This window comes from Pelecanus crispus, chromosome 5 (assembly GCF_030463565.1).
Source record: "Pelecanus crispus isolate bPelCri1 chromosome 5, bPelCri1.pri, whole genome shotgun sequence".
In the NCBI taxonomy this organism is placed as follows: domain Eukaryota; kingdom Metazoa; phylum Chordata; class Aves; order Pelecaniformes; family Pelecanidae; genus Pelecanus; species Pelecanus crispus.
Window position 1 is genome coordinate 50,521,241 of NC_134647.1, and position 144,179 is coordinate 50,665,419.

Genomic DNA, 144,179 nt, shown 5'->3' on the forward strand with positions numbered 1-144,179 from the left:
TGGATGAAGATGAATTGAGTCTGTAGGTTGAAAGGGTAAAGGAAAATCATGTAACAGCTACAACTGAAAGCAAAGCTGTCACAAAGCATCAAATAATATCTTCTTCATTCTTTTTTGTTGTTGTTTGGTTGTTTGTTTTTTTTTTTTTTATTCTGAAATTCAAAAGTCCTGCAAAGCTTGAGAGTGTTTCCTTCTCTTTATTTCCTCCACCAGACTTTTCGCTATGATCATGTTGTTACCCGTTCTTTCACCAAATATACAGTTTCCCAGTCCCAATGTTTCATTTTTCAGAGAGGTAGCTAAAAAGTATAGGAAGATACTACAGCAGTACCTGCAGCTAGCCAGTTATATTGGCCATCAGCCTTCACTGCTGACTTAAAAAATTGCAAGTTTTTAATCTTATCCAAACAATAATCCACCTTTCTGGATGTTTCCTCCTTAAGATCATGCTGGGTTATTCATATTCATAGGGTGGTCCTCTTCTAAATGGTTATATAGAAGAGAAAAAGAAGCATACATGCATGAGTCACTTATTATTCTTTGCATCACAACAGAACAATAGCTGAAAGTGTTGATATAGGTCTTGGGTGATCCAAATTTAACTCACAATTTTGCTACACTCTTCTTTTGTAACTTGAACCAATGACTTAGCCTTTTTGAGCCTCAGTTTCTTAAACTGTGAAATGAGGTCTATAAATTTGAGTTGTTGTGAGACTACAATCATTAATCTCCGTGATGGGATCAGATATTGCATGGGCAACATTTCAAGAAAAGTAACTATAGTGGAATTCCAAATAACAACAGGGCATAATCCTGATTCGCTCATAAAAAGGGAATGACTACAAAACCAAAACAGATCCACCTTTCACTTATAGATTTGAAACGTGTTTACCTTCTCAGCATTGTGGCTGCGACTTTATAAATGGTTATGCCACTTCCCCTTTCCCATCAAACACGTTTCAGATCTCATTTATAAGTGAAAGGAAAAGATAAGGCATCCCATAAAAGTACCACAAGAGTAAAGCCACTGGTGATTGTTTTTTCTAATGAAGAGTCTGTAATTTATCACCTTGGGTTTTGCCAAGTGACACAAAAGCAGACAATGAAAATTACTGAAGAAAGGACATTCAGCAGACGGACCATAAATGAACAAGGGAAAACAAGAGAAGTGAACAAGAGGCAAAAATTAAGAGATGAAGACAGATTATCAGTTAATTTCTTTTGGGGAAATGCAAGACAACATTCTCAGTTTCTTTTCAGAACTTCAGGCCTCAGCAATACAAAGTGAAGATGTTTCTTTGGACTGATATAAAATGAGCATCTGCTTTGTTTGTTCTAGCAACTACTAGAATTCACAAGAGCTGAATACATGTTATATCTTTTGGAGTGGCTGTATTTGTTTTGTTCAGTCTGTGTGTATTATCTGAACACTGCTTGTAGAAAACCACTAATACCTTTCTCTCTTTTTCCTAAATACATATCTTTCCCTTCCTAATGTTAGAAACTTGCACAATAATTAAAAATGTAAAACCTTAAGTAATTATGCTGCAAATACCCAAGTAATTTGGTTCAAATTAACTCACAGAGCTGAAAGGATGAGAGAAGTAAATGTTTCTAAAGTCTATTATTTCACACAACTACCCATGGGGCCAGTTCTTGTTCCCACAGAGTTCAAAGGTAAACATGATTTTAATTATAATGGGAGTAGGAACTTGATGTTGACTGGTAGGGATAGCTGAAGAGCTTTGAAGCAAAATACACATGTGAACAAAATACACATGGCTATCACACATCAGTAATTAACTTGGCACCATAAACATTTATATATCAGCATGTTACAAACTCTTCATCTTAGGTATGATAATAAAATAATTAAGTCCTTAAGGTGAGGGCCAAAATATGGTATTTCATCTTAATAAAAAATTAGTTTATTGTTTAACTTCCTCTCCTGAGTATCCTGGTATGTTAATATACAACGCATAAGAATGGCACTATGTAATGCACATACATATATAGATAAGATAGATACTTAAAGAAATAAGCTGGTCATTTCACCACAGTGTTTGGCCAGATAATGACACTATTAATACTCTAGTGTAACACGAGGCAGCCTGTAGCAGTTATCATTCTCTGTGCTAAAAGGATGGAGCCAAAAACTGGGATGTATGACCTTATAATGGAATTTGCGGTCCTCGGGAGAGCAGATATACGTGACACTGAGTGTACATTACATACTTGTTGCATTTAGTGCATTCCCACCAGCAGCCATCATGCTGGAATTTTAAATCTCTGCAGCCTCTTTGTCTCCTCTCAAGGTTGTGCAGTAATCCACACTCTTGAAGGGACACTGGTGCTGCAGGAAAAGTAATTTCTTGCTCCAAACATGCTCCTTTGCTGCTCTACCTTCCATAAACTTTTCGGTGCTTGTCCTATTTACACTTGTGTGCATGTCTTTAAAGTGCATGGTATTTTGATTATGCAGATGTTCTGTGACTGCATTACAAGGTGTTGGCAACCTAAGGCTGCTTCCATGCATGAACTGACTCCCAATTAAATCAATATGTGGGCTGACTAGCTCTAAAATAAGACTGCTTTGTTCCTGTTTACTTGTATTTAAATTGAATATTCTTGTTAAGGAGAAACTTGCAGTTACTGGTGTTTAATGGGACAATTTCCTTAAGTATAAACAGGTCACACTACAGACATTAAATATGAATATCCCCCATTTAATTGTGAGAGATTTGTTCATATTAGCATTGCAATCAGAAGCTACCAGCCAAATAAAAAAAAAAAAAAAAAAAAAAGCTGGAAGCAGTGACCTGCTCAGTTTTCAAAGGAAGCATGCAAGCAGAGGGGCCTCAGCTGCCTCAGTTATCCTTTTAGCCCAACCGTTAAAGCGAATCCCACTACAATAAGGAGTATAATAAAGTCCTTATAGCCCCTAACTATTGTAGCATTCCTTACACAGCTCCCTGTCCCTCCTATCCCTTCTGGTGAGCCCTAGCCTCTTCAAGGCTCCAAGGAGAGGAGAGAGCTGCTCAAGGCGCAGGTAATTGCCACCCCTGCAGAACAGAGGAGTTCCAGGCAGCAAAGATCGAGCCCCCGCACAGATCTCAGGAGGGAGCACTTATGCTGCAATTACCAATGCTACAGTCAGGGCTGCACTGGAAGCAGTTCAGTATGGCTCAGCACAACCAGCTGCTAAAATCACAGGCCTTTCTCCAACTTGCTTTTAAATACCATTCTCATCGTTTGCTTTCTGCTGCAGCTCCCTCTCTTTATTCCCTCCAAGGTATTTCGGGTCACCCCTAGAATAGCATGCCACGCATTGGACATGCACCATATGCTGCACTTGCAGAAGTCCCACAAAAATTCTAATGAGTGCAGGCTGCCCCGATTTTCATTTTGTTGTATTCTCTCTAGACTCAAGAGTTGGGAAACTTAGTTTCTGTCAGTGTTGCCAGTTCTTGCACTTTTGTGATTTTAGGCAAATCAGACAGTCCTCTTCATGCAGTCCACTCATCTGTGAAAACAAACAAACAACAAAAACAAAAAGCAAAGCATAAATATAAAAGTTATCTCCTCCTATGCATTTCTACACTGCTAAATTAATTTACATACAGTTCAGAGGTCTTCAAATGGAAAGCGTTACAGAATTGCAAAGTACCATGAATTGTGAAAGAAATCATTTCAACACAAACTCTGATGGCTAAACTCTACCTTTGGTTCAAAGAGATCTCATTTCCATGGAGGCGTTCCTCAACCCTATCAAAACCTACAATCTACAGCAGGCCAGTTGTAGCACTTATTAATGTTTTTGGAAACAAATCATACCAATAAAAGAGACCTGTCCCAAATGTTAAACAAAAAACCCCATGTTGAATGAACTCATGACTTTGATGAAATCAAAGAGGATCTAGGTATAACATCGTCATTTTTTCAGTCACTGTCAAGCTGCAGCAAAATACATAGTGAAGGCACAGTTATAATAAATTACTGTGTTTTTTGGAATAAATTATGAGTTTTTAAGATTAATTCATTGCTCTTGATCAAGAAACAATATAGCTCATCTTTGGCTTGTTCCTGTGCGCATCTGAAAAACAACCCTAAAGGAGGCTTTCTCATTAAGCTTCTGCCTTCCTGCTAGCATGGGTATACAATGGGAATGGCTTTCCTTTCACAGGACATAAAGGTTTTTCTACATTTTTCTTCTTCTTTTTTTAAATTAAGTTAGTCACAGCATTATCGTGGCTAAAACACATAAGCAGAGTTAAAGTGACTTTAGAAATAATGCTACTCTTCTGCTTGTGCAGAGGTTACAAATGCATAGTCCAACTCTTAAATCAGTTTTGTTCTCATTAGCTTTAGATGTTAGCATTAATTAAAAAAAATAAAATTGAAAGGCACCGGGTTCTTATGCAAAAGCTGAAAAAGAGCTTTGCTTGAAGAAAAAAGTACTAAAACAGGAGCTTTGGACCTACTAGTAGAAATCTTTGGTCATTGCCTAGAACATTTTCTGAGCTCACAGTATAACAGGATGTTTAATTCTCTTTTATTTTTCCCAGAAAAGCAGATAAATCACTACCTGATCACTCCTCCACTCACAGCCTTTATGTTATTTTAAAAGCTAACCTGTCTCAGAGGTGGAGATGACAGATAGTGTATTCCTCACAGCCACAGGAATGAAAACGGTCTGTCTTGGAGTGCAGACGTGATCTCCCAATCTGCTAGGATGGCGCGGTGCCTGCTACCAACGTTGTATTCTAGTGTTTCTAATTACAGTCATCACTTAACAACCAGATTAGGGATATAAAAGTCTGCAGAGCCACAAGTGACACACCACTGGCAAGAAGCAGCCTTTTCCAGTTGCAGTGTCATAACAGGAGTCAATGATTCTTTGGCCCAAGAGGCAGCCACTGGGACTTACACATCTCCCTTTCTTTTGCTTGCGTGACCCAACACTAACATAGCTTTTCTTTGGGGTGCAGGCAATTAGGTGTTTGTTTGTTTTCCAGAGATTCCGAGTGCTACCATTCTTAATATTTGAAGAAACTTTCTCATAATTGAAATTTCTAAATTATTTTCTTTACATTTTAATTTTTCATTAGGACCATGAGTGAAAGTAGTGACATAGTTTCAAGAAGGAAAAAAAAAGAAGGAAAAGCAAATTGGGAGCTACCAGACTGCAGTAGAGCCAACAAACATATTTTGTGAATGCAACACCAAGGACAAATAGTACAAAGCTCTTACTTGCACACACAGTCAGAAGCTGACAGAAAGCTTAAGGGTTATGAAGACAAACAACTTAAGAGCAAACCGGATTACAGCCTTTTATTGTAACACTCTGAACAGGATGTTTCAGTGAAAGAAACTGTTGTCCTTATGGAAACAAGACAGACATACAGGTGTATTGAACAAGTCAGCGTTTTTATAATGAACAAGTAGAATATATTTGCAAATATCACCATGCAGCTACCATAAATTAATAAAACTGGAAAGCATGGGAGAGTTCATTTAATTTTAACCTGGCTTCCAGTCCTAAAGAACCGATAACAAAATTCCAGGTTCTATAGGAAAGCCATAAACTGGAGATTTTTTAAAAGGCTGATCCCTGATCCAGCCCTTGAGAAGCTCTTGAACATGCACAGTCCAAAGGATCAGACTGTAAACAAGTCTCCTTAATACATCCCACCACATTTGCTGGGGAATCAGACTTGAATATCAAACTTCGATTTCTTTGGTCAGAGAATGATGACAGGACAGATACTGCTTTGTGAACACTATTTTGCAGTTTACCTAAGCACATCCATACTTTCAAATTGGTGCTGCATCTGAGTTAAATACTGTGACGACTGTCCCAGGCCAAGCAAAAATAACTTGTAACATAGATAAAGGTAGTATCTCTATGCACAGAATGGATTTGCTGACAGTTGCCTGGTGAGAATTGTCTTGAAAGAGCTATAAAACCCATAATTTTTCAAAAATTGTAGCTATTTTCTCTATGCAAGATATATTTGTAGCTGGGAGCTCCCATGATGCTTCATCCTAAAAGCTGTGTTTTTGAGATCACAGGATTGATCCTTCAAGGACAGACAGTCAGAAGAAGAGGGGTTTTTTTAAGACATTAACTAGTGGCTCTGTCAGAATTCTCTGTATGTCTCCTATGGACTTAATCCAATGGAATTCATTAAAAAGACTTCTGTTTGCTTAATGGAAATGAGACAAGACATAATTTATAACCTTGGTGTGGAAGAGAGTCTCTGGTTTTCCATCCAACACAAAACTATTTGAAATCAAGGAAGGTCACTGTGTTGGAAGAATGGTGTCTCCTGAAATGAAGGAAAGTTGTTTACACTGTTTAAGAAAGATCAACAGAGACTTGACAGAGAACCTGCCTTTAAAATTTAAGGCCACAGCTATTAAAACTGGGCTTTTCAATACTTTTTCATACTGCATCTAAATTTCCTACAGTCTTTGCTCCTAAGTAAAGAATTAATCCAAGATGATCGTTGCTTTGCCTAAGAATAGGGAAAGGAAAGGAGACAAACTGCCCTCCTCAGAGTAGCTGTTATCAGACAGCCAGATGGCAAATGACATGCCAAAATTTACAGGAAACAGTCCAACACAGATCATTAATTCCAACACAGCCTCTATACCCCAAACACCATTAAAATGTCACTGCTTAGACTCTGAGCACCAAGACATCAACAAAACATGTTCTACACAAGGATTTATGCAACTGTAATGAATTATCGAAAACCCTTCCAAAATGCAGCAAGGGAAAGTTATGGCACGAGTAGATTTGTATATGTGATAATTATGGAGAACACAAGTGACCTTCAATTGCAATATATAACTATATATATTTTAAATATATACATAATAAATGAGGTTTCACTAAATTGTATTTGGTCTCACAAAACATTTTGTTTGTTCATAAAAACAATTTTCTTTTTAAAAGAAAACCATGGACCAGATCCTTGACTGGTAGCATACCTTGCTCAGGTGGTGTACTTCACTGAGCTATGCTAATCTGTGTCCAAAGAGAAATGCTACATGATGCTAGATTTAAAGATACATTGTAGAGTGGCTTACATGAAAACGGGTCTTGTTCTTACTTCTAGGACTAACATATCTTTTTCTACAATTTCTCCATTTTTAATGCAGCAATCCACAGCACGTATTGTGCTCTCACCAAATGGAGTATTTTCTCCTCTCAGGTGGTCTTCATCATTAAGCTTTGGCAGAAGCAGAGTTTAATGTTATGATATTAAGCCCTTGCAATATCCAGAGTTAACAAATTCAGCCTTTCCTTTAGACATTAAATCTTTAGCTGAGATGTGGAGTCCCTTATAACGAGACAGGGACCAGCAGAAGAGCCATGTCAGGGTCAGGGACATCTACAAACTGCCTGACTTAGGAGTAACACACCATCTGGAAGAAAAGGAAGAGGCTTTCCAGGAGAGGGCCTTCCATTCATTAATTAGGAAGACTGTATCTTCTGTGGTGGGAGACAACATGTATGCAGAACATGCAGAGGCTCCACAGGCATAACCTTCTCCATTTTTTTTTAAATATGGTGCTGTTAGAGAAGTGGTTTTGTTAAAGAGGTGTTCTCCACATCGTATAAACACTGTGTCGTGGTTTAGCCCCAGACAGCAGCTAAGCACCACGCAGCCGCTTGCTCACTCTCCCTGCCCCGGTGGGGTTGGGGAGAGAATCGGAGGAGTAAGAGTGAGAAACACTCCTGGGTTGAGATAAGAACAGCTTAATAGTTGAAATAAAGTAAAATAGTAATGATAATAATAACAATATTATAGTAATAATAATATACAAGGCAAGTGATGCACAATGCAATTGCTCACCACCCGCCGATGATACCCAGACAGTTCCCGAGCAGCGATCGCTGCTCCCCGGCCAACTCCCCCCAGTTTATATACTGAGCATAACGTCATATGGTATGGAATAGCCCTTTGGTCAGTTTGGATCAGCTGTCCTGGATGCTCCCCCTCCCAGTTTCTTGTGCACCTGGCAGAGCATGGGAAGCTGAAAAGTCCTTGACTAGCATAAGCAGTACTTAGCAACAACTAAAACATCAGTGTGTTATCAACATCCTTCTCATCCTAAATCCAAAACACAGCACTATGCCTGCTACTAGGAAGAAATTTAACTCTATCCCAGCTGAAACCAGGACACACTGTTACAGGGAATGACAGTTGTCAGATCAGGATATCTAAGGCCGTAATGAACATCACTTCTCTGGTGGTTGCACATGTGCTAACTAGTTCTTCTGGCTCAGCTCCCAGTAACTCAATCGTTTGGTATCAACTCGATCCCACTGGTCCCCTTCAATAAAGCGTCCTTTAGGTATCAAGCAACCTTACTAAAAAAATTGCCATTACAACTTTCTGTCCTCTACCTCTTGACACACTTCAACAACCAAGCAATCCTGCCTATTTGCCTATTCTGGGAGACCAAGCAGGTTTTCTCACCCAGGCACCTCGTCTAGTCAGAGTGATCTCCTGCAGTCCATTCTTGCCAATTGGTTGAGTTTTTGCTACAAAACTCAGTTTTGGCTGAGTTTTAGCTACTTTTTATGATATTTTTGTAAAGCTGTTGTAGATTTCAAGATGGACTTTTGGCTAAGACATCAGGGACCCTAGCTGAAGCTCAAGTAGAAATCGTATTCATATGTGCAACATTAATTCTACCATTGGATAGTTTTATATGTAAGAACAAACAATTTATCAAAGCAAGAGAATACCCTGTCTTTCTGAGAGATCTTGTTTTCTTGAACAAAAGTGTCAGCTGGGAGGAACATGCTTGTTTCTCACTATCACTGATCTCTTTTGAAGGAAGAGTGATAACTGTGTTTAAGATTTAGCATAAGTTTAATTGGGAAGGATCACAAAGTGTCTAGCAAATTGAAAGTTATTTTGCACATTATGGAAGTCTTTTCCATCATCACAGGAAATATAGTTGGAACAATGGTGTTTTAATGATGTAAAATAATTTCATGTTGATGACAAAGCAAGAAGCAGAGAAAAAACCCTTTTTTTTTTAGTGGGAGGTGGTTTTGGGTGATCAGAATGCAACTGGCCCAAAGGAGACGTTGCCTGAGCTCCCAGCCTAGCCACGGTTAGATCGCAAAATCCCAATCGTGTTCCCCTGCCATGGGGATCTATGTGAAAAGAACTGGAAGCACCCATGTGTTAACTGTGCTGTCAGGAAGATGGTACACTTGCTCTTTGACATCACTAGCAGTGGCTGATAATGAAAATTAATGGTGATTCATAAAGATATCTCCTCTCCTAAGAATACTGGAACAGCAGCTTGTGTAATCCTGAGATTCACTTAATTAAGGAACTTCCCCAGTACTGTTTTATTTGATCATAGTTCCTGTCTCTTGTCTTCACCTCCCTCTCCCTCCCAGCTTTACCACAAATGCCTTTGATTAGCACAGCCCTAATAAGAAGCTTCATTCAAAAAGAAAGCAGAGAGTGGGAAGGTAGGCACTGAGGTGTGGCTGGTGATTTAAATAATGAAAGGAGGAGGGAGTGGAAATATATCACAGAGAGGTGAGAAGCTGGGATGGTCCTGTTTGCTGCTGGCAAAATGAGAAGCTGAACAGAGGGCCCAGCTGCACCATGCGCGCTGCGCTATCATATATGTCTCCAGAGACAGAGGCATTCACGTTGGCGAGGAATATACCTATGGCTTAATGTCTCTGCTCACTTCTGATAAGAATATTAATTTCCATATTTTGAAGCACTTTCTGCTTGAAACCTCAGAATCATCCAACTTCAGTGTTTTGAAAGATGCTTCTCCACTGAGATTCTGGAAGAATGTTAGAGAAATGGGTAAATATTATCATGTATGTCATACACATTTGAGACGCTGAAGGTGTATCTAACATAATCTCCTATGAGTTTCCTAGTTTCTGACCAAGGTGGCCTCTCAATCAGGAGAAACCATGCAGGGAAATAGCACGGGGAAGTGCATCGCTGCCTTCCAGGTGACCTTGGTGTTTTAAATCAGGAAGCTAGCAAGGAACTTCAGACTTCATCCAGCTCCATGGTTTATTTATTATGGCGTTGCAGTAGTGCTCAGGGCCCCAGCCACGAATCAGAAGCCCATTAAGCTATCTAGCACGCAAACACATAACAAACAGACAAGACTTCAAACACCCCTCATTTATCAGCAGTGATGTTTTAAAACTACTTTGCCTAGCAAGATAGGATTTATCGTGAAAAATGTGGGGGGGATATTTTTCGTCCAGATGGGAAAAGACCTTTCCCAGAATGATTCAGGGATGCTGGAGCCAGAGGTGGGACGGAGCGCAGCCTGGCCCCCCACGCGCACACACACACACACACACACGACAGGCCGCCCGGGAGCGTTTCCAGCATTAAATATGGTATTTGGTGGTAAAGTGGGCGCCTGTCTTTGTATGCAGACATGACGCCTTGAGATACAGATCCGAACGATGAGAGGAAGTCATCGCTGAGGAGAACGGCCAACACCAGCTTTGAAAAACAAAGTAACTGAAGCAAGCGGGCCTGTGGCTGAGAGCTACGAGCAACGAACGCGGTGGCAGCTACTCGCAGAAACGTGGCCCGGGCGGGGCAGCCCCGGCGCCTCCCGTGCCGGCGGGTGCCTCCCCCGCCCGCCCCGGGCCCTTCCGGGCCCTTCCGGACCCGGCCGCTCCGCCCGCCCCGCGCCCGCCACTGGCGGCGGCGCCGCCAACCGCCGCTCCCCGGCGGAAGGGCCCCAGCCGCAGCGCTCCCTCCGGCCGCAGCGCACCCCCGGCCGCCGCCGCCGCCCTCCCCCGACCCACTTCGCCGGCGGAGGGAGGGGCGCGGCCGGACTTGTTTCTCGGCGGAGCATTGCCGGCCGCTTCCGCGCCGCCTCCCGCCCGCCCCCTCAGAGGCGGAGGGTTACGGGGCGCAGTGCCGCGCCCGCGCAGGCGGTGTGGGGATCCTCCAGCTGCCGCGGCGATCGGTCGGTGCCGTGCCCGCGCTCCGCTCCCGCCGCCCCCCTCCTGCCGCCCCCCTCCTGCCGCCCCCCTCCTCCCTCGGCAGCGCCTCGCCTCGCTCTCCCTGCGCCCTCCGCTCCCTCTTCCCGGCGGGCTGGGGCTGCGTCTCCGCGTCGGCTTCCCCCTCAGCCTGGAGGCTCCCAATATGAACAGCATCGTCTGCGCTGAGAGGCACCAGGTACGGCGGGGCGGCGGCGGGCCCCGGCGGGAGGTCCCGGGCGGTCGGGCCAGGCGCGGCCCTGCGCCGGCGGTGAGGGGAAGGGCGGCGGCGTTGGCGGGGCGGGCAGCGACCATGAGGCCGGGGGCGGCCGGGCGCTGCGCCTCCCCGGCCCCGCCGCTCTTTGTTCCCCGCTCGGCGCTGGTGCAGGGGGCGGCGGCGGCCCCGGGCGGGCCCCGCGGTGGCGGCCCCGCGGTGGCGGCTCGCCCGTCGCACCGTGGCCTCCCCGCGCCCTCGGCTGGAGGACCGGGAGCCTCTCTGGCCTCGCGGCTTTTCGTTGCTTGCTTGGGGGTGGTTTCTCAAGCGCTGGCCAAATCTCGAAGTTGCCACGCTCGTCGAGACGAAGTTGTGTAAATGGCCTGAGAGGGATTCCCTGACGGCTGCCGGCCCTCGTCCCGCGGGGGGGTTGCCGCGGCCGTGGCCCCTGCATGGGCACCGGCGTCTGGTGGGAGTGTCGCGTAGCCCCCAGCCCAGAAAATCAGACGTTCCCCACACGGGTGGGTGTTGTTCCAAGGTCAGGCGTTGCCTGCGCGCCTTTCCAAGCGCCACGCTGCCATCGCGTAGTGGCACCTTTCTTAAACCCTTTATAGTAAGTGGGGGGAGAGGGGGAAGAGAATCGCAGAAGTCCTGGGCTTTGAGTGAAGAAAATAGCCGTTTCGGGCCGAAGAACACATGCTGACAGCTGGTTGCCAATGTCATGACCCTCCCTGTCATCTATACCAGTTCTAGGAAATAGGAGATAATACAGTGAAAACAGTGGCTGTCAGTCCACATTAGTGCTTCTGGAGAAAGGTGACAAGTATGAATGACCAGAAGGTTGTTGGGGTTTTTTTGGGGGGAGGGGTTAGAAGTACAGTATTTTCTGCCTGCGTGCACAAATTTCCAGCGGCTTTTTAGAAGCAGCTTTTTCGAAGCAGCTTTTTAGAATTTGTCGGAGGTGCTTCAAGGTAGAAAATATCTTTGCATTGGCAGCTTCACTGTTCCTTCACCCACGATTCCCAGAGACACAAAAACTGAATTGGTTACAATTTCATGCAGGGTGGAAAAATGTTGACGAAGTGAGAGGCGAGGTTTCCAAGTTATTTACTAAGGAGAAGGATAGCAAGACTGAGCGGTGATAGACTAGTGGAAATTCAGTGTCATGTTGCGCTCCTTATTTGTCATGGCTTGTGAAGGACAGGATTTTTTTGTTTCCAGTGATGGATGTGTAGACACCACATTTATTCTCTTCTGTCAGGGATCTACAAAATAACAAACCAAGCAGGATGTGGTGCTTTGATGGTGAGATTGGTTTAATTATAGAAAGCGGATTTGGTAGCCACAAGCCTAACTCCTGGAGCACAGGATGCAACAGTCAGGGAATACTTTCCAGTTAGGAAATGGTACTTTAGCTACTGTAAATAGGTCTAATTTGTTTTCCTTAGCTTGAGTTCTTAAAGAGCAGGAGATGGTAAGAAGGGCAAAAACTGCCCAGAATGGGGGGTGGGAGACAACAACAACAACACACAAAAACCTCACCAATTTGCTGTTTGTGTGACAAATGTTTGAAGAACTGTGGGAAGTGTGTAGGAGAAAGAAACCCATACGGAGGGGAAAAAAAAAAAGAGGAAAGAGCGCAGATTTTAAGAGAGTGCATGTGAGGCAGAAGGTAGAAAAAGAGGTGTAGATAAAGACTATGACAACAACAAAAAAAGCATAATGTGGAAAAGGAGAAGAGGAAATGCAGAACCAGTATGGGAAGGGGATGTAGTGACCAGTGCTAAGACTCAGCGACATGGTGTATTAGAAGTATGGGGGGATAGCATTGGAAGCCAGTGCTAAATGGGCAGCTGGTGTGTTACAGCTGAGAGTTGTAGTTGAAAGAGCAGTAATATTCAAGCATAAAACCTGCTTCTCATAATTTTTTTAAGTCTACGTACATAGGTGTGTGTTTGAAAGAGCTCTGTAGACTTGCTCTCTATAGAGGACAGTCCCAGTATTACATCTTCTTGGACTGCATGTAAAAGATTTTGGAAAATGTCTATAGTACTTTTTTTTTCCCCTTCAATTCTTAGCCAGTGATAGCAAATATTCTCTCTCTCTCTCTCTCCCCCCCCGCACTGTTGGGGTGGGAGCACAACTAAGATTGATTTGCAGTGTTTACAAGTCATAGTTATCAACAAGACTAAATCTTCAGTGGAAAACAACTGAAAAGTGAATATAGAAAACAAAATTGATAGAAATTCTATGAGTCTTATTTTAAGTCACTGGTGTAAAGAAGTTGAGCCTGTTCAGTGGTGTAAAGTATGTTGATACATGTCTTGGTCTGTGATGTTTTGCCTAACTGCAAACTCAGGCATGAAAAGATCATGTGTTTTTGCCATAAGTAAATGCTAATGTATGAAAGAAAATTTTTGAGCATGTCTGGTTTTATCTTCTGATACCGGTAATGGACTACGAGTAGTCGTAGGTGTGATGTACATTTCTTCTGAACTGGGCTGTGAAAAGCCAGAAAGCCTGCAGCAACTAAAAAGCACCAACTGTGGTATTAAATTCCATTTTTGTTTCACTGGATCAACAAGTGTCCATCATTATATCAACAAGTATCAACTTTCAGTCAAAAGATTAAAAAGTATCTCCACCAAGTTAGTGTTTTACTTGTGAGTTGAAGAGGTAGTACCTCAGTCTAACAAAAAAGTTTGTGCAAAATGGGCACAAAACAAGGGTTTTGTTTACTTCTTAAAATGAGATACTGCACATGGAAGGTACCAATGAGCTTTGCTAAAGGTGAGAGCTCTCAGGTAGGATGAAAAGTAAACACTATCTGTGTTATTAGGTCATGGGCAAGGTGACTTTTGCCACAGTATGCAGCTCTGGGACCTGTCATCTTGGTACCTCAGCTGAGACCACAGCTTGTACCTCTGCTGAAAGTGGCTCTGCAGTGGAGAGTCCTAGGGCACGATAATGGTTTTTAGATCTCGGACAAATTCAACAGTAATCATCATGCAGCAGGGTTTTTAAATGTTGAAACGTTTTCTGCAGTGAACAACTGTTTAAAAAAATTGGGATTAACAGATCCTAAATTCTAAACACAGTTAACAGTTTAAAGTGTATTAATAATGACATTTATTTGCTCTTGTAACTGAGCTAATCATATTTCAGTAGTATTTGCAAGATACATGTAAGAGCAGAGCATGGTGAAGGATGAGAAGACTTTAGTATCCTTGTTATTTAGGTGAGTCTTCTTGAATGCACCTTTAAACATATATACAGTGAAATGGAAAGATGACTTTAAAAGGGGGAAATTTCTCTTCTGGAAGTCACTTATATGCAGCGAATTTATCTTAGAGTATATTATGAGCCATGAATCTTTCGTGGTCCAGTGGTACATATATGTAGCAAATGAAGTTCTCAGTCTGTGCATAACAGTAAGTGTTCAGGAAACACAATTATTAGAACACAATTATGTTTAAATTGAGCAACTGGGCAGATGTTTGAGTATGGGTGTTTCTCTACTTCAGTACAGCTGTGTCATTGAGACACACCACGTGAATGCTTCGTGGCATCTGACCTGTCTCAGTCCTCTGCAGTATTGCACCTAGTGTATTTGACTCTTAATTGAAGGAGTTTGTTTGTTTGTTTGTTTGGGTTTTTTGCTTTGTCTTAAAAATAAGTGCAGGAAATAGGCCTGCTCTCAAGTAAGAATTTTCTCAAATAAAATGTGTTGTTCCCATTCTGTAATGCTAATTCTGTAGCTTTAACATGTTTAAGGAATTGCATGTTGATGGTGCTTGAGAATTAATCATTTCAGAGGCATCAGACTTCATACTTTACCTAGTTGACAGTGATCCATGAACATCATACTTGGCTTAAAAAAATTCAAGGTCCTGGAAAATTATAAAAAAAGCTGCTGACAGTTCTTGATGTGGTGAGCTAGGAGGGAGGGAGTATAAGCAAGGGGGGGGGGGGTAATGACAAAGTTATTTAGATGCTTAAAATAATTTAAGAAAGGAATTTGTTTGCAGTACCTGTTTATAACCTTTAATGCAGAAAATGCGGCATTCTTGGCTTTTCATTGAATTTTGGCTGATTGGCTTTTGTTCTAGCAGTAGTGTACCAAACCAAAAAGAATGCAGAAAGTAATGCATATGCTTGTGCTATTTAATGCCATTTTGAGTAGTAATATTAGCCATGGTTCACACACAACAGTATTGACACTTTGTGGCAATAATTGAGACCTTCACATTCCTAGATATTCAGATTGGACAATACTATTAGATGGATAAATGCAAAATGTGTGGTTTTGACCTCATGCACAAAGGAGGACTTTAAAAGACAAATCTTGTATTTCAATCCAGAATTATTTTGGACGTCCTTTATAGGTCTTGAAGGTCATAAGCAAGTACATCAGGCAAAGTTAAAACACTGCACTTGAAATAAAGTTCTTCTGTTGCAGCAAAACACCACAAAACGTGCCCAGAGATGTAAACCGAACGAGGATGATTCTGGAATTTAGTTGAAATTGTTTGAATAGTTGTTGTGTAACTTGAAATCTCCCCAAAGCCTCAGTACTGGTAATTAACAGCAATCCCAATGAATATTGAATGGGGGAATGCATAATGTGATGTGGGGGCAGAGTAGTAGCCTGTTTGTCTGAACTGTGGTAGCAATATACATTTAATTTGCTTTGGTAATTATGGACCTCTACTCAGTGAACAAGAGAACTTCTTTGAGAGATCCAACAGTTGAGAAAAAGCTGGTTTAAAACCAGTGTGATCAAGGCAGATAATCTGATGTGCGATGTGTCGCTTTCTGCTCAGAATCAAGCAAGTGATGACTGTGTTGGTCCAAGCCTTTTCACCAAAATGGTCTGATGCTGTACTGACCACCCATTGCAACTCCTGCCTGGAACTCGGAGCTTGTCGCCCTTGACTTTCCTTTTTAGATGCCTGCTGTAGTTTGCATTTGGCTAGGCCATGTCTGGATGATTCCTATAAAGGAAATGGGAGGTTTAAAACCTGAAGTGATAAAGTCAGAGATCTCTTGCTGGTAATTCTCGTGTACATTCGTGGACGGTTTTGATGAAGTTTGACTTCCAGTAGATTCTTATAACTTCTTTCTAATCTAATCCATTGTAACGCTTGTGTTGAAATAATACCTCTGCATCTTCAAACAAAAGAATGTTTCAGTTGAGGTGAATCTTTGGGGAAAGTGTGGACATCAGACTGTTTGCTTCAGTTTTTGACAAGTGAAATGTTTTGATTGCTTTAGAAACTGAAAAGGTTATACCAGTTGTACCAGCAAGAGAAGAAGTGTTGACAAGTGTTGACTTCCAGATGCTTACTTAAATAACACTTGGTAGATAGAGCTTGGTTTCGGTTTCGTAACTTGCTTGTAGGATTATAAAAAGAACATACATGTAATCTATGGAGATTTTTTTCCTAGAAAAGTATGCTGGCATTGAAGTATGTTGTAGAAAGTTGTAGTCCCTGGGATACTGTATTACAGACAAACACCACTGCTTCTCTGAAGCAGTTGTTTCCTTCTTTATATGTATGTGTTTGTGTCTGTTCTAGTAGCCAAACTTAATTAATGTTCATTCTTTCTACCCGGTTACTGGCTAGCTGAAATAGTCTGTCTTCAGGGTTGCAAGAAGCTGCTAAGGATGGAAGCAGTTTTCCTGTGGAGCTGGTATGCTGTGGGATAATGCCCCCTGCCGCTCTTGAGAATCTGCCTTGCCTTGAGCAGGTGATCTACTTAGAGACCAAGGAGATACAATTCCTGCCAAAATGAACCCGTGTGTAAGCACTGGCCAGGCAGTAGGGTCATGAGGCTCTCTTGCCTACAACATAGGTGACTTTTAATTTTTGATGTGGAGAAACGAGCTGCACCTATTTTTAGGAAACCTGATTCTCAATGTGGCATTTAATCTGTAGATACAAATATAGTTTTGGAACTGCAGTGGGGAACTCAAGTGGATGAAGTGATCAATGTTGTCCCGAGGTGGCGTCAGGGTCATGGAAAGTTCCAGAGTGGGTGTTTGTTGCCTGTTCCCTCCCCGCTGGTGCTGCTCCTCCTCCCCTTCCCAGAAAAGCCTGGCATAAACAGCCCACTTGCATGCAGAATCCCAACAAAGCTAGCCCAGTCTGCACTGCCAGTGCAGAACTTGAACAGAACTTAACAGATCCTGTTTGCAGGGTGTTAAAGAGACTTTTTATCAAAGAAAGTTATCATCAAAATAGCGATTTCTGACTTTATAAATTCTTTTTGGAAGTACCAGAGACTGGAGACATGCCCAGTCATTTCAGACATGTCCTTAATCCATCTTCGGTCCATTTTAGGCATTCAGTAGAAGAAGGATATAAGTAGATGAGTACAGGAAAAGCAAAAGGTAGGAGGCGTGTGGATTGGTTTCTTTTTTAAAATATAGTCATTTTTGTTGTGTTACTTAAGAGTTACCTACTTGTGTAAGCAAGCAATAATGATCTAGATGCAAGAAGTGCTGAAGGTTAGAGTTGGTGAGGAATTGTCTAAAAATGGGACTCAGCTGTTGTAAGTTCTTCTCTAAGCACTAATTTAGCCACTTGTCTCTGTGGGTATAAAAATTGATGTGGTTGACCTCTTGTTAGGCACAAGAATGTATTGGTGTCAATATGGAAGTTTTTAGGTTGCTTTTGTGAAGAAAAACTTGTTTGTTCAGGTCAGGAACTTCTACTTTAAGAGACTATTGAAGTTTCATCTGAAACATGTGGTAGTACTATCTGTTGTCCTTATTTGATAACTTCTCCTTTATTGCAGATTATGATGCATGATTATCACAGAAGAAATTCATGTCTATAGCTCTTAAGGACTTGATTACATCATCTTCAAGCCTGATAGTTTTGGAATCCATATTGCAGCTGCAAGGACACATCTGCTTTTGCATTTCAACAAACATCTTCCCTGTCAGAAGATACTGAAACTGAAGTGCTCTAGTTTAACACAGTGATACCATTGGATTATTTTAAGATCTCCCGGTTAAAAATTTACAGTAATATATTTGCTAGGTAAGTTGATGCTGTTAGCTGCATATATAATAGTTAATAGTTTTGCTGAAATTCTGTGGCTTTAAAACCTTGCTGTCCTTTTTTAATAAAACACAAAAAATAAAAGTGTATACAAATGGATAATAATCTTTGTAAGTAAGATTACTGTTGCCAGTTTAGGGTCAAATGCTTTCAGTAGTAAGTAAATTTAAAATAAATGGATTACCACTAGAAATGGGGGGGGGGCTTGCTATTTTTATTGCTGATTTTTGCTATCCACTTTTTCTGTTTTGGGGGTTTTCTTGTTTAGTCTGATCTTCAGAATTTTGTTAAACTTCAGATGGAAATAGAAATTGTTGCTGGTAACATTAGTAGCATCCCACATACACTTTCTTCTAAAATTGTTGAGGAAAGTATACTTTTATACAGCTAACATACTCATGTTAGCAGCTCAAACTTACAGAATCTTTTTTTTTTTTAATCATTATTTCAAATTTATTAGGTCACCTCAGGGTTGTATTTTACTATTGTTAATTAGCTTCCTTTTGTAAAGTGGACTTTTCCTAAGAGTGCTTAGCTAAAAAAAAGAATCAATTAAATGACCTGTAAAATAGCCTCCAAATTCAAAGTTAGTTTCCTCAAGTTATTTTTCCAGTCTTGGTCCACTTTACCTGAGGTGGTATGTTTGTGTATGGGCAAGATCTTCAGGGGAAGTTGCTTTAGCTTTGTGATGACTTAAAATACATGGTGGTTGTTCAGAATGTAGTTAATTCTGTCTGTTTTGTTGGGTGCTAATGTTCTTTCATGACTTCCAGCTACTCTAAAACATTTAATTAAGTTATTACTCAGAAAATTAAACAAAAAATTATTTCTATAGTTATTTCTCTACTTCACTAGTTACTTTAAATTCTTAGTTCTTATTTTTCAATGTAGCTGATTTTTGGGTCTGTGCAAAAAATGAAGCTGACCAGTATGACAGATTTCATGCAGTGAGCAGAAAATAGTGATGAATATACCAAATCTGATCTTCATTGAGGGGAATAAAGCTTCTTGTGTAATCCAGTGGTTTCCAACTTACTCCCACAGAGCTAGCACAGGTTCAGCATGTAGTTTTGGAGTTGGTACCTACTGAAGTGATGTGGATAAGTTAAAAGCTGTGGCCTCACTCTCTATCCAAAGGATTGTTGGCAACATGTACTCATCAGCAGTAGTACTCTTCTACGCTTTTTTTTGAGATGGATTTTTTTTTTTAAATTCCCCATGAATGTTTGTTTTGCAAACAATGTGCTAATAGTACTTCTATACTGAAGCAAAATGTTGTATCTCTAAACTTTACGCATTCCATTTTCAGCCAGACCAACACCAAAATGATTCCTAATGGATATTTGATGTTTGAAGATGAAAACTTCATAGAGTCATCTGTTGCCAAACTAAATGCCTTACGTAAAAGTGGTCAGTTCTGCGATGTCCGTCTCCAGGTAACTTTTTTCTGTCCGAGTATGATGGTTGAACGTGGTAGATTTTTTGTTACACTGTGTAAATGCTATGTACCTCACTGATTGTGAGGCATAAGATTTTAGAATCTGATTTTTCTGAAAAATGCATACTTAAAAATAAAAATCAGATATACTTTGAGAGAAGTGACACACTTTCTTCAGCTGATGTAAACTGGAGACTGTATTGATTTGAAAAATTTATTTGAGCTGTGACGTTCACTTGGGTAGCCCTTTATACTATTATAATACAAACATACTTTTAAAAAATTCTTACCAGCATATGGGTTTCTTATTTGTGTTTTAAATAAAGGTATGTGGACATGAGATGTTGGCGCACCGAGCCGTGCTAGCTTGCTGCAGTCCCTACCTGTTTGAAATCTTCAATAGTGATAGTGATTCGCATGGAATTTCCCATGTTAAATTCGATGATCTCAATCCAGAAGCTGTTGAAGTTCTGTTGAATTATGCCTATACTGCTCAGTAAGTAGTTTTGACAGAAACTAGGGAGAGTAGATTTTAATTTTAAAAAATCAAAAGAGTGAAGATAAATTTCTTTCTTTAATAGGTTAAAAGCTGATAAAGAATTGGTGAAAGATGTATACTCTGCAGCAAAGAAGTTGAAGATGGAGAGAGTTAAGCAGGTACAGTTCTCAGCACTTCGGAAGTCCGTTCTGCTTTCTCAGGCTGACAGCATTATGCTTTTTGGTGTTGAGACAAAAAATGATGATTCTGTGGAAAAAGTGCTCAGTGGATAATCTTCTTTAGGTGTTCATTAGCACTGTGTTGATTTGAGTGACATCAGTATGTATTGCTTCTACTTGTGTTATCTTCATGCTGAAGGGTTCTCTGAAGTTAAGTTTTGTATTTGTGCACCTGTATAAGCAAAACAGCTTCTGAATCGTAGCTGGTTACTTACCTTCAGGTTCGTGGAAGCAGTGGTGTGCTTGGTTGCGTTGGAGGGCATAATTAAACCTGTAAATCTGCGGCAGTGATATGTGAAAAAAGAAGAATCCACACACTCCTGAACATAAGTTCGGTAGAGCTTGACTTAGAACTTACTCTTGCCACAAATGGGGACACCTTTGACAAGGGAATTGGGATTCTTATCTTCACTTGACTGCAGATAAGCAGTTTTGAATAGGCTTTCAATAGAAAAGCATGGGGTCAATGTATATGTGAGTAGTTTTTGAATGTGTATGTGTTTTGGTTTTTTTTTTCTCCTTTTAATACACACATATTCCTACGGAAGGCGACATTTCGTTTACAGCTCTAGCACAGGGTGGGGGGGATGACAACAGACAGTCACTATTCTGCAGTTAGAAAACAGCTGTTGCTGTATGTTGAGGTGGATAATTTAAACGTATAAAAATCTTGTCTACTTGTAAACTAAGATGCAGCCTTTTTTTCCTAAAAGGTTTGTGGTGACTACTTGCTCTCCAAGATGGATGTTCAGAGCTGCATCTCTTACCGAAACTTTGCAAGTTGTATGGGAGACTCACGTTTGTTGAACAAGATTGATGGCTACATTCAGGAACATCTTTTACAGATTTCAGAACAGGAAGAATTTCTCAAACTTCCACGGTTAAAGGTTAGCTTAAGTTTGTAGACTTCCTTCTCGTACATGATTTCCAAAAAGCAACCCGAGGAGCAACTATTATGCCTTCCTTTTTGAGAGTTGGAAAACTTGTGTACTGACTTCTACCAACAATGTGAAAATTCTGGATCTGTATAATATTCGTACTACTCTGAACCTTAACTGTAGAGAACATATACTATCATCCTTTGTAAGCATAAAAAATAACTGCAATAGTACTTACATGTGCTTTCTAGCTTCAGTGGCATAGGCTGAAAGCTCCTCGTAGATGGTGTTTTCTAGCTCTGTGGTAAAGTGAGAGTAATGCTTACTATGTACAGTACGCTACAAATACAAGGGTAATACATATAAAGTAAATAATCCTTTCCTCTTCTGATTCAAGCTTGAAGTAATGCTAGAAGACAATGTTGGCCTACCCAGCAATGGCAAATTGTACACAAAGGTAATCAACTGGGTACAGCGCAGCATCTGGGAGAATGGAGACAGCCTGGAAGATCTAATGGAAGAGGTTAGTCTTTAAGAAAATGGGGTTAAACATCTTTTTTTTTAAAAGTCAATATGAAGGATGATCCCTTTTTTTTTTTTTTTTTTAATTTTTTCACTTTTTTAACTATGACCCTAAAGAATTTAAATTTTACTGTAGGTACCCCTAAGCTGAGAAACTGGGGGGGTGTTCAGGTGAGCTGAATGAACTGTTCAGTCTGGTCTTCTGCTTTCCTTTTTGCTCACTATGTGCTGTATAGTAACCTCAAAGTGGCATGTATCTTGCTTTAGAATTGGGGAGGTGGTACTGAAACTTGCCGTAGATTCTTGATGTTTTCCTTTGCAGGTTTTGCTTGTAAATGCAAAGTAGGTAAAGCTTCTAATGGTTGTTCCTCCCCATTGATTTATCTCCCCATAGGTTTATTAACAAAACTAGGATACCAAGGCTGAAGAACCAAGAAGAAACCTCAAGTGTATTGACACGTACAGAAGCAGCAGTCCTGCCCCAGTTCTCCTAAGAAAATCCGCTGTGGGCAGAGAACGATGATGATGATTTAATGGTGTTTACTTACTCCTTTACAGGATACTTTCTTTTAAGTTGTGTGTTATTAAATGGCTTTACTCATGAATACTAATACTAGATGTAGCCTGGGCAGTTTTTAATGGAATAATGAGTGGGGAGTCTAAATTTTTAATTGGCTAGAGAAAATGGACTTTACAAAAACCCATGAAACATCAAAATTTTCCCAGTTTGTTATTGCAAGCACGATAGACCTTCGGCAACGCTTGTATAGGCAAAAGTATATGTTGATATTGTCGTATATTCTCAAGTGTATATTTCCTGTTGGAAAAACTAATTTTAAAAGTTTTGATCATGTTGAAATTCAGATGCATTTCACTGAAACAGTTGCATCTGATGTTTAGTTGCCGACAACAGTTTCCTCCAGAACTTAAATTTGTGTTGTCTTCCCTCATCCCCATACCTTTCTCTTAGAGTCCACTGTTGGCTTCTCTTGAACTTTTTTTTGATCAAGATAAATATATGTGTTTTTCAAAGCAGAAAATTTGTTTGCGGGGATGCGAAAATGCTTGCATGAGATTGTGAATTTGTGTAATTCTGCAAGTTAATGTGCATCTTGCTTGTCTAATGTTTCTGTGCTGGAAAAACAGTCGAAGTCCTTGGAAAACGAAGATTTCTCTCAAGCTGAGAAAGTAAGGAGCCTTCATCCAGTGTTTGAAGATTGCCACCATGACATCTGCTTCCTTTTAGTTTTGTCATTCTGCTAGATTGAGATGAGATGACGAGAAGTATGCTGGCGACTGCCTTTTGTAATCTGCCTGTAGCTAAGTAGCAATGGAGACAGTAGCCACATGGGTATTCTGTTGTTGTTTTTGCAGGTTCAAACGCTGTACTACTCAGCTGATCACAAGCTGCTTGATGGAAATCTGCTAGATGGACAGGCTGAGGTGTATGGCAGTGATGATGACCACATTCAGTTTGTGCAGGTACAAATTGCAGACAGTCTGAGGTAACCCCAGATAGACTGGAGCAGTTTACAGCACACCTGAAGTCTTGGGTACTCTCTTGTAGCAGAGAAAGCAGCAGTAGCTTTAATGGAGAAATACGTGTCGAGAAAGTATCTTTCTCAAAACTGCTGGAGGCGATGATTAGTCTCTGCTTCTGGTTTTTCGGCAGACTCGCTCTAAGCCTTTGCAAAATGGAGTGCTTTAGGTTTGACTTCAAAATAAATCTTAGGCTGTTAGAAGAAAGAAGAGGTAGAAGAGCAGTCAGCTGTAGCAAGTCAGCTGTGGCCTTGTAGAGAGAGATACTCCAGATACTGTAAAGAATCACGGACTCCTTGGCTTGCAGTGGAGAATGGCGTATATGTCTGTTAAATTTTGGCACAGAAAGAGATTCCAGACATAAGTTCTAATCCTTCAGCTGCCAGTGTCTATTTCTTTTGTTCAGCTGCACTGGTAGTGTGCAAGAGAGATTTAAAAAAGCAGCAGTAAATAACTTCTGATCTAGAGATAGCTGATGCTTTGACAGTATACAAATTAGTCTTGAGCTTTTTGAGATGACAATTTTTTTTTTTTTTTTTGGTTCTAGCCAGATATAGTAATTCTCAACTTCTGAAAAATTCGGAGCTTAGCACAATGGAGGCTTTTAAGAAACAAAGAATAAACAAAGGCTAATAGATGTAAATTATCAGTTGCTTTATAGAAATTAAGGTTGTTTAAATTCACTGAGTTAGAAGCAAATATATTGTCATGTTTTAACTCTTAACAGTGCAATGTGCTGATACAAAAGTATACTTCTTGAAATTTTTAGCTAATGTTTATGTTAAACATTCTCCATCCCGGAACATGAATTTTAGAAGAAAAAAAGAGAGGAAAATGAAAAGCCAGCTAATTTTCCAGTTTCTTAATTGTTTTTAGTAAGCCCTCACAGACTTCACCACCTTTGGATACTACTCCTTGTAATACTTAGAAGCTGAGAGGTGAACATTCAAAAAGTTCATTTTTAGAAATAAGGCCAAGAGGTTGCAACTTTTTAAACATCTTTTCTGATAGTAAGTATCGCCAACTTTAGAAATTCTAAACAATTGAGAGAATTAACACCAGAAGCCTATAGATGACAGTCTTGGAAGAACTCTAACTTTTGTAATTCAAAAATTTAAAAGTTTGTAATTTCTGACTGTCAAGGCAATTTAAGGATAAGGGAATAAGCTGTTAATTGGATGAATGTTCAGAAATAACAAAAATGCTATCCACAAATGAATTGATTTTCATGCTGAGTGGAGTATAGCTGTCAAACTCCTGTGTTTAAGTTTATCTACGAGTTAGATGATGTATTTCAGAAGTCTTGTGACAGTTTCCATAGAGATTGGACTCCAGGGAACTGTGTAAGCATTGCACTTGGTACTGTGGTCATAAACTTTGCTGCTAAACAGATTAGAGAGAATGTTAACTTTTTGTGTTTGGTTCTTATGATTCAGAAAAAGCCTGAACAAGTGACATTTTGCGGGTTTTCTTAATCGAGCAAAATAATGTAAGCTACAGTATAAATTTAATTGAAGAAGAAAAGAAAGCAGAATCTCCTGTTAGCAGGAAGTATCAAGGGAGTAAAATCCAAGAAACAGCTAATCTGAGCACAGAGAGGAACTGAGGCGAAATTAATTTGTCTTCAGGGAATGAAGAGAGTAGTTAATTCATTTCCAAATAGTGTTATATAATTGCCTCTAGTTCCAGAAGCAGAGCTTGTGACTGAGGCTTCCACTTTGTAGATCAGATATCTCAAAATGGATGTAGGTTTTTCCTTAGACTTGAAAATCCTGTTAGTAACGCATACTCTCTTCTAAGAATTTGAACTGATTTCTAGTCAGACACCAGCAGTGTAAAGGTGCAGTCACAGGATGAAATGAGCACCAAGATAAGATGTAGGGTGTTTTTTGGCCACTGTGGCTGAGTAGGCAAGATGTTCTGTTGAAAATTTAGGTGTGCTATAAATGATGCTCTGCAGAGGTGGTAGACGAGGTGTTCTCTTGAATAGTTACGTATTGGCGCAGAGAAGCAAAGGTAGAAGGAGGTGTAGTTTCTGGCTAGGTTTCTGTAGCTGCCTTTTGATTTTGCAGAAGAAGCCACCACGTGAGAATGATCACAAGCAGATTAGTAGCAGCACCTCTGGAAGTCTTTCTCCACATGCTACTGTTCAGAGTCCTAAACATGAGTGGAAAATCATTGCTTCAGAGAAAACTTCAAGTGAGTAACTGGGGCAGGGTTTGTCTAAAAGATGCGTCTGGTGTTATGTACCTACCACCTCTCACTCCCTGGGGATTTCCTTCAACATCTGTAAGAAATGCAGAAGTGCTTTTTCTTACGGATGATGTAAGTCAAGTAATTTGCCTAGTAATTTCTGGGATATTTCTAACATAACTGGGGCCAAACTGGGATCACTTACATCTTGATTCCTTATCGACCAGGCCATCCCAAATCCTGTGGTGTGTATAATTTACCCAGAAAGTTCTAAGGAGATAGGCAGTTTCTGATTAATTAACAGAGCTATTTGCTGTGTGGATGTGAGGAGACTGTCTCCTAGCACATCTTTAGATTGCTGTCATGTGTCCTTTGAGCACTACATTAATTATCTAAAACTCATGTTTTTCAGTAACTAGGCTAACACTTGGAACCAGTAACCAGAAGAGATAAAGTTTTTGTACTTATAAGGGGAGAAGCATAATCGGAAAACCCTGGCTGGCATTCACTTAAATTCACCTAAATTTTTATTACATTGGTGGTCTCTCCTTTTCTCCTGACAACAGGTAACACCTACCTGTGTCTTGCTGTTCTGGATGGCGTGCTGTGCGTGATATTCCTGCACGGCCGTAACAGCCCTCAGAGCTCTCCCACGAGCACGCCGCGACTGCTGAAGAGTCTGAGTTTTGAGCTTCAACCAAATGATATCATAGAGAAGCCCATGTCTCCAATGCAGTATGCTCGGTCTGGACTGGGCACAGCTGAACTTAGTGGCAAGCTAATCGCTGCAGGTAAAGGAAATAGTAAAGATTCTTTAAAAAACTTGCTCAGTCTAGGGAGAGGGGAGGACAGTGGCTTCTTAACTCTGTACACTGTATTAGAGTCAGTGTTCGTCAACATCAAAGCAGTTGGTCTTTGGAAATGTGGTATCATCTGACCTTTTGCTTTTAGGTGGATATAACAGAGAGGAGTGTTTGCGCACGGTGGAATGCTACGATCCGCAAAAGGACACTTGGACTTTCATTGCACCGATGAGAACACCAAGAGCTCGATTCCAGATGGCAGTTTTAATGGTGTGTGGTGGGTGGAGATCAGATGAAATGTGACATTATGTAAATGTAGGTGGGATAAACACAGCAAACTTTACAAAATGGTAACAGCAGTTGCTTAACGGTAGTTACACCGTTACTAAAGTGCTAAAGATCTGAATTGTTGCATACTTAGATGTGAAGAAGGTATTTATTTTTTCCATTTAGGGGCAGCTATATGTTGTGGGTGGGTCAAACGGTCACTCAGATGACTTGAGCTGTGGAGAAATGTATGAGCCAGAAATAGATGACTGGACTCCTGTTCCAGAACTGAGAACGAATCGCTGCAATGCAGGTAACACATAGGCAGTTGATCGACTGTTGGTTTGTTGTTTGTGGTTTTTTTTTTTTTTCTTCTTAAATTTATTCATTTATTAGCTTGCTTACTACTCTTTCCTGTATGAATAGGAGTATGTGCCCTGAATGGAAAACTGTACATTGTTGGTGGTTCAGATCCTTATGGCCAGAAGGGACTTAAGAACTGCGATGTGTTTGATCCTGTAACAAAATCTTGGACAAGTTGTGCTCCACTTAATATCCGTAAGTTTGCTGTGTAGTTTGGGAGGGAGGGGGAAAAGGGCGATGGTAAAACTGCAGGTTTAAAACCAAACAAACTGTTTAAATTTCACCTGCTGTAGCGTATTGTTAGTGTATGGCTTCTGTGCTGGGCTGTAACTTCTGGTGTTTGATTATAGGGAGACATCAGTCTGCAGTGTGTGAGCTGGGTGGATATTTATACATAATTGGAGGAGCAGAATCATGGAACTGCCTGAATAGCGTGGAGCGTTACAATCCAGAGAACAACACTTGGACCCTGATTGCGCCCATGAATGTGGCTCGACGAGGAGCTGGAGTGGCTGTTCGTGACGGTAGGCTTCTGCAGGCATAAGCAACCTCTTGTGCTTGATGAATGTTTCACATTACGCTATGATGCAAGTAGAATACAAAGCAGTGTTCCCTCTCGGGGAGGAAACAATGCAGAAAAGCCTGGCTGTGCCTCCAATTTTGATTAAAAACTGCAACCAGAAAACCAAAAAAATCTAGTTCTTGTTTTGAGGCATTCATCCCCACCCCTTTCTTTTCAAAACGTCACCATGCAGCTTCTGGAACTGCATTTGTTTGAATTTGGACTTTGCACTTACTCTGAAATAATTTCCAGTCAGCTCTAATGATCAAGAAACGCGAAGTGGGTCAATACTGTAACTTCAGACCCTGAATAAGGCAAAGGTTTCTGGCAGAAAACCTGAAGTTCCTTCATTTTGGCTTGGTTTGTCTCCCCAGAAAGGAGGCTGTGTTTGGTGACACAGCTGGTGCTTAGCAGCGAAACACTCACTTTGTTTCCTTTTGATAGGAAAACTCTTTGTTGGTGGAGGCTTCGATGGCTCTCATGCGGTGAGCTGCGTGGAGATGTACGACCCTGCTAAGAATGAGTGGAAGATGATGGGAAGTATGACTACTCCGAGGAGCAACGCTGGCATTACGACGGTGGCAAACACTATTTATGCAGTTGGGGGATTTGATGGCAATGAATTCTTGAACACTGTTGAAGTCTACAATCCAGAGTCAAACGAATGGAGCCCCTACACAAAAATTTACAAGTTTTAAGTGAATTAAATTCCCTTTTCAAACTAACAGGCTTAGTGATGTAATTGTGTTTTAGTAGAGGTACACATGTGAATAGGGTTGGGGAGGGCATAGATGTTGCCAACAGCAACACAGAGCTTTTGCATATTGCATATTAATGTGCTGTACATATTTGTTTTGGAAAGAATATCAAGATGAAGGGTTTTTGTGTATTTTAGAACTTGTTTTAGGGTTGTTTTTTTTTTTTTAAAGATTTTGAAGATTATGTAAGAGAAACTAGACTGGGCATATCATTTCAGGAGCTTCCCCCAGTGTTTGTTTTGTCACTTTGCACATTAAATGACCTTTCCTCTAGGATGTGTTCTTGGGGCAGGAAGTGTGAGGTTTATGGGGGATTGGTTTTCTCATCAGGCCTTGTTTTCCTTCAGTAACTGGAACAATCTGTAACAAGAAGCCTTATTTAAATAGATATAATGGCTATTTTTTTTATTAAAAAAAGCTGACATGCCTGCCAATACCTTATCTTTTATGATTGCCTTTTTATAACAGTTTTTATATACTCAGCAGAGTACTTTATCTGTTGACATGAAAATGGCAGATACATGGTTATTGAAGCAAAGAGACAACCTTGGAGTTCATAGAGACTGAGTGGGAGAAGCGATTTACCACTGGATGTGAGCTTCTGAGCTTTTGCCTCTGCTACAGTATTGTAACTTAGTATGCAACACGGTCGTTAGAGCTGAATGGAGTTTCTGAACATAACATAGCTGTGACTTTCTAGGATGGGAGAATTATTTTGGCTCCAAATATTTTGACAAAAATGCAGAGGGTGCTTTCTGTACAGCAGTTTTGTTACTATGGGTGAGCTAACATTTGTAAAACAAAAACTTCAGTGTGGGGTTTTTCTCATGGTTTTTAAACTCTTGCCAGTTGGCAATGAAAATGTATTCATCTGATTAGTAACTGTCTTATTTTTCTAATGCTACAAGCTGAAAGTGTGATAGAACACAAATAACTTGATTTCATATGTGCTCATAGTACTATGTTTTAGTTCACTTTCTCTATTCATATGGATAAAATGTTGGGTAGGATGACTTGGTGTCTAATGTGTAGTGCTGCACATCTTAACTCCTGGTGCCAAAACTAGCACTGACTGCTTGCTGCTGCTGCAAACACATTAAAGGTACCTTTTGGGAAATCCTTGCACCACAGGATTGCTGTGATGTGTCTTTGTGTCCTTTCCTTTAACAGGACAGTTTATATGACATTAAAATAGATGTTTCAAATGTACCTACTTACAGGCTACTCTTGGGATCAGTTTGCTAAAGGCTCTGTGCAAATTAAAGTGCGGTGCTCCAGAGGTGAGATGAGAAAGGGGCCAAGTGAACTTGAAGGTGTGTAAACACTGTGGTGAAAAGAAACACCCGATACTGTAAGAAACTTGATCTGTTTGTTCAGCTGTGTTCCTCGGCACTACTCGGGTAGCTTTAGGAAATTAAGCCACCAGTGGCGGCACTAATTTCAGTCACCATCACGGTCTTAGTTTACTGCTTTGATTCAGCTCTTGCCAAGCTACAGCTCTCTGATTCCCAACACTCACATGTCTGCTACAGCTCCTTTTCACACTACCTAACACAAAGTAGGCATGAGAGTGGGGCATGAGCAGACTACTCCACCTGTATTCTGGAGTTGGAAGACATCAGACCAACGACATGTACTGACTATTCTGAGCTGTAGAGCTGGGTGTGTTTGAGCAGGGGGAGTCAGTATGAGAAAATATGAAGTAGTCTTAATCTGTGTCAGCTATCTTCCCCTAAAGCGCATCAAAAGTAGACATAAAGTAGACATGAGCTAGACACGAGTAGACAGACAAACATCATATGCTTAAGTTGATCTAGGTTCCTAGATTTACAATATGAATTGCCAGCATAAGCTTATTTGAGCATAACGTACGTATCCCAATTTGTGGGGTAACAACTTGAATGGAAATGCTCCGACAGTAATTCTACCAACCCCCTTCTCTCTGACTTTCAAGTGTCTGGGGGCAAGAACTGCATTAAACTTGCATCCACAGTAGTTAGGCAAAGTGAAAAGAGAGCTAATCAAAGAAACTGCCACGTAGAATTAACTGCCATTTACTGTAACAATAAATTAGATTTTTACAATAAAGATTTTACAAATACATCCAAAAGTTGATATCAAAATAAACACTTCTAGAACTTTGCCAGTCATCTCATTGCTGTACAAATACATACATGGAAGAGGTAGGCTTTCAAGGCCACAGCAGCATTGAGAATGGCTTTTAGAAAGTTTTGTGGACTTACTTAAAGCGGTTTTGGAAAGCAACAAACAGTACATTCAAATAGAAATGGCACCTGGAGAGCAGAGACGAGACAACTCATGGAGCATAACCCACAGAGGGGAAACTGCTGTGCCTTTGCAAGAGGGGGTGGCAGAAGAGAAGAATGCAGAGTCTTCCAAAAGATTTCTGGCAGGTTTCTGCTGTATGAAGATTAAGTAGGTATTGTAACAAAGGAAAAACATCCCTTTCCTCTGAAAAGAGGTCTAGGGCAAACACACCTGCATGAGCAGGGGGGGGGGGGGGTTTGTTTTGTTTTTAAAAATATGAGCATCGATCGGTTTCCTTCCCCATTCCCTCACAGGATACATACGTTGCATCTGTGGTTTAGTCCCTCATGTCTGTAGGGGTAGCAAGCATCACGGGTATCTGGCTTTGTATTCAGCTGCTTTCCTTTCAGACCCCCAGGTGTCACAATCCATCCTCTTTTCTCATTTGTTGCTTCTCAAGTATCAGCAAAACACATACCTTACATGGGTTTTTTTTCTATACAACCATCAACAGCCCTAGCTCCCAACATGAACGTTTGGAATTCACAACAGCAGCCCAGCACGTCTGCTGCACACCAAACTGGTTGCATCAATCCCGAGCCCCTCACTTGAGACAGAAAATTCTATTAGCTTGTGATTCTTAGCAGAAATTCTGACAATTAACGTACATATGTAACTAGCTGTTTTTTTCCTTGAACTCAAAATACAAAACAGCACCATCGAGAAAAAAAGAAGGCAGATTTTTCGTTCCTCGAGTGTTTCCCTCACACACAGCAGAGGAGTTGGTAGACTTCATTTGTCAAGGAAAATGCAGGGGCTGAGCACCGCAGCGCCAAACCCCGACCCAAGTGTCACAGCCAGCCCCTGTTCTTGGCTTCCGTGTGAACCGATGCATGACACTGCTTAATAGTCTGTTCCAGCTGGGCCAGCTGGCAACAGCCAACTTCTAACCTTTCCCTAGGGAAGAGAAGATACAAAGGTTATCAGGACGCCATGGACCCATTTTATAGACAGGAATCTTCCATATATCCCTTTAAAACAAAATTGAAAGGGATTCTAATATCACGCCTTAACCCTGTCAAAAACAGGGAATACTCAGGATCTCTGGAAATCCAGACATATTTTTATCTTTATAGCAAATGATCAAGTTTATTACAGAGCTGGTTAACCACTGCTGTACCCTGCAATGACATCTTTAAAAAGGAACAATCTACGAGCCACACAGCAACCATCAGTTCAGTCTTCTCAGCCCAAAACTGAGCCTTCAACTAATATAAAATGTTACTAGTTTTTACTGAATGTGTGTAAGCTGCAAGTCAACTATACATTTCCTATAGCTTTATGTGTTGCAGATAGAACCAAGTTTATCCACATTTACAACACAGAGGCTGATTTTAGGCTTCTGGGATAATCTGACTTCAACCTGCAGCTAGTCCTGTTCCTCTCACACTTGCCTGACACCTAATTTTTCTGATAATTTTGCAGAGTGTCACCAATCAGGGACAACATTTTACAAGCTTACACTCCTACAAGTTAAGTATTGTTTAAATTAGCTACTCATAAAGGGACTTATGGTCACATACTCAATATGGGACACCCGCACTGAGAAAAAAGTACTATAAGAAACATTTTACCACAGCAATTCCTGTTTTGGAGCATGTGGCAGGCCAGCAAATGGTGTTGAATGTTTAAATAGCAGCCACCCTAGTTCAACACATGAAAAACCATTCCAATTTCAACGTTCTCCTGAAAGGTGGCAAAACAAAGCTTCCATCCCTCAGAACGCTTCAATAAATGTTGGCAAAACGACCAGATGCAGGATGTCATTTCGCCATGTCTAGTTTCATAAAAATCACATGCAGACACTGAACCACTGCAGGTCTGCTGCATTTTTATTTGCTCACACAGTCTGACCAGTCTTCCCTGTGCAGTTTGCCTTTTTTCCAGCAGTAAAATTGCCAAAATACCTGCTCCTGTTTGTTTATTTGAACTTGGAATTAGATGGTAAAATTGGTTAAATGGTAAACAGCAAGGAAAAAAAAAAATCCTTATTTCTGGACTTAAGCTAGAGTATTTTGCAAACATATTTACTATTGCACTTAGGGAGGAAAAAAAAAAATCAACCACAGATAAGGCAGCTAATTCTAAAAGTTTAAAAAAATGACCTCATGTGTACGTAAAAATTGTTATTTTAAACAATTAGCACAGATTTTTATGTTCTTGCTTGTACGAGCATGATGTGCAAGAGACGCAAAAATTCCCCTTCACCCCCCTGGGAAAAAGGAGCAGATGCCCCTAGCATTGTGTATCCCTCCTGTCTGCTCACACCCTCACCGTAGCCCCTCGGCACACGAGGTACTGATGAAATAGCAACTGCTCTACACATGATCTGCTGGGTAATTTCTGCAGGCTCCTCTCTGGTATTTGCAACCAAACAACCTCTGAGGAGGAGCAGCTAATAGGAATCATTTGTTGCTTTCTTACTAGGGAATTGGCTACAAAGCTTGAAACCAGTTGTCCTGACTCAAAATATGATTTAATACATTTATGAATTTAATGCTTTTTTTTAACTAAAAAGGCATATAGCAGAAGACAAACTATGCAGTTGTGATGTGTATAATCAAAAAGACCATTTCTATACAACCCAAGTAGCAATGACTTTTGCTCTAAAGCTGCTAAAATCAAGGATTTTATGCAAACACCTTAAAACAGCCAAACCACGACTCAGTGAAAAGGCAGAGCTCCTTTTTTCTTTTTGCTTTTCACTGTATTATTTGAAGGTAGTTTTAAAAAATAATCAGCACTGAAAGGTCGGTTATTACAGCTTTCTTAACAGAATGGGGATTTTGGAAGGTTCAATTCAAACCATCTTTCATATATTCACATATAATGTATTTAAACAGAAAATAAATCTCCTGACTACACTAATTTATTATTTATACTTTTGTTTCAAAAGAGGAATCTAAACCTGATTACACAGAAAACATTCTGTAACTTTGGTTTTCCAAAAGATACTTTCTCAGGAGACCATTTAAAAGGTACTCCTCAAAAAAAGAGGAAAAATAGGCAAGGTCAAGTTATGCAAGTGCAGCCTGAGGGCTACCAGACCGGCCTCTGAAATAATTTTTTTTTTACTATGCTGCTGAGCACAAATTTACACACATTCTTTTCTTCATGCCTGTATTGATGCAGATCTATATCCATTAGCTAGATTTATCAGTTTGTTTTTTTCAGTTGATCAACTTCTTTTTTTAAATATATATATACTTTTTTTTTAATACAATTGAAACACAGGGATGCTTTTAAAAAGATATGCACCATACCCTCCCAGTATTTTTTGCTCTCACAAGTAACATAAGCTTGGCAGATCAGCCCGACAGGGCAGGAGATGAATTCTATCACAAAGAGCAGTCTAAATGTATAGCATTTCTCTGGCAATAACCTATAGCACTGGCACAGCTACTCTGATGAAAGAACTCCATCCTCCTGATGAATGAGCTCCATTCATCAGCTACAAACTCCGCCTCTACTCAGTTTTGACACTGGCGAGCAAGGCACAGCTGGGCAGCCAGTAGTAAGCACACAGTGTACTTACTCAGGCTACCAGTCAAGTCTGCGTACAGAGCAAGAGCGAACATCAGGATGCCTCAGCAGTACAAGTTATAAACTCTCCGCAGCAGTGAGTGTCTTGACAGTTTTCAAGAAGAGCTCTTAAATACTAGTGCAGAAAAGTATCTCGGCTGAGACATGAATATTTCATTACCCTTATCTCAATTAAAATTTTCCCTACATCACTCTAGTCACCACTGAGTAACGGTTAAAATGGTAAACAGTACTACACGCAGACTTTTAGACCCAAGAACAGTGCAATAGGTTAATTCAAATGTAGTTACTACAGTAACTAGAAATCATGTTAAACAGGTCAAGATAGATCATTTCTCTGCCCTGAAAAACAGTGATGGATACTGGATTGCAAGTAACTTCCACTGAAACATGTGACACCGGTACGGGACACCCAGCTGTGCCAGGCTGGCAGAAAGGAACATACAGGGCACTGAAAAGGACCGTCAAGAAACAGGAAAAGGGGTAAAGTCTGCAAATGGTGCAAATGGTACTCCTCGAGGGTATCTGCTGGGCAGTCCTGTGCTTCATCACCACAGACTGTGCATCAGGACAATAAACCTTTGCTCTGACCACACCACACACAAAATCTGACCCCACGGTCGGTAGGGTGATGGGAGGCACAGGGTGCTCTCCCTGGCTAGCAGGTGAATGCCTGGCCGGAGGGATCGAGCACACTGGTATCGCTGTGTCGGTGCCCATTCCAGACCCGAGGCATTGGCATCTTCCCAACCCCTGCCTAACGCAGTCACCTCCACTCCTTTGGCAGTTTACTGCAAAGTAGATACAACCAGGTGGAAGAGCAAGAAAAGCAGTGTGAAAGTCATGCGTAGCTTTCAAGCATGCTACTTAGATGCCCAGGCCTCCAAACAATGTATTTTCTTAGGTCAGACAAGATCGTAGGCTTGCAAAACAAAGCCTGAATAATTCTTTCTACCACATACCCTTTACATCAAATTGTCATTTATTAAATGATATAAACTGTTCACTGCTCAACAGTGAAAATTCAAAAGCCTTAGAAAGTACTAAACAGCTAACTTTTAAGTCTTCACATTAGCTGTTTGCCACAAAAACTACAGTGACCTCTCTGAAACTCTTCTTGCAACCCAGCAACCCCGCTGTCCACAGCGCACACTTGAATGGGAAGGCAGGAAGAAACTAGGGCTTTAATTAAATCTCCCTTAATCTACCTAATTCTGCAGCTCAGGACTGTGGCATGTTCCCACTATTCAGAAGGGAAAAACTTCATTCCAATTAAGAAAGATTCACCAGGCTAGGATTCTCGTAAACCCACTTTATCAGGTCTGAAGAATCTCTACTGAGGAAGAAATTAGCAGCCAGGCCTGCCCTTTGCACCTTTGTATAACCCCATCTCTGCCCTCGCAGGCTACTGCCTTGCCCCCTAACAGTGATGTTAACTGTGACAGATCTGACTCAGTACAGCGGACAGGTTTTTGTCTTGTTACAGGGCTTTGCTCTCACCACATCTCAGTCTCTACCAGTGTAAGGACAGGGGACATGTGGAAGCAATGTGGTGGGCGGGGGGGGAACCCCAGCACAAAAGGAGAGGTCTTAGGTCAACACTACTCAGATCTATGAGAGGAAGACTGGAATCTGCCAGGCAACTAGCAGGCAAGTTTTAGGGGGGGAAAGTCATGTGAGGGTTTCTGATGGAAAAACTTATTTTGTGAATTTGCTGAATATGCACAAAATTATTACAACAGATCTCTGGGGCAGGGGCAGTCTTTTTGTTCCATTTATATCCTAAAGATCTGGACCCTAGTCCTTGGATGACATCTTCTAAATACTACTGTGATACCAAAGCCTATAGTACCACTTAGAGATATGAAAGCAGTGAGATTTGTGCACGTAGCTTTGGCTATTTAGCTTCAAGTAGTCCTTTTCCTTCTCCAGATAAGGAGAAACCCTTTGGATAAAAATCTGAAGATGACAGCATCTTTGGTGTATCCTGAAAAAGGAACGGTCAGAGTACAAATACTCCAGACAGAAATTTATCTCCCGAAGAATTCAGAGGCTAGGTTGAAATAAAAAAGTTTCACTGGTAATCGAAGCAAGGGGAAACGCTTTGTTCAGCATGTTTCTGCCAAAGCACAAGTAATTTCAGCCTGCCTTAGAACAGTCTCCGTTCCTGTGCCTTTGCTCTTGGAACATCTCTTTTTAATTGAGTGCTTTTAAAACCTCATTTAGCTTCTCTGCTTTATTGGGTGGAGTCATATTTTATTTCACTTCTGCAATACCAAATAGTTTCATTGCTGTAATAACTGAGAACAACAATTAGACATAAGTAGTACTTTGAAAATCTGTGGACTGAACTTATAGCAACAGACCTTAATCTTTGCGTCATTTGCCTTTTCAAAGGACATAACTTGTATGTAACAAAAATGTCACCCTCACCCTGTACTGCTCATCCAGAAAATGAAAGCTCTGGTGAGAATGGTTTTTTGGCCATGAAATCTACTGTGGCACACAGAATGCACAACAGTGGTCCAAGTTTTTGGGCCTTGTGATAAGGTATGGACCTAGGGACACCTTTCAAACATCAAGAAACTGCAGTTCCCTTGCTACCCCTAGCACACCACCAAAGGCTGTACGTATGTTTTAGATTTTATACAGATAGCGATGGACATGTCCACAAACGTTTGAAAATGTGAGAACTACAGAAGTGCTGGTCACCAACTCAAGCCAGTTAACCTTCTAACCTATTTTTCTCTACTGATACATAGATTGAATCTCTCCCTCCCTGCATAACTTTTCTCCCCTGACCTAGCGATTTGCACAAATTCATAGAAGATTTAGGAAATCAGTATCAATTCAGGCAAAAGAAAAGATTTTTAGAATAATTTGCCTACTCATAAAATAATCTGCAAGCCTTTTACACAGCTGATGGAACAATGCTTCATATCCTGGCAAGTTACAGCTAATTCAAATCCATATAACAGTAACATCAAAGAAAATATTTACCTGTCTTCTATTATCCACTTAAAATTTATTAAAAAAAGTATTGCATTTAAAAACCTCATAGAACCTGGATTTACAAGCCCTCAATTCAGAAAGAAACCTTTTAATGAGCCAGAAACTTTACAGTAAAGAACTGTAAGGCTTGCATGACATGCATTTTTAGATCAATGTTTTCAAGGTCTTTAACTCAGCTGTACAACAGAACATTTATTTTCCTGTGACTGAACTGTAAAAAAGCCTCCTAAAATGGAAACAGTACTTGGAATCTCACGTTTCTTTCTCCTTTTTTTCTAACTGTACTTACAAATGGCTTAGTAACATACAATGGCTTAATTTATGACTTTAATAACATTAATAACAACGGCCACAATGTAGCACAGCAACTGCAGATATGCCCAGTTTTCATGGTACAGTTCAATCACTTGAATCACTTTGAGAATCGCAGGATTTTTTCCTCTGCTGATTTAAGCAAAGTTCTCATAATAACGAGTTCTGTTACAAGAAGTACCTCACGAAAACAGAATTTCAGTTATAATAAAATTCATTTAAAAGCAGTTTCATGCTCTAACATACCTTACAATGAATGCTGACCTATACTGGCTCTGTCTGCCACTAAGCCATGAATTCAAAACTGGTAGAGGAAAGAGGGACCAATGTCTCACCTCAAACAGCTGAAAATCACTGTGTAGATGATAATGGCTCATCTCTAATTTAATTTCTGTCCTCTCCTACTCTGTTGTTAATAGCAGGTAATTTAAAAAAAAAAAAAAGGGAAAAAAGAGAAAACATCCCCACTCATCTTCCCTATGCCCCTCCTACAATGGTGATTTTTTATTTATCCAAATGATTTCTCTTATGGTACTTTGGTTAATACAGTACATGCTAAAATGCTGTCTCAAAGCCCATCTGATGTGGTCAGTAATTGGCTTACCGATACATCTCTTGTGAAACACACTCATAAAGCTCCTCAGCAGTAAATTTTATACTGTTATTTATCTAAAACAAAGAACAAAGAATTAACATAGTAATTTACCAAGTACCACATATCGATTAAAATTATACAGCTGGTATAACAGATAGGGTTAATGTATTACCTAACAGGCTCTCAAGTTGAGACAGTACATAAAAATGTCATGCTATATATTATAAAATCAAATATTACAAATTAACAATCATGATTGTATGTAATGGGAGTGACAGATATCACTCCAGCTCCATTTTCTAACAATTTCTGCACAGATCTGAAAGATGTTAAATAATTCTTCCTCCCCTCTTAACCTACCCTATAGTTCTATAGCAAATGAAGTAAGTTCTGACTCTTATTAAATATAGTCACCCTATTGTAGAGGCCCAAAACCCATATATATTTTCCTGTATAGAAGAGGACTGCAAATCTGAAATACATAATATACTAAACGGAAAAATACCTCTATTCTACTGCAAACATTCAGTTCAATTTCTCTTCTTAAAATCTTACAGCACAAAAGAGTTAAAACTTCATGAACAGCTGGTAATGTAAATTTATCTTTTTTTCTCTGAACTGCAGCCAATATTCTCCATAGAACTACCTAATGCAATGCACTTGCTTGTTCTCTTCTTAAAATGACTAGGTCAGGGATATTTTGGTGACTTCAGCTTTAAGGCTTTTTACTCTTGACAGCGAGTCATTCACAACAAATGAGTGCTCAGAAAGGCATGCAAGCAACTCAAATACCGGTAGAGATTCGAGTAACTTTTGGTAGGTACCAACTAAAAATATATTTTTATGTCCAACACCTAATAAATAAGAGCAAATCTTCAAAATTCTAGCTTAGTGGAAACACAATGATGAGATAACTAACCTTACAACTACTTTAAATAAAAACTGTAACACAAGTGTATCTGACAAAATATTAAAGAAAACTTCATACCTCATTGCTTATGAGGAAGTTATAGAGGGTCCAAATATCTTGGAAACTACTGGTTGGGGTCAAAATTCTGAAAAAGAAAAAGTTTTGCCATTTTTTTTAGCAAGTATAAAAGGATTCTAGGGAAGAGTTAAAAAAACAGTCAGAACTGCTTCATGAGAAAAAGAAATCTGATTACTTTCTTTAAACAAAAAGAAAATTCTGATCATTGAAGAATTTTCCCTTCCACCCATCCCATTCTACTCCCCTAAAAGAACTAAATGAGCTTATTATTTCTGTAAGGACTTTCTATGAAGGTTTTTCCTAATTAAAAAGTCAACTGATGTTTTTATGGGCAATTTCTCTATATAGATGGGAAGAAAACCAGCAGTAATTAAAATCCTTTTGTTTCACATAAGCAAAGCCTGCTGTATTAATGTGGAGCAACAGAAAAGTGACATACAATGCAAAACTTTCCCACACTAGCTAAAGCTTTAACTCATTCCCTCCAGTATTCTCATGTACAGCTCAAATGCTACAATTTACATACCAGTTTTGCTACTTCTAATAATAACTAATTCCCACCCAATATTGAGAAGTGAAAATAGGGTTTGACAGCTGGAGAGAGGTGTCTTTATAAAGAACCTAGTATCATGTGAAATACTGGTATTTTATTTAGCCACGAATGCACAGAGCAGCCAGCAACTTTCAGTCTTTCCCAAAATCTAGTCCTTGGTTCACCACGTTACAGGTGGAGATACCACCCGCAGAAGAAAGCATCAGCTTTGGTCTCTCTGTAACGTGGTGTGAAGTTCTGAGAGATGTACACCCTCTTCCACAAGGCTCCAAAAATCATCCAATAAGGAAATGATTCTCTGAAAAATTAATTCTCCTAATCTATTTAAGCAGATACAATTCAGTCATACCTCAGTGTAACTTTATTTGCATTCACTAGGAAAAAATGGAACCCTCTTAAACATTACAAAACGCACATTAAAATCTACATTAAAGACCATGTAACACTTTACATATATTAAGAACTACTGATAAAGTTCTGCCTTATATTAAGTTTTAACTATGTAAATCATGATTAAGAAAATGACTGGATTTGGAAAAAAAAAAATTTAAAAGAAAAAATCTTTTTGGGAAGCTCTATTTACTTTCCCATGGGAAAGTGCCCAAATTCTCCCCTCGCTCCCCTTGCAAGCTGTAAGCCTTTATAAATGAATTAATTAGGAACTGAAAAAAACCAGAAAACTAACAGAGTAAGTTAAAAATCCCAGTTTAAAAAGACATTGTATTTTAAACAGGCTGGAAGACTGTGACACACCACAGGATTTATCGTAACTTGTAAGTCCGCTGCTTATTTTCATCATGATTTTACATAGGAATTATCACTGTTACAAAAATTAGTCACACATTCTTTCCCCCTTTGTAAGAAGATGCACCCAGAATTTTTTTCTTAAACTAAAACACTTAACCTGCCAACTAAAAGTCAGCAAGAGAACCAATTGGCCAGTTTTCCTAAAAATACCTCGAAGCCTTCAGCTGCTACCTCAGTGAGAAAGCTATCAGCTTTGACAGTGTAAAACCCCGGCGGAGACAATTTGGCAAACATCCTTGGAAACGCCGGGAATCTTGGCAGCTTGGACTGCATCGCAGCTAAGATTCCCACCGACCAGCTTCATGGAGCCATTAGCCAGCAACCCTGTCTGCATGGGACAAAGCATCAGCTTCAGCTATTGCATCAGTCATCTGTAATATAAATAAATTAGTATACCCGAGCCTGGGAAAGTGTCATTTCTATTGCTGATGACTTTTGTGCCATTCTGCCTTCTATTTAATGCAAAAAGGAGGAAAGCTTGCTTGCATGCTTGCTTTCATAAAACGGAATGCAAAACCGTACAAAACACAAAAGGTAAGATAGTACTAATAACTTCACGTGAAGGCCATTACATATTGCCATACAGTATGTTGGGGCAAAATATGTTCATCACTGTGTTTTTCCTGCTGTGGCAAGGACACATATGGAAGGGTGTAAGGTAAAAGACTGTTGCCACAGCTGAGTTGCCAGTGGGAAACCCAGCCAGGCAAGCTTTCTATAGGAAGGATGGAGGGGGGTGGGAGGAAAGGACAGCTGGTGAGAGAAGGACCTGTATTAATTATGGGCTTCTGGATTTTGTGGAAGAAAGATGTATGTATGAGCTAAGAAAAGATAAAGGAAGAGACTGAGAGCAGAGTGGAAGGCAGGATTAAACGGTGCTGCCTTTCCCTTTGACTATACGGCATCTCTGCATGGTTATTTCTGTTCATCTGACTTCCCAGGGCAGAGAAGCAGAAACTCAAGTTTCACTCCATCACTGTTAGCAAGGCTACATTTAAAGAAAACCAGTTTGAAAGTAATTTTCAAAGCACTATTAGACTGTAATTCCAAGTTCATTTTTAGACACCTGGTGTTGCACTGATCTTGAACTGTACTGTGAGTATGTAAGCAGCCAACACGCCACCCACATTTCCTTTCCCTTCACAAACGTAACACCATGAAAGCACCAGCATCATATACACTGTATTTGATCTTTTCTCACTGAAGGGAGCACTTTTCAATGATTACTAGAGAATCTGAATCTTGACACCAGTTAGGATGCTGCAGACTTAAAAATTATTCCATTGATGTTTCCCAGACTATGCACTTTAGGCACTCAATAAGGTAACCCTCACCACTCTTCGTATTCATTTCTTGTCAGGACATCAAATTGGAAAACATACTTATTTTTGTACTGGTGACCAAAGCGTACTAGCAAACAGCTAACATTATTGGTTTAGCTCACTATAAGTTGCCAGATCCCAGCTGGATGCTCAAACCAGCTGTGCTTCCAGTTCTTTGGAAAAAAAAACAAAGTAAAATGTGTCAATAAGCATACAAGTAAGTTAATGTTAAATCCTATAACTTATTTTATGGTGTTTGCTTGGATTATGACAACAATTGCTTCTGGGTTTATAACATGAAATGAGAAGTCTGACATTTGGCTCAAAGCTTTACAATATCTTCAAATAAAAGTCATTTGTTGTTTTCAAGGAAGAACCATTGCTACACACAGAGGTACTGAAAAGAAGTTGGTGAGAGAAGAGCTTGCACAGTAACTTCCCCCACAAATTCTTAACAGGTCAACATTCATAAAGCATGCTTATTGCTGTTTTCAACTAAACAGGAACTGGAATACAAGCTCCAGTCTTGGATTATATTTTTCTGTAGAAAACTGTAACACATTCCTGTCTGCAGGGCAATGATTTCACACCACCACTGCTGTCTACTGGTTTTAATCATTTTATGTTCCTTTCATCTCCTGTAGCCACCATTCTGTGTTACAGAAAACAGAAATTTTAAGAGAAGATGCACATTGGGAAATCTGGACGTTTGTATGCACATCGACTCTGCATCTGTTACTTCACTAAATCAAACTGATCTAATTTTCATCAAGTTTCTCAGTGAAAAAAAGTCTGTCTCGGCTATAGAACTATGTCTAGAGAACACCCTCTAAATTAATAATACATGAAGCAAATGAGCTCTTACGTAAAATTCTTCTAATGAGCAATCTGAATCTCATTATTGTGACTACTGCAATATCTAACCAGTGCTTTTTCTTCTCTCTCAACATGACCTCAAACGTATTTCAAAAGCAGAGGGTGGAAAGCCACTGAATTGTTGCCTTTCCTATCAGCACAGCCATGCAAAACCAAAATACAAACGACCCCATGTTATGTACTTCAACATTTAATTAATCCAAACATCACACTCTGAGCAGGTGTTGGCAAGGATGCTGGGTGACATGAAAGTTGGATAGCCACTAAAATACAATTTGTTGATCCAGCCCAGAAACGATAGTATGGTTCCATGCAGTTTTCTGAAAATATTTAGTACATGAGGTAGAGAAGAGCCTGTCATAGAAAGCCACAAAAAGTGACTATGGGTAACAGCTACAAAATGGAGGTTAGATATTGTTCTTGGGGCAGAAGGGAGAAAGGAGAATCAGATTTAATGATTTCTATCACATAAGCAATAGGTCTTCACAAACCACTCAGAATGTTTCTTTACCTATTGTGCTGTCACTCATCTGATGCCACACACATGCACAGAGTGTAAGATACGATAATAAAAAATGGAAATGGATAGGAAATAGCTCATGATGTGGCTCCTCACTTGTGCGCAGAGAAGACCTGGGAAACAAGCAAAGCCCATCTGGAAAGGATCAGAAAACTAACTTATCAAATAGAAGGGAAAAAAACCCACAAAACAAGCTGGCAGTGAAAGCAGGTCAGCCCGCCAGCTGCTCACAAACACTAAAAACCTGGGCTGTGACAAGTAAAGCATATGGATAAAAGTCGTATGAGACTACACGGTAATCACTCTCAAATCTGGCCAAACCTCTACCTCAGTATTTGCCACACTGAGCCATTCCTCTTTAACAGTTCTATGTAATCGCCTGTGGCATAAGACTGATAAGACTGTCATAAAGCATTAACCAATTCGATAAATCCGTGCGGTTAATCAAAAAAGGAATATGCCTTAATTGTATAAAAGTCAGCTTAGCCCATTAAAAGCCCCGTTTAACTTCACTGTCAGAAGACTGGGGAACAAAAAGATGAGAAATGGAAAACCAAAACTTCTTTGTGGCTTATTAACAATTCCTCATTATGCTGCACTGCAATAAGGGACTCAAACTGGTGTTACAATGACCAACACATGCCAGCGTTTGGTTCAACATCAACCTCTTGGAAAATTAAGTGTATTTTTCCCAAAATAAAGTCAAGCTCGTGCTTTCTTCTATTGTGGAAGTACTTCAGATGTCAGATCCTAGGGCCACTTTGTCTAGATGCCTATTCCCTAGCTTTATAAGGTCAGTCCAATTCCCTAGCTTCACAAGCTTTACATGGCTTTTACAAAACTAACTCATTTATTCCAACTTTTCTGCTTTTTAGACTAGCTTAAAGGCAACAAGGCTTAAGCAGCTGCCACAGCATCACCTCTGCCCTGCACCTTGTTAAGCGCTGGCCAATTTGAGCTGTATATGGCAGAGGTCTTGAAACTTTTTAATTTCTTACAGCTCTCATTAAAATAGGCAGAAGGGTAAAGGACAAATTTGGACCCTGGCAGCAGAGAAGGCTGTAGGTTAAGTTCAAATGTAATAGGACATGTCAAAGAATCCATGTAGGAGAGGAAACACTACAATTAGGAGGAAACCTTTTGTCAGATACTGCACATTTTCAGCTGTATCAGACAAGATAATTGAACTGAAGGATACAACACTACAGAAAGATGAGCTTCAGAAATGCTATTACTGATATAAAGTGGTTTTTTCTTAGTAAGAAAGGGGATGTTTCCACATTAGTGCTGGCCCCTGAGGAGGGACATTTCTACATACAACATTCTCCTTATGGCTCATCCAACCATAATCCTGCTCTCAGCCGTGCCAGTCTGACTATGCTGGTCAAAATGCTCCATGGAGTTAATCCCAAAACATTCAATTTAGTGATTAGTTCTGATACACACTTTGCTCCACTACTGAGAAGATCTTAAAAAATTGTATTTTTAATTTGCAAATGTTTATGGGGTCCTCGTCTAAATCAGTGTTTTCCAAACAAATAAAATCATTAGGAATCTGAGAGAAATTCCATTTAGATAACATATTAGAAAAGCAGAATTCAGGTTTCTTACTGCAGTAACAGATAAATATTTTTACATCTGACACTATATTAGTATAAATATTTGAGCATTGTATCTAAGAGTATATGCTGTAAATTGTGAGTGATTTTAAAGTTGGCATGTGAACAAACCAATTACTTCTTAGTGAACAGATGAAAAAAATCAAACTAGAAATAACTATATCAATTCACCAAAGACTAAACTTTCTTTTTTCTTTTCCGTTAACAAGGATTTCTTATTTAAAAGTAACTTGGGCAGGAAACATGAAGACATGTACAGTTCCCTAGGGGTGCATATAAACCTTTGAATCAGAAGTTATATTCAACCAAGGGAAAATGTCGGCTAATGCAAACCCCTACAGATACATTTAAATGCTGCTGCTGAAGCCTTTGAAAGGGTAAAGAAAGCTATCTGTACTGAATATTCCAATCAGTATGTTAATGGCAAAATTCAACAGAAACAAGACACAAAATATGTTTCAGATGACTGATCACGAAAGCCTACAAGTACTTCCAATCTTCTGCTGGTATTGGTCGACACATTAATTTCAACAGGTTAAAAGAGAAACACATCCTGCACGCAGAAAGTGGAGAAAAGTTATGATGTAATTTAAGTATAGAGTCAAATATATCTCAAATATATATACCCCCCAGCAGCAATACCTTGCAAGGCATTCTGCACTACTTAGAACAAGATCTGTAACAGTTAATTATCTGTGATAAGTACTTAAACCTCTCTTCTCTCCAAAGATGAAGGGCCCAAACATCTTCCAGGCGAATCAGTGGAAGAATTTCTGTAAGTCATGAAAGATTTGTCACAAACTTGAAAACCCCAAGTTCTGGAAATACTTCCGTTGCCTCAAAGAGCTACTTGAAAACCAAGAAATTATTTTAAAGATTTTTGAAGATAATTATTTTCATTTATTTTAAAGATTTAATTTAAGAGACCTTAAATTAGGTCCCCTAGTTAACTGGTTCCAAATAATACCCAACTGAAATAATACACAACACAAATGTAAACCATCACTGAAAACAGTCAGAAATATTATTCAATCCAAAATTATTTCAAAACATGTCATGGTTTTACAATTTGACTTGAAGTATAAATTTCAGGGGTTTAATAATCTTTGTTCATTGCTAGTCAAAGTAATATACATCAACACATATAATACCCTCTGCTGTCAAAAGTGGAAAATAGGTATTTCACGTGCACTTTTTAAGTGAGTAAATCTCAAGAACACACTGATACAACAATGGCTGGGAGCATTAGCTATGTTTGATGAGACAACTAACTCATACTTGTTTAAATACATTCCTGCTGCCAAAAGAAGCAGCTGGGTTATCAACAGTTGCTAACAATACTAGTTATTGTCTTCATTTTAAAGCTGAAGCACTGTAAAACATTTATGGCATGCAGTATTTTGCAGTATAAATACCATTCTGCTACCAATGTTGTCAGAAGAAGAAGCAAAGATAAAATTAAAAATCTGTATGGTATGACAAAAGTTACAAAAATAGGGTAAGATGCAAAAAGCTGTTAATAAGACCTCTTCCATGAAACAGCTCTTCCCCTCCACTTTTTAAATATCTATATTTTTCATAAACATGTTCTGGTCATCAAGTCTACATAGTTGTAATAGTGCCACTAGTAGTGCCACTAGTGTAGTATTTTCTTTATGAGGAAGGGTATCATTACACACATTTATCTCAAGAAGTGTGACTGCGCTTTCCTAATTGTTTTTAACAGTCTAAAAATCTGAACTTGTAATGCAGTTGGACTTTCAATATAACTTATTTGTAAAACTTCCAAACTTTTACAAGACAGTTTCTCTCTTCTTTGTTCTGGACAGCAAGGAATAGAAGGTAACACCGAAAACACTTGTATTTTATCACTAAAAGCTGTATTACCTCCAAATATTCAAGCTAGAACTTTTTCACTACTTTTTCTCCAGCTACCTCCTTTTCTGCAATCACACCATTAGATTAACTATAAGTCACTGAAAGGATTTTTTTCAAAAATCAAGAAAAATAAATATACTCTAAGTTCAGTTTTAGAAAGGTTGAGCGACCTAGGCAAAATGAGCCTGCCTCTCGCTTTTGAAAACTTCAGACTTTTTGTTTTAATACTCTGTAATATATATAAACCTACAATGAGTCATAAATATGGCTTCTGACTCTTTGGAAAACCTACTCAGAACTCTCAAACTAACTTAAATACCTACACTCAAGACTAAACCAGATTACATGTTACAGTCTCTCTGAATTTCTTGCTCCACCGATGCCCCCTACTGCAAATCTGCAGAACAAACTCAGAGCAGGCATTTCTAAATGCAACCTTGCAAGAAAACTACTTCACTCTGAGAATCATCCTGGATGCATAAATACTGTATTTCAGTTTAGTGGTAGAAAAGAAAATTTTAGGAAGTATGAAAGGAATTTTTAAAGCCATTTCATAAATGTTATTGAGTGTCATGGTAATCATGTGGAACAGAAAATAGCCTCTCCATTTCAAATAAAGTCAAATGACAGAATCCTGTTTATCTTTGCTCCATATATTCTAATGGCTCTAATCAAGAAAGTACATCTTTTGTAAAGTAGACTTCTCCGATATAATGTTAGACTTTTTTATTTTTACAGAGCTCTTCCATAACAGGAAATGCAGGAGATAAGTAGCTTTCACTAAAAGAAATAAAAAATGTCTTTTGTTGTAGCCACACGAAGTTTTAATGAAACACCTCTGTAACACAGAAATAATGACCTTGAAGCACCATATTCCCATTAAATCTCATCTACCACATATATAATGATACCACAGGATTTCTTGCAGGAACTTTAGGACTGGAATGAAAAGAACCAAGTTTAGCAGTAACCTGCTTTATTAAAACAATTTCTTTAGAGAAAAAAATGACATTGCCACTACTAAAATCTAATCTCAGCTGGGAGTACTAAACCAAACAATCAGCAATGAAAATGAATCAATTACCACCAAGTTATTCTAGCTCACATTTCTACTCATATTTTTCTGTTTCTACTTTCATAATACTTAGACCATTTATGTTTGAAAGAAAGACAACAATTCTTTAAATAGATTTGTCCCACTATTAGTGTGCTCTACAGAAAAAAATCAAACGTATAACTTAGGCTGTAACACTACTGATGCAGGGATGGTCTTTTATGCTCATGTGAACACACTACTTCACATGAGTGTACCTTTAAGCTTGTACGGGACTTACAGAATATATATTTTACTGGAACATTTTAATTAAAGAAATACTCTTTTGACCATAATGAAAAAAAAGCAATGAAAACTTTTTTGGGAGTGGTGACAAGTGAAGCAAATGTTTGCATGATTCTATCACAATTTTTATGGGAAAAAAAAAAATTCTAGCAGTTACAGATGAAAACTAGCTCAAGTTCCAAGTGACAGAGCTCCAGATCCCTGCTTCAGACTTCTGAAGTGCCTTGACAGGTCAGACCTCACACTTCACACCTGGAATAACCATAACTATAGCATAAAGACTGTGATACTTCAGCAAAGATTGTAATGAACACTGCTAAGTACTGACAATGCAAGTTTAAAAGCTCGCTACTACGGCAGAATGATAGAAAGAACACTTCTTGAAAAAAATTATATGCTTGTTAGATAATCTCTAACAAAGTTGTTACAGTCTACAATAGAAATGTAATATACCTCAGCATTTACTTAAAAGACAGATTGTTAACGTACAGGGCAAGCCCAATCATTTGGATGCATCTATTTCACAGTTTGCTAACCTATCTGCATCATTACTATGCAAAAAAAGTGTGTGAAGTGGTGTTGTTTTCCCAAATCAATTAGCTCCAGCCACTCGGATTCACGGCCTGTAACACTTCAGGATGCTTATGGCAGTTACTGGAACTTCAACCACAATTACAAACCAGTCCTACAAACACTCTTTAAAGTCAATGGGAAACTGGGGAACTCCACAATTGTAAGAGCATGTAAATGCTCTAAATGTAAATGTAAAGCATTCCTCTGTAGCTGGTCCTGCCGGTGAATAAACCTCATTGCTATAAAAAAAAAGGACTAAGCTAAGACTACGCAGTAGATACCTTATTCTTTCCGAAGCTTCATTTTTATTATTCTGCGCTCTTTAGAAAAGAAGGAAGGCAGAGGAAATGGTATCCCTCCTAAAGTGAGGGTCCAGCTGACTGATTGTCATTGTTACTGCTGCAATATAGGTTTTGACTCATGAAGAATACTCTAGAATCGCTAACCGTGAGGTCCCAAAACTTTATGTCCTTCACTATTTTGGAAATTTGCCCCAATTCCTGTGGGCCTTGCATTTGAAAACCAAATGTTTTGAATTATTCAAAGTTCTTGCCATCAGAGCTAATCTATTCGTTAATCATGTCACAGCTCCGGTTACACTCTGAGCAGAGGCGAGTGGCTCGTCATCAAATACTGGAAAACAAGTCCCTAGTCATAGAAGAGAAAATTCACTACAAGAGGTCTGAATGTCTGCAACAGTTTCTTATTCTTTTGCTACCAAGAAATGGTTCTAGGTAGACTTGATATCAAGATTTTACTGAAAATCATGTAACTAAGCACACATAATAAATTGTAGTTTGGCATCAAAAGACTTCAGTGACTTTTATGACTTTAAGTGACTGTTACTAGCTTTTATGACTAGCTTGAATACTTACCTTCTAATTCCTTCACGGATATCATTCACAGCTGCCAACAGTTTCTGCAGACCTAAAAAAGCTTCTTCAAATGAAGACTTTGCAGTCGAAGTTACTGTGTTGGGGTCCAACTTTTGGAAAATTTCAATACTAATATTAAAAAGAAAGAAAGAAGAGACATTGAAAAGCAGTTAATGAAAATCCTCAAAATTCAGACAAACCCAGTATCTATTGTATGCACTATATTTTGACTGAAAAAAACCCCACAGTCAAATGTAAATCTATACTAAAACCATGTTATCTACAATAGTCTTAGAATAAATAGTAGAAAGACCATACCCTACAATTGTACTTCTGTTTAAAATTTTCCTTGGCAACTGTATTCTGTAACACTATTTTACCTTTGACTTAAATAGACTTATCAATAAACTTCACTTAGGAATGAAACAGTCTCTTCATGCACCACCTGAGCACACCTGAGTAAGTCTCTCTTAGAAGAGAATTGTTAGGTTAAAGGAGCAAAGTGCTTTCCATCAATTTTACAAACAGCTTCATGCTCCAGATTTATTGGAATTGGCTTGACACCTTCCCCACAATAGTTGCGTTGGGACGATGAGGTGCAGTGCACTCATAAAGAATTATCCCCACAGATGAGAGACAAATAGGATTTTCTTGATGTGAGCAAGAAGAGTGTGAAGTGACAGTTGATTCTAAAATTTTATTCCCTTTTCACAGCATGGTGCTTAACAGGTGGAAAGAGCCAACAGTTCAGTTGCATTTTCATTGTAAAGTGGTACACTTGAAAGAGTTTTTCTTTTACGCCTATATGAAACCTTCAAATTCACCATTACTATCCCAGTAAGAGAACTGTTAAGTAAGAGACTGTTCTCTGGCACAGATCCTCAGCTGACCTCAACACGACACCAAGCCATCTCCTAACCAGCTTCAATTCAGATTAATTTGCCCTGGTGTAAGCCCAGAGGACTTACACTGGTGCAGCTCTATAGCACATTCAAATGCTAGTGTGGAAATGGCATTGGTAGAGTCATTATCACTGTTTATTAGGTGAGTCCTTAACAGACCACCAAAAATGGAGCTTCTTTGTGCTTGATGTAACTTCAGTGTCCCTCCTTTGAAAAGATTTCAGACTAAGATTACAAAAAGAAAACACAGTATCTATTCAGATTTTGTGATAGCATCCAAAAGCATGGCATCTTAGTGATTTTCAAGCAGATTTTTCAAAAATAACCAAAATACTAACAATGGTAAAACATCTAGATGAGGGGGGTTTAATTTCATGCAATTTTTAGTTCAGATGAGTGTCGTGGTTTAGCCCCAGCCAGCAACTAAGTACCACGCAGCTGCTCGCTCACTCCCCCTGCCCCGGTGGGGTGGGGGAGAGAATTGGAGGAGTAAGAGTGAGAAACACTCCTGGGTTGAGATAAGAACAGTTTAATAATTGAAATAAAGTAAAATAGTAATGATAACAATAACAATATAATAACAATATAATAACATAACAACAACAACAACAACAACAACAATAATAATAATAATAATAAAAATAAAGCAAGTGATGCATAATGCAATTGCTCACTACCCGCCCACCGATACCCAGACAGTTGCTGAGCAGCGATCGCTGCTCCCCGGCCAACCCCCCCAGTTTATATGCTAAGCATGACATCATATGGTATGGAATAGCCCTTTGACCAGTTTGGATCAACTCTTCTGGCTGTGCCCCTTTCCCAGCTTCTTGTGCACCTGGCAGAGCATGGGAAGCTGAAAAGTTGTTGACTAGCATAGGCAGTACTTAGCAACAACTAAAACATCAGCGTGTTATCAACATTCTTCTCATTCTAAATCCAAAACACAGCACTATGCCTGCTACTAGGAAGAAAATTAACTCTATCCCAGCTGAAACCAGGACAATGAGAAAGGAAATTCATCACTAGATTCTGCATTTGGATTTTATAGAGTGAAGGATTTTGCTTAACAAGAAAACTTATTTTATTTCAAATTTATTAAAGTTTAAAAAAAAAGGTAAACAATTTTGCATAGGCTAGTATACCTCCACAGGATTTGGAAAGAAAATAACCATGAGAAAATTTAGAGCTCGAATGCCTCTTTTTTATGGATAAAGATGAGATTTCCATGGATGTCTCACATTCGTGGCTCTTACACCATTCTCTAATGCAACTTATTTCAGCCACTGTCCAGAAAAAGAGCAACAGACTAGACAGATCACTGACTGCATCCACATAACAATTTGTATGCTCCTAACTTCTTTGTGTGATAAATTGTGTGATTTTTTTTTGTCAAATTTCACTAACTACTAATAGCTTCTTCCCTAAAATAGGAAAAAAAAAATGCAATTTTCTAAAGCGTGTCTGTTTGAAAATTATGTAAGCTTATGTAGAAGTTCTGAATTTCTTTAGCATACCGTACCTGTACAAGTTTATTGTATTCCATACAGCTTCAAGGACTGACCAGATTTCCTGGTGCCTGTTTTCCTGAGCTACATGAAAGCTTGGATGTGACTTTTTTTCTTCACAGCTTTGAAGATTTGGTGTCATTGCTTCCATTTTTTCACATACAGCATTTTCTGAAAGAACCATGGTGTCTTCTGATAAATCCTGCTCACTGTCTGACTTCACCTTATAAAACAGTTTAGCAAACAAATAATGAGTACATATCATTCCTAACTTAAGAAACCTTGAACACATCTACTTTTTTTTTTAAAAGCAATGCTCAAAAAAGCAAGGCAGATATCTTCTAGTCATAACCATCTTTATGATAGTCTCTGCATCTAAAGCATCTCTCAGTTTTTCACCAAGTCTTTCTTCTATATGTATATAGTGGTATTTCTACAGATAGGCAATGGAAGCAAAAGGAAACCCTATGCCAAAGCTTCTCAGGCATGGAAATGCTGGTGATAAATGAGAACTGCTTCTTACTTTACTCCCTGTCCCACGACCGATGGCACATTTTCCTCTGCAACAGCACAAAGTATTCATCTACTCATTTGGTAAACTGGTTCAGAAAAATTTGTCCAGGTTAAACTGAAACTGATCTGACACAACCTAGTCTGTATAAGGGCAGTTCTTTGTGAAGTCAAACATTTGTCAGGACAAGGACAGCAGGAAACAAGTTTTCAGACAGAAAATCTGCTTCTTATGGCAGCACCATTCACAGAACTGCAGACTAAATTGGCTGACTGCAATGCGCACAGAAGACAATCAAGACTCCCCAGATCATCTTTCCTTGACAACCTTCTTCCTTTCCCCTTCAGCTTTCTCCAAAACTGAAAAGAACTTTTTACAGATATTCTGACCTGTATTCTTTCCCATATGTAGAAATATTTCAAGTCATCCATGCTCATTATTCCATTTTTTTTATGCCATTACATATGGAACTAATAGTAACCACAAACCAAGACACTGAAATTTCTTCCACAGCAACTCAGAGATGAGCTGGAAAACATACTTCTCAGAACATAAAAGGTACCAGGACACCCCCCCATTAACTGTCACAAAGCACATGATACAAGCAAGTCCTTTCTTCAGCACCAGAGCTATCAAGACAATGAAAGCTGAAATAACACACCTAGGAATAGTAGTATTGGATCAATGTCAGACGTAGAAACAACAATTTTAGTTTTAGTCTTAATCTTTAAGCCACTCTTCCATCAGCTACAAATAAAATAGCAAACTAAGACATTTTTCCTGAAAGCAGCTAAATAATGTTTTTCAGTCACCCTCCTGATACTAACAGATCTATATTAGGGAAAAAAAAAGTCTACCAAGCATATACATATATTTGCTACTTGAAAATAAAAGTTAAATTTGGGGTCTATTAATTTTGAAAACACTCTAGCAACAACATTTCCAGCAATAATTTGTTGAAATTATGGGAATACTTTAGAAATCTAAGCCAGGTTTGCGATATGAACATGGAGCAACTTCAAGAAGACGGTAGGTGAATGAATACTAAAGCTCCCCTTACCTCTGTAAGTGTTTGGTATAGCTTATTCACTTCAGCGTAAGCCTGGGGAAGTACACCATTATAGTCTGACCTTGAACTGAAAGCATGGAGTAATTTTTTGGACTCCTGGAGCAAGATACCCGCTGTTGAGGAGTCGACTGTTTTACCTTATATTTAGACAGTAGTATAGGGAACAGGAAAAAAAAAAGTATTAGATTTTAAGAGTTACCAATCTTAGGAGGCAAATTTAATACTCAAATATTTGGATTAACTGAAGCACATAAAAAACCTTCAAAATGGTTCAGAAGCATTAGATAAAACAGTCTCAAGAGAAACATGTGCGACGTTAAGATTTCTCACTTCTTAATCAAGTCTTCCAAATTTATACCAGGATCTGGCAAGAGGATCAACTGGCATATCTAAAATAATCTGCAGAACAGCAATATCCCAAAAGAGGTATTTCTGTTAAAATCAAATTCTTAAAGACATCTTTAAAAAAATGAAAGGATTTGAGGTTTTTTTTTGTTGGCTTTTTTTTTGTTTTTTAAAACAAACCTCCCTACCCTCATCTATCACATTAAGTAGTTTTTACTCCTCCATAATTTATCTGGCAAATGCAGATCATTTGGCCACACATAACATGGTGGCAAAGGAAGGAGAAAGATTATTTCCTTTTTTAAAAACAGTTCAGAGACTTTGGTGACCATTTATATATATATATTCATTAAAATGTTTTTCCCCCCTGATTTTTGCAGGCACATAGAGATGTGTGAAATAAATTCCTACATGCCTGATAGTGTCCATACATTTGCTTTTACTGCCTTTGTATAAGAAGTAGAAAAAAGCCAGCAGAACGCTGAATTACAAACAAAAAAAAAAAAGAAAAGAAACATTTCAGAAATAATTTTCATTATTTTTGCAGGTGATATTTAGACCATCGGGGACCAGGGTCTGGACAGACTTGACCTTGGCACAAGCTTTCTTTTTTTTCTCCCTTGTTTTTTAAATGTAATTCATAGCTCATCAATTTCAGTTCAATTCTGGCTTTAAGGCTACAAAAACAGTGTTGGGATTTTGTTACCCATCCGGGAATAAACTGTGGATCAATACAAAAGCAGGTAAGACTGTCCAAGGTATGGCTCCATTTGGATAATCTTAAATTGAAAAAAAAGCAGGAGTGCATGGAACACATTACCATTTAAACATACAGAGGACTTGCCTTTTCAAAGTGTCTACTTCTGTAACAACTAAAACCAGAACGGTGAGGTCTTTTACAAGTTTACAACTAACGTTCTCAGAGATTCTTACCTGTACAAAGATGTTTATAGAGACAATCAATGGCTGAAAGTAAACTCCTTGGCACAACATAACCAAAAACAGCCATCCAGTGTTTTTTATAACACTTCAGCAAGTTTGCTAATGTCCATGGTGGCTTCAGATACAGTATCTGAAAGATAATACGTTATAAATTCAAAGGCTGATTTTCACATAGACATATCCCTATACATTTCACAAGTGCTCTGTTCTTCAATAATGTTATGATTTGTGCTTGCTGAAGTAGAACTTCAATGATTCCTGAGAAATAAGGCTATATTCAGATTTAACAAGTTTATCTATTAAAAAAGATTTGATTCAATAGCATCATGGGTTAAACAGAAATGCTCATGTAGAAGTGTTCAGTGTACAATAATAATCTTTCAACTTTTTTGTGATTTTTGGTTCCCCTTTTCTCAAACATTTCAAATATTCTGGAGTTATCTCTTAAAGTGATTTAATGTGTTACTTGTGTACAAAAGTCAGAACAACAGTAAATAGACCTTTGATTTTCTAAAGTAAAAATAAACATACTTTTCCTAGCTGTGACTATATACACATGAAGTAATATATGCATATTGCAATAAAATTGAAATTTATTACTACCAAGTGAAACCAGAGTTTGAAAAGATGTTAACAGAAATCAACTAAGTTAATCAGAAGGGCCTAAAAGCTTAACAGCTAATCAAAGCTCTATCTTGTGGAACAACAGTCACCCCATGCAAATAATTTTTTTGGTATTTTTTTGAAAGCCACAGAGGCTTATCTGCAATAAATTTAAACTTCTAACTAATCCCTACCAGCTACAAAATGGAATCTAAATCAAAGCATGGATAATTCGAAAGTGCCTTGTACATGAGTATTTATTTTCTGTTAACAATGAAAGAGTGAGTGTTTGGACGTTCTCGTTAACACCCTTGTAATTCTGTATCTGCATTTTAACCAATTTAGCTGTGAACAATTTTATCCACATGGTATCTAAAAACATATGTTCTGATGGGGAAGAAGTGCCTGCAACAACAGCACCTCAATATTACGTAAAACGTGATGGAATAATTTCTTGAAGGACATATTTACAATGTAGTGATTTAATCATACTAGAAAAGCCGAAATAGAAATTTAAAGCAACTAATAAAAAGAGTTCTGAAAATTCACACTAAACAGTCTTTATTAAAAGACTATTAAAATACTGCACAGTCATTACTGGTCAAATAGAAAGATCTCGTTACAAAAAGAAATAGTAAAACTGAACACTGAACTGTTCACTGTCAGTGAATTGTTATGTTAGTGAACTAGATGACTTCACTGTTCGGCTTAGCACAGGTACTAATACAATTAAAATACCAAGGACATTTAAATGTCTTAATACTTGAAATATCAAGCAAGATGACATAAGAAACCACCTCCATCCATAGGTTTCCGAATGCAATTTTCATTTCAGTCTCCAAAATACAAGATAAAGCTTCTCCTAAGTTCTTTTCAAGGTCTGGAAGTACATTAGGGAATCGTGCAGTAAGACTAGCATCACCTCTTTCTGTTTTCTCAAATTCTGCATCTGTCAAACCAATGATAAGAAAAGGTACTTATTGCAACTGTTTCTACATCTAATTTATGTTGCTAGTACACAAATTAGTTGTCCCCATAAATACAGACAGACTGCACTTTATGTTATAAAGCAGATGGGCTACATCTAACTACGTTTCAAGTATTTCTAGTTATACCCACTTGTACTGTGGGTATTTTTAATTATAAGCTACTAACCAAGACAACTGACTTCCCCAGACCATTATTCATTTGTGATCTTACTCCACATTTCTTCTTTCCTTAAATACCTTAGATCATATACAGCCAGTGGGGTTATCAGCATAAGAAAAATCACTTTTTAATACTGCAACCTGTATTTGTACCTTTGGAAAAATGAACACGCAACTCAAGAATCAAGTTCTACTGCCTGGGATGCAGGTAAAGGTATTAGCATAAAAACGTAAGGAGTGATCTTAGCATACTGAATTTTACAACTACCAAGAATAGGACCCAAACTGCCTCAACTGGAAAAACGTCTTTTCAGTCCTAAAAAGTTCAGGATACCTTTTAAATAACTATAAATACATGAAATTCATGTTGTGTTTTTAATATAAAACAAAAAGAGTCATATTTGAATTTCCGAGAACTCTTAACAGACAGATGTTTATTTAATAAAGGTCTCAAACATTCAAAAAATTGTTTAAATTTGAAAATAAAAAGTCTGCCCCAAAGAAAAAGCATTCCTAAGGATTCAAAGTACATTAAAACTGAAGTTATAGTAGAAACTATTCTCCCCCTCCTACACTAATTATTATGTCTCTCAAAAAACAGCACATGTATACATGCACATTAAACAAACTTACCAGATTTTGACTGTTGCAGCTCAACACAGTTCTGGTGCCTATTTACATTCAGATTCTGTAGAGCAGTAACCAAGTCAGCTTTGCAGAATGCCTTGACCTCACTCACAATGGCTTTGTTACATAAATTTTTATCATCCCTAGGAGAAGAGAATTGTTGACATAAAACTGACATTATTACATAGCAAGTAATAAAAGCAACACACTGAAAAAATTGCCTTCAGTAAGCTTATTTTGTGAGCTTCATTATATATGAAGTTTTCTTTCTCAAGCAACTAGAAACAGTTCAAAACAGTAAACCAGAAAATTAACTAAAGCAGCTATTCTGAAAAAAAATAGAAACATACTGAAAAATGTTTCAGGCTCTACGTGTGCTTAAAAAAACAGCTATAAATACTACAGCAATGATGCCTAGTTGCTATGATCTTAGAATGCAAACAAGGCAATGATTCTAAGACAGTAATATCTTATTCAATTGCTACAATAAATCCTCATTTTCGACACCCTTTTTTACTGTTCTACTGGCCAAATCATTGTCCCAAATGCCGCCCTGAATTATACACTGCTCCAGCAGAACTGTTAAAGATGCAGTACCAAGTTGGATCCTAGCAATTTCTCAAAGATTTCCATTGCTTATGATGATAAAGGATAAAGGGATTTTCAGATGAAAAGCACTTCTGAAGTCATCTCCTGTTCTTTACTCAGAGAAACCTAAAATCATTATCAATAGCCCTACCAATACTGCGATTGAAATAGTATTTTCAGCAGCAACCCAATCCACGCACGTCACCTTACACAAACCAACTGATACCTAGGGTCTTAACGCCCACTTACTGACTATGCAGGTTTTAGCAAAGACCAAAGCAAGCTGTTTACAGTACCTGTCAAGGAATATTAGCCCTTAAAAACTAGCTTCACGTGATTTGCATCAAATCGAGAATCAATACTCTGAAGTCAGCTGTTATCCTCACAGAACAAGCACAGAGGCAAATCTATCTCCATCTTTTCTCTTTCTAGGACTAATCTTCAATGCTCATCACTCTCCCCAAACCAGAGCAAATTTATCTCCATCTTCCCCCATTATAACATTAACCCTTGTCAATGTTTATCACTGTCCCCAATGAGGCGGGCAGAAACAAAGTATCTTACTGGATCTAAGTCATTAATACAAACATTTTAACATTTTTTTCAATTTTGTAACTCCAATAATATTTTTTATGATAAATTGGAATAAACTCTGTGAAAGCTGTGCTTTAAAAAGTTTTTGAATTGAACACTGAATAAACTTAATTCTAATTCAGGCCTCAAGCACATGAAGGTCTACAGTCTTTGTGTTTTATTTTATCATCACAGAATACCAGGTTGGAAGGGACCTCAAGGATCATCTGGTCCAACCTTTCTTGGCAAAAGCACAGTCTAGACAAGATGGCCCAGCACCCTGTCCAGCTGAATCTTGAAAGTGTCCAATGTTGGGGAATCCACCACTTCCCTGGGGAGATTATTCCAATGGCTGATTGTTCTCGTTGTGAAAAATTTTCCTCTTGTATCTAATCAGACCTCACCAGAAGTAACTTGTACCCATTACCCCTCATCTTTTCCATGTGACTCCTTGTAAAAAAGGGAGTCTCCATCTTCTTTGTAGCCACCCTTTAAATACTGGAACACGGTGATAAGGTCTCCCCTAAGCCTTCTTTCTCAAGGCTGAACAAACCCAGTTGTCTCAGCTTTTCCTCATATGGCAGGCTTCCCAGTCCTCTGATCATCTTTGTGGCCCTTCTCACTGCTGGATTATGTTTTCCCAGGTGCAAGACCTTACACTTGTCTTTGCTGAACTTCATAAGGTTCTTGTTAGCCTACTCTTCCAGCCTATCCAGGTCTTCCTGCAGGGTGGCTCTCCCTCCTGTCAGTTTGGTATCATCAGCATACTTCATCAGGGTACACTTGATCCCACCATCCAGATTACTTATAAAGATATTAAACAGCATTGGGCCCAATATCGATCCCTGGGGGACCCCACTTGTGACACGTTGCCAATTTGAAAAGGAGCTATTTGCCACCACCCTCTGGGTGCGGCCTGTCAACCAGTTCCCCACCCACTGCACAGACCACTTGTCCAGACCGTAACGCATCAGTTTCTCTAAGAGGAGGCTGTGGGAAACCGTATCGAAAGCCTCGGAGAAATTCAGGTAGACAACATCCACTGCTCACCCCACATCAACCATGCAGATTACTTTGTCGTAGAAGGCGATCAGGTTTGTCAAGCGCAATTTACCCTTGTACTTCTACTTGCTCCTTCTACTCTAGCTTTTAAGAGGGTGATTGCTCCTCAAAAAGCTTATTTCAGAAGCAGCTCTTCATTTTAAGATATGATTTGAAAATGCTGTATTTAGCATAAGACTACCTTACAGCTCATAATAGACCTAAAACCACACAGGAACTCACGTGCAGAGTATCACAACAGCTTGAGGAAAGAGGTTCTGATACTGCAGACAACATTGTAAAACACGATCATCATTGTTCTCATCACTCAGGCCATCTGCAAATTTAGTTAAGACAGTGCTGACATGTTCAGAAGTAACTCAACATAAGAAATACTTCAGTGTAGTCATGGTACTGTTTTTAAATTTAATACTCCCCAAGCAAGGACAGAGAAGTGTATATTAAGCACAAGCCTTGAATCCTTAGGTACTACTCCACTCAAAAACACTATGGTTTTGCCAGAAAACGTCAAATGAGCCACATGTAAATTTGAGTATGTTAGACTTTGTGATGACTGCGTCAAAAGCAAAAGCACACAACATATCCTTAGCTCATAGGTAAAAGTACTAACTAGATGAATTTTCATTAAGAAATCCCCCACTTGGCAACAGATGCAGTCAAAAGTGAGAAACAATTGATAAAACAACAGTGAACAAAACACTAATCTGAAGAAGGTATTTGCATACTATAGCCTTGGATATGCTCTGAAGGCTGCTGTAAGCTATTCGCTAATTTTAGTTAGCAAACTGTAGAGTGAAGACTGTATTAAACTCAAAGTTTAGTGCTAAGGTTCACACTAGGTGAACTGCAAGGATTAAGTACCCAAAACAAATTGATTGCACATATATTACATATTTTTTGAGAAGCAAGCTGCATGGATTGCCCCCACAATTTTGAATCTTGATTTTTGAGACACATGTAGATGAACTGGACTGCAGGGATAGCTTTGTCCCGAACATGCTGCAACATTTTCCCTTTCTTCAAGTTGTCCAGCTCTTGCAGGACGACCCAAGGAATTATTAATGCAAGTCTGCCAACCCCTGGAAGGGAAAAAAAAAACAAAACCAAGAACAACAAACCCAACCAAAAAAAAAAAGACATTTTGAAAAGCCACACAAACTACTACAGTTAACTTTTAATTGAAACTTCATATTTATGTAAGCTCACACTTACCTTTTTTGCCAGTAGTTTTCATATTCCAAAAGTATCTAGCATTAAAAAATGACCAACTGAAAAAGGCCAAGTTTCCCCTTTCTAATCTAACCTCAAACTGGCACTACATTGGTCACGTGTAAAAATTACAGTATTAGGCAAAAAAAAGGAATAACCTATTTCAATCAACAGAATACTTTGACAACAGTGTGTAGTGATGTTGTAAAATACATCTGCAGCAATTAACATCCTATCACACACTCACTGTAAGATATTAAAGCAAGGTGACAGCAGCTGAAAGAACAGGCTGAAAATACCTGAATAACTACAACAGTCACTGTGCAAAACCAACTGTCAAATAAAAGGAGCAAAGCTTTGTGCTAATTGCCAAACAGCATTCCTAAGCAAGGAACAGGAAGTATGGATATTGGACCACAGTTTTATTTGTATGGAAGTATGGTTTGAACTTTCAAACTACTATATATGAAATACATGGTAAATCAGAAATTTAATGACTGTTCTGTTGGTCCACCCACGACAAATAACTTCAACTGCTTTCTCTCCCATTCACACTATAAGAATACAATTTTGAAAAAATACATTAATATCCATCTGCTTTGTAATAAGTAGGTCAGGAATCAGCAACCTTCTGAACCTTTCGCATCATGGGTCTGGTGCAAGACCAGAAATTAGGAGCTGCAATACTCTAAAAAAGGCATCCCAGCGTACACAATGCAACACCATTCCTAGTATGGGAAAGAGAAATATGGTCTGACACGCTCTTGAAAATTACTCAGGCTATTAAAGTTATTTTCCACGTGGCTGGAATAAGGGTATTCATTAGCTGAAAGCATCAAAACACCCCAAGTATTCTGATAGATACCAAATATGTCTACCAACAACTAAGATGCACAATCCTAATCATGCTAACATTAAATCACTAAAAGCTTCACATGTTAAAGCCAAACATTAAAGCCAGGGTCTGCAGTTTGAATTCCTGAGAAATTGTTCACACATCTCCTGAATTCTGTGACCTTTACCAAGACAGAAATAAAGCACTGACTGACTGCTTATCAGATTTTAAATGTTTTTAGATTTCTAGGAAAAAAAAAAAGCTAAAAACAGAGTAGAAAACATCATTACCACTAGTAATGGATTAAATGCTTAAAATACGTTCTAACAATAGGTAAGACTTACTCCTATATAAGAGTATATACTCCTAATAAGAATTCATGCACACTCCTGGGAACATTGACCATGATTCTCTGTAGATATGTAGATATAAGCATAGTAGGTTCTACTTTCATAGCTGAATTTTCCTTAAGAGGCAGCCTATTTGGGTTCATAGAATCAGCCTCTTAAGTGTGAGCCTCCTGCTGTGAAACCTGCTGCCTTTTTAAGGAGCCCAGGTTTGTTTTTCTTCACATAGCCTGAAGTTCTTACAACATCTGTTTTTTCTTAAAATGTCTTATTGATCACCGTGTATTCACATACCTGGTATATCCTCAGATTTCAGGGATCTGACAAACTCAAGGTGACTAATCATTATATTTGTGTCAATCACCACTAATATGTTCAGACCAGAAGTAAAAGCCTCTGAGGGGAAGAAAAAAAAAAAACCAAAACAAAACACCAGTTGTGAAAAAAACAGTTTTGTACTACTCAGATCATTAACGGACTGTAATAACTAGTTGCAACTACATACCAAAGAACACCAAATCATGACATACCAGCAGAAATATTTAAATCCTGTTCTGGAAGATCTATTTCCATACTTGTAAGTTCTCCACAAGTCTGTACTACAGACAGCGCCATTCTCTTCTGAACACGAGCAACATGCAAATCTTCAACTATCTGCATCTACAATGAAAACGATTTGATGTATGAAATCAATTATAGGTAATCACTTATAAATTGCTCCTGAAAAAGATACTTTTGCACTAATGCTGTTGTGTTAAAACTGACCAAAAATGAAGCATGACAAATTTTAAGTCGGTACAGCAAATGTAAAGCCATGAGAACCTTCTGCACATCCTCCACTACAAGAAGTCCACAAAAGACGTCCAAAATACGGCCTAGAAGGAAGATTTGTTTATGACCTTTCTACCTGGTACCCTAAAACTTTGTTCCATTTTTTGCTACATAAACTGCAAGTTTCCTGACAGGTGTTTCTTAAAAAAAAAGTCTCTTTCGAACTTGAAAGTTAAGAGGATGGAAAATGAGATAGCTAGAGTATGTAAACAACTATGAAGGCCCCCTACATTGCAAAGAGTAACAGAAAGGCAATCTATCTCAGAAATTTCCTGATTAGCAGTACTTTAGCAAGTTTGTTTAGTATTTGAAAAAAATGCTCCACATTTTTTGAAGCGTAGATCATAAGCCAACAATGGAAAATACTAGGAAAGGTCACGGAATTGTCCAGCTACACAACCTCGGTGCCACGAATTTTTAATACAATTTAGAAGGGTTAAGTTAAAGCATTACTAACCTCTTGGTCTGTTTCTGGGTTCTGACTGTCCTGAAGGGGTGGAAAGACTTCAAAGCTCTGTAGGAAGAATTAAAAAACCCCAGAAAATATCAAGGAAGACCGAGGAACAAGTGATCCCCATGTCAAGAGTTTTGGAATATAGCTCTTCAGTGTTAAACGAGTACATCACTAACCTTTTGGACAGACTTTATGTCCTGACCTTCTTTGTAGGAGTCAGACGTGCACGGGATCTCAAAATTCTAGAAACAAGTAGGAACAGAAGTAGAACATGTCTCAGTTTTTAGAGTGCTTTTTAGAGAACACTGAATATTCCCAAGTGAACTGAAGAGGTAACATAAAATATATTTTCAATATCCATGATGAAGCATCTACAGTATCATTTCTAAAGAGCTTAGAAGGATGGCTTTCTTTTAAAATAAATATGGTGGTTTACACAGTAAGCCTATTTTTCCAATCTCTTGTGGGTTTGTGATTATGTTATTCTTGCTCTGGGCTTCCCAGTACAAGAAAGACATGCATTTAATAGAGTGAATTCAGCAAAGGGTCACTAAGATGATTAAAGGACTGGGGCATGGCATACAAGAGGCTGAAAGAGCTGGGACTGTTCGGCATGGAGGAGGGGGAATCTTATCAATGTTTAGAAATATCTGATGGGAGGGTGTAAAGAAGATGGAACCAGACTCTTAACAGGGCCCAGTGCGAGGACAAGAGGCAATGGGCACAAACTGAAACACAGCAAATTCCATCTGAACATAAAAAAAGCCACTTTTTTACAGTGAGGGTGCTTGAACAGGCTGCCCAGAGAGGTTGTGGAGTCTCCGTCCTTAGAGATATTCAAAACCTGACTGGATACAGTCCTGGGCAACCTGCTCTAGCTGACCCTGCCTGAGCAAGTGGGCTGGACTAGATGATCTCCAGAGGTGCTGTCCAACCTCAATGATTCTGTGATTCTGTATGTAATTACTGTCTTTGCATACACACAAAATGATTGCGCTACCGTAACATGAACTAAAATCACATTGCTAGCAAAAAAGCAACCACACTTAAGAAAAAGTTGAGGTGCAGAGCCAAACACAAGCTAGAACTTAGAAATGAACCAATCACAGCCAAACATGAAGTTCTGCAGGAAACATACAAATTTAGTCCTAGATCTACAAGTTCTCCTGGCATCACTTTGCCAGCAATGAGCACCTGTTCAGCAGGCAAGCTTTCATTGGTTCAGTTTATTCATTCAAAAAAATTATACAACCATGTCAGCTCAAAAAAAATTCTGTTGACTTATACCTAAATTGAAGTATTCCACACCCCGAGCAGCAAAGTAAAGCTCTGAAAGCTTATGTGCAGACAGTCCTAATGCGCAAGACCTTTATTCTTCTAGTTTGTTTAACCATTTAGCAGAGCAGAGAAACATTTTAACGTGGTTTACATTGGGATCAAAAAAATCCATCTAGTTAGCTATGAAATCCTGTTTGAAATCTGTAAGAAGGCAGTCTGCTTATATAAAAACTGCCTGCCATTCAGAAACTAGCCTGAAACATCTACCTACATAATACAAAGAATTGGGATCTCATTACCGGCTTAAAACATAATGCTGTGGCTTCCAAGTCCCTTTCTTCAGTCCCTGAATTACCAGTAGCTTTATCAGAATCAGCATCATGTTTTTTCCGTTTACAAGAGTCCCATCGTTGTGGTGTTTCAGTTGAATAGTGCGATGGTGTATGTTTATTCATGTGCCGTTTTTTCTTAGAAAACTCCTTATACTCTTCTTCATACTCTTCTTCCCGAGTCCTAGATAATGTATTTGGCTTCTTAGTGAAAGGCCTATCACCATGCTCAGTCCCTGCAGAGGTGTCAGATGGCTTTTTCGGAACTCTGACATCTTCACTCCGTCTTTTTGATCCATCTGCCTTTTTATGTGGTACATGTGAATCATGTGCAGATGCCTTAAATTTTTCCAACATAGTTTGTTCTGCTTTTAACTTTAGTTTGCAGAGTTCAACTTTCTCTGTCTTTTTCTTCATTGCCTTGTCCCTCTGAATTGCAAAGCTATGCCAGAGTCTTCTTCCTTCTGTTCCATCAAAACAACTTTTGTTATAACTTGCCCTGCTAGTAGTTGCTACATCAGGAGTGCGTGTACTTTTTCCATGTTTAATTTCTTTGGCTTTAAATTGGATAACTATTTTCTTTTGCTTTTCAGTTTGGAGTAAAGAATTGTCTGTTGTTTTGGTTCTATTTAGAGACTTTCCTTGGGATGTCCCATCAGCACCATGAGAAATATTAGAACTTTGGTCTCGCTTCTTCTCTTGCCCATCTTTCTCTATTTTACACCTATAGAAAGATTAAGAAAAAAAGTAATGTAATCTAGCTCAGTTAATGTAAAAGAAAACAAACAAACAAGCAAGCAAGCAAGCCTGCACTTGATTTAGGCAGTTGCAGCTAAGAATGTGTAAGTACCAGTTTGGTATGTTCTTATACACAACTTGCAGCAACATCTGTCCTTTAAAATAGTTTGATACAGCATTTTTAGTATTTACATTTTCCTAGCTGTACAGCTGTTTTAGCTTACAAAATTAAGAAAAAGCTTTTTCTGCATTCACCATCTAATGGTTTGAGAGATGTCCTACAAAGTCTAGTTTCAGCTTATCACACAGATAAATTTTAACAGCAGTTTAATGATATATGAGGTGTGTCACCTTAAAATTCGAGTGTGCAGCAGTTCATCTTGGTGGCACAGTGCCAAACACTGCACAGCTTTCAGACAGTGCCAGGATAAACAGACTGGAGAACTTGGAAAAGGAACGATTGATGGGAATATATAGTAACATTCTACAGAAATCATGAATGCTATGAAAACTGGATAGGAAATTTGCTTATAAGAGCAAAGAAAATATTAAATAAATTTATTATACACTAGGTTTAAAATATCCAAAGAAAGTTTCTACCCTACTCTATAATAGTGTTGTCAAAAATGTTGGGGAGGTAAAGGCCATTTGACAAACTCACGTAGGACAGGTAACTTAAATGCACTGATTGGCATCCAACTTCTGACTTACAAGACCCCTGACTGGTTCTTAGAAGCTGGAAGGGTGTACAACAGGAGAAATCATGTTGTACTTCTTGTTTCACATATTCCTTCCTACGCAAGCCCTACTGACCACTGCCAGGGATTGGGTACTGGACTGGACAGAGTTTTGGCATGAACACAGTTACTGTTTTATGGTTCTATCATACTGTACTAATAAATGGTGCTTAACACCATGCATACGTGCAGGTAAATATCCTACGACTTACAACTCCAGTCTAACAGAGAAACTGAAACAAGATTTTGCTATGATTAAGAAACAATCCAAAGCTTTTCCATCTCAGGATTCATGATAACATTCTCACTTTATATGAAGTAGTTTTTAAATACCATTTACATTTGCTGCACTCAAGGTGAAAAATTGCTTTCTTTGCCTTGGAATCAATTACTTCAAGCACCAGGAGAAATCAACGATTTCAGTACCTTTAATAGATTCCTGTAGTCCTAAATTCACTGCAGAACTATCCCCCAGACTCCACTGGGGCCTATTTTTTTGCTAACAAAATGTGTAATATGCAATACAGGCCAACAAGGTACTGCTCAAGACAACTAAAATTGATCTTTTTATGACAGCAGTGTTGGAAGGATGTAACCCCCACCTTATTTGAAGTGTAGTAAAAAAAAAAAATTGAAGTGTAGTAAAAAAAAAATTCTGAACCCTATCATCTCAACTATCTCAAACTGCCCAGCTTAGACAGAATCCACTCATCAATGCAATGCCAACACTTCATCAGTTAAAACACCGTACTTTATTTGGTGAACAAGTCTAACAACATTCTTAAATTCAGTATTAAAAAAAGTCTGTGATTGTTTTATTTTTAAGTAGTTCCATTTAATGACAGAGCAAGAATTTACCTCTGAAATTCTGTCTCTCCTTTCATAGTATAAGATCTTGTGTCTTCAGAGTTCTGGAAGAAGGAAAAAATCCAAGGGCTTATAGAGAAAGCTACAGTTAAAAACAAACCTTCATAAGATGGAACAATCTATTATTTCATACTAGATTAACTATGATTTTTGAGTAAGTTAACCTTGAAAAAGGCAGCTACATACCTTGCTATAATTTAGTATCTAGATTTTGTTGTGTTTAAGAACAACTCAAGGGGAAAAATTGAACTTGGCACACAGTCTTGAGAAAGCTCAACTACTTAAATACACTTAGGAGTCATGTGTTTCATATACTCTACAAGCATATCAGTATGTAAGTATATACATTTTTGTATATTTATAAAAATTCTTAGGGAAAAGAAAGTTACCTGAAGACTACTTCCAACTTTCCCCTATGTAAGGCCAAAGAGAAGATATTTCTATGGGAGGTTTTTGTACAGAAGAGATGTGTTATTAATTCTCATCAGATTTACTAATTACGTGGAACAGTGTGAAACTGCAGTTACATAGGCCTGGTTAAGAGTAAAGACAGTCCTGAAACAAAGAACTTGAACAGTCCTCTTTTAGAAAGCAGTTTTATCACTGCTTGGCATATCTGTATGGCAAGCTGCATTGCATTCATGTTGTGGAATAAGTGGAAGGAGACTTTGATCAGGTCAGAACAGAAAGCAGTTTATTTTTGCAGCTATGGGAGAGAACAGAGAGCAGCAAAATGACAGACTCTGCTGATAAGAATTCTGCCCAACAAGGCAGTGAATTTTTATATAGCTTTAGGTTATATGACTCAGTTTTCCCAAAACTACAGCAGGGTGTAGGAAATTACAACAGAGAACGGTAACATAGAGATTACTTCAGGTAAGGAAGCTCCAGACAGTATATCTTTTTACAAATAATTCACTCCTTCAATAATTGGGTCTTGCTGACTCATTGAGGCTGTTAGGTCACTGCTGTAGAGATATTCCTAACTAGAGAGGCCTGCAAAGGCCTATGAGGCCTTAGCTATTTTACTTCCACATTAGAAAGCACTTCATTAAAAAAATAAAAGGGTTGCAAAAAACAGTGCCGTCCTAGCAAATTAAGGAAATTTTGAGAACTTCTGCCTGTGGTTGGTTCTGGAGTTGTAACAGCAGCAAAACCAATGAAATCGTAACTTAGGAGGCTGTTAAAGACTGCTGCAGCTGAGAATCATACCAATGCAACTTGCTGCAGGAAGACCCGTTCAACTCACATGATTATAATAAAATAGGAATCAAAGTGTTTTATTGGTTTATTAACAACTCAATTAACCAGCAATCAGTGAACTACACACTCAGGATCAATACAACACAAAAACTATAATAACAGACAATTACAAAATGATACCAGATGAGATGACTTGCTACCAGAAAGTTTTAAATCTCACATACCTACATGATACACTTCGGCACACACATTCATGCTGTTGAATATGTAGGTGCTCCAGTCATGTGTGCAGCCATACCACTTCCCACAATCTGCTAATGCACACGCTGGTGAGAAAGGCCCCCCATGAGGTCACGTACACACACCCAAGGTGTGGGACCCCATGGGATGCCCCCCCCCCATACTGTCACTCCACCAGCTGGAATGCAGGCTACTGACAGCATCCAGCAGTGAAGGTGGAGGTGGAGGTCATGATGCTGGCGGGACAACCTCTGGCAGTATCAAGCCCAGTTTGACTGCTGCTCAGTTACCGCTTTCTCTCTGCAAGGCCTATTCCCCTAGAACCATGAGTTTTCATGACATTTTTAGTATTTCTTTTCAACCTAGCTCGTTCTTTTCTCAAAAGCCTCTTGATAATTTCCTGATTTTCAATTAATTTAGTCATTTTAAGCAAACTTTCTTAACTGTTATTTTCCTCTAGCATTATCAGTTTGGGGTAAATGTCCTCTTTAGAGCAGACTGGTTTAGGTGTTATGTTTACAATCCCATGGCTATCATATCACCTGGTGTTATCCAGGCCATGTTACCAAGAGGCAGCTGTGCTGACTCCTCCAGACCACTCTGTGTAAAGCTCATTTATACTGTGACACATGTCCTTTCACATGTCCTTTCACTCATACTTATGGAATCATATGCCAAACCACTAAAAGCCAACAAAGTTTTCTGTAATCTGTGGTCATGTTTACATCACACACAAAAAAAAAAAACCCAAAGCCCCCACACAATCATGCCTAAATATGGCTTACTCTCACCTGTAAAAGCTGAAGAGACCTCTTATCCATACTGTGATCACACTGAAGAAACACTTGCTACTAATTCAGAGGTTTCCTTATCTTTTTGCTATTATTAGTTTGGGTTCTCACTGTTGCTTGTGCTGGTCAATGTCTGCATATAGCAATATTTAATGCTGTCTCAAACAGACTGAGGTCATTTAACAGTTAAAACCCTGTATTCTTCAAATTGGTATAGGCAATGGCAATACAGCCATAGTATGAGGTTTTAAGCCAAGTTTTTACCTGTTGTATTACAGAAGTAAAAAAAAAAAAAAACACCTTAGGATAAGTTAATGTTGAAAGACAAACTGAATAAGGAATTCAGGAGAAAAAACAGTTACAAATATTTGGCTTTGAACAACACTTTCTACATGAGCAAAAGGCTTCTAACATGTTTAACTCAGTTTATAAGGCCATAATATCATGCTCATTTATAAACACTTCCAAACATTTTTGAGACATTTATGGTAAAACAGTTTAAAAGCTCTCTCATTTCATATATGCCTTCACAAAACCCAAGGGAAAAAAATTTAGCAAACTTAAGTGTGGATTTATTAAACTACTGATTTATTGGATATGTATTACACTACTGGCAGGAAATAACTTCCCAGAAGGGGATACAAACAACAGAAAAAGAATGGGAAGCTATATACAAGCACAACCTGAAAGATTATCACCCCTGTAGCACCTGCATTTTACAAGCGATTCAGTGAAAGATTACTCACTAGATACAAACATGTACCAGAGTATACTAAGAATTTTGGTCATTGATTTATGTCTCAGTGGTTAAAAGGAAATGTTTGAGAGCTGCTTTCTAAAATGCTGTTAAGTACAGTTTGTGATTAATCAGAAAATTAAGATCTATGATCCCAGATAAAAAACAATCCAGGAAAACAGTAGTGGTTTTGGTAACAGTTTTAAGCTCAATTTTCCTCAGCCAGGAAGATATAATGAGAAAAAAAGAAAACCCACTCTCTTATTTTCTGATACACACACTACTCATAGCCTCTAGAAAAAACCATAAGCTACTTATCTGGTTAGAACTTGCAGTTATCTGACCAAACCAATGCTCCTGCTGTTCTTAATGACCCCAACTTTAAATTTGATTTGTTCTTCTATCACAAGACTTCTAAACAACTCATGGTCTTCTCTTGAATATGGGGGTTTAAATGAAAATAATGATAATAGTAATAATACAGCTGTTCCTACTTTGTCATCCCAGCCATCCAAACAGTCTTCCTTTCCAGTTAATTTCTTCAGTTTCATTTTAGACATCTTCAAATCCTAAGAAAAACAGTGTTGCCATTATTATTTATTTCAAGTTTTTATTTCCAGCTGGCATAAAAAAATACATTTTAAGTGTATAGAGAAAAAAAATACTCTAATACTCTTCTTTTGTTTTCTCATTACAGATCCACAGCAGATTTCAACAGTATTATTCACATATTGCTACTAAGAGAACTTCGCAGAAAAAAGGATGGGGATTACTTTACAATCTGCTCCAGAGACACGTATTTTGTACCAGCAAACATACCAGACTAATAGAGACAAACATTCTCTAACATTTAGTCACGCAACCGTCAAGTTTTAAAGCAGTTTCAACTATACAACGCTCGCCTTAGCCCCCCCCCCCCCCCCCCCTTCCCCTCGGGTGGAGGTCATATCGTGACATCTCGCAACAGCTACACCACCCTCTACACAAACTAGTCCTGCGAGCCTGCCGCGAACACGAAGAGGTTTAAGAGGGCCGTAAGGAAGCTCCGCCACAAGCTCCCAAAGCTCTAGCGGTGAATTTCCAGAGCACAGCTCAACCACCTAAACGGATGAGCCACAGAAGTAGCTCGGCCCTAAAGCAGGGAAGACGAAGTAAACACACGGCTCGAAGACAGCCTTCAACATGGGCGGGGTGAGGCGGCCGCAGGCAGAGCTGCTGCTCCGGCAGCAGCAAAGGGGGAGCAGCCTCCTGCCCCCAAGCCCACGCGTGAAGGAAGGGCAACTGCAGGCTGAGCCTCCGGGGCCCTTCAGAGCACAAGCGGCCGGACTCCCCCGCCCCACCCGGCAGCAGCCAGCACACCCCCGCCTTCGCCTCCCCGGCGGCAGGGCACAGGGACGGCCCCGCCTCACAGCCAGCCAGTTCGGACGCACCCTCCCGTCGAAGTCGAAGCCGAGACGGGCGGCGGCACCGCGCCCGCCACCCCGTCGCGCTGGGCGGCCTCAGGAGGACGGTCCTGGCGGAGCGGCCTCAGGGGTACCCCGAGCGCGGCCCCGCTCCCGGCCCGCGGACTTCTCCGCCAGGCACGGCACAGCCCACCGCACCGCTCGCCTCCGGCAACGGGAACGGCGCCGGCCCCTCCCCGCCGCGGGGCGCGCTGGGCAAGGCCCGGGCCCCCCGGGAGCTGGAGTCCTGCCGGCGAGGCGGCCCTCACCCCGAGGCGCTCTGGGAAATGTAGGCGACGCGGGCCCGCCTCCTCTCCCGCCCTACGTGCCCGGCCGCCACCGCCCTGCTTCCCCGCCCGCCTCCCTCCCAGGCAAGGGGCGTGTGGGTACGGCGGCGCGTCCCCCTGCCTCGACTCGCCTCCCTTCGCCCGCCGCCGGGCTGTCTCCGGAGAAGATGGCAGCGGAGGAGGCTGCAGAGGCCTCGCTGGTGCGGCTGTCTCCTGAGCGGAGGCAGCCGGGGCGGGAGGACGGTGCTGAGGAGAACCCCGAAGGCGGCGGCGGCGGCGAGACCGCAGCGCTCAGTGAGGGCCGGGCGTGGGGGGGCCGTGAGCGGGCGGGCGGTGTGGCGGGACCCGGGCCCTCCGTCCCTCTCTGAGGGGAGCGGCGCGGCGCCCGGCCGCTGCTCCTCTTCCCGGGTCTGCGGGGCCCCGCCGTGCCCGGGAGGTGCTGGGGGCGGGCGGGCGCCATGCGGAGGCGCGGGAGGGAGAAGCGCCTTGAAGGAACCCCGTGGGGGTTTGAATTTACAGCTGGGCGCCTGGAGCCGCCTTCGTGCCGTCTCCTTTCTCCCTCCACCTGCGCCATAAAACCCCTGCGAGGTGAACGAAGCCCGGTTTTCCCCTTTTTACCGACTTTGTGTAGAATGGGGCCGGTGCGGGGCAGGCGGTGGGGCCACGTGCTCCCCGCGGCGGCCCGGGCCGGGGGCTGAGCCTTGGCGGTGGCCGCGGCGCCTCCCGCCGTGCTCGGGGAGCTTTAAAACACGGAAACCAGGGCTTGTGTCGCCCTGTCCTCCCTTTAAATCTAACGAGATTTTGGTGGTGGTGGTGGTGGTGGTGGTGGTGATGATCTTTTGTTATTTCAAAGCGTGGTCCCGTTCCAGACGAGGGCCTGTTGGAGGTGGGACGGGGATGCGATGTGTGCCATGCCGTCTCTGCCCCGTAGTTCTCTCCTCAGTGTTCTCCGCCAAATGTGTTTAAACTGGTTGTGCCAGTTTTCCAGCCACGCCAAATGTGGCATTGATGCCAGTCATTTGCTACTGCAGTCTTACAGTTGAAGCGAACTGACTCTTCTAATTAAAAAAAAAAAAAAAAGTATTATTTAGGCTTCTTGAAGCATTATTATGTTTGTGCATAATCAGCGATTCCTGATGGGCGGTTTAAAAATCCTATACTCTTGCTTCGGTAGCAGCCTGCTTTTCTTAATCATTTAGTGTGAAAGTTTATTTCTCTTCATGCAGATGTGTCTATAAACTATATGTACATATGTGCATACTCTCTTTTTTAACCATTTTAATCTATACATTTGCTCTGCAGATGTAGACAGTCCAACTCTGGTGGACTTCGGTCACTGCTATGCTCTCACTATGCATTTTTGTAGGTCTTAATCAGTTTTTCTCACAGCACATGTAGTCATAATCCATCATCGGTCTTCTTATGGATTTCTTACCAAAAATCCTTTTACTTCTTCATTTTCTTTCTGTCTTTCTGTTAAGAAAGCCTGTAGAAACTATCACCAGGCATCTTGCAACTTTTTAATTGAGAAGTAGGCAGGAAATACAAGTCTGTCTCAGGTGAGTTATCAGCTTAAAAAGAGAACCGTGAGAAATACAGCAATGCTCTCTGAATAGCAATGCTAGTCTTGATATATTTTAAAGTAGATAGAATAATTCTACTCTGCTTCTGTCTAAACAATTTCTTTAACCCCTGTCTTCAGGTATTGCTTCCATTTCCTCTTTCTGTTTTTTTATAATAGCAAAGATTTGTATCCAACTGCAGTGTTTAAAAGCAAACAAACAAAAAACCCCTAGGGGAATCCGAGGAACTGCTGTAAGATACTTCCAGCCCTTATTTTGTCTTCAGTAGTGGCCAGGAGTAGATGGCTCGGAAAGACTAGCGGAACAGAGCAACCATACATTAATGCATCCTCCAGAAATACCTTCAAACACAAACCAGTTTGTTACTCCCTATTTTCTTGAGCCAAAGGTCGTGTTTTCGTATTTAAAATCCCATAGTGGGTTTCTCTTCCATAAAATTCTCACTTTGGCACTCATAGACTTGCAGCATCCGCAGCAGCCTGTGGCAGGGTGGTCTGCAGTGTTAACAGTAGGTCATGTAGAGAACATTCTGCTCTGAATTTCCAGCTGATACCTCCATTTGGTGCATCCCAGTTTTCGTGTTGGAATAGACAGTGAGTGGTTGACTTTTGTGCTCTCTCTGCATCTCATGATTTTATAGACATCTGTCATATCAAGGCTGAAAAGCCATAGCCTGCTTTGTTGCTTCTCAATAGCTGAGAAGTGATGCCATAGCTTTGTTATTTCTTGTCACCCTTTTTTGAAACTTTCCTAGTGCTACCATGTCTCTTTGAAGCTTGGGGGATCAGGGGCAGTACCGTTCAACATGCAGGCTGAGCCAGGCTTTCTGCATCCTTTCCTAGTATTTCTACTGTCAGCTGGTGGGGAGAGGATCCCACTGCTTCTGAGGCTTTATACCTCTTCCTTTCATCCTTTCATCAAAACTGTATTTTAAAATTCCCAGGTGGTAGTCCTGACTGGTGATGTTCAGCTCAAAGTCCATCCATGCATTCATATGTGAAATCAAAATTATTTTTTTTCCCCAAGTCAACCACTTGACTATTTTTTGTCATTTTATTGCCCAGGCACTCAGCCTTTTAAGTCCTTTTGAAGTTCTTCAGTAGGCCCATCTCTGCTCTACCCCAGAGAAGTCATTCATTTGCAAATGCTGATGGCACCAGCACATAATGATCGTCATGGCTCCTGATGATAGAAAAATTCCTTCCTTACTCCCCTCCTTTCTTCAGATTGTTCAACTAGTCATAAACAGTTCTAAACTTCTGTTTTCAAATTTTCTTAGCTGCTGGTGTGTCGTTATGAGTATTTGGATCACCTCCCTGCCTGCTTTGTCTTGCTAGCACTGCATTTTGCCAGAAAATAACATGTAAATAAAGTTGTTAACTTTAAACATCCGATGATGCAGATGGATGAAGTTTTGTCTGTCCAGGATGGCATTATTTCACAGTGGTTTCCAAGGATGAACGATAATTAATCTTGTATTATTCTCCAACATAACTGTTTATATATTTATTTTCTTTTTCTCCTTCACACTTGCAGTCATTTTTGCCTGTTAGAAGCACCAAATTATTGGAAACAAATGAACATAGTTGTATAATTCAGTTATACCAGCAACACTTTTACTGACTTTTTGTTTGGTTGGTTTTGTTAAGATGGTGTGGTTGTCTCTGGAAAAGTAACAAGCAACAACCTGGATGTGAAAGTTACTGAGTCAGAATTGGAAACTGAAGAAAAAGGAACAGAGGAAGAATCCACAAGGGAATCAGATAGCAACATTTTGGATGTATCATCTGATTATCCAAGAGGTTTGCTAATAAACTTTAAGAATATTTGTGTTGTGTGCTTGAGGAAAGGAGGAGAAAAGGTAGAAATAGTGGAGAAAAAAGGTAAAGGGAATGTGTGAAATCTCATTTTCCATACATCCGATAAGTATGGATACTTTTTCCCATGCATCTGAATAAAATACTTTCCTAAGGCATTGGAACTCTCTTTCAAATGAGATGCCATTTTCCCCTTACTAACGTTTCTAGCAATCACTGCAGAGATTCGCCCATACACAGTGACAGAAGAGGAGTCAAGGCTAGATGAGGTATGGTCTACATCAGGCTCTGATGCTAAAAGCACCACAGACAACAGAGAAAATCTATTTTTCCCCAAGTCCACCACTTGACTATTTTTTGTCATTTTATTGCCCAGGCACTCAGCCTTTTAAGTCCTTTTGAAGTTGCAGAAATTAAGTTCAAGTGCAGTGCAGAAATTAAGTTGAAGTGCAGAAATTAAAAGCTACGAATTGCTTTTAACCCTAGCTTTAAAACTCACCTCTCTATCTTGAGCACGTTGATCAATTGTCATCTTTGTTTCATGTAAGAAAACCTGAAGACTAATCTTGTAAAAAAGTCATAAAGGTTTAAAATTGCTACAGAATCAGTATTACTGTGAACTGGGATGTTCTGTGTGCTGAACCCAGTAAAGCTGATTTATTGGATAAGCTAATTCTCTTGTTTTTAGCAAATTCTCCACTGTTCCCATTTGCTGATAAGTTGAAAAATTAGGAGGTAAATTTAAAGGTTAAACAGTCTCCTAAGGGGAAAAAAAGAAAGCGGTAGAATTTGATGTATCCTGGATATACAGTGAATAATTGTTACTTACAATTGGTCCACTTCTAGCTGATTTTAATTTTGCCAGACAGTTGATAGGATATTTTTATACTGCTTTGTGCATGATTCGCATTCAGTAACGATGCCGAGCAGTAAAATCAGGAGTAAATGCAATGTGACTTGATCTTTTCAGTGTGTTTTTTCAAATGAAGGTCTTTCCAATTTGAGAAATTTGATGTGTGTCAGCATTAAAAAGCAAGTAGAAATGTGTGGATCTTATTAAAGAACCATTCTAGGGATTAATTTTGCAGTCATTCCTTCTGCCACAGAAGTTAAAGGATACAAACAAGTATTCCAATTGGTACCACAGTCATTTTCTAATAATGTTAGATTTCAAATGACGCCTAGAAAAATAGCAGTAAACTAAAACCAATTTTTCAACTGGGAATGTTTAACTTCTAAATATTTCTGCTTTTTAGAGAAACATATTTCAATTCAAAGACATCTTGCTGATCTAGAGAAACTAGCTGACCTGAAAGAAGGTGAGTTTACCGTGGCAGTATCCCAGAACACAGATCTTCATGTTACAGGTATTTACATTTTTTCTTAGTTTTTATTTTTAACACACTACATATATTTATAATGCTTGAAGACTAGGGGTTTCATACAAAATAGCTTTATGATTTGTTCCCTTGCTTATCGAATGTTCATAGAATCATAGAATCGTTTAGGTTGGAAAAGACCTTCAAGATCATCCAGTCCAAGCATTAACCTACACTACCAAGTCCACACTAAACCAATCAAGGGTAGACTAGACTAAATCATGTCCCGAAGTGCCACATCTACCCGTTTTTTGAACACTTCCAGGGATGGGGACTCCACTGCCTCTCTGGGCAGCCTGTTCCAATTCTTGACCACCCTGTCCGTAAATAAATTTTTCCTAATTTCCAACCTAAACCTCCCCTGGCGCAGCTTGAGCCCATGTTGTGCTTCCTTCAGTAAATTTAAGGCCTTAATGATTCCTTTCCATCTTTTTCCTCTGCATTGTAGCATTTGTAATGTTGGCAGTGTGCATGGATCAGCAAAATATTAAGTCTAGCTATACATCAGCAGCTTAGTCTCGTTTTTATGTGCCATTATCAGGTGCCAGTCTCATTATCAGGTGCCATGATAACAGGGAAGCTAGTTGTCTTTGTAGTGTTTAAATATCAGTTTAAAAGAATGTATTCTGTTTTGGAATTTTACTAACAAATATGCCAAAAACTTCTATAGAGAGTTTGTTCCATTTTTAATGAGGAGACAGATCTAAGTATCTCATAAATCTGGTACTTGTAGCTCTTGCTGAGCCGAGTTATATGTAAGTGCCTGGTAGTGATAAGAAACTCATTATTCCCTTGCCTATTCTCAGTAGTAATTTTTTGTCTTTTGCCATGGATGTAGCATTCTTCTGCCATTTGTGTTAATGGACTGACTTGTATTTATCACCATCACCTCATGTCATAAGTCTGTAAGAGGCCAATCAACATTAGAGAATGCTGGTGATTTATTTGGTGAGCTGTAGGCTGCCTCTGTTGGCTTCAGTGGCATGGGGCTCTGCATGGGCATAGTAATCCACTCATAAAAAATCATAAAAAAGGAATTTTACTGTTGTGCAAGCCTAAGATAATAATTATTATTATAGATGCCCATGTTGTGTGGCATGTTTCAGTATTCATCCTCTACTGTTCTAACACATAGAAACTTTTCTGCTAAATCCTGCATGAGAGGTTGTTAGACATTCAACAGTCTTAAGACCCAGCAGCAGGTGCATGCGTGCTCTGATACACAATTCCTGTGTACAGCTCTATAACATATGTCTCCCAATAGCTAGTTTTTATTTAGGTTAGTTACTTCAAGTGCTTCAACACCTTTGATGTCAGATAATCCTGCCTTTGCTTTTTTTGTCCCTTACGCAGGATTACCAAGAATAAAAATTATTTTAACGTAGAGTACATTATCTTTTTTTTCACCTTAAGAAGATACCAGGTGCTTGTTTTATCTAAAAGCTTCAGGAGGAGGAAAGAGAGATTCTTGTTTTAACTTCTTCTGTTGGGTTTTTCTTGAAACATTGCAAGTCCCTAGAATTGATCTATAAAATTCTGTTATTCTGCAATACTCTTTAGAAGTTGCATTAGCCTCATGTTGCCGGAGTAAAAAATACTAGAAAACAAAAACTGAAGGTTGTAGCAGTGAATGATCTTTAAAGTAATAGTGGTTCTTGTCTATATTCAGTAGAGTAGAAAGAGGCAGTCCACAAACTTCAAATTATGTATGCCTGAAGTAGAATATACCCTGGGGAATTCATCTTTAACTCCCATTGATAGTACCTTCATTCTTTTAACATGCATCTCTGTTAACATAGCTGCTTTTCATATGTTTCTCATGCGTTTTGTTTATTTGTGTTCTCAGATGAAAAGAAGCCTTGCCCATTGTGTCCTGAGGAGAAGTTCAAAGCTTGCTATAGTCATAAACTCCATCGTCACCTTCAGAATTTGCACTGGAAAGTTTCTGTTCAATTTGAAGGTATTGGCAATCATATTTGAGTAGTAAATACTGGAAGAAATTGTGGACATGTAGGACATTGTTCTGTGTTCCATCTTTTTAAATTCCTCTTGACTTAAGCATTTTGTTACCAGCTCTGAACTAGAACCATATTTTGACATCATGAATTTTGACCTAGGCGTAAAATGTAAAATAGCTCTGTATTCTTCTACATGCCAAAACAGTTACAGCTGTGCATTTTCTCACTTTAAAAAAAAATTGAGAATTGCTTGGGATGTCATGAAAATTACTATAAAATTTAAAATATGTATATAATGAAAATTACTTTAATAAAAGTTTTGGTTATATTGTTAATAATCAGACACACGCGCGCGCAGTCATTTTTGATGCATCATAAATATTCCATGGTTTCAGATAAATACTTAAAGTATTTCTTTAGTATCAGTATTTAGTAGCCTTATCTGGTTTTTAACAAAGTCTGTGATCTGCTTGTAAGATGCATTAAAATCCCTACAGGAAGTTTAAGAAGGAAAAGAAAGCAGTATGTGTTTTTAAAGAACTAGGTGTATGAGTTTGCGGGGAAATCAAATACTAATCAGAAGATGGACAAGATTAAAGTTAAATTAAAGATGATCTGACTGGAGTTCTGGTTTTGTGTGCACTAGCAAATGTCTTTTTTGTTGGTTTTTTTTTTTCTTACTTAAACCGTGGAACATATGTTTTATAGGAGTATCCACACAAGTCTTCAGCCAGGTAGCAATACTTCTGTAAAATACTCACAAGTACTTTTGAAAGTTATATACCGTATAGCCTGAAGACTCGCTGTAGCTTTGTAGGATGCTAACAGACTTAATAAAATGAATTGTCTGTATGTAATTTCTTCAGATTTTAAAAATTTATAATGCATAATTAGCTGCTAAATTTCTCTGTGCAGAAGGTGAGTTTATCATATATTTGGTAGTGTTCTCTTGTTGCTGTCTTGTGGCAATATTTGGGAATCTTAAATGAGACCATGCCCTAAAAATAAAGAGCGTTTTGAATCAGAGTTTGTGGTATAGGACAATATGCATTCTGCTTACTTACTGCACTGTGATGTGACAAGAATTTGTTCTCTAGGGTACAGAATGTGCATCTGCCACTTACCTTGTCGTCCAGTAAAACCAAACCTCGTTGGAGACCAGGTAAAAATGCTGAATCACAGAAATATTTGTTACCCTACGAAGTGGGAGAAATGGGTGATTTAAGGGAACTTCTGCGATCTACTTAGTCTGAAAATATGTCTTGCTATCCAGTGTGCGATACCAAAAGCTTTTGGTCCAGAATATAAGTATCTGATACAACTTTTGAGTAGTTGAATGTAGTTGTAGCACTCTTGTTTTGGTGGGTAGCTGCCTAGAGCATGTAAAACACTGTCACAGTTTGGAGTAAACAGCAGCTTTGTGTGGAAGAGATGAAGGGTTCATTAGGCCAGGCAATGGATGCTTCTCAGTTCCTTCCCTGTGTGCTGAGTATATGGAGTATTGGCAGAGTTTAGTCGGTTGTGGTGCTGTGGCAGGATAGCTGTGCTGTGCTGGCTCTGTGGGTATGATTATTTACAGGCTCTGTGGCTGTAGATTCAAAACACTTTGTATGTACTAGAGGTAGCAGACAGGTGACTTCTTCATATGCCTGTGTTCAGGTATAGTTCTACTTTAACCATGTTTATGTATTCTGAAACTACACATAATATGTTTTACAGACATGTTCAAAGATGGGAGCCCATTACCATTGTATCATTTGTTCAGCAACTATCATGCGACGAACTGATATGATAGGTCATATTAATCGTCATGTGAACAAAGGAGAAACTGAATCAAGGTTTATTACAGGTAGGTTCTTACTTCTGTAAAACATTCAATCTTTTTATACTGCCTAGCACACAGAATAACTATGATATGTGGGTGAGAGACATGAGAAGAATTCTGAAACAGATTTAGCTTTACTAATGAGAAATCTGCCCTTAGTATTTCAGAACTTTTTTTTAACCTCAGAGGTGTAGCTGTGTTGTGGTTTAGTCTCTTCATTGACCGCCTACTCTGTTCTTACTGATAAATAATACTCCATTCACAATTAGTTTAATGCTGTAAATGTAGGCTTCTGTCTCTGAAAGAATGGAGGACATGGAATCCATGAAACAAAATCTGTATAGAGAATTTAATGCCTATGTACTTGGCTATGTGTGTTTGTAAATCAGTCTTGAGTAAATCTCTGCAATATAAAAAATCCTTTGCTTTTTATCCAAACTGCATCAGCATGGATTCACAAAACAAGATGACTTTTTTTTCAGTCCTGGAGAGTCATGACAGCTGTCCATAGTTCTTTGGTAAATGGCAATCCTGTCTTTCTCCAGAATTAGACTTTTGCTTCTAAACTTGTATAAACTAGATTGGAAGCATTTTAATTAATTGGAATGCCTAATCTTTATTTTTGCAAGTTGTCTGTTCTCTACAGCTGTCAAGTAAAAAGCACATTATTAATTAGCTAGTGTGTAAAATTCAGGCTTTTTTGCTACAGCCCAGACTGTTACTGTTGAAAATTGGTCTGATTTTTCTTCTCTGTCTCTGTGTAGACGTATGGATTTTATCTAAATATAATATAATAAAGATGAGACTGGGAGCTATGAGGGTCACACTTCTTTCTGTTGCCAATATGCAGCTTAGGAGTAGCAGTTTAGTTTCTGGGGATCAGTTTGCATGTCTAAGAAGTGATAATAGTACACATTCCATACCTTTAACTTAAACAGAGTTTGTGTTGTGAAATATATTAATCTCTGTATGGTTCCCTTCAGAGCTGTTAGTAAAGAATGGCCCATTTATCATCTTTAAGAAAATGCATGTGGTTATTTTTTCTGATGGAGAGAGGAGAAATTCAGAGGTCATATTTCATGCTTTGGAGGTGCTTCAGCAACATTTGGGGGCTATGAATGTGGAGCACATGGTAGAGCAGCTCACAGATACGTAATCTGTGTATTTGAAGGCACTGAGAGATAGGCAGGCTGAGCGCTGAAAGGTATCTAGTTGAGAGCTAACAATTTTTTCCTGATTGTTCCTGCGTAAATTTTGCTACTGTTACACTGGGGATAAATTGCTCAGAGGAATGACAACATGTGTTTACAGCTGTCAAATCAGAAAGCTTGTTTTGCCCCAGACTATTCTATGCACAGCTTAAGTGCTGAAATTGCCCCTATGCTTGTGCTGTCTATACACATTTCATGAAGCTGTTTGATAACTTACAGAGATTAGATCAAGGATTTTGAGGGGTTTTTGCAGTTCATTGATATACATTCAGGACTATGTTAATAGGGTTTCAATTAATTAGCGAAGTATTATGTTTGAACATGCAAAACAGATGTGCTAAGCCTTAGGCTCAGGGGCTTGCTTTCTTAAATTTGAGTGGATATATAGGAGCCCGGCTGAGAAACGAATCTGGTGTTTTATGGGAAGAAAATTGTGGTAGAGCTTGATCCTTGTCTGCCACTCATGGGACTAGAAGAGAAAGAGTTGCCTGCTTTTTGCCCCCCACATACTAGTTAACTGATCCATGTGTGCCAGTTGGATTACTGCATAATCCAGACTTCTTGCTATATGGGAGCAAATTTTCAATTTAATTTATCAAATGTGCTAATGTTAATTTCAATTCTCACTAACTCTTTCCTTCCCCCACAATTACTTTCTTTTAGTTCCTGCTCCCAAGTCTTCTCGTGAAGTGCTGAAGGAGTCAGCCACAGATGTGCAGGTCCTTCCCAACTACTCCACACCTCAGAAAACCGATTCCTATTTTAATCCTAAAATGAAACTCAACAGGTAAGAGAACAGGGAGTGAGAGGATGCACCAGAGGGGTGGTGAGTTTGTAGTGAAAGATACTCATGTGTTTTGAAAAGCAAACCCTGTGAATTTTTTTTTTTTCCAGAGTGCAGGAGAAGTAGTTTTCCATCAGAAAACTCTTCTTGACAAATAATATTTAAACCCAAGAACACTATATGGGAAATATTGTCATTTCTGAAGCAATCAAGTATTATTCTGTAATGAGTAGTTTATGGAGAAGAACAGGATTTGAAAGGAGCACACTTGAAAACTAAGTTCATTGTGTACACTTAAGATGTTTTTCCATGAATCTCCACAAGATACTGTGGATAGTCACTGCTCTCTCTCCTCTAACTGAACAGCAGCATACCTATAATTTACAGGCCTTTTTCTCTTGGGACTCAGGTTCTCTTGAAGTGTCTTCTCATTATTTGCATTAAAAAAGATGAAGGAAGAAACATTGTCTTTTTTTAAGGAGAGTAATAAATGGCATCTGTACCACAGCTGAAAGGTGTGAGCATTGACACCAATGCATGGGACTGGGCTTCAGCCTGTGCTGACCCCTCATGTTCTCAGTGCTGTTAATATTTGAGCTTCCAGGGAAAGCTGGGAAAGTAAGAAAAATGCTATTTACTTTTGAATGCTAGCCACTTTTTCCAGTGTTAGAGTAACTAGTAAGTTGATTCAGGATCTTACCTTATGAATATTCTGCTGTAGAATTAAACTTTTAAGGGTAGTTGAGGTTTTTTATTTACAATTCTTCCATGTCAAAGGTAGAGTTTAGCTTAAATGTTGTAGGATTATGTTCAAGGGAAATAAATATTTAAGGAAAAGGAAGGAAAAATATTTTCTCAACTTACTTACTGGGACCATTCTTTTTTATTTTCAAGGCAATTGATATTCTGCGCTCTAGCTGTTCTAGCTGAAGAACGTAAACCGATTGAATGTTTGGATGCTTTTGGTGCCACTGGTAAAGTCAATTTCTTTAATCTCTTGGCTAATATCCAATAGTACAAAGCTGCAGAAATCAGTAGTACCTGAAATCGCATATTCAGAAATAATGTGAGGTACACAGTAATTTTCTTCCTTAGGCAGGCAGTCATTAGCTTCCATACAAAAAACCAACCTTCAAGAACCTGGTATTAGGCCTTTTAAAAAGACTGAATAATATTAAATCAAAGCTTAGTGGTCGCCTTAAAATCGGTTGCCTTAATGTCCATGAAATGGCATCTTCCTAAACTTGTGTCCAAGGTCACAGATCTCTTTTGACCCTGTGGCTGTGGAATTTGGCTGTAAAATCAACTTGTGGTTTAATGTTGATGAATCCAGGCTTCTTTATCAGAATCATCTCTTAATTGATTACAAAAAATTCTGAACATGAACTAAATGTAAAGTAGTTATATCACTGTCTATTAACCATCTGGAATAAAAATCTGAAGAGATCTGGACTGCTGCCTCATCAGTCAGCTACTGTAAACTTAAGGTCATAGTTGAGAACAGCAGTAACTGCTCAGCATTTTGCATAAAAATTCTTGATAAATGAATTTATCACCATTCTGAACTAGGCCAGACTTCAGAAGTGCATCCTGTCCTGCACTTCTACCATGTAATCATGGATTTCACTACGAAAGTCAGCAATAAACATTTGGAGGCAGACTAAAAATCTTCACAGTACCTACTCTCATGTTTGTGTTTTAATGTGGTCTGCACAGGATTCTGTCTGCTACACTGGAGTGTTAAACAACCCAAGGGGCTTTCCTGCAGATTGTGGGTCCGGCTTGCTGCAAAAAACACAGGTCTTCAGTCTGTAGCGCCAATTCTAATATAAGAAAGTGAGAAATAGACTGTCCCTTTACATACCCCGTTTTCGCTCTGTGCTGGGGCAGAAAGTCACCAATACATTTTTGCAGGAACATGACAAAATTTGCATCACACACACAGTTCTGTATTATAAGCATTTAAAAGGATGATTTTTTTTCTTAGTGAGGTCAGTGACCCAGAAACCAACTCCTTATTCTGTCATGGAGTTACAATTCTGTCTTTCCTTAGGTATAATGGGATTGCAATGGGCAAAGCATCTGAGAAGTTCTGTGAAAGTTACGATTAATGATTGTAATGAAAATTCTGTGACAATGATTCAGGAAAACTGCCATTTAAACAAAATGAAGGTGAAACTGAACACTAAGGAAGACGACAATGATGAAGCTATGGGAGATGGAGGAGAAAATACTGACACCATTGAGGTGACAAAAATGGATGCCAATGTTATAATGCATTTGAGATCATTTGATTTTATGTAAGTGTTGAATGTTTCTGTTAATAATTTTCTGGTTTGATAATGACACACCCTACCCGATCTCCCAGTGTGTGATTATTTAGGGAAGTTGGAATGAAAGAAGCAACCAACAGTCAGATCACTTGGTATTTTAAATGTAACTCTATTGTCCCAGAAATAGTGTGGGAACAGAACTTTAATCTTAAATGTTTTAGAAATCGCTGGAAGAACGTTAAGACCTTCTGACATCCAGAATGGATTGTAAACATGTATGAAAATATTAAGCCATGCTGGTTTTGGTATAACTTCATTGTTTGATAAAGAGAAATGATTAATCTCTTCCTTTGTTTTTTCATAAAACTTTTAGTTAGTTAAAAATTCATACCTTTGCATATTTTTCTTTGCATATTTATTGCATCTCTTGTTTTAATCCATTTTGCAGCATATTCATTTTCAATTGAAGTAGGCTAATTCTTTCAACTTGGGTTTGTAGATGCATATATTCAAAACCTATACAGACATCAAAATAAGTGAGTGTTGGTTTGTTGTTTTTTTTTTTTTTTTTTTTAATTGATTAACATCCAGATCTAAGCTAATCAAGCATCAGGTATTCAGGCTGAAAATTAGTCTAATTATCTAGTACATAAACTAGAATGCATACATTTGAAGATACTTTTGCTTTTAGAAGTTTCCTTTTGTTTTAAGGATAAAGGTAAGCATCAGGCCAATTTTCTTGTAACTTGAATTAGTCGGTGGGTCAAGATGAAAAAAAAAAAAACAAAACCAAAACCAAACTTGCTGGCTTTGTGTTGATGGGGTTTTTTTTCCCCAGCACAGCGCTGCCCTGGCTTTTGCAATTTGACACTTAAGTATTCCACAGTAATTCATGAGAGGTGTGCTGTAAATTTTAGTCCTATTTTCTCATTTTGTTTTAAATATGACCATAGGTGAAGCTTATAAAATAGTGTTTTCCTGAGATTAAAGCTAAACTCTTGAGCATCTGTAGATACTCAGGGACTTCCTTTCTTTTCAGCCATTTGGACCCCTTTGGAACTTCTGTGAATTATCTGGATTCCGCCTTCAGAAATGTGAGAAATCTTGGAATCGTGTCATTGACATCCACAGACATCAGTTCTCTATATGCAAAGGCTCAACACGTTGCCCTGCGTCATTATGGATGTAATATTGTCAGAACAGAGTACTACAAGGAACTGGCAGCCAGAATAGTAATTGCTGCTGTGACAAGGTACTGCTGAAACAAAGTTGCCTAAATTCTGGTAGAAACTTACTAGAAAAGTATTAGCGATACAAAACTTAAGACTGCTGCTGTATGTTGTACGTGTTCAGTTTCCAGAATTCCTTAATTCTAAAAGCCAGGCTTCTTGATACAAAATTAATGTTTCATATTTTATGTGTGCTGAGATGGGATAATGTAAGTTTTAAACTAAAAGACTAGGCAAGGTGAAAAATGCATAAATAGGGTAGGGGTTTGGGATGGTGGGGAGCTTTTTGGTGGTAGGGAGGGATAGTAATAGAAAAAGTAATACCTGGACTTGCCTATCTGCAAACTGTCTTATTTCTCTGTCAATTTTGTCATTTTAGTGCTGCACAGGACTTTGTAAATATTAATTAAGCTGCCTGAATGGCTTTGAGCTAAGGGGGGTTGGGCTCGATGATCTCTCAAGGTCCCTTCCAACCCAAAGCATTCTATGATTCTATGATTCTATTACAGTTAGACTTACTTCAGTGGAAACTGATGTTCACTTCAGATCCTTGTGTTTGAGGTTTAAAAGGTGTATGTAATTACTAACTTGTGAAATTAGTCATTTGCATGTAGGCATTCTCAGTAAATTCAGTCTGGTAAATAAATGAAGATAAAACCTGGTGCCTAATTGGGGAAAAAAAGATACGGGCAAGAGGATGGGACAACTGCTTAGGAAAGACAGGGGGATGAAATAAAGTATGCAGAGGTCTTCAGAACGCCAGAGCAAAAATACTGACCTGAGTATGTTTAGATTTTACTTCTCTGTCTTCCTGCATATGTGAAGTTGTTCCCTGCAGAATATTCTGATACAGATATGCTGCTCAAGCAAAGTTTTAATTGTGTTTCAGGTTACATGCTCCAACTCCCTTAAAGATTTCTCCTTCCTTCTCAATGCTTATCTATTCAGGAACTGCTGACTTGCCTTCCCGCAGTCCTGATTTAATTAACATTCGATGATTTACCATCATGTGTGTCCCTCTACATTTCTGCTTTCTGGAGTTTTCATTTAGTACGTTTATATTTTTGTTACACTATCCTGGCAATAGGTGGGTATTTGGATGGAAAGATGATGCAGATGGCAGACCAGTATTTCTAGATGTGATAAAAAGAAGTAAAACAAGATTCACTTAGCCTTACAGGAAGTAGGCAAAACTAGGCACTTAAGAAACAACTTTTTCCTGATCACTTTCTCAGATCTTTAGTATCTCTTTCTAGAAAGTGGATGAACTCAAGAATCTTTCAGCAGGCTTAGGTGTCCGTGGCAATCTTAGTCTGCTGATTTCAGTGCAATGTGGTTTTGTGCTTGTTTTTCCTTCATAGAGCTGCAGCTCGCTGTAACAAAGGCATTGAAGTTTTACTCGCAGTAGCTCTAGAACATTTTGTTCTAGTAGTGGTCAGAGTTTTAAGGGGACCGTCTCCTGCAGATGATTCAGCAAAGAAAATAAGAGACCTCATCCATTGCCAGTGGTGTGAAGAGAGAATTTTTCAGAAAGAGGGTAATATGGTAGAAGGTAAATGGATTTTTCCTTTGTACTTTCTAGAAGGTCCGATTCCTGTATCTCCATTTGGTGTTTGTTTAGGCCTTGTTTATATTTACATCCGTTTAGTAAAGTAATAATTTCCTTTAATGTAACAATGAGTGTATTTTATGAGGTGGAGAGGGTATCTCCACCTCATTGTATGTGGTGGAGAAGGTACCATGCTTTATGGTAGTGGGTTAGATTAGTTGTCTGCATGGATTTTGCTGTAAATGTACTGGATTTGTTTCTAGACAGGACATACTCCAACTAGCTATAGCTGCTGAAGCTGCCAGGATGCCTGATATGCCCATGGATCTATCCTTTCAGTGAAGGGCATGAAGAGTGGGACAGTTTTTGCTACCATTCGGTTCCTCCATACAGTGGCAGCTTGATAGATTTCAGTGTCAGATTGCTTTTCTACTGCTCGTTTCAGTTACCTTAAAATGTAGTGGACTAAACAGTATCACTTTCCCCTCAGAGGAGGGTGTATTCTGCTTGGCCTTGGGCAGTATGTGTAAATGCCTGATGGAAGTACCTCAGCAGGTGTGGTAGGAAAGGTATGCAACATTCCTGTAATTCATCTAACACTTGGTAGTAAATGAAGGCAGCCTCTAGCTTAAAAAACAACTGTTCATGGGCTGTCTCTATACACGGGTTAGTAGAGGTAGGAGACAGAGGTAGCTACTAGCCAGATGGTAGTTTGAATGAATATAAAAGGAAAAACCTTTTTTCAAAGTTACAGGTTCTTGGATATCTAACTACTAACTGGTGGTGTCTTTGTGTGCCCTGCTCAAAGTCAGGTTCAGGAGCATGCAATGAGCTTGTTTAAAAAGATTTTAAAAACTTAGATAAAGTTTTAAAAACAGAAATAAGTAACCGATACGTAAAATATTATGGTAGAGATCTTAATTAGTAAATTAATTGTTTACTTACTTGCAAGCGAGCTGACTTCTGGCTTAGAGAACTTGTAGGTGGGCTGTATTTTGTAGATATAATTGGCTGATGTCTGAAATCTTTTTGTTACTTACTGTTAACCTGGACAGCCACTTATGTAAGTGTAGGAAGGCTAACAATTTCCTCGTTACTTGAAGTCTGTCAAGAAACATAGGAATTATGTGGCTTTTTAGTTTGGGGTTTTTTTTTTTTTCCTTCAATGTTTTAACCGTGATTAAAGATCAAGTCATCAATCACTAAATTCTCATAAGCACTGCTTGGCAGAAGTGAGAACAGTGTCACAGTTCTGTTGCTTGCCCTTCCAAATACCTCCATGGAAGTAAGCTACTACTTCATATCTGTGTTATCTCCCTCCAGTAAAGTAGGCATTGCTGACTATTTCAAAACAACTTAAATCCTCTTTTTCTGCTGTAGAAAACCCTTATCAGCAGCTCCCTTGTGATTGTCATGGCAGTATGCCTGGGAAGACAGCAGTAGTTCTTGGTCCTCTCTGGTAAGTACAGAACACAAGACAGAATCAGAGAATAATTTAGGTTGGAAAGACCTCTGGAGGTCAGCTGTTCAGTCATATAATAAAAATACAAGCCTGCTGGATATTTTAGCACTACAAAAGGCCGTATAGCGATCAGGAGGAATCCAGGAAACGTTTAATTGATTTGAATTCGGTTTTTGCTTTTGTTCATAGAGTTCAAACCAGTTAATAAATGATATGAAATTTGCTTTAAATTTCACATTCAGTGCAAATTATGTAATACATCCTGCACAGGAGAACCTGGCTATGTGTTCATCTAGTTGCCAAATGTTAAGCAACAGTTTATTACTTGATACTTGTGTAGTTTTTATTTAGTAAATCTGTACATGTACTGACAGTAGTAAATAATACACTGCTTGATAATTAATACTTAGAATTTTCTCTTGTGAGAAACAAGGATAAATCCTTTTGTTAAGTCTTTCAACCATTTCAAAGCAGTATTAAAAATGGTTGAAAATTGACAGTACCTTTCTTCTGGGGGTTGAATTACTTTCTCAACATAGTAAAGCAAGTCAGTGGTGGAAATAAAATTACCATTGTTGAGATCCTGATTTTTAACATGAGACCAATGTTACTATCATTTGAAACGGCAATTAAATATCGCTAAGTTAAAAACGCAGCCTGATGCAGCACTTCAGTGTAATGTAATATGGGTGAGAGATTTTTTTAGAGAAACCTTTTTGTTTTCATTAAGAAGTGTTAACTTTTCACTTGTCTTGTATTTTGTAGGTCAGGAGCCCTCTTTAACACTGGATTCCTCAGAAGAATGCTGTTTGAGGCTGTCCAGTATGGTTTGGATGAAGCTCAGCCACTTCTGAAGACATTAGTTTGTGAAGCTGAGTGCACAACTTTAAAACATTTTTCTACCCATAGTCCTTATGATGAGAACAAACAAGGTAAGAAAAATGGCAGACTGTTCACAAAAAGGACTGGCTGTGTGGTGATTTAGAGAGGTACTGCTCTTTGATAACTTATTACTAACAGCAGTGTACACATGAAAAGGTCAAGAAAATGTTTGTTGCTTTGAATGCAGTGTGGGACTTGTCAGCTCTTGTCAGATGGTCTTTGGTGCTGCAAAAAGAGTAGGGTCTGTCAGAGGCAGGGTGCTGGATTTAGACATCTTTAATCAGAATGACAGGTTGTAAACCAAATAAACATGATGCAGGCAGGTTGACTGCCATGAAATCCAACATGTTCCCTGAAGGAGGTGGAAATACTAAGTGTCTCCTAGTTCTCTGGTGTATCCCGATCCCAGCCTGAAAGCATGTACTCTTAGGGAGAGAGGACTCTAGCTGTCATGCTCTGCATACTTCGCAGGGATTGCAAATCAGTATGCCAAAAGAAATGGCTTTCTGTACGGGAATGCTGCTCTAATATTAAATGAAATTGTATTTTGAATATCCCCTCTAAATTCAAGTTACTAAGTAAAAGTTACCCATATGTATGTTTCTTACTACACTTCCTTTTTTAGGCCAGAATGTGGTATTATTTCTTTCTGTTTAACCAAGGCATTTTGCCATTTTACTGTCTTACAGTAGAATTAATTTTGACTTTTAATTGTATTCTAGAAGAGTGTGGCGTATATATTAAAACACCAAATACTTCTGCAGAATCCTACTTGGTACATGGTAAGGAGATCATTTTGGTGTAGCTGTAGCAGTTTCAAATTGAACTATAGTTTAAGTGATGGCTAAGCCAACCTAGTGTTCAGATTTTTTGTATTTAACAATACTGGTACTCAGGATTTATTTTCCCACTGAATACCAATTTTACTTTACCTTAATCCAGAATCATATTCACTGGTAAAGGCAGAATGCTAAATACTCCATGAAGCCTTCTTGACTTCACTTTCTATTAATGAAATGGCATGTTAATAAAATTCAGGGTAGATTTTAACTCTGCAAAATACTAGCTTATAAAAGCAGACACAAAGGTGTAGTTTCTATGTGGCTTTGTTTTGTATGTACTGTCTTTGGCTTCACTGGCATTTTTTTGTGGTCTCACTGAACATTCACTGGTTTCACTGGCATTTTTTGTGGTCCAGGAAAAAGAAAAAGTGATGAAGTGATTCGAAATGCAGCCAAGCGACAAAAATCTGAGAACAGTGCTGAGCACCCTGCATTTTACTACAATATCCACAGACACAGTATTAAAGGAATGAACATGCCAAAGTAAGGTTTTTAAGTTCCAGTCTTATATTACTCTGACAACTGATACATAACTTGTATTGAATCAGCCTTATTAGCATTAACTCCTTTTTAAATAGGGTTTTGGGTTTTTTTTTTCAGGTTAAATAAGTTCTTGAACTATCTCTCTGAAGCTGGATACAGAGTAAGCAGAACCCACTTTGATCCAATGGGAGTTCGCACGAATGCGCCCTTGGCACAATTTAAGACTATTCTTATGAAGTACAGCACTCCCACGTACACGGGGGGACAGGCAGAAGGCCCTGTCCATCTAGCTGAAGATGTCCAGGCAGGAGAACAGGTTCCAGCTGCTGCAGACGGCAAGGCAGAAGATGCTGAGTTCCTGGAAGATGATAAATCTGGAGTCGCTGCCGCCATGTTCAAAAAAGACTACCCTACTCACTGTGCAGCTGATTAATGTAAATCATTTTGTTCATAGATCAGGTTATTACAGGCTTCCAAGCACACCCTGTTAAAGTAAGCCAGCACTTCTTACCAAACAGGATTTTGAAAATTTGAGTTGCCTGCTATTTTAATTTGAAAAGATGTTTTAGAATTATGTAGCAGAACTTAACCCCTGATCACAGCGTGTGTGGTCAAGGTACTGTTACTGTGAGAAGGTCTCTGAGACAGTTACTTGCTCTTACACTCACATCCACTTTCACACTGAGGCATTGTGGCCGCTCCTGAGTTTCTGTTAAAGCCTTATTGCTAGCACAGAATCCAGAAGGGTGGATGGGGCCAAAAGTCTTAAGCATTTCTGAACATGAGGTTAATATGAAAGAGAATATTCCTAAAATGAATCATTCCTAAAACCTGACTGGTTACAGTTCAGAGGGAGGTCATATTAAGATGATAAAATATCACAGGATAAAATGTGATCTGAGTTTAAGCAAGCCAGAAAGTCCGGACTTGGTGCACTTCTAACTCCAGACTGCACATGTAATTTGGCATTCAGTTCTGTTTTCATAGTTCTGCCTACAAGCAAGGACCTAACACAAGTGAGAACAAAAAGGAAGGGTTCCAAGACTGTTACTGAAACTTCAGTTTATAACCAAACTTTAGTGAATTGTGTTAGTCACCCTAGGTAGTTTGTTCAGAGATTACATTTGGCTGTATACTGCAAAAAGGTACAGTGACAAGGCACTACGAGTTGAAGTTCTGGGTGAAGTTTTGCTATGAATTTGTCGATACAATCATCTCAGCTGTTTAAAAAGACCTCTTCTGTGAATGAGCAAAGATACTGTGTGTTGGTGGTCAGTTCTGGTTTCCTTAAATATATGGCAGCATTCCAGCCAAATAAGCTTGACTTTGTCCTTTCTTTCCCCCAAACTTTGTTCAGATACCTCCATACGTGTCACTTGAACTGGGAACAACAATCACAATTGAACTAGTTGTTCCAGTTTTTCCCAGGTTTGGTGTTCAACCTGGCCCCTAGTGTTAGCTTGATCTAAGAGTAGAATATAAGAGGTTATTATTCTTACTTATCCATCTCTGAAACTTCACAGTAAGAGTATTGCTTCTCTCATTGAGCGCTAACCAAGAGTAATATGACTGATACACTCCTGATTATGCAAAACTTCCTAAGCTCCCATCAAGCCAGAATTAAGTTACTGCCTCTTATACCATTCTAAATTCAGGACTGCTTTGGTAATGAGTTATTTTCATTCTGTCCTAATTTAAAAAAAAAAAAAACCAAACCATGAAACAAACCACCACACCAAAAGGATAACAGATTGCACTTCAACAGAGATACAGCAATAAACTAAGTTTCCTTCAAAAATTTCCTTTCCAAAGATAAATTGGGATCAAGTTGGAAAGATAAATGCAAGGAGAAAGAAAAGTTAGTGTTCCCTAGTTGTTCTGAACTAAGGTTTTTGGGGAGGTTTTTTAAGTGGAGAGACTGCTGGAAGGCTTTGCTTGCAGATAACACACTGTTGACTTCAGTGTTAACGTAAGCAGGATAGAATCAGTCATACTAAGTCGGTTAACTGGAGCAAAAGAGAGTGTTCCAATTACAATAAAGTAGGCTAAAAAGAAAGTTTAACTGAAGCCTGTTGTGGGAAATTATTTTTGATTACTTTTACAGCTCCTCCTAAGTAACGGAAGGTATTGTGCATCTTTTACAAGTCAAAGCAACTATTCCTTGGTGGTTGGAGCTGTGCACAAGGAGGGGCAGAGAAAGTGAAGTTTAGACTTGTCCATATACAGTTTGGGCTTTTTTCCTCTGTCAGATGGGCAGCAGCCACTATAATCTGGGACAAGGAGTTTTGCCTCTTGTAAGTGACCAGCAGAAGGGGTGTTTGTAACTCAGGCCTGCGAGAATTCTTTCTGTTCAATAGTTGTCTCAGTTCATCAGGTAGGGTCAGTCCTGCAATAATGAGTTAACAGAAAATTAGTGTTGGCTCAAGGCTATTGTTTGGCGGCTTCTCCTTGTTATTTCTTGCTTCTCTTAGAACGTATGACTAGTACATTGTCCTGTATGGAAACAGGGTTTGGGGAACACAGCAGTCTGCTTGGCTGTGTCTCAAAACAAGTCACCAGTGGCACAGCAGTGCAGAGCGCTCTGCGCACAACAGCACGACCCAAAGCAGTTTTGATCAACTTGGGTAATCCATATTGCCACAGCTGGCTATTACAGTAGTAAATATAATAGTAAATGAATTAGAATAATGCAGGTTACTGCTGAGTCTCTTTAAATTCTTAGAGCCGGCCGATGTTGTAACACCAGGCCTGAGCTGATCCCTGGTGTAGTACTTTGCCACTATCACTAATGACAGACCTTCAACATGCAACAAATCTTTATCATATCAAGGTGTTACTGCAAGTGGCTTGTGCTGAACAGAAAATCAGAACTGATTTAACTAACTGCTGGAACCATTAGGATACTGAAATCAGTATTAGATTATCAGCTGATTGGTGTGCTGGAGGACAAACACCAGAGGATGATGGAAAAGTAAGGTTTAGGATATGATCTAGTTACCAGTACAGGTAGTACAGTGGCACCTCTAATATTTTTTAGCTGAGGTACGTGTCCACCTACCCACTACATACAGCAGAGAGTAGCTGCCCATGGGCACATGAGCTCTCTGGGTGTTTTCTGTTTAGCTGTAATTGAGGGAAGCTTTAAGGGAGTTAAAGCTGTTCAAAGAAGGCTCTGAAAATCAGTGTCAGCACAGCAAGCAGCAGGAGTACAGCCAGAAAGGAACCTCCTTCAGCAAGAAGAGCTTAAGTTCAGTACATCTCAAGAAACCCTACTCTAGGAGGGAATGCTTGTGTTCACCGAAGGTGCATCCTTTTGGTTAGAAGTTGTAATAACTGTAGAGATAAAACAAAGAAAGGAACAGAACATCACTTTTTTTTAATAACGTACTTCAACTCAAGTGATTCTTTACAGTTATCCTACACTGTTTTCTGTTGAAGTTGCTTAATATACAATTAAATGCAACCAAAGTTGCTGGGTTTAACCCAAGTGCTGTGAAAATCCTTCGTCCCATTTCTCAGGCTATAGGATCCAATTAGAACAGTAGCACCTCTGACAGGTCACTGGAAGAGCTGCTATCTTCTACGTGCCTCTGTTTCTCATTCAAGGCATGTAACACATGCAGGAGTTCAGTTGGTTTCAATGGACTGTAACAGTGCTCAGGGCCAGACTCCACTTGGATCAACACCAGTGGAGGTCAGCTGCACCTACTCACCGTTCCCTCTGGACAACCACAAACATCGCAGCACTACCAACCAACCAAACGCAAACTATTCAAAGGGGTTTTCTATGAATTATAAGAGGAAGCAGCACTGGAATTTCCAATAGGTTGTTGGTAACATTTTTGCTTTTATTGTCAATTTGCGAATTTCAGTGTGACTTTAGTTGGATATTAGAGTTATTAGCCTTACCCGTACCCAACACACATTATGTACTTAAAAAACAACATGGCTTTAAAAGGTGGAAGAGTAAAGTCATTTTGAAAATAAAATAGTTTATAGCACTAAAGAGTCACAGTGCAATCAATGGTTTAATCAAACAACTACATTTTATATATATAATATTTAAAGAACATAAATATTCAGCAAATTCACTACAACATGAAAATAAAAGCTTCACATTCTCCCACGCTTTTTAAAGAACTGGGGACAAAGTGACAGACAGCTCCTAGACAGACTGCTCAGCTTCACAAACACCTCTCTTGCTTAAGGGACTGGACATTACCTTAGCTATCACAATTCGAAGGTATGCTGCAACTAATCTAGAAGTTTCCCCGTAAATTTTAAAGCATTTAAAATCACCGCTTCCCCCACCCCCCAGATTATATTTAGTGGACATGCACTACTAGTCTATACAATGCAACATTTCACCAGAAAGTCATGAATAACACATTTCCTTAAAAACTGCCCCCTCTGTGTTTTGGGACCTGAAAACTTCTGTTTCATGTCACAAAAAAACAAGTCTTTCCAGTAAGAGAAAATAATTTAGTTACTCAGAGAAGCCTGTGCAGTTTTCACATTGGAATAAAACTGATCTGAAACAGCAGTCGGAATGGACACATATTAACAAGTGCTAGGCTTGAAAGACAGAAGCGATGGAAGGGTACGTACTTCCCAAGAGAATCCCCGAGCATCTGAATACTTACGTACCACATGCCAAAAACAGTCTAACTATGGGCAAGACAAAGGAGGAGCAATACCGTATGGTTTAAAGTATATTACTTTTCACCTATCATTGCAACTTTCTTTGCTTCTAGCTTCAGGTGCAAAGAGGTGAAAGCTTCATCAGCAAGTCTTACAGCAAAGGGAATCTCACAGTAACATCATTTGCCTTAAGACAGAATGCTAATAGGTAAAGCAACTCCCATGAAGTGACAGCAAGGTCCAGAGCGAGGGAAGAGGAGTTTAACATGCAAATGAACAGTAGCTACTGGACTTTACACAACAGCCTGCTGCCAAGTTTTGAAACGTGAACCTAAATTTAAGACACTAAATGGTAAACTTTGTCAAGTACTAAAATTGTCTTCCAAAGTGCTAAGCCACATTTGTTAAAGCTATGGCAAAGGAAAGGGGAAAGGTTAAAAAAAAAAAAAAAAAAATCTTCAAGCAGCTTATGGTTGAGTCCTCCCTACTCAAACTGAAGCCTGGATAAGCTCACAGTTGGGGCGGCACAAATTCCTTTTCAATGTTGCATTACGTCTGTGTGCTGGAATTTTGGGGACTTGCTTTAAAAATAAAAAAAACCCCAACTTTTCAAGACAGTTCTTTGCAGAAAGTTCTGATACATTCACAATAAAAATCTGTTATTACAGGGAACAGAGTAGGGCTGTAAAACTTCCAGAGTATTTTGTTCAATTAAGCTTCTGAGGACAGGATAATGCCGCAACGGGGGCCAAACGTGAAGCTGCAATGTGCATCAAGATTGGCATGTTCTACATGGGGAAGAGTTATGGGCTTGGGTTGTTTGGGTTTTTTTTTGACTGAATTTGTTAAAAAGCAAACCAATCTCATGAATCACCTTGCACTGAAGTATTAAGCCCAGTAAACAGCAAGGCTTTAAAGTGTCAGTTTTCTCACTACAGCTCTATTTGTTCACAAGAAAATGACTACTAAATCTTTTCTAGGCAATCAGATTACCTCTAGCTGCAAGACTATCAGAAACCAATTCTCTAACAATCTTTTATATGGATAACCATTAGCAAATTACAACATTTAACACATTCCTTGGCATATGTTATTATTGAATAGACTTACTTAGCTATCCAATGGTCAATACTTCACAGAGGCTACTATAACTGTGTCAAATGTATTAGAAATCCAGATTTACCTGGACAAAATTAAGACATTCCAAACTGGAACACTCGTTCAGTTATCATGCATTAGGAACAAAAAAGCATGTCAAACACTGGAATGCATTGGAGAAGGTCATTTAGTCTCCTAGGGAAAAACCAAAAACCTGGAACAAAGACTAAATTAAATACAGCCCAGAATACTGTCTAATCACATTAATAAGTATACTGAGAGAGCCCGAAGGCATCACGTGTATTGTCCACGAAGATAATGGTGGTGCCTTCTTTTAATATTAAAGAAGTCATAGCTATAAAAAGAGTTAGTCCCATCTCGGTTTTCCAGCACAGCTTATTTATGTTCCTTTGTTGGCGCATAGTACAGTTCCATGGGTTTGTTCACTTTCCAGTACTTCTCACTGACCAGTTCCAAGGAAAATGACCCATTTAATACCTAGAAGAGAACACCAAAACAGAAGTGAAATCTGATGGCTTGTGCCGGTAGTACTGTAGCAACAGACAACTACTTAAGTCAGAGGAATGTGCTGACTTAAAGAAGTCACTGATAATGTGGAACAAGATACTAGCTAAGAAGCATCTCTGCTTTTGTCTAAGGGACAATCAGTAGCCATGTTTGAAAGCTGTTTGAAATAGACTTTTATTGCAAAGCATCTGCCCATATCTTAACCAGAAGACTTACTTTATTCAGATAAATGCCTAAGCATAAGACCAGACTCAGAGTTCAATCTAATTGCAATATTGCCTTGTTGTTGTATCTGTATATTCTGAAGTCAGCAACTTCAGAGATGAGAGGAGGGATTCTTCCCTAAGCGTACTCACAGCTGTTTCATAGCAGAATATTAGAAGCCTACATGGAAGTAGAGAAACGCCACCTTACAACAGACGTTTCCTGGTGCTAGAGCTATCTGCTCTTGAAACAAGATTCTCAGATGAAGTAATATTTTTCCTCTTCAATTTTAACTGTAAAATAATGGCATAAGTCAGCTAGTAATTGCTAGCATCACTGGATTTTTCCCAAGTAATTTATATGCCTCCTTTTCTACTAACCAAGCTTTTGCTGCATACGTTTTCCCACAAAGGAATTGATCTGCTTCTAAATAAACAACCTGGTGCTATGAATTTTATCCTTAAGCCAACTCAGGAGAAGTCCAGCTGAGTGGATTTTAATCAAATCTGTATCAAAGATGTATCAATGCTCAGTTTTACTCTTAGACAGAAGTTCTACTTACAGTGAACTGCCCATTGGCAGTAGCAATGTAAATGGTATATTGCTTCTCACTGGCCGTGTCAAGGTTCATCTGGTTTGATTCTCCTTTGCTACGAAGCTCCTCCAAAGCCAATCTCACAGCTAGGTACTTGGACAAGTGATCAACAGTGGCATTGCCTGAGGTCTTGATGTATCTGTGACAACCACAAAGATAATCAAAGATGTTTGTGTTGCAGTTGTGGGAAAAAGACATCTGGAACACCCCCAAGTATTAAGCACCAAGTGTGAAAAGGCCTTTAAAGACAGTTCACAAGCAAGAATATTAACTGCTTTCACCCAAGACATGCAAGCAGCTTACCAAATTATACTGTTCCAAAGTGCCCTTATATCTTTTTGACACTTCTTTCACAGGCCCTCCTGCTCTTTATAGAGAGAAGACAGCACTGCCCTGTCATCTGCTCGAAATGAAAAACCTAATAACAGGTTGTCAAAGGGTTTCGAGAACTACTCATGACTGCTGAAGTCTTCTGAGCACAGATACAGTCTGAAGTGCCTGGACAGAAAGCCATAAGGTGCGAAAGCCACACATGTGACACTCTCTGCACCTCGTTAAAGTTATTCTTCCTTACTATCTTGCTATCTGTTCTCACTTTAATTCTTCATGCAAGAATTAAAGGCTGACACAAATGCCGCAGAGGCCTCTCCGAGAAGCTTAGCTTTTTCTTTGCCTTTCAGAACAACCCTCCGACCTCCCTTGCAATTCCAAAACAAAAAGAAAAGCTGGCTGAAACTTAAAATATATTTATAAGCAAAACAGAGGGATGTCTCATCGGGAGAGAAAGTCAGGGTGAGGTCTAAGGAAACTCCAAGAGACTGCTCATTGCTGCGATCCAAAATTTGCAGTCTGTCCTTGGAGTGGATCATGAAAAAAATGCCAGGAAAAGCTTCCAGCCTACAAATCCCACTGACACAAAGCTGCTCCAAAAACTGCTGATGCTTATGCAAGGTTTTTTTATTCCTAAAGAATCTTATAATAAGTAGAAAGGGGCTGATATTATATGATCATCCTAGTACCTACTGTGAACTGCAATGCTAGAAACGCTTAAAACCATCTTTATTTGTGATCAAAGGCTTAAAACAGATTGTTACTGTATTCTTGATACTAGTTGAGCAATACCATCTACCTGACTTGCAACGGAAAGAGGGAAAGAGTGCGTACGGTTAAACAAGATGTGGTATGACCAAAGTAAATTGATTTTAGAAAGCCCCAAGGAGTGACAGAAAACAAAAGCAGCAGAAAATAACAGCAGAATACAAGAAGAACAGAAGACATTTACCTTGTCTGCGCACTGTCGTCGTTCTCCATGAGGGTTGGATGAGGCCTGAAGACTAATTCGATTTCACTAGCACCATCCATTACGGGGTCTATTGCCACAGTTGTGTTGTTATTGTCCAGTTCTAGCCCAGAATCATCCGATGTTTTGGTCCTCTTATTACTAGGCCCCGCTTCCTGATTGCTGTGTGTTGAGGCATTGCTACAGTGTGAACTGTCACCATTATCTTCTGCTCCACTGCCATTCTCAATCTGTTGTTTCTTGCCCCTCTGTAGCCTGATCAGAAATAGGTAGAAATAAATGCTAATCCACATTCAGAATTCACCCACTGTACAGGCCCACAATGCTCATACAACTCCTCCCTCTCCCAGTCTCAGTCATGCCAGAAGTTAGACATATGCACACACATGCACTAGTTGTTTCAGAGATATTTAAAATTTAAAAAAAAAAAAAAGAAGAATTATTTCTGATCAAAAGATACTCATAGACAAGACTAGGGATTTTTTCCTATTCCTCAAACACCTTTGAGATAATTTTTAACTCCATGCAGTTATTTTTATTTTTCAGGCAATTTCAGACCATTATTTTAATCTAAATATAAATCCAAGTGTGATTAAAAATATAAATCATATCATGCTTCACCACAACATAAAGTTTGGGGCCTCTTTCCCAGCTGGCCCTCTTAGGTTTAAATGCATACCCAGAATTTCAATACTGTGTAAACACCATATATTCCAGCCTTATGAATTAAGTCGCAATTAAAACCTAAGTTCTAGCATTATGTGCATTTATCTGCATGTAATGGTAATATGTTGGTACAGGATTCACTGTGTTACAGTTTATTATCCAAGACAGGATAGCCATAATTTGGTAAAGCTAAGCTGAAGTCTGCTGTCTGCATCAGGCTGCCACAGAAGTTGCAGGGAATGATACAAAGGTTACTATTAGTAGACAAAAGGTTAAAAATTATTTTGCCAAAGGCTAAAAATTATTTTGGCAGACTTCAGAGGAGAGAAGAGGCATCTCAAGCTATACAGGGAGTGAGGACAGACAATGTATTTTTCGTGTTTAGGCAAACACCATTACATGTGGACAAATTACATGGATTACATACCTGTTCATAGCCTGAATCTTTAAACCTTCCTCAATGCTGTGACTTAAAGCTTGCTGGTTATTATGCTTGCTGATTCTTGCTAGCACTCTCTCCTGATGAGCTTCATATTCATCTCGGCTTGGATAAATTTTACTGATGAGAGCATCAAAATTGGGATCTGGTCTCAGTGATCTTTTTGAAACTAGCTTTTTACGGCACGTGGGACATTCTTTGTTGCTGGGCATGAACAAGAAGGGAGAAAACAATACTAACTCTCTGACAATAACAGAAGTCTGCCCTAATGCTGCCATTCTTAGTCAAAGTACTCACCAAGATTCAATATTTATAAGTAAACCTGGAATGTGGCTTCTATCTTTTGACAGATCAGGTAGTTCCAGATATTTAAACAAAAACCCCAAACATGTATCTCCCTGCTTCATTTTTTCTTTTTTTTTTAAAGTATGTTTGAGCAAACTGTATTTAGACTGAAGAGTTCCAAAGTTACACTCTGCAAAACAGTTCTTCCCTTACCCTCTGGATAGATTTTCACCTAGAAAAAAAATGCATGGCTAGGGGGAATTATATTAAGGCATAGTCTTCCTAGCACTCACAGGACAAAACAGAGATTAAGGAACCTATTCTATAGTTCAAGCACTAATTACTGGGAAAACTAAAACAGTCTTGTCCTTCCTACCATTTTGTTCTCATTTAACTAAAATGTCAGGTTCACACAATTTTTTTCCTGTAAAAGGAAGAGGCCTCAATAGCTGTAACACTGGCGTGTCTACTCCTGATGGTTTTCTTGTTTCCCTCTAATGTATTTTTGCTAATTACTCATCAGAATGTACACAGGCACAGCAGATTAAGTGTGACTTCTGAATACAGGTAATTGCCATTATCAGAAATAGATACATCATTGACTTAATTGCTGTTGGTTACCTCAGAATTCTATCGCTTTTAGGAGAATATGAACTTGTAACCTAAGAATACAAGAAAAATTATTTGTATTTTAGCATAGGTTGTTTCAGTAGTGAAGCTTGGAAGCAGGACTACTGCTGAAAGGCCACAAAATTTGCAATTTATTATTAGGAAAAGGAAGAATAAGGGAAATAAGACTCATTTTTGTAAGTAATGTAGTATATTTTTGGCGTACTGTTACTGGATTTCAAAAAAAAAAGAAAAAGAAAAAAAAAAAGGAAGAGAAAGGAGGTTTTCAACTCCTTGCAAGAAAAAGTTATGGGATGATTTTTCATATGAGGAAAAAACCAGATCTGGTCTGCCACAGATGGCTGAACAGACAAGAATGAAATATGAAAGATGTGCTACACATTCAGAAACTTGCAGTGCGCAGGCACGTAACTGTTCCACATCAACATCAACACCCAGGACTTAAAGGATTTCCTTGATCACATTTTCATCTTAAGTGAAATCCCTTTTCCCTGTAATAATATTTACATACCCACTCCTGAGTGCTGTAATGATACAGTCAGCACAGAAGCGATGCAAACATTCTTTTGTCGTCATGGTGTTTTTTAACATATCCAAACAGATGGGACACATCAGTTCACTGTGCAGGCTCCTGGGTGACACCACTATTTCCAAGCCATCAGTGATTGCTTCCTAGCGTAAAATAAAGTGAAAGTTCTTTAATGGAATTTAGTAACTTCCTCACAGAGATTGCATGTTTTAACTATTCTTTTAAAGAGAAACAAAGTAAAAAGACAAAACAAGACATATACACAACCACATCAAACACACACACATACTGCTAAAGGAAAGAAAAAAAGAAACAAAGATCAAACATGGGTTTATTTTTCTAATATTATAAGACAGATTCGGTTTTGGGAAATTTTTTTTAACATATACTATAATTTAAAATAGGCATTTAACAATCCTAAAGGGAAATCTTAAACATCAAGCTTCATGTTCTGAAAGTATAAAAAAAGGCCTTGCCATAAAGGCCAGCTCTTTAACACATATTACCTGAGGCGTTCTTTGCAATTCGTACAAACTGAGCTCCCATGTTTTGCTTAAAGGTTGTGTCCCATTCGTCTGCACAGCTTGAGACATGGCTGGGAAGAAAAAAGAGAAACAAGTTGCACACTCACGTACATCTGGCTACAGGAGCCAGCCCCTCTCCCAAGCAGGCTTCTCTGCAGAGTGTGGAGTCCCCAGGTCCGTACAGACACAGCAGTCTCTGTGCCAACAAAGCAGAAGCACAGCGCGAACGCTTGTTCATCCAAGTACCAGGCTCCACTGTGTTAGACACAGATAATCCCATGCACTGTACCACTCCAGAAAAATTGAGGGAGTCATAGAATCATAGAATCCTTTAGGTTGGAAAAGACCTTTAAGATCATCCAGTCCAACCATTAACCTACACTACCAAGCCCACTCTAAGCCAATCAAGGGTAGACTAGACTAAACCATGTCCCGAAGTGCCACATCTACCCGTTTTTTGAACACTTCCAGGGATGGGGACTCCACCACCTCTCTGGGCAGCCTGTTCCAATTCTTGACCACCCTTTCCGTAAAGAAATTTTTCCTAATTTCCAACCTAAACCTCCCCTGGTGCAGCTTAAGCCCATTTCCTCTCGTCCTATTGCTAACTACATGGGAGAAGACACCAACACCCACCTCACTACAACCTCCTTTCAGGTAGCTGTAGAGAGCAATAAGGTCTCCCCTCAGCCTCCTCTTCTCCAGACTAAACAACCCCAGTTCCCTCAGCCGCTCCTCATAAGGCCTGTGCTCCAGACCCTTCACCAGCCTTGTTGCCCTTCTCTGGACACGCTCCAGCACCTCAATGTCTTTCTTGTACTGAGGGGCCCAAAACTGGACACAGTATTTGAAGTGTGGCCTCACCAGCGCCGAGTACAGGGGGACAATCACCTCCCTGCTCCTGCTGGCCACACTATTCCTGATACAAGCCAGGATGCTGTTGGCCTTCTTGGCCACCTGGGCACACTGCTGGCTCATGTTCAGCTGGCTGTCTACCAACACCCCCAGGTCCTTTTCTGCCAGGCAGCTTTCCAGCCACTCTTCCCCAAGCCTGTAGCGTTGCATGGGGTTGTTGTGACCCAAGTGCAGGACCCAGCACTTGGCCTTGTTAAACCTCATACAACTGGCCTCAGGCCATCGGTCCAGCCTGTCCAGGTCCCTCTGCAGGGCCATCCTACCCTCCAGCAGATCGACACTCCCACCCAGTTTGGTGTCGTCTGCAAACTTACTGAGGGTGCACTCAATCCCCTCACCCAGATCATTGATAAAGGTATTAAACAAGGCTGGCCCCAAAACAGAGCCCTGGGGAACACTGCTCGTGACCGGCTGCCAACTGGACTTAACTCCATTTACCACAACTCTCTGGGCTTGGCCACCCAACCAGGTTTTTACCCAGCGAAGACTACACCCATCCAAGCCCTGAGCTGCCAGCTTCCCAAGGAGAATATTGTGGGAGACGGTGTCAAAAGCTTTGCTAAAGTCCAGGTAGATGACATCCACAGCCTTTCCATCATCTACCAGGCGGGTCACCAGGTCATAAAAGGAGATCAGGTTGGTCAAGCAGGACCTGCCTTTCATGAACCCATGCTGGCTGGGCCTGATCCCCTGGTTGACCTGCACTTGCCTGTTGAGTTCACTCAAGATGAACTGCTCCATAATCTTTGCTGGTACTGAGGTCAGGCTGACAGGCCTGTAGTTTCCCGGGTCCTCCTTCCGGCCCTTCTTGTAGATGGGCGTCACATTGGCAAGCCTCCAGTCATCAGGGACCTCCCCTGTTAACCAGGACTGCGGATAGATGATGGAAAGTGGCTTGGTGAGCTCCTCTCCCAGCTCCCTCAGTACTCTCGGGTGGATCCCATCTGGCCCCATAGACTTGTGAGCATCCAGGTGGCATAGCAGGTCATTAACTGCTTCCTCCTGGACTATGAGGGCTCCATTCTGCTCCCCATCCCTATCCTCTAGCTCAGGGGCCTGAGTACCCTGGGGATGACCGGTCTGGCTGTTAAACACAGAGGCAAAGAAGGTGTTAAGTACCTCAGCCTTTTCCTTGTCCTCGGTGACAATGTTCCCCCCCACATCCAGCAAAGGATGGAGATCCTCCTTGGCTCTCCTTTTATTGCTAATGTACTTGTAAAAACATTTTTTATTATCTTTTAGAGCATTGGCCAGATTGAGTTCTAGCTGGGCTTTTGCCTTTCTAGTTTCCTCCCTGCAGGACAACCTAACAAGATCCCTGTACTCCTCCTGAGCTGCCCGCCCCTTCTTCCAAAGGCGGTAGACTCTCCTTTTTTCCCTGAGTCCCCGCAAAAGCTCCCTATTCAGCCAGGCCAGTCATTTTCCCCACCGGGTGGTCTTACGGCACGTGGGGACAGCCTGCTCCTGCGCCCTTAAGACTTCCTTCTTGAAGAAGGCCCAGCCTTCCTGGACCCCTTTGCCTTTCAGGACTGCCTCCCAAGGGACTTTCCCAACCAGGGTCCTGAACAGGCCAAAGTCTGCCCTCCGGAAGTCCATAGTAACAGTTTTGCTGCCCCTCCGCTTGGCATCACCCAGCATCGAGAACTTTATCATATCGTGGTTGCTAAGCCCAAGACGGCCTCCGGCCTCGACATTTCCCACAGGCCCTTCTCTGTTAGTAAACAGCAGGTCAAGCGAGGCACCTCCCCTGGTAGGCTCACTTACTAGCTGCGTCAGAAAGTTATCCCCCACATGCTCTAGGAACTTTTGAGACTGCTGCCTCTCTGCTGTATGGTATTTCCAGCAGATGTGTGGCAAGTTGAAGTCGCGATTGCGAGACCTCTGCCAGCCGCTTATAGAACGCCTCATCTACCTCTACATCCTGGTTGGGTGGTCTATAACAGACTCCCAACAGGACATCTGCCTTGCTGGCCTTTCCCCTCATCCTTACCCATAAGCACTCTACCTTGTCATCACCACTGTCAAGCTCTATGCAGTCAAAACACTCCCTAACATACAGAGTCACCCCACTACCTGTCCTTCCCTGCCTATCCCTTCTGAAGAGCTTATAGCCATCCACTGCAGCACTCCAGTCATGAGAGTTGTCCCACCATGTTTCTGTGATGGCAACTATGTCATAGCCATCCTGCTGCACAAGGGCTTCCAGCTCCTCCTGTTTGTTGCCCATGCTACATGCATTGGTGTAGATGCACTTGAGCCGGGCTATCGATTTCGCCCCCAATGTTGCCATGCTGCCCCTGGGCTCCTCACTAGCGGGCCCGTTTATATCCCTTCCCCTTCCCCCTTCAAACCTAGTTTAAAGCCCTCTCAATGAGTCCCACCAACTCATGGGCGAGAATCCTTTTCCCCTTTGGAGACAGCCGATCTCCATCAGCCGCCAGCAGGCCTGGTGCCATGTAAACCTCCCTGTGATCAAAAAAAACAAAGTTCCACTGATGGCACCAGCCTCTGAGCCACCTGTTAATCAGATGAGTTTTCCCATTCCTTTCAGTACTCTTAGCTGCCACTGACGGGATTGAGGAAAACACTACCTGCACTCCCGATCCGAGTCAGCCATGAACACTTTGCAAAAATCAATTAAGGGCGTTAAACAAAAGTGACATAGAACGGAAGGCTATAAAACTTTGGCTGTGTGGTGCAAAAGCTGCAAATGCCACCTGATGCAGTAAACATTCATAAAACATCCACTTACAAATGTACATACAGGTCAAGTAGGGACTACTTCCTAAGTGAGCGCAGGGTCAAAATTATACACGCAGATGGACAACTAGCTGTTCACTAGAAGCATGCTATAATGCCTTTCTTTTTCCTCCCAAAAATATATCGCTAGGGGTTTCCGATGAAAGTTTAGAGAATACTGAGAGATCAAGTAAAACCGAGTCACTGGGTAATTTCAATCAAGAAGTCCGATTTTCCTGTGCAATCCCACTGGGCTTCAATGAATATGCACCTGATTTGCAATGACATGGCAGGGGGCGGGGGGGACAGGAAGTCAGGAGTTTTTTAAGTTTCAGAAACCCAAATCATACACACACATTATCATGGTTTTGCTCATTTTTTGTATCAGTAGTGGTAGACAGGCATTCCTGGAAATGGACAGGGCTAGAAATAACCGCACTTAACAGATTACTGATACACTCCACAGCCACTACTGCAGAATTTACTTACAGGCAAAGACACACATCAGCTTTGCATTAAAAAAAAAAAAAAAACAAAACCCACACATAAATAAAACAAACACAGAAAAAAAAAAACCCAAACATGCAAACTGTAATGCTTTCCCAGCAAATTTTGGGAATTATTGTATGAGATGAGGCAAAACTACTACACATGGTCACTGCAGACATATGAAAGAAAGTCAGGTCAAAAAGCCAGAAGAAAATGACATTTCTGAACAGAAAATATTTTCACACTGAGGGAGAGGGGGTAATCCTCCCCATCCCCATCTCCTCCCCGCTCCAAAAATGTCTCCCTTGAAGCAGGAAAACTTAACCCAGACTATGTGGTATGTTTTTAAAAAAAAAAAAAAAAAAAAAGTAACCATGTAAGAGGCAAGATTCCAGCTGCAGACATTTTTACTAGGTGGAAAAAACAGAAGTGCTTTCTTCTTTTCTTTTACAAGTTTTTTTTTAAATCTAGGTTTGTATTTCCAGACCCTTCAAATCAGCAGCCAAATGCAGATTCTACTGGCATCTACCAGGTACATCATACAGCAGTTTCCAATTCATCAAGTTCTGTATGAAAAGGGTCAACCTCTCTGGAGAACAATGTTACTTTATAAGCTTTAATTAATTGTTGAGGGAAAAGCAAGAAAAGTAGTGCAGCCAACATCATTATATCTACTTCTACCCAGGCACAGAAATTAAGAGTTTTCCTGCCTCACGAAAAAAGGAGCAGGGGTGGGGAGCCTGACTTGAAGTAGCCCATCCACTATTATGTCTAATAAGTAACAAGGTCTGAAGAGGCATTAAAAAAAATAATTAGGAGATGACAGACCATCAGCTCCAATTTTCACTATATAAATAGTGTGCCCTAAAAATACAGTTTACTTGGACAAGAGATATGTTCGTCCATGTGGATCAGAAAGGTAAGATGTCCAGTTAGGACCTCACCTCCCCATTAAAAGTGACAAGCCACAACAACCCAGCTGCAGACTGTCAGCTCCCAGTCTGGCCAAGCATTGGACTGTCCTATCAGGATTCTGGGCATTTTATTTAAATTATTCAGAGAGATGAATTTAATGATGGTATTAAGTGATACATCTCAGCAAAGAAGCAATGTTGGAAGGAAATAGTATTTCTCTGTGTTCTAGTTTCCACTATTATTTTTAAGGTAATTCCAGGCATACAGGAAGTCAAGTCCTTTGGGGTAAAGATTTTTGTTATGTGTTGTTGCCAGTCAGTTGTTCTAACAGAGGCCCAACATTATTACTCTGTGTTTGCACTGGATACTACTCTAGAGTGCTTTTAAAGCTGACACATTTAATTCACTATCACTTCAGCGACCGAGAGAAATTTGTGAAGCTGCTAATCATTCACACCCTTCCCAAAATCTACTGAAGCGTACAGTCAGACCACAGCAGATTAAGACATGTAAGTCCCAGTAAATCCAGCCTCTTAACAGAAAAGCCTGGTCCCAAAATTACACAGCTCATCTAAGCGACCCTGTAGTAAAGAGACCATGGCATGCACAAGTATTATCTTGCCTAAACTTGCACGCTTATACTTGCTAACACAGAACAGCAGCTCTCTGGGTGTCAGGCTGTCAGCAAACCTGTCAATCCAGAGAACAAGAGTATTAAGACTATTATTAATATTGCAGCCTTGCCTACAAGCCCGAGGCTATACTGCAGAAGACATGGTACAAGTGTCATGATAAATAATTGACCAGCTTTGTTCTAAAAGCTTCTAATCAGAGATTCTGAGTGCTTCATTCTCACCCTAAGGTCTGCAGTAATAGCACTTTCAAATTTTAGGAGGAAGAACACCAGCCTTAAAGCTAGCTGAAAGCTGGAGAGATCCACATAGTCTACTTTATCACTAGCAAACACCTCCTCTGCCTCTGTTATGTATGAAGTCAAAATCCGAGGCACAGTGGAAACATGGTCAATTCAGACATGCCGAAAAGCCCTGCCCCCGCAAAAATCACCACCAAAAAAAAAAAAAAAAAAAGAAAAAAAAGAAAAAAAAAATCACATTATACTGCATGGAGTTTTTCATCTGCTTGATGATCAATAAATAAGCCTCCTTAGCATTTTCCCTGTTCCCTTACAGTTTCCAGATCTGTATTGGGCCTGAAAAATGCATGTGAATGAGGCTTGACTTTTCTTCCTTATGACGTTGTTGGACATTGGATTGGATTACATTCTTCACACTGCTGAAATCTAATACAGCAACATCAGCAGCTGGCACCAGTATCAAAGATCAAACTCCATAATCAGGAGAGCTATTTTGACCTAAAATTGTACTGACTCTGTAATAGACACCAAGTATCAACTAGCAGTCTCAAAATCATAACCAGTAAACCATCTCTCTAGATGTTCTCATCAATGACCGATCTTCTCTATTTGCTTGGGGAACGGAGGTAGGAAAAACCTCTACATTTAGCTGACTCTCAAGTCAAGCTTTACAACCAAGCAGGAAGAGACTGCACTGGCCCCTTGCTCTCAGGTGTAACAGCAAATAGTTAGGCTGCTATACTGACATCTGTTTTACATAAGCAAGTACTCTTCAGAGGCAGTCATTTTCAAAGCACATTGCAAACAGCACTCCTTAGTTCATTTTCAGGTGTCATTTAATCTGTTGGTCTCCAGTAGAAAAAACCCTAATGAGCAAGACACGACCAGACTGGACTCCACCATTCTCTGTTCTTGTGCTGACTGTAGAGCTGAATTACTGTGGACAGACCATCTCCAGCTCTCCTTGTCTGGCACAAAGGTGATCTGACAGAAGGGCTTTTTCTAGCTGTTCTGACAGTGCCAAGACATTCACAGCCTGCAACAATAATACAGAGATTTCTCCTTAGTTCAGTTTCCTTTTAAGACTGTCCACCACTACTAGATTTGAAGCAGGCATCTGCTAAAAGAAATCCTGAATGGTGCAGGCCAGACTAGCTGATCCTTTCTAAAGCTACAAAATTAGTAGAAGTCTTTCATGACTCAAAGCAAGATTTTTTTTTTTCCTGTTGTTGACACTTTGTTCAGAGTTAAAAATATAAAGTGGAAACTTTCTAGACAGAAGGAACAACAGGCTTTTTATTAACTACTACTGGCAAGGGGAAAGAAGATACAGAATAAATATAAAACCTCACATTTATTCTTCAGTCTTGAAATTTATTCCACTGGAATCTCACATTCTTAAGCTGGATCTTCACTGACATAGTTCACTATTCCTCTGCATCCCTTTTGGTTGGTTTTTGTTTTGTTTTGTTTTTTTAAAGTCTTACATATAACAATTTACTCATGCTCATTTTTCCAACTCAAAATACGATGCAGATTTCATCACAACAATATCTACTTAAGTTTTCAGCTATTCAACATTTCAGATCTTTTCCACTTTATAAATGAAGACGAGATCTCTTCTTCACGGGTCACAGGTTTTAGCATTGGGAACAATGTGAAGTCAGATACCCCCCCCTTTCATCATTAAGTTTTTGAAACAACTTCTAACACATCATGACTTTATACTTTTTATCACTTTTTACCTTTATGACTTGTCTATACCCTCTGGATATCACATGACAACAGGGTAATACGAAGGGGAGAAGCCACATTCCTGTAGGCAGATCAAACATCTTTCTCACGGAGCCACCAACAAGTACTAATTATTGTGATTTATGCTATAGCCAGAGGGCCACTCTTGTCAGTCATTAAAAAAAACAAAAACCCAAAACCCCAACCCTAACCCACATCATAAGGACACCTGCAATCCTTTAGACTTAGTCCTCAAGCACAGTAAAACTCTTACGAAGTTTGTGCTTAATTACAGGTTATACACATCTGTCACTATCAAAGCAAGAGCTGACTGATATAACCAAAAGAATGCATTACAAATCTGAGAACCAGAAATGCTATGAATCTCTTCAGGTTTGATTCCTTGCCACTCCCCAGTTTCAAGCAGCAGCTGAAAAAAGGGAAACAAGCTGACATTTAGTATTTAGTCATAAAACTTGCCTAGTTGATTTGGTTTTTTTTATAGAAGAAAACTTGAAGATGAAAGAGGGAGATTGTTAACGATTATCAGAATGTGTCAATTTTGATTTCTTTGTATCCAGGATGTTTCTCAGTTCTCCACATTGCCAAAGCTCTAAAAACAGAAGAAAACAAACCCCACCTGTGCTGTTCCCCACCTGTGCTGTTCCCCACCTGTGCTGTTCCCCACCTGTGCTGTTCCCCACCTGTGCTGTTCCCCACCTGTGCTGTTCTTAAGGAACTTTGGAAACTTTTGATCAATTTTATATAACCAAACTTTATCCACAAGTTGAATAGCTCCCTAACTAGAGCTGGGAGATGAGCCTGCCGGCTTCAGTAAGAAGTACCACATCACTTCATTTGAAAGACTTGCTATTTAAGCCTGATTTCCTTGGAAAACAGGGCTTATGCAATCTTGCTCTTTGTGCTCAGCCATCTGTAGACTATTTTCCAAAACAAATTTGAAGACAAAGGGCTGGGGTTTAAAAACATAATAACAAAATAAGTCTTGTTCCTGAAGCACTGGAAAACAGGCAGACAGTTATAGGAAAAATAACAGTATGAAAGACCCCATCAGAAAAGCCCCTCTGATCTCCTGCCTGCTTACTGACCAGGGAATTTATGCTGCAGAGTCCTTCCAACGTGCTTAGAAAAAAACTCCCGCAGAGCAACACCCGCGCTTGTCACACACCACATCCACTTTACAAGCTTTTCTACTGAAATATGCTTAATTATTTGCTCAAATATAGTCATGAGTCATAGTAGGTCAGGCATTTGGGTACCCCATTCCTGAACCTGTCCAGTAAAAATAAAATCCAGCTGGCAACAAGTACACTTCAGACCACTCAGAGCTGCAGGCAGACAGGCTCTTCCTGCTACGAGGCAGCCAAAGGAAGAGCTCTGCAGCAACATGTCACTGCTCCTGCTCTTCCCTACTTTACCTTTTCAGAAGTTTACCACCCTTAAATTCACCAACGTATAATCACTCCTTAGTCTTCTTTCTCAAAATTCATCATTTGTGAAACTTTCCTCAGCTTTAGCTTGAAACTAACCTTGACAATGGTCCTGCTTTAACCAGGGAGTGGGGGACATTCTACCGGATGACATCCAAAAATCCCCCACAACCTGAATTATTCTCCAAAACACTTCACAGCGCCTATTCTAGCCAAGGCAAAGGCTAAAGAGCAACCACACTCATGGCTGTGTCAGCACACCTTGAGATCAGAGAAAGGGTGGAATGATACCAACCAGCTGGAAGAGATAGCCCACAAACCCAGCTAAGGTGTGGCCATAGCCACACCAGCTGCTATTTAACTCAAAACAGTGTAGTGATCTCTCGATACTTTCACGAAAAAGCACTTTTGAGGAAAAAAAATGCATCAAGCTCTTTAAAAAAAAAAAAATACACACATTTTTACACAGTATTAGATTCTTAGAAATCAACTGATTTTTGTTCCAAGTTTTAAAAGGTAAATAGTTAGACTTAAAACAGTAAGAGACTTAGACCTCTATTTGGTATGCCAAGTTCAACAGCACCTTCAACCATTCTGATTTTTTTTTTCCCCCAAAGCATTAGTTCTTTTAAAAACAGGTATCATAGCGCAGTTACTTTGGAAGCTTACCAAGATCAGAGTTTTACATTTTACTCTCTCTGATACTGTGACTAGTAGTAGGGACAAATTGCATGTTTTGACAAAGTATTCAATTCAATCATCCATTTCAATTTATTCAATTAAAGCATTCTGAAATTTAAGGTTTTTTCTGCTTTTACTTTCTGGCTAAGAGCTTGATTTGAAAAATAAAGCTGGAAAGACATTACTTGAAGGAATTAATCTTCACTTCAATTCACTGTCAACTCAGATTGCTTTACATTCAGTTGTAATCTAGGACAACTAGTACTAAATTATAATCTAGTACTTTTAGTATTCACTTCTTTCCTGAAGTTTTTTTCATCTCTGGATCTCAAAATCCCTGGGAGACAGCTGAATCAAATTCTGGCCTGGAGCTCATTTTGTTCCCAGCTCTGAAATTAACTGCTTGATGATCCTGAACAAGTATGTTAGTGCCCTCCCTTCCCCTTCTGCTTGTTTACTCATATTGTCACCACTCAAACTGTCTCTTGCTGCATTTATATTGTACTCACTATACTTACATACTTATCTCAAAAGGGGATAAACTCAAGAGACACTAAGGTGTTTTTAGTTCATTCAGCTATCAGTCTTTGTCCTCCAGATATCAAGTTCAATGTCACAATGTCCCTTACTGGGAGGGGTTTCACTTCTTTGTATTTGCAAATTGAATTCAATATTATATTAGCCATGTGTACAGTCATCTTCTCTTGACCCAATCAGTCATGACCTATGCTAACAACAAATTCAAGCTAATCAATTCATGTTCAGAGTCGCAATCGAAACACAGAACCTCTCCAGAGCAGCTCACCTGCATCATGCAAGGTTCAAGCTGTCAGTCTTGCAGACATCTAAGAGATAAGATATGATTTTGTAGCTAGTGCTGTGGACTCATACCATGAGCCAGACATAAAGCAACAATTACATAACCTACCAAAAACAAAATTAAAAAGTATTTGCCATGACAAAAGGCATACAGACAGACAGAATAAACTGGTAAGTATCAAACAGTATAATTTGTAGGAGAAACTAACGCTATACTGAAAGCATAAAGCCACAGGAAAAGGTTCACTAATAAAATGTCACTTCAGAGAGGTTGTGGGATCTCCACTCTTGGAGAAAGTCAAACTCGACCGGATGTGGATGTGAACAACCTGCTTTTACCAGGAGGCTGTACTAAATGATCTCTGGAGGTCTCTTCCAACCCAAATTATTCTAATTATGGGGGTATCTCACACTATCGGAAAAATTTATACTTAGGTTTGCTGTACAGAAAGTGGCACAGCCAAGAAAAGCCAACAGCAAGTAACACTAATCAGGCAATAAAGCATTGCCATAGTAAAAAGCTGAAGAAACCTGAACAGGATCTTCTTCTACGCCACACCCGCATACACACCTTTTACAATCTATGTGGCTGAATACTATTATATGAACATCCTCCTTACCCAGAAAAGAAATATCAGAAGGCTTTTTTGGGACTACTGTGACCACTAGCTTTATACAAAGTAGAATCCATTTGTTTGAACTGTGTGAAAACAGCAACAAGGGAATTGGGCCTTCAGCTACCTAGTGTGTTATAAAAAATAACCAGCAAGTCTGCTTAAGACAGGAGTTCCCTCTGTAAACACAGGATATAACCATATATTTAAGAAAAAGAACACTTTCCTTAAATATCTTCTGAGAACTTGTGGAATCACCAGTAAAATTCGCAACTAGGTATTTTTGTCTAAACTGGAAAATTAACAAATAAGCCCCAAAACACCACAGAAATGTTTTCTGAGAATATAGTTTCTCTCTCCTGTACGTATATTTAAATTGGCCAACAGCAAGCAAAAATGCCTTGGGTTTTGACCATCTACTAAAAGCAGACCTCTTGAGAGCTGAAGGTATCTGCTCAAACTTAACATTTGTAGCTATTGTTAGAATAGAGTTGTAAATGGTGACAGATGAGTAGTCAGCCTGCAAATTCAGGAGGATCAGATACAGATTACAAAACAAATGTTATCAAGTGAATGGTTTCAGCTACTATCACAGAATGCCTAAAAGTACATTCATGGGCTAATTTCAAAATTATTACCAAACATTTTATCAGTTAATACTCTACAGCAATGTAAGTGAGCTTCTTTGTAAATGCCTACTACGTTTAAAAGTGAGTGGTTAGCAACACTTACACAAAGCCAGTGTTTAAAATACTTTTGTACACATTAACTAGAAGTCTATCATCTGCAAAGCACAATCAAAGCCAATTAAAAGACTATTAAAGATGTCAAATTAATACAAACTAAGAAGCTGAAACTTCAAATAGCAATTACATGCTCCAGAAATCAAATCTGATAACAAATGAGTACTCACACCGTGCTTTCCACCCTTAAGATACATCAGCTTGCAAACAAACACATCCATGCACTATATTTGCAGGGTAGAAACACTGAATTAAGAAAAACTGAGGGAGAAGAGACATAGCTACAGCTTGTTGTTATGTGATCCACACGAGAGCAAAACAGCTCACCAGTAACTCCATGGACAGCAGTGCTGCTGGACTGAGCAGACTTCAGCCTCTTCAGGGATCTGCTTGGTAGAGTACCATGGGATAAAGCCCTGGAGGTAAGAGGGGCCCAAGAAAGCTGATTAATATTCAAGGCTCACCTCCTCCAAGCTCAGGAATGATGCATCGCAACAGAGTGGAAGTCATACAAAAGCGCCAGAAGGCCTGCATGGATAAACAAGGAGCTCCTGGACAAACCCAAACACAAAAAGGAAGCCTACAGAGGGTGGAAGCAAGGACAGGTAGCCTGGGAGGAACACAGAGAAATTGTCCGAGCAGTCAGGGATCATATTAGGAAAGCTAAAGCCCTGATAGAATTAAATCTGGCCAGGGTCATCAAGGGCAACAAGAAAAGCTTCTATTGGTCTGTCAGTGATAAAAGGAAGACTAGGGAAAATGTGGGTCCTCTCCAGAAGGAAACGGGAGACCTGGTTACCTGGGATATGGAGAAGGCTGAGGTACTCCTTGACTTTTTTGCCCCAGTCTTCACCAGTAAGTGCTCAAGCCACACCACCCAAGTCACAGAAAGCAAAGGCAGAGACCGGGAGAACGAAGAACCACCCACTGTAGAAGATCAGGTTCAAGACCACCTAAGAAACCTGAAGGTGCAAAAGGTCATGGGACCTGATGAGATACATCTGCAGCTCCCAAGGGAGCTGGCGGATTAAGTTGCTAAGCCACTATCCATCATATTTGAGAAGTTGTGGCAGTCTGGTGAAGTTCCCACTGACTGGAAAAGGGGAAAACAACCCCCATTTTTAAAAAGGGAAAAAAGGAAGACCTGGGGAACTACAGGCCAGTCAGTCTCACCTCTGTGCCCGGCAAGATCATGGAACAGATCATCCTGGAAACTATGCTAAGGCACGTGGAAAATAAGGAGCTGATTGGCGACAGCCAACACGGCTTCACTAAGGCCGAATTGTGCCTGACAAATTTGGTGGCCTTCTATGACGGGGTTACAGTGTTGGTGGATAAGGGAAGAGCAACTGATGTCATCTACCTGGACTCGTGCAAAGTGTTTGACACTGTCCTGCATGACATCTTTGTTTCTAAATTGGAGAGACACGGATTTGATGGATGGACCATGTGGTGGATAAGGAATTGGCTGGATGGTCGCACTCAAAAGAGTTGTGGTCAACGGCTTGATGTCCAAGTGGAGACCAGCAACGAGTGGCATTCCCCAGGGGTCAGTATTGGGACTGGCACTGTTTAACATCTTTGTCAGCCACACGGACAGTAGGATTGAGTGCACCCTCAGCACGTTTGCCAACAACACCAAGCTGTGTAGTGTGGTCGACACGCTGGAGGGAAGGGATCCAGAGGTACCTTGACAGGCTTGAGAGGTGGGCCCGTGCAAGCCTTATGAAGTTCAACAAGGCCAAGTGCAAGGTCCTGCCCATGGGTCGGGGCAATACCAAGCATAAATACAGGCTGGGTGGAGAATGGATTGAGAGCAGCCCTCAGGAGAAGGACTTGGGGGTGTTGGATGCTAAGAGCTCAACATGATTGAGCAATGTACGCTTGCAGCCCAGAAAGCCAACAGTATCCTGGGCTACATCAAACGAAGCAGGACCAGCAGGTCGAGGGAAGTGATTCTCTCCCTCTACTCTGCTCTCGCGAGACCCCACCTGGAGTGCTGCGTTCAGCTCCGGGGCCCCCAACGTAAGAAGGACACGGAACTGTTGAAGCAAGTCCAGAGGAGGACCACGAAGATGACCAGAGGGCTGGAGCACCTCTCCTATGAAGACAGGCTGGGAGAGTTGAGCTTGTTCAGCCTGGAGAAGACAAAGCTCTGGGAAGACGTTACAGCAGCCTTCCAGTGTAGAAGAAAGCTGGAGAGGGCCTTTTTACAAGGGCATGACAGGACAAGGGGTAATGGCTTTAAACTGAAAGATGGTAGATTTAGATTAGGTATAAGGAAGAAATTCTTCACTATAAGGGTCGTGATGCACTGAAACAGGTTGCCAAGAGAAGTTGTGAATGCCCCATCCCTGGAATTGTTCAAGGCCAGGCTGGATGGGGCTTTGAGCAACCTGGTCTAGTGGAAGGTGTCCCTGCTTGTGGCAGGGGGGTTGGAAGAAAATTATCTTTGAGGTCCCTTCCAACCCAAACTGTTCTGTGATCTATGAAATAAGAAAGCAATCAGATTCTTGTCAGGGCATCATCCTTGGATCCTGAACTGGGCTTTGGCAGTGCATGTTTAAAACCATCTGCATCACTACAACCCTACCTACACCTCCATGCCAAAAAACAGTCCTCGCAAGTGCCAGCATGGTCCTCCCCCAGTTCCTTCCCAAGTACCACAAGGAAAGGCACCATTACCGGTACGTCCCCCTGCAATCACCCAAAGCCTCCAGAGCACTGCAGGAACCCTCCACTCTTCCACCACTCTCCAAACCTACTGCAAGAGCAAAGATCACACCAACCCAGAGAGAAGCCCCCATCTACCTCCACTGCAGATTCAACTGCTGTCCTTACACTCTTCCCTGGACAACTGAATAATAGTACAAAGATCACATTTACATTTATGATTGCTTGAAGGCTGACATTATAACCCACACCTTAGGAAAACTATGAGGTACTCACATAGTTAAGTATCCTCTCTCCTTTCTTCCCAGATCTATTTTTAAGAGGTTCTGTATTTCATTCTTAAAGACCAAACCTGGAAACCTGTTTTTGAGCTAAATAAAATAAACAGAAACTAAGTTTGAACAAAAATGTACGAAAATAAAGAACAGCTGGGACTATCCTGAGGTCACACATTACTGTAAATAGTAATGGATATTAATGCAAGCAATCTGATTGCGGTGAACATTATGGTCAATGTTTAATGTGATGAAACAACTCAAAGCAGGTCTGCCTTTTCACTACTTCAAGTCATTCCAATTTCAGTTACACTTGAAGGATAGCATGATACACGCTGAGAAATAAACACAATGTGATAACCACCCTGACAATCCCATTTTAACAATGTTTGCATCTGGTTCCTTGCCATCCTATTTTCCTACTTTATTTACAGAGGTAAATGAAGAGATAAATATTCAAATATTTTGATCAATTCTATCAATATAGCCCCACTACGGCTGAGAAAACAATTTAACTATAATAAAACCAGAAAACTAATATTAAAATGAAACACAAATTTTGCTTTCAGATGGGTACATCCAACTCCCACTGAATGTTAGATAACTGGCACAATGAAGAAGTTACGATAAAATTATTTGTACATATATGAGTGCCAGATGTTTCCCACACTCAAGATTGTGCCAAGTTCTACATTTAAAATATAAATCCAGCCTGTTCTGTATGAAAAAATAACATATTCTCCTTTTCTTTATAGTATTGTGTCACCAGAATGCATATTAGAGGAAGTTTTAAGTACGCATTTCTACAGGCCATTTGAAAGCACATCATCTTTAAGGCAGTTTGTCAGATTCTCTCATTTGCCACTTAAAATCGAGCCCAAATTTCTCAAAATGCAAAGCTCATTGAAATCCATTGTGAAGGTCACCCTAGAAAAATTCATACTTTTTCTTCTTATCCCATTACTTTCAATAACAAAGCTTTTCACCTAGAAGAGACTCCACTACATAAGAAGTTATGTTATGAACCTCAACAGTGGAAGTACATAAAGATTAGGGAAGCTGTGTTTATTCCCAAAGTAATCATTATAAAGTTTTTCATTTTCAGATGGTCAAACTGAGAAATCCACAGTTTGTCAGCCTATAAAGAGCAGTTAGCAAAGAGAGACAAGCTCATTTCTGCCCTAAAGCACTACCAGCCAGGAGAAGGGGGGGGGGAGGGAGGGGGGAGGAAGAAAAAAGAAGTATAATTAATTCAAGACCACAGACTCAAAAATGTCCAAAGCAGCCAATAAAACTGAGGAATGCAGAGAAACCCGAGGCACCAGTGCAGTTTAACAGCCTCAACAGTCGGCAACACTACAGACGTTTTCCCAACATGACTGTCCCTCTCAATCACACTAGTTCTAAGGTTTTAGTTTTCCTGATAACTAGTCCCAAACTGCCATTTTCCTACAACCTGCCCCATAAACTTAATAAGCATTTTTCTTCAACATAAAAAAAATCCTTCCTTGAAAACCAAGTAACAACACCTAATGCTGTCATTATGAAACGTACAGTAGGCTACCGGACAGATGACATCTGACAGAGCGGAAAAAAATAATACTGGCACTTCTGAAACACACTAGCTTGCTAGCACATGGTCTTTTACAGTTTCTTCACTGTATTTATTCTCCTAAGGAAGAAAGTGGTTTTGGCTGGTGCCTTAAGACGTGGGATCTTCTAGTTAATTGCCATTCACAATTTACTGGACCTGAAATGAATTGATCCATGGAGTATGGCAGCATTTCCAATCTGGCCATCAAGCTGCTCATCCTGGCCTTTAGAAACATTTGTGCTATGACCTCATACAAACCATCTGCTGTACACATGTATACCTATGGAAGAATTCAATTAATCTAACGCTAACAGAAAGCAACCAAAAAGAGATAATCTTCCTGGTTTAGATGTCAAGAGCATTAAGAAAAAAAAAGTATCAAATTAAACTTTTGATCATACTCAAGGCTGTTTTATCACAGTGTGAAGAACAGTTATGTACTTTTGGACATGACAGAAGTATGTGATTTTTAAGTTGGTGCTTCTCTGTATATTTATAGCAGTAAAGTATAATAGCATATAAGCACTGTATGTCCATGTACATTGCTCTTATGTAGATGATGCTCAAATTCTAGTTATTCTAATGGTTTCTATATTCCCTGCTAGGGGCATCAGTGGCCTTTTCATACTGCCTCCTGGATCACTCAGTTACTGTCGATAACCTCAGTCCTTAGCATTCAACTTCTTATTTACAGTGCCGTATCATATCCTACCAGACATCTCCCCAGCTACAAAAAATGAAGTACACAAAATTGTCACAACATTTGCAGAGAACTCTCTCTATATCATGTTAGTTGCCTCCAGGTAGTCCAGAACTCACCCATCTTCCTCTACCTGTCATACCTACAAATGCTCAAATTCATCACATTTCAGTATCAGGCTACTCCTGAACTAAAAAGCTTAGATCTTTTTATCTTGGAGGAATTAAGTTTTCAGCTTTTGGTACCAAAAAAAAGGCAAACATTGCCCACTATTCTAATGCAACAGGTAGTAAGATTATTTTAATCATTAAAGATTTAAAAAAAAAAAAAAAAAAAAAGGTACTTACCCTTTACACACCATTTATATCTTGTCCAAAGCGAGTACTAAAATATGATACAACATTAATGCCTTCTGTCAGGAGTGAAAACAAAATTGTTACAGGAACTGTACCTTTTCACTCTTGATGTGGGTCAACAGATCAGGCAAGCACTTGATCTCAAATGTGCCAAAGACCTTCGCCAACAATTCATACAAAAAAGAAAACAGCCATTACCAAGCCATAATTTAGCCCTGTGAAGTAACAATATTAAGCAGAACTCTGGGGGGGAGTGAGTAGAATTGCCATTTTCTCTGTTATTTGTTAAATTTTATGCAAAGTTTCTCATATGACGAAGCACATTACTGTATACTGTGTGTACGACTACCCAGGTGAGTTTCAAAAATGAAGTTGTTAAGAGCTTAAGAGTTAAATCAACCTTAGACTTCAGAATTAACAACCAACTGTGAAGGAGGAAAGAAAAAATGCCTTTCAGAAATCCTGCCTAAAATTCATTTCAGTGCTATCAGATCAGAGTAGGAGGGATAAAGGATTGAAAACTTTTGGGAGCACAAAAGTAAACCTTCAAACTCCAGAAAAGTTGAATCTATCACAGCAACTAAGTACATACAAACAGGCCAAAAATTATACATGTTGCCTTAAGATATTTTTAATCAGACTTTTTTTTTTTTTAAATTCATTGTCTCATAGCATGTTTATAGTGCACTGGACCTCATGGTCTGCAGTAAAAGACCACATTTACATGGATGTGACTGTATCAAAATACCACGTACCCTGCTGTTCTGGAGTGTACCGCTTTGCCACAGAATTATGCTTCTGAACCAGTGTTTTGGTTTTTATAGCACTTTCTTACTCTTACAGAACTGCTGGCATATTTTTTGAGGCTAACCAATTTCTTGCTGTCTCCATGAAACAACAGCTGCCAAAAGTGAGAACTGGCAGCTCCAATCAATAAAGTTAAGTTAGATGATTTCGATACCCCTGTTGTTAGCCTTCTAGTTTGCTGTACATTTTAATAGAAATCCTATGAACATACTTGCACTACAATTCACATGATCTTTCCCATCTCGACAAATGCTGTTACTAGTTCAAGCAGCAAAGGTTAGGTCCCTAGAAAACTAGTCTTCTACCTTCAGTTTTTACATTGGGAATGTGGAGAAACACAGTTCTTGACTGATGACAGTGCTGGTAGAAATCGCTTCTATAGCTACAGTTACACCAGGGGGAAAAAAACCACGCAGCTGTTTTTTACCCAACAGCTCAACCCACTTTTGGTGGTGATAAGGAAAAAAACTGATTCAATTTCACCTTCAGGACTTTGCAGTTTTAACATAACACTGTGTTCACCCAGCTAAAAAAAACCCCAAACCTCCTGCCAGAGGTATGCGTAGTCAAGGCTTCCAGGTTCCTTCCTGACAGTTACGGTGGTGTCAGCCACTGCCAACGTCAAAACCTGCACTCTGTTCAATTGCAAACATGAGGATAACTTTAATAGGATAAACAAGAGCTACAGAACTGATGTATTACTTCTATAGTTAATTTGTTAGAGTACTCTTCAGGGCTGTACCTCCTGCTCCTCCCCCTGCACTGCAGTGGCTGTTCCAGCCTTCAGATGCCTCTCCTGAGCCCACGGCAGAACAGCTCACTCGCCATCCAGTTGCTGAGACAGTGTAAAACCAAAGACACGTTGAAATTACCGCACTAGACCCTGAACTGCAATGGTTTAGGACCCAGCACAGATCTGCTTCCACTTCCATTGGGAAACCAACGTGGGTTTATTATTTTTCATTTCACCAGCAGAAATAATGAAAGCCTGCTCATCAGCTCCTTCGACTACTGCTTTGGCTGTTTTGGTACAGTGCTACAGGACCCAAGATGCTTCTAACCAGATTTTAAGAAACACCGTAGAAGCTCAAGCCAAACATATTGTAAATCAGGTGTACTGCTCTCCCCGGGCAACTGGGATCACATCAAGTGAGCTACTTTGTTATCCTTCCCTTCAGCATACAGCATACCTATTATCCATCACATTTATTAATATAAGTGCCAGTACGCAGTAATATTCTAATGAGTTTGTATTCTGGGAGAAATTCTCAGAATATCAGATCAAGAAGTATGCTTGGGGTTTTTTCAGTTTTTCCGGAGCTATGTTAGATAGCCACAAAAATTTCTCACTCACTCACCGGTTATTATAGTGAAGCTAGCCACAACCAATAGCGATATAATTTTCTTAATGAGAACAAAACACAGCTTGGTTATTAACAAACAGAAAATAAACTCCCCCACAACACTTGAGAGACAAAAAGAAAGACTCAAGTAATCTTATGTATGATTGACTTAATACCTACAATAAATATATAAAAATAAAATTGTTAATATGGCAACCAGACAGCTTTCATCTAAAGCTGGATGACAGCTAACAACAATTTGTGTTTTAAGGACTCTTTCTCAAATAAAACTGTAAACAGTAAACTGTAGTAAACTGTATAGTACTGTAAACAGTACTATAGGAGCAATACTTACACAGTTTTAAACCCAGTAATCATCTGAAATAGTTTAATTTTATCCCTGAGTGGTAAAGAGTAAAGAATGGATTAGGTTTTTAATTAGTTAGCAGAACACTACTGCTAACTCCCAGCTGTTCACAAGAGAGCTCCACAATCCAGAAGTGGGGGAAGGCAGACAGGGATAATTCCTAAAATATTTCTCCACTGCAACAAGTCTAAACAGCTCCATAATACCGAACGCTGCTCATTCCTCAGAAAATTAAGAATTTAAGGTCAGCTTCAAAGGCCAGTTATTTTCACCAACAAGTGGAACCAAGTTTAGGCTCAACAATATCCCTTCTCCAATCGCTTTTCTTTCTGTTTGCATCATTATTAAACTGCTGATCTATTCAGTAAAAATAGGTAAAGGGTATTTAAGCAAGAAAAAGAAGTGGAAGGAATCCCTTTACTCTGATACCTCTTCCATGCATGTTCTCTGAACTGATGCTTCAGTAACAGCAGATCCAGTGCTCCTTTTAAGAAAACTACAACTGAGCAGTTGCAGACTTATGTCTCATTTTTGAAACGCCCTTTTTCCCATGCCTTTTTTTCGCCCATTGCATTCTTTTTGTTAAGCAAGGGAAAGAGAAACATTTAAAGAAAGCTGAAGAAATTCAAGTATCCCGACATCTATTTCACATATAAGACCGATGGCTTTCCTACAGGTGCCAACCACATTTCTATTTCATAATAACACAGCCCTAAAAATGCCAGAATTCTGCTCTAATCACCTAAGATGCCCAACCAATTCTTTATACTCAACATATTACCACGCATCACTCTTAAAACACAAAGGGATTATCACTGATAAAGGGAGCCCCATGCAATTTATGACACTGGCACTTGCATATTACTAAAACTCTTAAGACATGACAGGCAGTGCCTTTCTTGGCAACTGCACTAAGGCTGGTGTTTCAAAGCTTTGATGCCAAAGGTCAAAATTTTAGCCACTGAAGAAGTTAAATTCCTCCGATGCAAAATCTGCACCCCACCATTATTATGAAGCTGAATACAGAAAATAAGGCGTTTATTAAACACTGTAAATAACAATTAACAGGGTCAATAAGGTCTAAAAACGTTCTAAACTTATTTAAGTATTATCACTGAAGCGCACTGTAACAGTCAGATTCAGCCACAAAGCTTACTACCCAACAGTGCGGTTCACACTAACAGCTGTCCAGTGAAAATTCCTCTCATCTCCAAACAACTGACAAAGCTAATCCTTCAAACAAGTATATCTTTTAATGCAAAATATACTGCTTAGTGATATCCACTACTTTCAAAGTGAACGCCTCTGTCTTAGCTGACAAGTTGAATGCCAGCTCTGAGCTTAACATGATGTATAAAAATGTCAAATTATCTCATTACAAAAGTTTTTAAGGAAAACACAGATGAATACAAATGAGAGTACCTCTGCAGGGAACTCCGATGACAAATCAAGTCTTTGTCACTGAATGAATGACATATTTGATTAAAGAATTTTCCCCAAGCAAAAATAATTTCACCCGCACACCAGTCACATTTTTTTCAAATGCAAGCAATTTCCTTTAATCCTTAAAAGCCTGCGTGCAAGGCATAGTTATTACGCAGAGCTATAACCACTTCCAAACAGGACTGGATTATGATTTATCATACTGGAAATCAGCTTTCTACACTAGCTGTCCTCTGGATTTCTATGGAATTAGGCAAGATACAATTATTTTCCATAGGAGAGGGTCTGAAAAACAAGTAGCTTAACAAAAATCCCAAGAAGAAGAATATTGCTTAGGGTTCATTTCATATATACACTATGCTGCAGGGTGGGTCCAAGGAAGGCAAACAATTTTGAAGAGCCTGCTGCCACAGAGTATAAAAGTTGGCAAGAAACAAGTGCTAAATTCATATCGGAAGCAGCGAGAGCGAGTGTGAAGGAAGGAGACACATCTACAGCTCCCGACACAGTGTCTTTCTCCACCTGATGCCCTGTTGGAAACGATGACATTTTCACGAGAGCAGTCAGGTTGTTCCCAGCATCAATTTATCAGCCTTGCAAATACTGTTCAGTATGGTGATGTGCACAGGCTTTAGAGGAAACAAAAGACTGGGAATGCAGAGCAATAAATCATATTGAATATTGTATTTTAAGCAGGGGCAATTTATTAAAACAACAATAACAGCTTGTGACTCTGTTAATCAGCTCTCCCTTCCAAGTAAGGCATTTGGCAACGCCTCGCTCTCTGGGTTGGTGTTACGGTATGCGGTTGTGATACAGAGCTGGGTACGGTACCTCTCCCTGCAGCTTCCAGGGTGTGCGCCTTTGCACGTACATGCACATATACACACACACACACACATATATATATATATATCTCCCCGCACCTCCGGGCTTCGCGGCCGCACGCCGGCCCCCCCGGGGATGGCCCAGGGCTTGCGATGCTCCCCACGGCCGGCAGCCCTGCAGCAACGCCGAAGGCGCCAGGCTGGGGGGAAGCAGAAGGGGTCCGGGCACGTCCCACGGCCCCACCGCCGGCCCCGGCAGCCCCCGCAACGTGCGGGGCCGGCAAGCAGGGGGCGAGCAGCCCCGGCCCGGCGCAGGCAGCCTGTCAGGGGGCTCCGGGAGAGCGGAGCCGCCCGACGCCGGGGCGGACAGCGCACCCACCTGCGCGCCGGCTGCCCAGCCGGAGCCGGGGGAGCCCGACCAGGGCTCCGCCCCGGAGAGCCCCCCAAGCCTAGAGCGGGGCCCACTGCGGGACACCCCCACCCGGCCATAACACCACCTCAGGGAGGCGCAGCCCCTCCTCCGCCTCCCCCGCACCAGGGTCGGGCACCGCTCCCGGCACCAGACGCCCCTCCGGGGCACCCCGCCGCAGCCGGTGCCTCCGCACCCTCCCCAGCCCCACTAGGGGGAGAGCCCGGCGGTACCGACCGCAGCCGCAGCCGCCGCGGCCCCGGCTCCCGCCCGCCGCCCTCCGCCGCCCACCTCAGGCCGCCGCGCCTCACCGCGCCGCTCAGCCCCCGTCGCCCGCTCCCGCCGGCAGACAAGCCGCAGCCCCAGCAGCACAATATGGCGAGCGGCAGCCTCCGCAATGGAGCTCGGGAAATAGAGGGGAGTTACATATTCATGGCCGGGGCTGGGCAGGGGGAGCGCGGATGGGGCTGCCGAGACCGGGCCGCCCAGCGCCCTCCTCCTCTCCCCCCTCCCCGCCGGGGCGCGCCGGCGGCTGGGGGCCGCTCGCTCCTTTCCCCGCCTTCCCCACACCTCAAGCGGCAGCCGCCTGGCCCCCGGCTCCGCGCCGCCTGTCAGCGCCGCGCTGCCGCTCCCCTTCCCCGCCGCCGGTGCCGAGCGCCGGGCGGTGCGGGGCTCCCCACCGCCGCCCTCCCTTACCTCAGCCGGCGGCCCTCGCTCTCCCGCCCCACGGCCCCTCTCCACCAGCGGCCGGCGCTAGGCCCGCCAGCGGCCGCGGCAGCCTGCCCTGAGCCGGCGCCGCGGGCCTGGAGCGGCGCCAGCCGCGGGCGGTGTCGCCTGGCGGGGCGGGGAGTGGGCGGCCGCGCTCCCTGAGGTGAAGCCGCGGTGGGCGGTGGGCTGAGCCGCCCGCAGCCCCGCTGCCCGCCCGGGAGCGAGCGGCTCGGCGTGAGGTGGTGCGGATACCTCCGTGACGAGAGAGGCGGGCGGGATGGCGGCGGCGGTGTCCTGGCTGAAGTCCGGACTGACCCCGAGCAGCCGCTTGTGTCTCACCTCGTGGTGAAGCGATGGAGTGAGGGTTATTACACGGCCTTTGGGCAAGAGCGGGTCTGCCAGCCTCAGCGCCCAGCGGGCCGAACGCAGGGCCTCCGGCTGGCCTTGGCTGGGCTTTTCTCCCCCAACGTGCCCTCTAAACTCCACAGCTCTTGACCGCTCTTGCTCTCGGCTGCCTTTCTGAAGGGAGGAACGGGCCTGACATTTGTAGGCTGCGAGACGAAGCTGGACCCCCAGGCAGGACTGAACCGTGAGGCTGGGGCAGCGTGGCACCGAGCCCAGCGTAAAGCCATGCTGCCATCTTCATGCTCCTCAAACAAGGCTCGGAAACTGAAGCAAGACTCGGTGTGCTTGTATTTAAGATAAAAAAAACGCACAGTAGATGTTTTCCAAGCATCTCGAGTCTGCTCTGCGGTTGTAATGTGAAATAAGCATTTGTCTTCTGGTGTCTGCGTTTTAATGTTTGTTAAATTAGGATAGTTTTTATGAGCTTTGGGTCTTCAGTGGTGCTTTTATTGGTCTTGTCATTAACTGTTTTGTAGCAAAAGCAAAGCAGTACGCTTAGCCTAATTAAATCTGGTGCGAGTAAAAAGTGAACAGAGATGACCTTGTGAGACATAAATTTGAATTAGTACTTCAGTCTTTAATGATGCAGCAACGTCATTTAAGATGATTCAATATGGAGTATTTAAAGCAATTCAGAATGGAGTATTTTAAGTTTTCCTAGAGTTTTACAGTTAATATTCTCATAACTGGAATATTAGCAAAGTCCTGGTTTGGACTTTTTCCCTCTTTGCAAAGCTTCATTTATTTTCAAGAAATTCTAGCCTATGTCAGGTTATTTCTGGTCATTCTAAGTAACTGTTTTTATGTAGTAGCGTTCAGTCCCCCACACTCCTTGTGACCTACACCGCAGCCTATATAACTAAATCCTCACAAGAGCTTGATAAGGTGGTCAGCAACAACATACCTGTTTTCTAAGTGTGATCAAATGTCTCAGCTAAATCTCAGAGGGAGTCAACTGGGGACAGGATTTAACAGTCTGGTTTTTGTTCCTGATTAGGTTTTTTAAAGAATTATTTTTCTAAGTGCGTTGTGTTGAGCTCTTTAAATGTTAAAGTTCAAAGCTGGTACAGAACAGAAAAAGAGATTCTGTCAAGTTCCTCTCTTTAGAATAAAACTAGTCAGAATTAATGACTGAAATTTTCCTGATGTTTCAGCTGTTTGTCAGTGCCGAGGAAAGCAAGGCGTCTTCTGTCAAGCTATTGCTGTACCAGAAAGTGTCCCTTGGTGAAAATTGCTTCACTTGTTAATTGTCTGCAGTACTGCAGTGAGTGAAGTAGTTTCTATGTTAGCGTACCATTGTTAGTAAAATTTTTTTGAGATTAAAAAAGCTAAGTGAATATTAGGTCATTGAGTATTGCAAAAATAAGATTTGCAAAATGGAAGCACACAATTGGAAGGGAGGCAGATCTCCAAAGGCAGATGGAGTGCAAGGTGAATTGGAAGCATCTGGTAAAATGCAAAACTATACAGTGGCATGTAAATTAACAAACTATAAATATTTTTAAGAACATTTTGCTGAAAGGGAGAAAAAAAGAAATTCAACACAATGAAGTTGTGTCAGTGGTGTTCAACTCACTGTATTTATATTTATTTGATTTTGTTTTGTATTTCCTGTGTTTACCATTTAATAGCAGCACCACAGATCTTCTCGGTAATGTAGTGTTCTTGCTACTTTTAAGGCTGTAAAAAAAGGCTACCGAATACTTTTCAAGTGCAGGCTGTCAGTCTGCCAAGACATAACTTGAAGAAGGTTTTCCTCTTCAGGGACAAAATGTGGCGCAGATGCACAGTTCTGCTCCACACCAGCTACCCTGCTCAGCGTAGGAGCCAGGACACTACTGCCTCTGCAGGGAAGGCCCTGGGGTCAGTGTCCCGGGTGGCACAAACAGGGGCATGGCCAGGGGATCAAGGGGGGGATTAGTCCCTTCTGCTCAGCACTCATTAGATCACATCCAAATACCGTGTCTGATTTTGGGCTCCTAGTACAGGAAAGGCATTGACAAACTGGAGCAAGATCAGTGAGGCCCCCAGGGTGGTTGGGGCTGGAGCGCTTGCCCTGAGAGAAGAGGCCACAGGAGTGGGGTTTGGTCAGCCTGGCGCAGGGAAGGCTTCGGGGACCCTACACCATCTAACCCCTTTTTATGAGGTTATTGAGAATATGGAGCCAGGCTTTTCTCAGTGTTGCAAGGGAGCAACGTGAGAGGTGACAATAAAGTGAAACAAGAAAGGTTTGGACTGAATGCAGGGAAAACCTATTCCCTACGAGGACACTCAAGCAGTGGCAGAGTTTTCCCAGCGAGGTTGTGCCATCTCCATCCTCGGAGGTTTTCCAGACCCAACTGATTCAAGCCCTGAGCAACTCGGTCTGACCCCAGAGCTGACCAGCTTTGAGTGGCAGGTTGGACAGAGACCTCCTGAGGTCACCTCCAGCCCAAGTTATCCCGTCATTCTGTGATTCTGCAGTCACAGTGCAGATAAGAAAGCCTGGTATATGGGTAATAGTGTATTTCAAACCTTTGTGTTTGTGAGCATTTTTGTTCTTTGCAGCTTCTTCTGCAGCAGGTAGAAAAAAACATGCAGCACGATAGCTGAAAAAGCTTTCATCAGCTCATGGTTTCCACTGTTCCTGGTGTAATGGAAACATTTCTTTTCCTCGCAGCAGCAGCAAAATAATAGTGAAGAAAATTATTCCAGTCAGCTGAGAGATGCTGTTTCCATGTCCTTCCTTCAGGTAAAATATTTATTACCTGTTAAAGTGACTGAGGGTCACCCATTCACTGCCTTTTAGAAACCAGTATATAGAGAGAAGAAAAAGGAAAATAAAGTACTCCCATTTTAAAAGTCTGGAGGCAGGGATTAATACATAAAAGGTGGGAAAAGGTAGGAGGAAATGTCAATCTTGGTGAGTTACTCTGCTGTGGTACATTAGAGAATGATGAGTGTATAAGTAAGTGATAGCAAGGAAAAAATAAATGGGCAGTGGGTTGGTAAGATGAAGTAAGGTAATTGGTGATGTCCCAGGTAGGCTGAGAGTCTTGTCTGCCCAAATTTTAGTAGGATACTCAATCCTTTTTCCCATGCTGGCTGCCCCTGTCAAACAGGAGATTTCTGAGGCATTTACCCTTTGTGCAGGTTACAAAGTGTATACAAAGCAGCCTTCCTTAGGATCAAATCAGATACAAGCGAGGCAGCAAGAAAGGGCCCTCAGGTTGTTCTTCTGAACAAATGCTGGCTCAGAATTGATGGTTTTGCTACAAGTAAAGATTTAGATTCTTCAAAAACAAAGCAGAGGCATGCAAGCTGTGTGATCTTTAATGAAAAATGTTCAATATTATGAATGGCAAAGGAGGGAAATTAAACAAAATTGCTCAGCACAGATTGTATTGTGGCAGGTCACATTCTAGAGGAAGTTCAGAATACAAGAAAACCCTCTGTATACTTGCATGTGAAGCTAGTCCTTATTCCAGCTTCAAAACTAAACTAAGATACCTTAACAAGAAACGTTTGTTTGACAATGGTATCTTGAACTGACAGACACCGTTGACACAGGTAGATGGACTGGTGTGACATTGCTGTAGCGTGGCTGTAACTGCAATGTACCTCTTCCTCTTGCTAGGGCTATAACAATCTGGTGAAAATATCCGGTAGCAATGCAGAAGAAAAGGCCTTTGCTGGAGCATACGAGAGCTGCACAAAGATATGGTAAAGGCAGGAATTCAGCCCTTCCATCAAGTAATAGTTCACTGTCATGAAGTCATCATGTTTGAAGTAGGGCTCCCTGGCTGCAGATGGGTTTACTAGACCCAAAGAAATCAGCGATGGAGGATATCTTTCATGGTAAGGCAGAAGTTACGTCACTTTATGCAACATTCAAATGGACATCTTGAAGTGTAAGGATTACTTTGGATATACTTGCTAACAGTGTAGTAGGTTATGCTCAGCAGTAATAAACATCTGGAGATGCACGCTTATCTGTTTCAGTAGTGGGTAATGCATTCTAGATGTTTCTTTGTGTATGTGATGCAAATAATTCAATGTGTATCAGAAACAGCTAATATATATAATCTGTATTAATTATATAATATATATAATTATTAGTATATATAATATATATTATATTTTTATATAATATTATATATAATATGTATTAATATCCTGGACTGATAGGTAACATAATACCCCAGTAATATATTTTCAGAACTTTGAAAAGACTGTGGCTTTATTTTGAGACTTGTAGACAAAAATAAGTGGGAAGGAGAAAGCCATGGTGTATTAACTACTCACAGAGATAATGTGAATAAATAGGAATTTTAGAAGAATCCATATTACTCCAGGACCAAAATGCACAAATTAGGGATTCTATGAGCTTTATTCCTTTGGAAAAAAAGTTTTGCGTGAGTCACTACAGGCTCTTCAGTATTCAGGCCCCACCATTATTAAGTTCTTGCTTTCAAAAAAGTTGCTGAAAACCAGCATGTAGCCAGCATTTGTGCAATCAATGCACAGAGAGAAAGATATTGCTAAAAATAGCAGTTTGTAAGTCCTGAATAAGCTAGGAGTAGAAGAGATGGGAGCACATAATGGATCTTGTTTAGGAAGGGTCAAAGACTTGTTTTCCCCTCCTATGTATCCTAAAAATGTTGATGTATCTGACCCTAACATAGCCTTAATAAGCTCATGACTGCCATGCACTTCTTAAGCAGTGTGCAGAATGGCAACAGCTTTTGAGCAAGCAGGGGCATAAAATCTTTCACCAGCTTTGATGGAAACGGTATCAGGCCAAGTTCTCTAATGCCAATTGCTTATAAGAAGGCAAAGATGAGAGTGTAGGAAAACAATTATTTCAACTCTTAACTGGGAATATAGTCCAACACCTTTAGTACTTGTATGGGCATGAAGCATTCCAGTGTAGATACAAGCCAAACAATCATACAACCATGACTGGTGAACAACAGTAGTACAGTGGTATCAGTAACTGGTAGTAATTCAGCAATATTTAGTATTTTCCAGCCACTGTTTTCATAACACCATTAAACTGCATGGTTCTGAAAGTAATCATATCAGCAAAGTAAAAACAGGGGTCAAAACTAGCCAAGAACTTCCAGAGTAGCTGCAAGATAATATTATCTACTTAATAAAATGAACATTCAGGCAGTGATCAAAGGATTTTGCCAATTTAAAAAATGAAAGATAGTTCAAAACAGCAAACTCCCAAATTACAGAAATGGCTATACAAATTAAAAAGTTAGTGCATGAAATTCAGATTCTCAAACATTTCAGAAGGCAAAACCCCAAACTCACTTAAAATGAAAAAAAAAGTATTTACAAAACCTATAGCCTTAGGGTTTGTGCTCAAAAATACACAGCATTTTCAGAATATTCATACTTTGAGTAGACATTTTATGTCTCCTTAGTTGTGAAATATCTTTAAGGTGTATTAAGACATTTGACTGAAATAACAAAGCTGGATAATTAGAGGTATCATTTGTAAAGACATGCTTAACTTGGACTTCTGGAGTGGGGTAGCGTGCACTTAATGGCTGGTATTCTGAATTTGATATTTAAGAGTATATTAACAGATGTAGACATGCAGGGAGACAAAGAATTTAATTATTTAATCAGGTAATTAGCTTATTAAAAATATTTTCATTTGATGGGAACTATTATAGGTATGTTCTTTTTCCTTTTAAAGAGGTAAGAGAAAAGAATTAGTTCCATTTATCTAAAACATATTGTTTAGTCACAACAAAAACAAAGGTAGTAAGTGTTTCTTCTTGCATGTGCTGCCAAAGAAATTCATAACTGAATAGGTAGAAGGTGTTTATCTGCCCAAAGTAGCAACTTCCTGAGTCTTTACAGCCATTCAGGTACCCTAACATAAGTGTGACTTTACTGTTACTAGTTTACATTGTGGTGTAGATTCTTGCATGTGAAGCCAGGTGTCTGGTCCTACCTTCTTGTCCTCTAATCTGTACTTTCAGATTACACTGAACTTTTTTGGCTTGAATTCACTAGTGATTTAATCTCTGATAACAGAATATTACTCTTGTCCAGCTTATTTCCAGGGATGAGAGTAACACACTAAACACAAGTGGTTTCCTTATACTTGTGTGATGTGCGTTATGACCTGTTCCGTGTAACTAATGGATACTCAAAACTCAGGCCATGTTAAAGGATACCCTTCTATTCCCAGAAATCCAGGGCTGGGACATAAAGACAAAAAAGCAGTCACTCATTATAAGCAACTAGGAAAGCAATAAAATGTTGCTCCTCTTGAATGCTAAGTCAAATGAGTCTTCTAATTAAGAATATGTCTAGAAACAAAAACATGAAAAGGAACTCCACTCTCTATAGTAATTGCTCTAAGACTTAATACTCCTAGCCTGGGAGTATTCTTCACTTTTCCCCTGAGCATTTTTGTTCCTTTTTGAAGGAGATTACAGTATGTGTGTGGCTGGCAAACTGTCACTGACCTTCTATTCGCTCATCACCATGTGCAATAAAGATTCTTAATCCTTTCTTCTCTTCTTGAGGGACAAAGTCCTGCCATCCCATAACATGCTTCCCACTAGTGTCATGGCTAGGGGCCAAGGCTAATTCGTGCTAGTGCAGTTATTGCTTGCAAAGGTGTGAATGAAAAGCAAAGTCCAAAAGAAAAATATCCGAAGGTGAATGAGAGAAGTGTGTGTTATCACCCAAAACTACTTCTGCTACGTGGATGATAATAAGAAGGAGGCAGGAACTCAGAAAACAGCAGCAGTGTGAGAGTTTCTGAGTGAGTGGTGGACAGAACTGCAGAAAAAGTCCCCCACAAGAAAGAGAATCATAGTGGGGATACAGGACTAGGAATTTCTCTACTCCCACTCTTTGACAGAATGGTTCAGGCCCACTTCATTTTCCAGTGTGGCAAATGACTACATCTGAAATCTACAGTGTGCATTGGCAGCAAAGAGAAAGTACGCAGCTAAAGCATTACAGTTTGTTGGTGTTCTAACAGAGAAGTTCCCCCAAGATATTTAGGGCACGTCACTAGTGATATATCCAGCCAGTTACAGAGTGTGCCAGAACCTGTTCTTGGGACTTGGATTTCCAAGCAAGTTTGTGTTTTGTGCTGCTGGTAACTTTTCAGAATTTAACCAAAAGCCATCATTTCAGTTTTCCTGATTATCTTTCCTGTGCTATGCAGGGACTTGTTCCATTAAGCAGTTGTTTCAAAATAATGAAAAATTAATCACTGCAAATCTGCTTTAAAGACTTAACATTTCTGTGTTAGATTTGCAAAGGAAGACTTTTTGAAAAGCTTTAGGGAAACAGAAGCTATTCCTGCAGTTACCTTTCTCTGCAAAAAGGGCAGTAAAGAGGACAGAATCCAGACTGCATGTCAAGCTGCATCTGTTTTTCCTTTTTTACTACAGTATTTACCTTTTGCATTATAATAAGTGGATTGAGGGGGAAGAGATAATTTTTAGTTTGTTTTTTGCCTTCGTGTTTCCTAAAAATATTTGAGGAGACTTTGCACATACTTTCAGAAGGATCTAAGTAGTCGCAGGGCAAAGAAGAATGGAGAATACTTCAGCTCCAAATTACCAGAGGTAATTTGAACAGAAATAGGGACATGATAAAACCATTTTACAACTTTTTAATTTGTGGTTCAGCAAATATGTTTGTAACGTCCTATCCTCTGCAGTAAGGAAACAAGTGTGATTAACGCCTATCAAATGTGGTTTCCCATAGGGGAAATTCTGTACACGATGTTTTGAAATAGTTTGTTGGATTTGGGTTTTTTTTTTTTAAATAACTGTATACACATTGCAAAGACAAGGTCAAAGGCCTTTGAAGCATGGAAGGTGGTAGCATTTGGGGGAATAGCTCTACAGACTGAGGCTAATCCATAAGAAAGCTGTCTCTTGCATGGATGAACTTTTCATTTGAGGTGAAAAAAAGTTGTGCGGTGCCCTGGAAAACAAATTTAACAATCGCTGTTCTCATCCTAGAGCAGTAGGCAATATTTTAGGTATGTGACACAAGACAGCATGGCAGTAAGGTTAGAAATGGGGCAACGTTTGTAGGTAGAAGCAATACCTGCATACAAGCTCTCCTTGGGATCCGAAACTTCAAGCAAACTTCATGCTGAGTGTAGATGGAAACACTGAACTTGCCACTGAATATTTCTATATTGAAGGCCCAACCTGTAGTTGGTTAATATGGCTATTGATCTCTAATAGATGCAAGTAACAGCTTTTTCACAATAGCAGCCTGGATAGTATTTCAGATAACTATCTGGTGCCCTCTTGCGGAGATTTTCACGTCAGACAATAATAGAACGAAGTATCTTACTCTCTCTTCACAGCATCCGCAAAGATCTTTTTAAAGGAGGGTACAAATAAGTTTAGTCACATTTGTAATTGTAGCTATATGAAACAGATGCAATCAAGTACAGATTTTTTTTCTGCAATTGTTAGTTCTGCAAATACAGAGTTTTTTCTGCAATGATTAGTACAATCTTGCAAATGAATGGCCTAACCAAGAGCACTTTTGCTGAAGTTGTTGAAGGTTTATGCTTGCACTGAAAAGCATGCAAGAGGTAAATAAGTATAAGGATGTCTTGGCCTGTTTTGTTTATCTCTACAAGGCCATTTAAAAAGTGATGAACAAAAGTATATTTTTAAATAGACAGTCAAGGATAAGGACAGAAGCAGGCAACAAAGAGGAGGAAAAAATCCTGGGGGGAAAAAAAAGTCAGGATACAGTTTTAGTCATGCCTGGCTTAAGCATCGGTTATAACAAACGAATCACTACTCCTTCTCTCTTTTTATACCTTATTTTAAAGGATTTTGCATAGCACAGACTTACCTTGTTTTGTAGCTGGTCAAAGAGTGTGATCCCCATATGACTGTATCATCAAGTGTGGGCTAATTTCCGTAAGTAGAAAAGCTCAACAGATGATTATGCCATACTTTTCAGAGGCTGGTTAAGTTTTGCAAGACTACCCCTGAGCTATGTGTTTCAAATATAATTCAAAGAGGTTTTTCTTTTAACTCATCTGCTTTTTCCATTGTTTGAACTTAAGCAGTGACCTCAAGAAATTCTGAAAAATAGGTGTATGCCAGCTGTGTTCTTGTTCCAAGTCAGCATGTGACTCACTAAAGCAATTCTGCCCACTTCTTTGTAACACAGCTCTTTTCTCGTAAATGTTAAGAGCTATTTGACTCAAAGACAGTCCTGCTGCTATAGCCTGGACAGCCCTTGAATTTGGGGCACATAGATCTGAGGTCTAATTTATTTGGGAGTGTGCATATTGCGCACATTCACATTTCAGTCCAACGTATGAAATAGGATTTTGCAGTTAGAGAGTTTCTTTCCAAGGACACCCAGCCCAGTTTCCACTTGTACTACAGACTGCCTATGTGAACCTAAGCAAGTCACTTAAAGTTTGTTAATCAGCTCACATACCTGAAGACAAAGATAACAACTATCAGGTAATCTTCTAAACAGCCATATGAATTAGGGATCTGTAGTGGACTTTGATAGGTGCTGGGGGCAGGCATTATGTTAGGGTAGAGGTCTAAAGAAGAAATAATTTCCCTTTTTGGGTTCCACCACCACTCTTCTTTCATTATTTTCAGGCTAAGGGATGCAAAAGTAAGATCTTGGCTGTATGTCGTTATTTGTTTTTAAAGTCTGTGGTTCTGCTATTTGGAAAATTTTTGCCTTCCAAATGACCAGCAAGAACACCATGGTGCTAATAATGCCAAGTTCACAGGTTCAATCCCTGCTTACTGCAGGGGGGTTGGGCTTGATGATCTCTCAAGGTCCCTTCCAACCTAAAGCATTCTATGATCCTATGATATTGCAAGAACACAGTTTAGAGAAAAATAGCCTACACCTATTCTCTAAAGCCTCATGCATCTGGTTCAAATTTGCAGTAAGAGGAGAAATGAGATGTGTAATACAGATTTATGAACACAGCAGATACGTATGTCCATACATGCACACACACACAAACACACACACGCATGCTGGATACAGAAGACTTAAACCTTTTGGATTCAGTTAAATGAGGCATAAGGCTAGTGAGAAGTACGTAACTATTTGTTATAACGGTTTCCATGTCACTTGTAAAGAACCTGCATTTATGAAGTCCACCCTACTTCTCAATACAGTCTGATAATAAGGAGTGCCTTTTTGCTGAATGTCTTCATACAGTAAGACAAGAAAGGCAGTTCAGCACTTACTCTCGCATTGTTCTTTTTTCCCCAGATGACATCTGTCAGAATACAGTTTTAGAAGTTAACTTCCTGGAATTGAAATCCCATAGAACTGAGGGTCTATGTTAAAAGTTCTCAGAATTTATTATTATCTTTAGAACAAGCAGTGGAAAGGCTACAAACTATCTAATGCAAAGGGAAAAATGGAACAAGCCAATCTTTCCAGACAAAGAAACTGATGAGTATTAATTCACAGTCATTTTAAACTTCTGACAGGAGGTAATTCCCCACATTTGCATTGTGTGGTTAAAAAATGGTGATATTAATGCATGGTTAAAATTATTCTGTTTCCATTACCCTCTTCATGGTTAGCTGATTGGAAAGATTGATAATGTCCCTCAGGTTCCTTGTCATTATGAATTTATTTTTCTATATTGATTATTGCAACATACATGAGCAAGTGTGGTCAAACCAGATTATTTACGTTACACAGCAGTGTGGTCTGTTGGGGCAGCACATTTACAAAGCCATCAAAAGTAGTTTCAGACAGAGCTGACAGATTACTACAATGTTTATCATTGTTACAGTCTCAGTGGGAGTCTGCTTTAATCTAATTAGCATAACAGTGGGAACACAACGACAATAAAAATTAGAAGCACTAAAGAACTCTTCTATAATGTAGCCAGTGTGACTGACTGGAGAAGAGAGGCATTGCAATGAATGCAGAAGAGGAGAATGCTCAAGGGTAACTAATAGGTCAAAGATGCTTTTGTTGTACTCATAACTTTAAGCTGGGATTTTTTTCCATACAAATGTGCTCTAAGCACCTACTGTGGGTATTCTGAATTGTCCACTCTGTGCTTACATGCCTCTGAATTGACTAAACTAGCAAGATAGCTTTGGTCCTCTGAATCATACCTAGATGTATAGAGGCAGCTAAAACTGAAGTTCTAGATCTCTGCCCAGGTCCAAACTTGTAAAAGTAAGCTACAATACAATTTGAAGCTGAGCTTAGAAAGCTAAGGAAAGAAATTGAGGTAGGTATGATTTGACAGATTTAATCAGAAAGAGAAAAACCTGATTTTAAGTTCTTAAAAACAGATCTTCATTAGTCTGGGGTTTGTTTGTTTGTTAAAAAAAAATCTGTTTCAATTACAACTTTAGAGTAAAAAAATTGAGGGGCAAGAAAGGAAGGAAGGAAGCAAAGAAATAAAACATAGTGATTCTCTTCAGGTAGCGATTCCATAGTATCTACATGATTAAGATGCATAAATCATATCTACTTTCAAAAAGAACATGAGTTGCTTTGAAAACTACATTTTCTCAAAGGTCAAAGCTAAAGATTTTGAAACACCTTGAAGTTAATGGAAGCAGGTGGGAGGAAGTTAACATCTTTTTTAGTGATAAGCCACAAAAATAAGGGGTTTGGTAATAATTTAGCAACAATAGAGAACACTTCATAAAGAAAAGTTAAAACAAGCCTATCTGAAACCCTGGAAACAACTTAAAGAATACTGTTTGAAAGGAGTTCCAGGCATCACTAGTAATAAGCTAAGTGGTAGTGGGAGGAAATTGTCAATAGATACCAAAACTTTTTTTACTACCATAAAAGAGTAGGCATTGTTGGAAGCTTTGTTACGTTCTTTTGTATTCTTTACAGAACTGCCTACTGTGTTTCAGGAACAGGTATGATGAAGTAAATCATATAGTAGGTAGTTTCAATTCATGAAACTTTGTGGGTTCCTTTTCCTACTACTTTCAGTGGTTTATTTTGCAGAAGTCTAGTGGATTGGTGAGCATCAGGAGGTTTTGGAGGGAGGGATGGCCTAAATCCACAACACAAGTATAGAAATAGCTTTCACAAACTTCCAGGCTTAACACATGTCTTGGTCCTAAACACTACCTCCAGCAGGAACAGTTGGAGCCACGCTATCTTATTCACCTAGGAGATATAACATCACATTGTAGGTTAGTCAGACAAACAAAAATTACAAGTGCATTTTTAGGAGGCTTCATCCTGTCACTCGGCACTGGTCCAGGAAGTCAACAGAAAAAAAAAAAAAATCTTTGTCTAAAGAAGTCAGTGGTACAGAATTCTTGGACAATGAAACTATAGAGTACACACCTGTTACTGCAAAGAAATTGGATTTAAGTTTCCACAAAGCAGCTGAAAACAAGTTTTTAGTGTACTTTCTGGTGAAATAATTTACAGTGTTATTATGTAGCCATTAATCAGAGAATAATCAAACAGGCCACCCTGCAGAAAGATTTTTCAAAGGCACCTACAGAAAATGAATGGCCAGTATCTATGATTTTTTACTGAACACAGGCATCTACTTCTCATCCCCAACCTACAAGTAAAAAGCCTTCTAAAATGTATAGATCAAATACAGTAAACATTGCAGCAGAGCGTTAGCCAAAAGTCAAAGCATTCTCTGTGTTGTTCTCCAAGACATAATTTCTCTTCTTAGTTTCTTGCAGCTTTTTGATGATAAACTAGGAAAATATGATAAAAAGAAGTCTTGGAACACTGAGCAGGGATGAGGAAGTAGTGTGAATGACTTGACAGAGTATAAAAAAGACAACAGGGAGGAAGTAAACAGAAGAGAAAGTGGTTTGGCAATCAGTGCATGAGAGGAGGATGTAGAGATGTGGTAAGTAAGTGCCGGCGCTATATTGTTTCCTCTTATATGAATTCTTAAACTCCTCAGGGTTTGTGCCCCATTCCTTGCCTTTTGTGGGAGTTGGGACCATAGATTTTCATCTCCAGATGAAGCGGTGGGTTCATTCTCTCTCGCACCAGGGGAAGAGGACCCATACATGGAGCAAATTTCCTATCTCAGAGCTGTTGTTTCAGGTTGTTATAATCTCAACTGGATGGCTAGAGAACCTGCCATCAGGAGGCAGAGGTCAAGTCACACCTCTCTGACTTTCCTCTGCTGCAGATACAGTGGTCCTTCTGTGCAAAATGCTTGGATTTGGACAGAGACACAAAATCCGTCTGCTTTTTCTTGCCTCTACTGAGTGCAGGGACAATCACTGCTACAAAGCTATTGCTACCTTACTACAGAGATGCAGTAGCAAGAAGGCTGATGGTGGTATGATGGTGGTGAGGAGGCAGTGAGGCTGAGGTCAATTTGCTTCAACTTCAGCTGAACTCTATGAGGGGAAAGGTAGAACTGGTAGAAAGATTATATTAAGGAGGTAAATGCACTAATACCCGTTCAATGCATTTTGTGGCAAGGGTAATTATTGTCAATAAACCAGAGACAACTGGTGGAGAGCTGGAGCATGGTAAGTTCAGGATGCTAGAAAAAATTTTGCTTTGTAAAGAAAAATAATTGCCTGATAACACTTCATTAACAAAGCTAAGGTTGCCTGGGAGTCTTCTGGAGTGTAATGAGTGGCTACAACCCAGGCATCTGAAAAATAGGGAAGTAAGGTTTGCTGGGTCAGGAGGGACTTTTGCACTGAGAGACCTTACCAGCGGAGAACTTTGTGGGAGATTCTCTCTGTAACCAGAACAGCCTACACAAGTAAACGTGCGGGAGAGGGCGCCAGATAGCAAGGAGTAACCTTTGGTGTGATAGTATCATAATAAAATAGGGACGAGAACAGCTAGTTTAAAGTTTTGTTTGAGGTTGTACTTTGCATAACCTCAGAGAGTTACAGTGGACAACTGAGCATCCATGATTTTGCTAGCTAGTGCATTCAACATTCATTGCAACAGTCAGGATATGTGAATATCAACCGAAAATCTTATTCCTGTCATTCCTGTCTGCAACTCCAGCCTTTGATGAGTTAGAAGCATAATCTTTATCACTCCTCTATAATTAGGTGTGTGAGAGCAAACTCAGTAGGAACTGTATAGCTTCCTTTATTTTTATTGTGTCACCCTAGTACTTCCATTACAGCCATGTGATACCAGTCTCTACAGTGAACTAGTTCCTTGTTAAACTAGAAAATTCACTTACAAAGACTCTAAATTGATACAAGTTAGAGTTGGCTGGCTGTGCTCCCAGAATATTGAATTAGGCAACATGCAACTAGGTTACAACTTTGGTTCTGTTTATTTTCAGGGCTGTAGCAGTACAAGGTGCCTGTGCTTTGCAGGCAGCAGAAACATTCAGGAAACAGGACACTGGAGCACTGTCAGACAGGGTCTACTGACTCCTTTTGCAATGGCAAATCCAGCATTTAGGTGAACTGCACTGAATGGCAGCTACATACACCCATCCACCCATCCTATCCTCAAACATAGCATGCTGCCTAGAAACATCTTCACACTTGGTGGACTTTTGCAGTTCTTCACCTATTTGTACAGATTGCTACTCGATGCAAAACTTTCACTGGGCTATCTTTAAATACGCATATTCAAACTTCTCTCCTATTTCACTGCTATGAAAACCTATTGGCAAGAAGGCCTTTGTGCACCAATAGCGAAAATCTTCATAACTCGTCTTTGCATCTTTCCTCCACCTCTGCCTCCCTAATAGCTGCAATTACAGTCCCACCAGGCAATGCAGTACTTTTCCTCACCATCCCTTGCAGATACTCCTAAACACAGCAGACACAGCTGTCATTTGTGTAACTTATTCTAGTGATAACTGTCATTGATGGTGACCAGAGTTAAGGCTGGTACTTCATGTACTTCATATACATGAACTTCAGTTTATTTTTCCTTGTTTTCAGAGGATTTTCATTTTGCACAAGGCAAAATACTGGAAAGGCTCAAGATATCAGCGAGCACCAACAAAATCTTTTTTTGTCATTTATTGTTTTTGTCCATGGACTAACAATGAACCAATCCCTTCAGCTGAGAGCCAGCAGCCAAGTGGCTAGCAGCGATAAAGAGAAGGAAGGAGGAGCAAGTGAGTTTGACCTCACAACCTTTGTTTAGATTGCTGGTTCTTTTTAGTATTTCCTCTTGTTATTCTTTCAAGTATTTGGGGAAGGAGAAGGGAACTGTAGCCAAACCATTATGCATGCTTATTCCATAATCAAAATTTTTATCGCCTCTCTTTTTTTTCCCCCCTTTTTTCTTGGCAGTTATTTAAATAGCTGTAGAAATATACCAGAGAAATGGAGACTAGAGTCTAAAATTTTGCACGATTTTACTCTGGGCAGTGCACCAAGTAACAGGTAATTGTTGGCAGGACTACAAGGTTAGTTTTGCATACTGCTTTCAGTCTACAGCAGTGATGTATGTGCACAAAATGAGGGTTGAATACATGCCTTCAGGCAGTGGCTGGGACCTTTACAGCTCAATTATACTATGTAGGCAAAGTCCTTGAAAAACTTTATTTTAAAATGGGGTGGGTGGCTGTTGTAGAATGTTAATACCCTCAATTTCAACCACCTGCCCAATTCTGTATTCCTTAGTTCTCTGGTACTTGACAGAGTACTCAAAGACCACCCAATTCTGTCCAGTACTTATGCAGGCTGTGCAAAGGGGAATGAAAGACTTGGACAAAAACTAGCCTTCAGGTAGTTCAATTACTAAATATCCAGCATGACATGAGAAATAAAACAAGGCCACTGCTTTTTCTTCTGTTGGTTATTTAGACAGGCAAGCACTAATTTGCATATCTGAACACATCAAGAGAAAACACATTAAGGCTAATACAAACAAGTTGCCTCAAGGAGAAATTCTGTCTGGATGTAAGTAAAAAAAATCACTGTGAGAACAATTAAACATTGGAATAGGTTGCCAGGGAGGTGGTAGAATTTCCCACTGGAAATATTCAAGACTTGGCTTGACAGAGCCCTGGGCAACCTAACTCGATGGCCCTGCTTCCAGCAGAAGGTTGGACCAGATGGTCTCCAGAAGTCCCTTCCAACCTAGATTTTTCTGTGATCTATGATAATATTCCTAATCATCATGTTTCAAAGTTGGAATAACAGAAGAATGTTGTTATTTTCTCTCATGTCAGGCAAATGAGGTTTCCAGTGCCTATGGAAATACTAACTTTACTATGAAATAGAAAAGGAATGAAAAGCAATAGTTGCATTTCACTTACAAACATGATTGCAACCGACTGTGGTCAAAACCAATCTGGTAATGTTGAACTGCATAGATAACCAGGAGAATATAGGTTCCTGCTAAACATCATCCAAAAAAGTAATTTTTTTTTTTTTTTTTTCTGCAGAGGTCTGCTTTACTGCATTAAATACACCTGTATGTTTGATACAGGCATAAACTGCTGGACTTGCAATGATGGATGTGTGTATGAAAGCTGGGAATTTTTTTTAATGAGTATTATACTTTCCTAAAAAAGCCAAATAAACACTGACATTTAAATTGCTTTGAAAAAAACTGACTTACTAGTAATTTGATAGTTTATCAATTGCGAGTAGATTGCTATTATATAAAAAAGCACAATTTAGAGCAAAAGGAGATATTAGATACTTTTTAATGTCTACAGATCGAGACTGTATTTTGCACTGCTTCTACAGCAAACCAGGGTGTTTGGTGTTATCCAAATTAGTGTTAACCATTTTAAGAGATGTAACAGACGTTGCTAGATTGGCCAGGCACTTGACATGTGTGTATGAGTTGCATGACAATAATGCAGGAGTTTACTTTTCTCTCTCTTTTTTTTTTTTTTCTTATTTCTTTAGCATTAGTTAACATAGAAGAATGTAGTTAACATAGAAGAATGTAAAATAAAGCAAAGATAATGCAACCCATTTTATTATAGATGGACATATATGTTTCACAAGATACAGCAACTGCTGTAAAGATGCTAGCTAGAGGGAACCCAAGCCAAGTAACAAGCTAAAAAAACAGATTACTTGTAACCCACATTGACAACTAGAACAGCAACACAGTAAGTGTGAGAAAATCAGTGCAGAGGGACTTTTACAGCTATATATATAAAACATACATATATATATATAAAATACCAGTTAATTACATTTGCTCTCCTAAAGGACAATGAAAAACTCTGTGTTCAGATGTTACTACCCAAATAAGTCTCAGTAATAATTAATTGCTAAGATTCTTGCTTCCTGCTTCACTGTAAGATGCTTGTTGCCATTTGTACACCAATGAACTTTACCGTTGCAGAGCCTGTGCCATTAACAAACATATCATGACACAGCATGTACTGGAATGGGGGGACTGCCCCCTGGATGTGGTGGTGCTGCCATTAAGTAGGTGATGACCTTCTCTTGTCTGGGCAAATTCTTGTGTGACTTGCAGATGAGCTGGAGAGAAGCATGAGGCTAACAGGATTACAAGGATCAGTGGCTACCTCACCCACTGAGATGATTAGTACATTGTGCCCTTTGTTGTGAAGGCTTATCAATGTGTGGCTTTCCCATGTCAGAAGCTAGGCTTGGATGGATGGACTTACGCTCTGAGCATCTAAACTTAATGAACAGAACTTGTAAACATTTTGGGATCCATTTACTGCAAGTTAAAAAACTAGGAGTGCCAAGGTCTTTATAAAATTATCTAGAAAGACAATTAAGCAGATGAGAATCACTTCTGAGAGAGAGGGGGGAAAAATATCAAAAATCCAAACTATTCAGCTTTCCTTTGTGTGTCTCCTTTTGAACTCTTGCAGCCCATTCAGTGTGCAAGACGGTTTAGCAAATCCCATTTCGATCACTACATATGCCTTCTTGGATAGGCTCCAGATGAGAAGCTTCTCCACAGAAAATGGAGACTTGGAACAGGAAGGCTGTGT

At 39.9% G+C, this 144,179-nt stretch overlaps 4 protein-coding genes across 5 annotated transcripts; 2 read left to right on the forward strand and 2 right to left on the reverse strand.

Moving 5' to 3' along the window:
• Positions 1-18,150: 18,150 nt before the first annotated feature.
• Positions 18,151-29,434, forward strand: IVNS1ABP (influenza virus NS1A binding protein). Its single transcript, XM_009479679.2, has 14 exons — positions 18,151-18,277; positions 19,608-19,734; positions 20,063-20,232; positions 20,318-20,393; positions 21,167-21,340; positions 21,729-21,854; positions 23,228-23,335; positions 25,465-25,591; positions 26,152-26,376; positions 26,537-26,658; positions 26,842-26,968; positions 27,082-27,213; positions 27,369-27,542; positions 28,025-29,434. Exons 2-14 carry the CDS (start codon positions 19,624-19,626, stop codon positions 28,276-28,278), a joined length of 1,926 nt encoding a protein of 641 aa, XP_009477954.1. The 5' UTR covers positions 18,151-18,277; positions 19,608-19,623; the 3' UTR covers positions 28,279-29,434.
• Positions 29,435-30,851: 1,417 nt separating this feature from the next.
• Positions 30,852-71,409, reverse strand: SWT1 (SWT1 RNA endoribonuclease homolog). Its single transcript, XM_075710947.1, has 19 exons — positions 71,382-71,409; positions 70,446-70,520; positions 66,973-67,025; positions 64,610-65,363; positions 63,209-63,274; positions 63,036-63,092; positions 62,278-62,407; positions 62,042-62,143; positions 60,247-60,435; positions 59,579-59,672; positions 57,140-57,276; positions 56,156-56,307; positions 54,747-54,885; positions 53,460-53,605; positions 51,903-52,111; positions 49,479-49,607; positions 39,117-39,183; positions 38,138-38,202; positions 30,852-31,563 (listed from the first exon to the last, which is right to left on the reverse strand). The coding sequence occupies exons 2-19, from the start codon at positions 70,509-70,511 to the stop codon at positions 31,458-31,460; spliced, it is 2,661 nt and encodes an 886-aa protein (XP_075567062.1). The 5' UTR covers positions 70,512-70,520; positions 71,382-71,409; the 3' UTR covers positions 30,852-31,457.
• A 438-nt stretch (positions 71,410-71,847) lies between these two features.
• Positions 71,848-92,125, forward strand: TRMT1L (tRNA methyltransferase 1L). Of its 2 annotated transcripts, none has more exons than XM_075710558.1 (16): positions 71,848-71,974; positions 74,913-75,065; positions 76,337-76,447; positions 78,306-78,419; positions 79,515-79,579; positions 80,137-80,266; positions 82,117-82,240; positions 83,132-83,211; positions 84,291-84,537; positions 85,550-85,762; positions 87,101-87,291; positions 88,669-88,747; positions 89,516-89,682; positions 90,355-90,414; positions 90,831-90,957; positions 91,075-92,125. In XM_075710558.1, the coding sequence occupies exons 1-16, from the start codon at positions 71,848-71,850 to the stop codon at positions 91,388-91,390; spliced, it is 2,304 nt and encodes a 767-aa protein (XP_075566673.1). In that variant the 3' UTR covers positions 91,391-92,125. The 2 variants fall into 2 exon arrangements, with proteins under 2 accessions (XP_075566673.1, XP_075566674.1); XM_075710559.1 differs by having other exon boundaries at positions 76,337-76,399.
• A 4,967-nt stretch (positions 92,126-97,092) lies between these two features.
• RNF2 (ring finger protein 2) lies at positions 97,093-102,465 on the reverse strand. Its single transcript, XM_009481357.2, has 6 exons — positions 102,379-102,465; positions 101,855-102,015; positions 100,417-100,632; positions 99,306-99,578; positions 97,991-98,162; positions 97,093-97,194 (listed from the first exon to the last, which is right to left on the reverse strand). Exons 1-6 carry the CDS (start codon positions 102,463-102,465, stop codon positions 97,093-97,095), a joined length of 1,011 nt encoding a protein of 336 aa, XP_009479632.1.
• Positions 102,466-144,179: the final 41,714 nt, after the last annotated feature.

What these genes read in the sequence shown, in the direction of transcription:
- IVNS1ABP (XM_009479679.2), top strand. Translation starts at nt 19,624, where the DNA reads ATGATTCCTAATGGATATTTGATGTTTGAAGATGAAAACTTCATAGAG. An exon ending in AACGAATCGCTGCAATGCAG is followed by an intron (nt 26,969 to 27,081) that starts GTAACACATAGG and finishes CTGTATGAATAG; the next exon opens with GAGTATGTGCCCTGAATGGA. An exon ending in TGGAGTGGCTGTTCGTGACG is followed by an intron (nt 27,543 to 28,024) that starts GTAGGCTTCTGC and finishes TCCTTTTGATAG; the next exon opens with GAAAACTCTTTGTTGGTGGA.
- SWT1 (XM_075710947.1), bottom strand. Translation starts at nt 70,511, where the DNA reads ATGTCTAAAATGAAACTGAAGAAATTAACTGGAAAGGAAGACTGTTTG. An exon ending in GCTGCAACAGTCAAAATCTG is followed by an intron (nt 56,308 to 57,139) that starts GTAAGTTTGTTT and finishes TTGGTTTGACAG; the next exon opens with ATGCAGAATTTGAGAAAACA. An exon ending in GTTTCACAAGAGATGTATCG is followed by an intron (nt 31,564 to 38,137) that starts GTAAGCCAATTA and finishes TCTCTTCCCTAG; the next exon opens with GGAAAGGTTAGAAGTTGGCT.
- TRMT1L (XM_075710558.1), top strand. Translation starts at nt 71,848, where the DNA reads ATGGCAGCGGAGGAGGCTGCAGAGGCCTCGCTGGTGCGGCTGTCTCCT. An exon ending in GTAATTGCTGCTGTGACAAG is followed by an intron (nt 85,763 to 87,100) that starts GTACTGCTGAAA and finishes TTTCCTTCATAG; the next exon opens with AGCTGCAGCTCGCTGTAACA. An exon ending in AGAGGGTAATATGGTAGAAG is followed by an intron (nt 87,292 to 88,668) that starts GTAAATGGATTT and finishes TTTCTGCTGTAG; the next exon opens with AAAACCCTTATCAGCAGCTC.
- RNF2 (XM_009481357.2), bottom strand. Translation starts at nt 102,465, where the DNA reads ATGTCTCAAGCTGTGCAGACGAATGGGACACAACCTTTAAGCAAAACA. An exon ending in ATTACAGCACTCAGGAGTGG is followed by an intron (nt 100,633 to 101,854) that starts GTATGTAAATAT and finishes GTTCATGCCCAG; the next exon opens with CAACAAAGAATGTCCCACGT. An exon ending in CTGCCAATGGGCAGTTCACT is followed by an intron (nt 97,195 to 97,990) that starts GTAAGTAGAACT and finishes GTTCTCTTCTAG; the next exon opens with GTATTAAATGGGTCATTTTC.